This window comes from Gastrolobium bilobum, unplaced genomic scaffold, assembly GCF_033153095.1.
Source record: "Gastrolobium bilobum isolate Gb01-03AN ecotype WA unplaced genomic scaffold, APGP_CSIRO_Gbil_v1 utg1269, whole genome shotgun sequence".
NCBI lineage: Eukaryota > Viridiplantae > Streptophyta > Magnoliopsida > Fabales > Fabaceae > Gastrolobium > Gastrolobium bilobum.
Window position 1 is genome coordinate 540405 of NW_026898540.1, and position 144179 is coordinate 684583.

A 144179-nucleotide genomic window follows, 5' to 3' on the forward strand; every position below is an offset into this window, starting at 1 on the left:
CTGTAGCCAGGATGCACTTCACCTCCGATCCTCCCTTATATTCCTATATTGTATTTTATAATTAACTAATTGGTTTGCGCAGACAATTCATTATTTCCCTATAAATTAGTTGAACCCTAATGTCTTAGTGATTTCAACCCTTTAACCCAATTAGAATCTTAGTGTCCTAGTAATCCCTCTTGAATTAAGCATTAAGCAAATGAATTAAAAGTCTGCAATCTATGTAAGCCTAGGTCTAGGCCATGCACAAATTGTTATTCTACCCTTGTCCAGACTAAAACCCCAATATGTCTATTGTGAGTCCTAACCCTCAAAGCCTTATAACTAGAGTGGCCAATTTTAATCAGGATATGGAAAAATTCACACAGGAAGAATAAGACAAACTAACTAATTAACTTATAAAAACAATACAGGAAATATAAAGGATTCACATCGGGTCCGTGATCCCAACTACAAAAAGAAATTAGCAGACATATTCATGTATGACTTAAATAAATTCAAATAATAAAAATTGTTCATAAACGAAAAAGAAAAGAAAAAGAAGAAGTAAGCTCAATGGTTTTCAGTCTTCAACTCCGGTGGAATACTGATCTCCAGCGCGAATCTCCAATAATTCTCTCAATTCTTTGATCCTCATAATTCGCTCCAGACAAAGATGTCTGTCTTTTGGGGTCTGAGTCTCTATTTATAGACTTTGTGCCCTTGCTTAGAAATCTTGATCGAATCTTTATCGTATATCTTGGATCCAATCTCTTCTGATACAGCCTGAGATATGTTTAAAAATTTCTCACGTACCTCCCGCGCTACTAGCGCCAGTTTGACGCTGATAGCGTGGGAGTGTTGTTCAGCATACTGCATGTTCACGTTACTAGTGTGGTTGGCTTGAATGGCTGGCACTACTAGCGCCAGTGCCACACTAGTAGCATGGTGGTTCTGGATCAAAAGGTTTTTCTGGCGCTACTAGCGCCAATTAATTCCACACAAATAGCGCGGAGCTTCAGATTTGTTCTTCCAATTTGGGCTTCTTTTTGTCCTGTTTTCCTACAAAATTAGAAGAAAATCAGTGACAAGATATCTGATTGAAATTTATCAATTAAATAACAATTCTAGCCCTTTTATCCAAGATTGATCAAGATTCTTTCTCTTTTTTTGGCTTAAAATCATATATATGCTGGAGGCATATCACTGAACTCGGATGGCTCCTCTTTAATGAATGGATTGCGTGCTTCTTGTGGTGGTGTCCTCAGAGATTACTCTAGAAGGTGGCTTGTGGGGAATTTTGTTGGGCCTTGACCTTGTTTGGAATCGTGGGTCTCAAAGGATTTGGTTAGAGAGTGATTCATCTATAAAAATTCACTTAATCACTGGTGTTTACCAGCTAAAAAGTGCTCTGTTCATAGCAAAGGGAATGAGGTAGCTGATGCTCTAGCTTCTATGGCTGAGCCCCTTGACTGGAATTTGCATATTCTTGATAATGTTCCTCTTCCCAGCTTTGAGGCTGTGCATAAGGATGTTCAGGGTGTTATTGCAAAATAGTACATAACTATCTCTGAATTATAGAATTAAAAATTCCAATTCTAGTGTTGGAACACAAACATAATTTTAGAAAAGGAGAATTACTAGAATAAAGAAGAGCAGATCAATATCAACAAAGAAATATTAAATTACATTCCGGCATAGATCTATGGGCTTGTTTGGATATGCTTTTTTCAACCAAAAGTTACAATTTTTTTTTTCAAAAAAAACACTTCTATTGTAAAGTGCATTTGGGTGCTTGCTTTAAAAAAAAACCGAAGTCGTAAAAAAAGTTAAAAATTCATTTTTTTCAGAAGCTAAAAATTTTAGCTTCTCAAAAAAATAAAAGTTAAAAGCCGATTTTTTTTTTCAAAAAATAAATATTTTTTTAAAAATTTAAATAATCTTAACTTTTATAAAAAAGCACTTTTAAAATAAACAGGACATAACATCCAAACACAATCAATTTCAAAGATCAATATTCGAGCAAAACATGCTTTTTCTCTTTCTAGATTGCAATTATACGCATATCTTGACGGAATAGGTAGTGAGACTCGGGTAATATTAATCACAAGAGAATGGATAGAATAAATATAATGAAATAAATTTTTTCTTTTCCAACTTTAACCAATAATATACTGAACCTTGGATATTATGGGAGTACCCAAATATTTTCATACGTTTGGGTCATGAGTTTATATTATCTCTTTCGTAGCACAATTCCACAATAATATAATACTAGAGTCATGCATGTATATGATATAAATAGATGAAAATTAAAAAGTGATGCGGATGTCTCTTTTATTTATTTTTACGGATTCCAAAGTGATGATAATCTTTTTTGTCATGCATGTATATGATATAAATAGATGAAAATTAAAAAGCGATGAGGATGTCTCTTTTAATTGTTTTTTACTATTTCCAAAGTGCATGATGATAATCTTTGTTGCAAGCAAATTCAATAAAAAATTGCTTAGACCAAAAGTGATCCTTTGAAATACTGTACATACACATATTTAGTAGCAACAGCAGCACGGAGCAAGCAAACCCCATTCCTTAAGACCAAAATGATGGTCCAAGCTTTGTCCTTAGTCAACCAGTCAGCGCAGATCTATATATTCCCCTTCCCCCTGCTGCTGTGCCAAATACAGATAATTTATTGCTATGATACCTTTATGAATATAGTATTCAGGGGACTTGTTAAATATTTATCAAATAATAAATGAGTTCGCTTTTTTCTACATTCAATGTACATAACTTATTTATATTGAGCCCAAAACAACGTTGTTTGAGACGAAAATCAAAGTATTTTTGTAATTATAATTTATTATAGGGTTATAATAGTCATTTTCATTATAATTTTTTAATTTTTTAACTCAAAACGACGTCGTTTTAGAAACAAATATAGATAACTTATCTACATTCACTGTAGAACTATTAAAGTCATAATAAATTTATAATAGATATTTTAATATCTATAAAGCATAAATAGCTATGAATGCATCAAACTAAAAAAAAAAGGGGTCCAGGTAACATCCCTGTGGCTGATGAGGGCGGAGAGTGATTGCCGGTACAAAGAGACACGGACCAGTAACGACTCTTGGCAAAACTTTCAGCGGGGATACATGAATGAATCAAATACACACCCGAAAGAGAAGGATTTCATAGACTCTACAAATATAGGACTCTACAGTTGGGGATAACTTATAAGAATTAATTGGTATTACCTAGACTAACAAGATGCATCTACATTTTGGAAGCGCAGAACGAAAGAACTCCATAATTAAACGTGCTTAATTTGGAATAATTCTGAGATGAGTGACCTCCTAGGTAATTTTCCCAGGAAGTGTGTGAGCAAGGACAAAGCACGCTGAAAGTCTCGTGTTATTTTATGAGGACAACCATTGATTCTTGAAGTGGCCGGACGTTACAAACAATGCCTAATTTCTTGGAGTGATGCTATAAACGTGCTTATTTATTTATTAGATTTCTCCACCGATTAATTGATTAATCAACTAATTCGATTAAACTCGGATATGACTACAAGAATACTAAACTCTTTTTGCCAAAATTTTAATACATCTGCATATATACCTAGATTCGAACTCGAGACCACTAATTAAGTAGAAATAATTTTTTACTTTGATCCACGTGCTAATTAACTATCGCCCGATATGATTTGCAATTCCTTACACCCTTTGTTGATCAATATCTCATGTGGATCCTAAATTGTTTTGTTTTAATTGGTAAGTCTTAGAGAATAATATAAACCATTAAAAAGGTCCTCATCCAACACCTTAAAACTTTTGGTTGAGATGGTTCTTTACATGGTATCAGAGCTTCAATAACTATAAGATCACGGGTTCACTTCTCTCCGCCCCCCACTTGTGGAATTAAATAAGTGTAAGATAAACAAAAAATTGGGCCTATGCAATAATATAAACGATTAAAAAGACTCTCAGTCAATACCTTAAAATTTTGGGTTGAGATGATTCTTTACGCAATAATATAAACCATTAAAAAGACTATCAGTGAACACCTTAAAATTTAATTTTGAGTTGAGATGATTCTTTTTACAGTAAGCCGCCTAAGAGATATTTCGACAAGTTCGATCTATTTTAATTTACCTATCTGACTAATTTTCATTTTGTTATAGGAGTACAATGCAAACTTAAAATTTGAGCACGCATTCTCATCTCACGGGTCCAGCTGGTTGCTTTGCACATAGAACCACTGAGTTCCTAAACTTTATTTTGTTATGAAATGAGCATATACTATACACACAAAAATTATATTTGGTGTTTTCTTCACGTAAACTAACATTACGAAAATCATGCAATCCCCCCATTTTTTGTCACATCTACCACATCCTCATCGTAAAAACACTAATCCATCGTACACTTTCCATTCCTTGTTTGATCTATTCGTGAGAACCATAGCTTGTAATTATACACCTCCATATGTAGCTTAACCAGTCAAAGTTTTAATTCAAGTCATGCAGTGTGTCTCTTCTATATAGGACGTTCAACGCGATAACCCTTGTTTATTTTACACTCAGTATATACCCTGTCACCTTTGAAGATGTGATAGCCCACACTTTCTTGTCACTACGTGCAGGCAATGTAGACAAAGACAAGATAACTGTGAGAAATAAAAAAAACAAAGAACAGAACAAAATTCGAGGACCAGATACTGTCATGTAAGAGAGATAGAAAAATGTATTAAGAGCATTGAATATATTAATGGCTGCAATTGGGGCACCCCTGTGAACTTTGAAGTGAGAGGGTGTGACATTTCAATGATATGGGCGGCTACTAAATTCTCAGATACCACTGTTTGCTTTGTCCGAGTTTCCTTTCTCGTACAAGAACAACAAATTGGCAAAACTTATCTTTGTCTTTCCCTCATTCAAATCCCTCTTATACCAATTTCACAAAGCAAACTCATGCATTAGCTACAGTTCCTTTCTGTACTTGTTTGGCCCATGTCATTCAATCCATGTCTTATATATAGAATCCAAAGCCCTCTATATGCAACTGTTGCAAATCCTGCTCTAGTTTAAGATTCTCAATTTTAAAAAAGCCTTTAAGGCATTTAGCTCATATAGGATTTCAGTGGGGCTCAATAGGCAAAGCAAAAATTCGTGCTGATCCTAGTTCCTAGTAAATGGTTTGGAGCTTTTTTCTCACGTGGGGTTTGAAAAGAAATATCATCTTTTTTAATATAGTTGCCAACTTGTGTGTCGTGTGTTTCTCTTTTTTTCTTCCTTTTCACCTAGGCGTATATATCCAAATTGCTAAACATCTTCATTAGTTAACAAAATGAAGCAAGTTATCCACTAGGATTAACCTAGTACTGGTGTGGGGTGTGTGTTAGGTGTATGTAGTGTAGAGGTGTGTGTTCAATTCCCATGTAATGCAAAAAAAAACATGAAGCAAGTTAATTTGCATGGACATGTGTGTTTTCACATCAGTCTTGATTTTTTAATTCCAGAGGATGTTCTCATGTCCCTCTTTCATTCAATCGTTGACGGTTGATCTGTCTGGGAAAATGTTATTTCCACTGCAGGTTATGTAAGGACAAAGTTCATTGAGGCCAGTTATGCTGTCACTGTGTTTAGCATGGTTCAGAGGCTCTGTAGTAATCTGTCTTCCATGTGAATACATGATACTTTTGTTTCGAACTTTAATGTTTAAGTCGTACTATGAAGAACCAATTTGACTTGTCTACTTATAAGGTATATACTTTTTTTTTTTTTTTTTCATGCTTATCTTACTTACTCATCTTTTTTTAATACTGTTAGATCAGAATCTTTACCAACTTTCACTCTTCTTTTGAGATTCTTATACAATAATATTGGAGATGAGTAGGTAAAGTAGACATGAAAAAATATAGACATAATATCATATCCCTGCTTATATATATATATATATATATATATATATATATATATGTTAGATATTCAAGTGTGATGAGTCCCACATTGATTAATAATGAGCTAAGTGAAGAGTATATAAGTAGAGAGACCCATGAACCCAATGCCTTAAGGTTTTGAGTTGAGATGTGATGTCAGACTCACCCATTGGTGGTGGTCCCCCGTCACGGGCTTTCCCCTGGACCCCACTGACAGTGATATGTGGTATCATAGCCGGGTTAGGCTCGAGCTAGCCTGATGATTGGTGATGATCCTCCGATATAACAGTAGCTATATATCACAATCATACTTTGTCCTAGCTAGTTGTGGTTCAACTCAATAGTTTTTTTCTCATCATTTTTCTGCCATTGACAAAAACAATAGCCACGAGAGTAACTTTTGCCATGCATCTACAATTTAAGATAGAAAGAGTGTGGGTATTACTATGAAGAAGCAGAGTAAGCTAAAATTGAGATTAAAGCATTGTAGATTCAATAATATATAATATCATGATTAATTTCGTATTTAAATCTACGATGTAAAAATGCAAATGCTTAGTCACAGGATTAATTCGGGGTGTAATAAAAGCAATTAACAGGCACCCAGATCACGATTCTATGTCCATGAGAAACTCCAATGTATAACTTTTGACTTAGTAATATGTAATTTAATTGATTAGTAAACTTGATTATCTTATTTTACAGCTTCGTTTCTGTTAATTATTATTTTCAACTCTGATTATATTTTAAAAATATATACTTGTCAAACAACTTGATTTCACATGCAATATTATAAAGTTAAACTAAAGGGATTTTAATATTTCAATAATGTTATTTATACAATCGTTTTAATTTGTTTTATAAATTATACATAACTAATTCTCATTGCGCAAAATGTCATTTTTTTTTCCATCAAATTAAATTACAGCAATAATGGGTAGATAATATAAAGTACTTTTGGGTTAAGGAACCGTTACTTTCTTTTAACAGTTTGGCGAGCCTCTAGTTAATTCCATAGGTATAAGTTTCACCGATCGAATAGGTATTTCTAATAGACATTAAACAACTAGAACAGTTGTGAGTGGAAATTTCAGTGTAACATCAAATCAGCTACATGCAAAAATAGAAACCTAAAAGTGATAGGTGATATATCCAAAAATCACGGCTATCAATTGATGCGGATATTTCAATAGTCATGTGTTTAACACCCTGTATTAGTAAATTATGTAATGTGGTTTCTTATTCTTATTAAGCAACAAGAAAGTGTAGGAAAGTCGAAACTGAATATAAGCCATTGATAAAATAGCCTAGAGAGCCCTACAAAGAAACTAGGCATAATGGAGGTGACCTAGATGAACATGAACTACTCAAAGTGGAAGTTCTACCTGACCTTTTACTAGCCCTTTTGGTGGACTCTCTTAAAGAAAGATGCTTATTGATGGGATGGGTGTGACAGTCAATCAAAAGTTTCAAGTTTTGGGCTATGTCCAATCAAAGATATGGCCCACACTAGCCCTTTGTTTCGGCCCATTAATGTTGTCTCCCTTTACTCTGTTGTTCGAGGTGAAAAGTACTAAACTGTTCACGTAGTGTGCTTGAAATTAATGAATTGAGTAGGCAAGACAAAGAATCATCCCATATTTCTCTGACTTTTTGCCCAACATTGAGAATTTCTCCATTTGTATACCGTGATGCTACTTTTCCAAAGATTCCCAGTGGTTTCAAAGATTACAATAACTAATATCCAAGGTAGGGTTATGTCATGTATGTGGACTTAGCAAAATATGAAAGTAAAGTTAATTACGTAGGAGTGCAAACACGTGAACTATTCAGCAGGGTTATTATTATTTTTTTAAAAGAAAAATATCAAAAGAGTATATTACTCAAATAACTTGAAAAATTAAAGTAAAACTCACGTATTTAAAATTATTGGAAGAACAAATATTGCAGAAAAATTGTTATGTTATAGAAATAATTAATTTAAGATCCACCATTTTAAAAATAAATTATAGTTATTGATGAGTCAGTTGAAAAAGTGAAATTTGACATACACAATGAGCCCAGTTGGATTTTTTTCTTTAAAAGTTGCTTTTTTTAAGAAAAAAAAGCACTTCTAGAAAAAAGTTTGTTTGGATACCTGCTTTTAAAAAAAGCAGAAATCATAAAAAAAGTCAAAAATCTACATTTTCAGAAGTTAAAAATTTTAGCTTCTAAAAAAACAGAAGTCAAAAGCCAATTATTTTTTTTCAAAAATAAAATATTTTTTTTTTAAAATCTAAATAGTTGAAACTTTTATAGAAAGTACTTTTAAAATAAGAAAGTAAAAAAAATAACTTTCTTAAAAAGCCAATACAAACGAGCTCATTGTCCTAAAATTATATCAACTGTTCTTTTTGCATATGCATGTTATAAATTTTTCTATCGTCACTTTAGATAAGGTTATCTACAATTACCACAAAAATTATGTCATTTTGATTGATGAAGGGTGTTTCTATAATTTTAAATGAATTAATAAAAAGTGTTTTCTTAACTTTATTTATTTTTTATTATATACGTTTTACTGAAACACCATTCATTAATTCACCTAAAATTATAGAAACACCCTTCATCAATCAAAATGACGTAATTTTTGGAGTAACTGTAGATAATCTTATCTAAAGTTGCTGTCGAAATATTTTTTTTTATATATATAAGTAAAATCATTTCTACCGCCGCTTTACGCACAACAACAACATATATATGGTTATGATTCCCCGCATTTAATGTTTTCAAGTATATATATGACTAATATTTGACTGCTACACATAGTAGCTGTAGAAATGTAAATCCCATATATATATATATATATATATATATATATATATATAGGGATAGTATCCGTTTACAATATTTTTTTGCAAATTATATTAAGTACAACCGGTCGTACACTACATGATCAAAGTATGACCGGTCGTACTTAGTGTAGTTTATAAGAGTCTGTAAACAAAAAAATTTGTAAATATAATCTACCCTATATATATATATATATATATATATATATATATATATATATAAGAGTCGTAAACACACAATGCGATTGGTTTACATGTTAATTACACAGTGCAACTATCACTTCAGTTGCATTAGCATCACCATCACGATCACCGACAGCGTCACTATCACTATCCCTTTTGGTAATAACAAAGTGGGGAGAGAGAAACACACGCCTCCCCCTCTACAGTTCTCCATGTCTACTTCCTGCGTTCATATATTATCATTCACTATCACTTTTTATTTCTCTGTAATTGAAAGGGACTGTGCCATCGCCCACTCACTCTCACTTTTTAGTGTGTCTATGTATCTGTGACTGTGTGTATTAGATAGAGATAAGAGATAGAGAGATAGAGAGAGTAAATGCGGGCAGAAGAAAAATCAGAAAACCAATATGAAGATTAAGTAGCTCAAATGCCAAGCATATGGTTTAGTGCATAGAGCTTGAATTGGTTGTTTGTGTGATATAATAATTATGAGCTCAAATTAAATAGTAAAAAAATAGTTTTTTAGTCAGATATCTGTACTCTATGTAGTTTGAATATAGAGTCATCATTATAATATAGTTTCAATTTGAGTCTGGACATTTTTTTAATTTTAATTTGTTTATATTATAATGTATTTAAATTATGTTAAACACAAAGCACCTGAGCAGACAACATAAGAAAAGTTATAATTTTATTTAATTTTTTTATACAAGTAAGAATTGAACACATAACCTAATACAACTTATCCAATCTCTTACAAAATATATTTTAATTTTTAGATAGGGCCAAATACAAATTTTAACCCAGCAAAATTATAATTTTAACCTGAATAAAATTATATATAATTAATTATATATAATAAGTACAATTTATTAAAATTTAGTCCGGACCGATATCACCCCAACTATTATGTGCAATTTGGTCATGACTGGTTCTGTGTAATTTTTTATCTCTTTCTTCACCTGCATTATTAAATAGGTGGGATTCAATTATTGACTGATCATGTGCAATTTTAACATGAGAGGATTCATTCCCAAATGATATTGAAATTGATAAAATATTACCAAATGTTCAAAACCCTTTGCCAATGGTATATCTATCAACGAGGCAAGTTTGTTGATAACATATCTCAACCTAATATTTTAAATTTTTGGTAATTATATAATCCTCATTTGTTATGTCTAATTAAAGTGGGACTTTACACCACTGGTACTTAAATATTTCCAACAAGACTAAGTGCCCTATATGAATCGGAGAATGCTTAAATTGGATCAATTCTCTGTATGAGTAGTTGAAAGTGCTGGAATTGGACTAATTAAATTTTGATGAACCACTTGAGGGAATATAAAAAAAATGGAGTGTGTTGAATGAGAGAGAGAGAGAGAAGTGAAGAGGGAGTGCAACTGGTACTGCTATAGTGTCGTATTGGTGCGCTAATCCATGCGTTGCATCCTCTCCTTGCCCTCATTGCCTCTCTAACCCTTCCCTCCTTTGCCGGTGCTATGTCTCCTCCATTTCCAAACACGCCAAGACGAACCATATCATCATCAATTTTCCTTCATTTCACGTGCGCACACACACATATACACATGCCTCCCTATCCATGCTACCACCCTCTTTCTCCCATTCTCTCTGTTCCATAACACTCTCTATACTGCACGCACACAACATTAAGGGACTCAAATAAATCCTTAACATAATGTCACGCTCAAAATACACTTTTATATATATTTTTTTAAAAAAAATAGTTTTATACATGTTAATTATCAATGTTGGTTTAAATGTTGAATCTCAAAAGCCAAAAGCCAATTAAAACATCCACAAGATTTGTTTATTTATATTGGCTTTCTCGTCCCCACTTACCATCTCAGAAACTATCACACCCCTCAAAAACTCTCTTTCACTCCCTCACTCTACACTCTCTCCTAGCTGCTGCTGCTACACTACTACTACTAGTACTACTACTACCTTCTCATCATATAATATTACACCATATTCTATTAACCCCACATCATTCTCACCATGCAAACTCACTCTTTCTCCTCATACATATCCTCTTGTGAGAGTAGTGCCTTCTTAGAACATGATGACGAGGTTGTTGATGAAGCCTCCATTTCACTCTCCCTTGGCCTTCCTGGCCAATACAACAACCCCAAAGTCCCTTCCTCAAATAACCACTCTGCTACTACTCTGCATCATCATCATCATCATCATAGACAGCAACAAAACCCTACCTCTGATGAACAACAGAGTGGTGTAACAGTTGCACTTCACATTGGCCTTCCCACAACTTCATCACCAAACACCACCCCTACTAGCAAACCGGATCATTTGGCTTCTGCTCCGGTTCAGGGTCAATATTGGATCCCTTCTCCTGCTCAAATACTCATTGGACCAACACAGTTCTCTTGCACAGTCTGCAAAAAAATGTTCAATCGTTTCAACAACATGCAGGTTAGTCAACAACAGCTGAAACTGATTATTCATAAGCATTTATTAGAGACTTCAATTCGAAAGAAACACCACTTGCTTTCTTTAATTTCTATCCAAGATTTAAATATACAAGTACAAGTAACAGTTACCCACTCTAGTAAAGGTCTACTTTGACACTACTTATTAACTCCATCTCCGAATGCCTTTTATTTTTGTATGATTGAAAAATTACGGGTTCGAAATCCAAAAACAGTGTTTTTTAAGGCTTGAGATTGCATTTAATGTTGTTTTAAGGGGGAGTGATGGAGAACAAAAATCTTGTAAATTTTTTGTACTTTATTATTTATTTTTTTCATACATGAATTTCACTAATGCAATGTTACATGACAGATGCATATGTGGGGACATGGGTCACAATATAGGAAAGGACCTGAATCATTGAGAGGAGCAAAACCAGCTTCTTCAATGTTGAGGCTTCCCTGTTATTGTTGTGCTGAGGGTTGCAAGAACAACATAGATCATCCAAGGTCAAGGCCACTCAAGGATTTCAGGACCCTTCAAACACACTACAAAAGGAAGCATGGAGCGAAGCCATTTGGGTGCAGAAAGTGTGGGAAGCCATTTGCAGTGAGAGGTGATTGGAGGACACACGAGAAAAATTGTGGGAAGCTTTGGTTCTGCATTTGTGGTTCTGATTTCAAGCACAAGAGGTCCCTTAAAGACCATGTTCGTGCCTTTGGTGATGGCCACGCTCCACACACTGTGGAGAGTTGTGATCAGTTGGGGGAAGAAGAACTATTAGGTGATGATCAAGATGATGAGGAATTAGAAGACGAAGAAGAAGAAGAATATGATGATGATGATAATAACAACAACAACAACAACAATGAAGTGGTTTTTGCTTTTAATTAATTAATACAAATTAAGTAGGTGTTTGTTAACTTTGTTAAGATTTTCCTTGTAACTAAATTAAGGTTTGGATTAATCAATTAGTGTTCTGTATCTTTGTCTGATGTCTCAGAGAGAGAGAGGGTGCGAGAAGATGGAGACAAACAGTGAAATGAAAGCTAAGGTTCTTGCATTTAATGCCAGAAGTGGCAGTCTTATCTAATTAAAGGACGTTTTCTTTTTCATGCTGCTTTTTCCTGTGATAATGAGAGAGAGAGAGAGAGAGAGAGAGAGTTAGCTAGGAAGGTAGTCAAGAGTATTCAGTGACTGCAGATGAGAGACAGACATGCAGACAAGGGCAGTCACAGATTCTACTGTTCATCTTTGCATTTGCTTGCCATAGATATTGAGCAGAGAAAGAGACAGATATAATAGAGAAAGAGAAAGAGAGAGTTAAATTTGTTTGAGGCTCAGTGATACTGAGCTTGGAGTGGCACTGTTAACACTTTGATGGATTGCTACTGTCAGTGTGGGTAACAATGGACCACTTATGTGTAGCTGTTTTTGGGGTTTCACCCAAAGTGTTGCCTTTTGCCTTTTCAGAACAACTACAAACTGATACTATACCCATCCATTTTCAGCACCTTTGTTGTCTTATTATTTTTTACCCTCCTCACTCTATTTTTAACCCCCTCATCAGTATATAACTATATACTAATAAATCTGCAACAATGTCAATTATTCATGTTCATAATATATATAATAAAAAAAATGATAGTAATAATAATAATAATCAGAAGCAATCATTCATAAATAACACTTATATTTAATGCATGTGCATGGCCCTTATATACTGATCATTGTTCTTTGCTCGAGGCTTTCTTTGTGCCATGTACGTTCAATCTTGCCCCCACTTTTTCTTCCCGCTTTCTTCTTTTGTTAAATGGAAAGCAGATTGAAAAATGAAACCCGGTAGAACAAAATGGAAAGATTGGGAAATAAAAAAGAAGAAGGAATAAATTAATACTGTGCATGCATGCTTGGACCTTCAAATTGAAACTCTTAATTATATTGTTTTTATTTCATTGGTTTAAGTAACTTTCGTTAATTGATGTTTGTCTGGTTAATAGGGATAAACAATTCTCAAAAGCATTAACAACAGAAAACACTAGCTAGGGATAGGGAGCCTAGGATGACAGTGAAGTAGTATTAGGGACATAAGTTTAAGATCCGAGGCAAAAGACTCAATTCAGACTAACAGCTACTTTAGCCTTTGAATTCCTTAGTTCCCCGTTAAGTAGGCAATTTTACTGTTACCTTCATTTATTTACTTCTTGCATGGCACATAAACTAAACATCAAGCATCCTTGGTGTAACAAATAGCACAATTTTTAATATATATATATATATATATATATATATATATTAAAATCATTTCGCTACCAAATTTGTATAATACATTAGTCGAACAACACCTCAAGATAACCTCATAACAATTATTTATCATAAACCCTAATTCTAGTTACACTTATATCTCTCAAATAAAGCTCTCACCACATACAACTAATGCAAAATTATTAATGTATACCAAATGATGGTAGCTCAGTTGGCACATGGGAGCTAAGTAGGTGGGGGTGAGAGTAGGGATGTAAATAGGCTAGGCCGGCCTACAGGGGCCTACAGCCTGACCTATGTTAGGCCCGGCCTGGCCCAGCCTATTTAATAATTAGAGCGGGCCTAGGCTTATGGAAAAGCCTTTTAAATAAATAGGTCGTAGGCCTCCAACACAAAGCCCAGCCTACAAAGCCTATAGGCCGGCCTGTTTATTTAAATTTTTTTTATTATACTTAATATATATTCAAAAAGTGGAAGTGTATCAAAGTAGGAGAAAGAGAAGAAGACACATTAGAAGATTGTCAAAGCTGAAAAAAAAAAACAATCTTTGTTGTCATGAATATTATTTAAAAATTTGTGTGTTCTTGTTAAAAAACATTTGAGAATTTTTATAATTTGGATCTTTGTTGATTGTTGTCATGAATATTATTTAAAAATTTGTGTGTTCTTGTTAAAAAATATTTGAGAATTTTATAATTTGGATCTTGGTTGAACATTATTTTATAATGAATGAGATTTTTTTTTTTATTTTAGTTTAATTTACAACTTCGTAGGCCTAAAAGGCCTCATGGGCCATGGTAGGCTTTTAATTTTTTAACAATAGGCCGGACTTAGCCTACAAACTAAGCTTTTGATAGGCTGATAGGCCAGATAGGCTCAATATGTTTTTACGTAGGCTTGGGTCGCCAAAGCCAAAGCCCAGCCCGGCCCAGCCCATTTACATCCCTAGGTGAGAGCATGTGTTTAAATCTCTCCAGTACCATCTTTGGGAGAAATTTAAAGCCGTAATTCTGAACTCATCCCGAATCGAATTAGTTGCAAAGCAATGAACCGATTGGAATATTTCTAAAATTTTTAATGTTTTACTTCAACTGTTACACACAATTTTAGGGATTAATCTTTTATTTCGTCAACTCTAAATTTTTGGTATCTATACTATATATTAAGTCAAGAGCTGAATTGTAGGAATACTGATGATGCATGATGAATCCACGTTTGAATAGGTAAAATATTTTATGTGTCCAAATGCGGGAATCATATATAGTACAATCTTATAAATGTATGGACATAGGTGTTGACCTCTTCTCGTATCTAAAAATATGGATTGACTTACTCATGTATAAAAGCCCAGAGACTCACCATAATATATAACTAATAATAAAGGTAGTTATGAAGTCCAAAACACAAAAAATCAATATTTAAGACAAACAATAATATAACATCTAATTATCTGAATTTCATATTAAAGAATAATATATGTGATGTAAAACAACACACTGCAATTAGCCGCAAAAATATCACGTCACATCGATGCCTGCATCTTATTTTCCTTTTCTCTTGGTTTAAAGAACCTTCACGAATAATCGATGCGGCTAACAATTCTTCTTAACCAATAGCCACACATGAGTACACATACAACGAAAATGCAACTGTGCCTTACCAATTCTTATTTTTCAACCAATCTTTTGTTTTTTTATTGTCAACCTCAAACACGGACCTTACCAAGCATCGTCAGCAATATAAAAACTTCCACAAACAAGACAACATCTAAAAATTTATCTCTCTTATGCAATTCATGTAAAGAAGTCATTTATACCTTTCGTTTAATCATTTTTGGCATTTATGAATGTAAATATATAGTAGTCAGTGAGTGCTAACATGTTGTATCCATTGGAAATTCAAGTGTTATTAGGAAGTCACAAGAGATCATTATGGATAGCTAAGTCGTAATCTATCATAATAAATGAGTTTGATACCACATTTTAACCTTAGACTTTAAGTAACGAGTTCATGCATCCCTTTCATTCATATATTAAAGTTGGGATATATTTTTCTTATGTTGTAGGAAAAGAATTACCTCATGTTGTAGAAATAAAGCTATAAGTGGGACCCACATGTAAGAGGAGAGAGAAAAAAAAAGTGGTGGGACCCAACTCCTTTTTGTGTGTGTAGGAGAGATGTTTATCTCATGTAAAATGAGATAAACATAACCCATTAAAGTTTTAAGTTAAGATATAGTGTCAAATTCATTTATTTTAATTTGTGGCATAGCTCATTAATGGTGGCCTAGCTACCTACATTAAGGCTCTTGCTAACCACCTACCGGTGTAGAAGAGCTAATAGTTTGATTGGTTCGAGTATAGGAGATAATGATTATATTGGTGTTTGGGTTTGTTATTCCTCCCAAACCCATGGTGTGGAGACAAAGTGTGACTCTTGGTTAGTAACTATTAATATTCCAGAAAAAACTTCAGCTTGAGGAGAGCATATTAATGTTTGGTCTCAGAGGGGGAGTTAATGTTAAGAATTAAATGTGTGTGAAGTCTAATTGGTTAAGAATATAATAAGTAAGAAAGGACCCTTGTATTTATTGTCTTAAGATTTTAAGTTAAATTAGGGTGTCGAACTTATTTATTGTAGTGAATTTTTAGTTAATCCATTGATAATGATCTCCTTTACCTTCCCTATCCCTAATCTTAACAACCATCGTGGTGACAAAACGGATAACTCACCCCACTTTTGAAGATGGGTTGGAAAATTCGACTCATTAGACCAAACCCGTTTTAAAAATAAAAGTTAAAAAAAAAAAAAAAGTTAGGCGGGTTGAAATATATGACGGGGCAGGTCGGCCTTGTTTTGCCACCAATTTTGTGAAGAAACATTACCCTTTCCTTATTTTATTTATTTTGGACCCAGCTATATATTAACTAAAAGAAAACAGATGCGAGATGAATGTAATGAAATACATTAATTATATTGATTTTTCTATTATTATTTTCTAATATCATAGCTGCATCTCTCTCTCTCAACTTTAATTTTGTATTATATATGTGTAATGGCACATGCTAGTCTGAACTAGCTGAAACTGTCATATATAATATGGAAATCATTTTTTTCATTTAAAGGAGAAAATATTTCTCCTACTAGAGTGACTCATAGTATAAGTGGGGTCTACAAAATAGTGGAGAGAAAAAAATTCAAGGTGAGACCCACTTACACTACTAAAAAAGTCTTTTTTTTCGACGAAAAAATTCTGTCGAAAATGATGAAAATTCCATCGAAAATAAACTTTTCAACGGAATTATCAACGGAAATGAAGTCGTTGAATTTCTCTTTGTTGATAACAGATCACGATTATATATGCTGTTGCTGCTTCATTCTACTCAGATCACGATTATATATGCTGATAATTGCATATCACTCATGTTGCCTTTATTTTTGTTGATTGCATTTTTTGTATCGTTTAAGTTTACTATTGAGAGCTTTCCAGCAAGTCTGCGCTTAGGAGGTCTTGTCCCTCATCGGGCTTTGGCGTGTGTGCCATTTACGCGATCAAGTATGTCAAGGCCTGAGTACTTTTCTTTTGTTTGAAGCTTATTCCAATCAAGATTATAAAGATTTGTTAGCAACATATTTACTCATAACTTCACCTGCTTCTTCAACACTTCTTGTTGTGGATAGTCACTACATGCATTCTCATGTGAATGTTTCAATGTATGTATAACACCATAAACAATTATAAATAACAGAAATCTTGCATAACAGACATTTACGATTTTTTATAATGCTTGGGAATACTTAAGTAGTAAGACTTAGGTGAAAAATTCAGTCAAAATTATCAATGGAAAAAAATTGTTGTTGAAATTTTCAAAGGAAAAAAATTTCTGTTGAAATCTTCAACGGAAAAAAACTCCGTTGCAATTTTTGACCGAAAAAAGACCAAAATTCCGTTGCAATTTTTGACGGAAAATATTCCGTTGAAACTTTCAACGAAAAAAATCTGTTTCATATTTTGACGGAAAAAATTCTATTTGAATTTTCAACGGAATCATTTCCGTTGCAATTTTCAACGGAATTTGTTGTCCGTCGATAATTTTTGATTAAAACAAATTGGGTTTATTGTTTGTCCTTCAAAAGGATGGTCTTTTTAGATAAATGAAGTGTGTTTTTTCAAATTTCAAATTATAAATTTTTCCCTCCACTCTCTCTTCTCCAAAATTGTTTATTTATCTCTCCTAAAAGGATACACACTCTTCCCAAACAAATTATATCAAAAACTTTCAACAGAATTTAATTTTCGTCAAAAGTTTTGACGGAATTTTTTTTCCATCAAAAATTTTTGTCTCTAACTTCAACGGAAATTTTTGCCGTCTCTATTTCTAACGGAATTTAATTTCCATAAAAAATTCCGTTACTTTTTGTGACGGAATAAATTCCGTTGATAAATTCCGTCGATAATAGAACTTTTTCTAGTAGTGTTATACTATGTGTCATTAGTAGGAGAAAATTTTTCTACTTTAAAAAGAGAAAATATTTTCCCATATATTATGTGATTGTATAAGTTATGTAAAGATATGCAATTGGCAAAGGCCGCCAGAAAATCTTTTCATTGTTCAAATATCAATTTATTTGCTTTCATTGGGGAAGTGATCATTCATACGAAGTACCAAGAAAATTTGAACAAAGTTCGGCCTAGTGTACGCATACGGAACAATTTAAAATTCTATTTTAATATTAAAAAATACACATTTTTCCTTTTCTTATAAATTTGTAGCTATTTCTTGAGTTTTTAATATTCAACTCAATTATGTTTCAACTTTCAAGTTTCAAGAAATACTTATATGAAACAAAAATTAATTAAACTAATATTCTTTGTTTTAGTTTAGTAATGTGTAAGTCATTATAGTTAAACAAAAATGAACGTTATAGTTTCATGGATTTTAAAATAAGTTCCTATAATTTAAAAGTTTTTAACAAAGTAATCATCCTTGTAAAATATTTTAAATGGGTTTTAATTAACTCGCTAAGTACTGTCAACTTTTATTAAATTATAGGGATTTATTTAGAAACACAGATAAAGTATAATAACATATTTAATTGATCTATTTGTCCAGTGGGTCCCTATAATTTGCTTTTGTTTTCTAATAGGTGATTTGCTTTTGTTTTGAAATATGTGCTTATAGTTTAAAAAGAGGAATGCTATACTTTTTTTATTTTGGACTTATTATTTTTATTATCTAATTGGTTATCGTTAGATCATTTTAAAATCAATGGTTAAAAAATAAGAAAAATTAATTATTGTTGATTTCAAATTAATCCAATAATAACCAATTAGGTAGTAAGAAAATAAGTATAGAATGATAATAAGTATAATTGTCCCGTTTAAAAAATAGAATCTGAATTCATGTTAGATGTAAGAACCTGCATCGTTAAATTAGGAATTTTTAATAATTTAAATATGAGTTTAAGAAATAATTCCATAATTAACCTTGAATAAATATGGTAAGGTTAGAATAATTATCACGAGGGTTTAATAACACTTAAAGTCACGAAAAGTGCGGATACCGATTCTACTTCACGGTATAAGTGCGTACTGATGAAGTATCCCGAAAAATTATAATAAGTGTATGAATATTCCTAGAATAATATCTAGGACTGGTATATCAAATTTGGAGTCAAAATAATGAGAACTGATATCAGAACGTATACCGACTACGTAAAAATGAGTCTCGGTAAAGTGTTGCGAAAATTATAATAAAAATATGACAAATCCTAGAAAAATGGCTAGGTTTAGAATATGAAGTTTAAGAGTAAAATGATTAGCGGAGCTATTAATGCTAATATAGTGGGATTAAACTTAATGAGACTATATGTATATATATATATATATATATATATATATATATATATATATATATATGAGGGCACAAGTTTCTAGGTTAGATTCTACCCTTCTACGTGCCTCCATTTCTGAAGCTTTGTGCAGCCACCTTGTCACCCTCATTCTTCTTCAAGAAGGAGCCCAAGTGATCACCTTTCTTTATATTTTCTTCATCAAAACACCATAGCTAGGTGTGAGTAAGCCTTGGAAGGTGGTAGAGCACCACATTCTGAGTTGTGTGTAGCCTCTGTTTTGAGTGTGTGAGGGCTGACTTCTTGAGTGTTGAGGTGTGAGCCATTTCCTTGATGTGTGATGGTACAAGAAGCCATTTTGTGTAGTAAGGAACCAATCTTGTGAACCATTTTAGTGGTCTCTTGGTAGCAGTATTGTAGAGTGCATAAGAAGCTTCAAGCCACTACCTTTTTTTTTTGTTTTGAGCCTCTGGGTAAGCATCACCACCTTTGCTCTTGATTTTCTATAGAAAGGATGAACCTTGATGCATATAATAAGTGAAAGTTGATAACTTAAGGGTTGGTAAGGCATAACACACCTAAATATGCATGATTGAACGTCTGGAAACTTGAAAAATGATGTCTTGGAAGGATATCTTCGCGAAATGCAAACTGCATTCTGTCGCGAAATATCCGGATATGATATCCGGATATTGATATACGGATATGGGGTTTTGATATCCGAATATGGATATCCGGATATGCCCTCGTGAAATATTTGTATATTCTGGGAAAATTCATAGTGTGGGCTGTTCTGTCCAAACAGAAACGTGGGTTTGGTTTATGGACCCTATATTGGATAGAATGAACCTCTGTCATGATGTAAGTAAGTCAGAACCTAAAGTATTGAAGACTTATGGATTTTGGAGAAGCCTAAGGTCATTGAATGAAAAAGGAAACGTTGTCGTAATGTAATGAACTTCTAGATAACGTATACTGATAATATTCCTGGTATAAACAGACGGTGATTGTGCTGTTTTGTGACTGTGGGCTGGTGTGGACTCTTGATTGGATTGTAGCTTGAGAGGTAAGCTTTCATGTCCTCGGTTTTGCCCATTGTTGGTTCCACCATATCTCATGGAGGGATGGTGATATGCATGATGTGTTTTTATGAAAATAAATGATGATTCGTGATATGCTATTGAGTTGTTGTATTGAGTGCAAGTGTCATATGATATGTATGTGGTGCACCACTTAGACGGTAATCCCTGAGTATGTGGAGACATTCAAGATGGTAACTCCGTGGGTGAGGTGCAAGCGGTGTTCCTTGTACTGTAGGTTGTAGACATATGTAATCTCTACCTTTTAATTCTCTGGCCAGTAGGATGCTTACACACATGACATGGATATATGCTGCATTGCACAGATTTTAGAAATTATACAGTTGTTACTGTTTTGGAACTTATATTGCACATGTAAGTGAGTTTGGGGTCGAGAGATACTTGAGGACCCCTTGTCTTACTGAGATTTCTTTTTAGAGATCTCACCCCGTGTTGCGGCACATTTTCATGTACAGGTACCTCGAGGGTTGATACCTCTAGTGGCAGGAGGCTAGAGTTGAGTTGATTATGCATGCTTATTGCTGATATGCCTAGATGTTGATCATGTTTTACTTTCAGTATCTTGTTATTTGATTTGAGACTTTGTTGCCTTATTTGGTGAGCATGAGGGTTGTCCATACCACACTGATATCTGTTACATTTATTTAGTCTTAAGTTGTATAATGTATCAGGATATTATCTGATTTACGTGTTGTAGCTTCGTGACTAGATACACATATATTGAATGAGGTTATTTAGTTAGTTATTCATTGTAATTTACATACAGGAGTTATTTTGAAAAGAATAAGTAAGTCAACTTGGTTAATATAATATGATCATAATTAGAAAGAAAAAGTTAGCTTCCGCATTTAATTAGTTGCGCTATTACCATTTGTATGTTAATACACCGGATACACACGGGATGTTACATTAGAGGTGAAAGACTTATTTAAAGATTTTGAAAAAAAAGTCAAAAAATATGAGAATCTTTTTAAATACTTTTAAATTATTAAAACCTATTTAAAATTTTAATAAAATTACAGGGACTTACGAAGTAATTTAACTTATATTTTACCAATTTTTGGTCCGAAGAATGGGATTCCTAATGATAGTAGGTTGTATAAGTATTCATCATTTTCGTATATGTCTTGATTTTTTTTTTTTTGAAACTGATTCTAATTATCTCTTTGAGGCGAATCAGAACCCCCGGTATCTCCACAGGTTTGACTCTTTGAGCCGCCTATGTGACTAATCCAGAGTTCGGGTGCGAGTCCAAAGATTACGGTACTTATGCCCTCCCCAGATGAATGTCTTGAATTTATTTATACGAAAATATATTTTTGAATATAATCATATTGAGATGTATATCTCCGCGGTCGTTTTCTTGTTCAAGGATACCCCTTGACTGAAATATGTACATATTATTTACGGGAACGGATCCACTTATTATCAAAAAAAAGTTTATCACTTTTACAACCAATTTAATCACCCTTGATTTCCGTTAATCTAACGGTTATAATTTATTAGAAATTAATAATATTTATTGTATCACACTTATTAATTAATTATTAATTTCCAATAAATTATAACCGTTAGATTGATTAAAATCAACAATGATTAAATTAGTTGTAAAAGTGATAAAAAATTTTTTGGTGATAAACGAACATTGCCCCATTATTTACGGAAAGAAAAAGAAGAAGAACATATACACATTAGGCGCCGAAAAGCCCTACAAATCAAACCAATTCATTCAGCATTGGTACTTCGCAGTAATAATGATCACTTTGAAGATTTAAATCAAAGCAATTCATTCAGCATATTAAATAAAGGGAATTTTATTTACCATAATACATAAATAATTTATCTTATGCAATATATAAAAGGAAAAAAGAAGTATAATGTTGTAGGAAAATGTTTAGGTAATGTTATAGAGATAGAGATGGTGGGACCCACGCTTGTTTTCAAAAACCAAAAAAATAAACAAGTGTGGGTCCCACCATCTCTATCTCTATAACATTACCTAAACATTTTCCTACAACATTATACTTCTATTTCCCTATATAAAAATATGGAGGAAACTTATTAAGAAAAAGAGGGAAAAAAAAAAGCAGATCACATCATTTCTTTATATGTTGCATGAGATAAATTATTTCATACAACATGAGAAATAATATTTTTTTAAATAAATTAATTGAATTGCAATAATTAAAATTTTATATTAAAATGACCCATTTCACTTTAAAACTTAGCGGGCAAACTCAAACCCAAATTCTTGTTCATCTACAGACACATTGTTTTTCCTTGCTCTTTAATTTCGTAGTTTCTTCCATTAATTGGTGGTGCTGCTTGAATAATTCCATCGTATAGACAATATTAACAGCAAAAATAATAATAATAATAAAAAATCAAGGTAACAATTTGATATTATTTTGAAGAAAAAAAATGTTTGTTATTTTAAATGATATAAAATTATGTCATTTTAAGATAGAGATAGACATAAAATAATTTTTTTTATTTAAAATTTAAATTAAAAAAACCATTCATTTTCTTTTATCCATAATTTTTTATTTTTTGTATTTATCTTTTTTCTAAAATGACATAATTAATCTTATTCAAAATGATAAACGCCAAACTCTATTTTAAATGATCGGTTAACCAATAGCAGAGCTACACTTCTAAGAGGTGGGCCCACTTGAATGTCACAGGAATCTATCCATCTACAAAGACCCAATTCGCAATTTTGTGCTGACCCATGAGGTAGAAAAATACGGTCCTTTAGTTTGAAACCCTAGGTTCTTGTGCCAAAAAAGAAACCTAAAAATCATATTTTGACATATTTGGCAAAAAAAAATTACCAGATTGTCACGTTAATAGTAAATTTTATCAAAATGTCACGCGGCATATTTCGCTACACTATATAGCGAAATATGTTTGCATATAATTCGCTACACTGTGTAGCGAAATATGCCATGTCAGGCTGCATAGTCAGCAAAAATGACACGTGTCAAGCAGGTAGAAATTCGCTACACTGTATAGCGAATTATGCTTGAATTCTGCTTGCTTGACACGTGTCATTTTTGCTGACTGTACAGTCTGACATGGCATATTTCGCTACACAGTGTAGCGAAGTATGCCGCGTGGCATTTTGGCAAAATTTACTGTTAGCTTGGCAGTCTGATAAATTTTTTTGTCAGACGTGACAAAATGGTCACTGTTCCCTCATTGTTACCAGCGCGGCCAGGTCGATAGCGAAATAGTTATATAATTGATTTGGATGGATTAGTGGATCAGTCGTGCATTGAATCTAGTATGACCCAGTCGATTTTGATAGAAATTATCGACCCAATCGGTTAATAGATGACTCGGATCGGTTTATTTAATTTTTTTTTCAAAAGATAAATAAATTATAATGTATATATTTAAGTGATTCATTGCTTATTGAATTATATATATTATATATTTACAATATTAATATTGTCATAGTTATGCACTATGTTGAGAATTTTAATTTGATTTATAATTAGAGATATCATTTACTAAACTTGAAATACCAGTATCACAAGCATTATATATTTGTTTGATCCTTTATTGAATAATAATGTGTAATTAATTTTTTTCTATATTAAAATATTTAGAATTTATATTATTTTTTTTGTTATTTGAATATATTTATAATTTTTTTAATATAATTTATAAATTTATATATAATCACCGAATTATATGATTTGATTTAATAATTCAGTCCTGGACCGAATTAAGGAACATGCCGATTTTAATAATTTTGGGAGAGGCTTAGCATGACAAGTACCTAGAAAATAAAACAAGTTGGCCCTTAAAATGGTCAAGGATCAACGATGAAGTAATGATGCAATGTATATAAATAATACAAGTCCAACCCAATAAAATCACTAACATAAATAGATTTTTAAAACATGAATAATCCTAATATTCTAACAATAATCTTACTTTTAAAGAAGCATTTATGACTTAAAAGATTGGGAGAACCATAATTGTGAACATGGTCTCTATGTATGGACCTACGACTACAATGCTGGTTTGGGTGTATATATGCCTATGATAGATGGGGCATGCTACGAAAGCTAAAGCATCTATTTAAAGGATTGGAATTTAAAGACTTATTGTATGCATTTTCAGGAGGGAAAAGGAAAAAAATTAAAAATTAAATAAAAAGGATATTTGTGAAGAAATAGAGAAATTGGGAATCGCGATTAAAAATAATAATAATCAGATAACCAATGAGCCGTTGGATATACCAAAATAAAAAAATTTCTGAAACTCTTATTAAACAATTTTAATTAGTTAATTAATATAACAATTGATTTGCTGGTAAAATTATTTTTGGAAGCTTTAAAACCTATGGCAAAAAAGACCACAATTTGTTAGGATGTTAGTGCATATATTGATGTGATAGTCAATTTTCTGATGTGACAATTTCTATGAAAACCTATATTAATGTCGATCTCGATTAGGGATTTTTTTAAAATGGACCCAGTCCATCATTTATTGGATGGTCTTTTTTTCAAAAAAGAAAAATTCTCTTCTACTTATACCCTTATCTTTCTTTAAAATTCTTTCTCAGTCTTTTTTGTTTTTTATTTTTGGACAAGTCCCACAAGGGTCGGGACTGCAAAAAATGAGCTCCTCGATTAGACAATAATGTCATTAAAAGTGAGTTAATGGTGATTAAGGATGTGCAAAATAACCAAAAAATTAAACCGAATCATAAATCAAACTGAACTGCACTTAAAATAATTGGTTTTTAAAAACCAGTTCATGACTCGAACCGGTTTAAGAACCGAACCGTTTTCAAACCGAATCGAACCAAATTGATTTTTATTAACTTTATTTTTTAATTATTTTAATTTTTTTGTCTTTCAAAATAGGGTCGACCCGAACCGATTCCAACCGAACTGAACCACTTCTGAATCGAACCAGTTTTGAACCGAACCGAACCATTTAAACTAATTCGGTTCGATTTTTCAAAAAATTCGATTCGGTTTGACCCATTCACATCATTAATGGTGAATGCTAAGAAGTTTTAATTTCGAATTTGCATGCCAACAAAATATAATATAGGCTTTGTCTTAGTGCAAAAGGAATATAGGTTTTTTTTATTTTTTAACCAAACTAATTGAATTAAGGAAAACATGTTTTTCATGAAAAAAAAAATACATGAGACCCGTTAAAAAGAAAAGAGAAAAAGTAAAAAAGTGAGTTCCATTCACTTTTTTGTGTATTACATAAGTTAAATTATCTCATACAATATGAAAAATACTTTCCCCTTGAATTAATTATAGTTTTCAATAGTTAGAATAAAAAATTATTGCGCTGTAATAATCACAAAGAGTTAAGGCATACATGATACATTGGAACAACGATGGTGGAGCTGATGCTTATCATTGGACAAGAGTGGACATTTAAGTATTGTATTGCTGCAATAGGGTTATTGGTGACTTGGTCGTGAGACTGGCTCAACATCTGGGCCTAGAGGACAAATATAAGACTTGGCCCTAGACTTCTTAGGCCCGTTTGAACGGACTATTTTTAAAAAAGTTTTCTTTTTTCTTTTCTAAAAAAATTGCCTCTCAGCTTTACATGCGTATACCAAATTTTTTTTAATAAAAAAAAGCCAGAAAAAGTTAAAATAAATATTTTTTTACATAAAAATATTTTTTAAATATTAATCCAAACTTAAAATAGCTCGAAATTTTTATAAAGGATAATTAAAAATTAATAAATAATTTTGTTTTTCAAAAATACATCCGAACAAGCTCTTATCAATTTAGTTAGGATATGCATGTCATTGTTCTCAATTTTTTTTTATTTTTAATCAAGGGAAAAAATTGATAAAATTAATTTATTTTTCTATTTCAAAGAATCAACCAGTTAACTAGGAATACAAATGAATAGAAATAACGTGTTATTAGGATAAAATATATACTATTTATTAAATATATGTTCTCTCTTTGTGGGAATAGAAATAAATTGTGTTATCAAACACGGTTATTTTCATCCAAAAGTTCTTTCTAAGCACATAAATAAAAAAATATTTTGTTTTCTAAAATCAGAGAACAACATAGTTATCATGCATAACTTAAAATTCAGTGGGAAAAAAAAATGCTCCGTATAATAAAAACCACTTAGACTAACTCCTAGTAATGACAATCACCACCGGTAAAAAAGAAACATAAAAAATCGGTGCCGAGTTTAAGCTTCTATTGATCATTTATAGATCTATTGGATATGCTTTAAATAATATACAATTTGTAACAGCATGAATGTCCATATAAAATAGGTGGCGGCTCAACTTCTTGTAAGATCAAGTTACTCTTAATCAAACTATAAAATGGTTTTTAAATCTGTCAATATGACCTACACACTTGAATGAGATATATATATATTTTTTTTCTAGCATTTACAGTAGCTATCAACTAAAGAGTGAAATGTTTTTTTATTCCAATAATATGCATAAATAAGTTCATCCCACGAGGGCCATATGAAGACAAATGAAGCATTTGATTAATTTAATCATATTCAGGTTTGAAAAATCAATGATCTGCTCAGATGTGTTCCCCATATTAGATCTAGAATCAGCTAAAGAAAAAGTGGTGTGAAATTGATTCTCCAGAAGCACAAAATGTAATTCCAATTCACTTCTAGTCCAGCACAAGCAAAAGAAGATTGAATAATATAGCAAATAGGCAAACAACCAGAGTTTGTTTATTTTGAGTTCAAAAACTAAAAAACTTTCAGAAAGGAAGCAAAGTTGCAGCATCAGTTTGTGAAGTTTGGTAAAGAGGCATTAGGCTCAGTAGCCTTAGCAGCTGGAGAAGGCTCAACTTTAGGTGATGGTTCAACAGGCTTCCCTAGTAGCTCAGGTGGCAAATCAGGAATACCCTTCAAGTAGAAAGTGTAGAACAACTTGACTGGGAATACAAGTTGCTGAAGTTTCACTTGTCCATACACACCTTCAAAGATCCCAGAGCCTCCAGTTACAGCCAGATATGTGTCTTGGTATGTCAGATAAGGTCCTTGAACTGATATGTGACCATAGTCTCCAAAGTAGAAGCTGTAAATGGCCTCATATCTGTCACCCTTTTTCTCAGGTACATGCTGTATGAGAACACATAAGCCTGAAGTTATCCCTAACCTCTTTTCTAAGTTTCCAGAGTAGAGCTTGTTGCTGAATGGCACTAAATCTCCAAGAGAGTTGACAGATTTTTGACTTAGCCTAAGGTATGCAGGACTGCCTCTGTCACCTTCATTGATCTCATAGACAGAGAGTTCTTGAACTTTGGCTAGACAAATGAAACAGATAAATGAATGAGGAAAGCTAGCTCTACAAACTATATGGTTAAAAAAATGCTATACTCAAGAGGTTAAATTACTATATTATGAGGAAAGTTGTAATTTTTGACATGAAGGAAAGCTTATTGAAAAGTGGGTTTTGTTTAAATTATCTAGCAAAGGGATCTGAGAAGCACTTACCTGGCTTTGAAGAATCTTGATGCTGCTTTGGGTTATTGAAGAAGAATGCAGTGGTTGTGATGTTCTTGGAAGAACTTCTTCTGGTTGTTGATACATGCTGGGTAGTTGAGAAATTTAAACTTTTGGTTGGGAAGGACTGAAAGAAACTAGAACCTACATGGTTTTGGGTTTGAGGATTAATAGGGATAGATCTTGGGTGGGAAATTCTGAGGGAAGAAGTCATTTTCAGAGAACTTATGGAGGCCATGGATGGATGGTGAATTGAGAAACTGGCAGAAGGATGGTTTGTTAAGGGAGCTTTATAAATGGAAAAATTGTAGAATATTTGTATTATAACACGTGGATGCATTTTATAAACGAAAGTTGACGGTAAGGTTAGCAAATGAGGACTGCTAGTGCTCTCTTTTTCAGTTTTTCCACATCGAAACTTCTGTTTCTTTATTTTTATTTTTTACCCCATCTTTAATGATTTTTTTTTTTTCATGCTCCCTTGTCTAGTTGTCTCTCATGTATAAATAAAAAGTAGGCATCTGAGTAAGGCTTTATTCAAGATTCCAATAAAACTAGATTATATATGTGCACGTGGATGCATCTACTAGTCAATTTAAAATAAAATTATCAGGACACATGACACGATTAGCGAAAATTTCTTTGTTCTTCTGAGGGGCTGCTACTCTTTATATAATATATATAATTTCATACATAAAACATCACACGGCACTTCCTCCCATTTTTTTATTTTTTGTCTCCCTAGGAATTAAAAGACACCACGGGAAAAACAAACCCTTCTACCACCGAGTGATTTTATGTTAAATTATGTACAAGCAACAGAATTCCAACTTAAATCCTCCTTGTTTGAGGATTGAAAGGTTTACTACAAGATCACTTTTATTTGTTAGACATAATATTCATAATTTTTTAAAATCTAATTGAACCACTAACTCAGTAACCCAATATCTTGATCGAATCGATGACGATTCAAGTTTTAAAACATTGCTTCTAGCAAACACCATAAAAAAATATGCCACTCTTTTTCTTTTTCTTTTTAAATAGTCCCACACTTGTTGTATTTATGACAGGATATAAAAAAATTTCTATAACATGAAACTTCTTTTTCCCTTAAACTAATGTGCAAAACATCATAAAAGATAGGAATTATTTTTCAACCTCATTAATGAACATTAAACGAAGAGATGCAACTTCAAATAGAAATCAATTGAACCTTTTCCCAACCTAATCCCATGTGATAAGTTAATAGAATAACAACATATTCTTTAGGCAAGCATGCATATTCCTTTTGGCTGGGGCCCGGGATTATCCGTGTATTGAGCTTTTAATGATTCCAACAGTCATTATGTCCACGACCTTAAATTTAACTTTAGACAGGTCATCCAGTTCAACTTTATCAAGATTTTCCATGGCTTATCTCCACCACTTTATATCAATTCTTAAATCTCAGCTTAACTCTTTACCATAACTTCGAAGTATCAAATTAGACAATTCCAAAGAACAAGAACCAAACTATACTTACAACCTAAATTAGACTACCAATTCAGCTTTCAATTGGACAATTATCCGAGCAGGCCTCTCTGAATGCATTGTTGTAATAGTTTCCACAAGATGTTTAGTAGCAACTTTGTATTTGATGATATAGAAACACGTATTGCTCAATCTCTGTGCATTTCTATATCTGGTTCGAGTTCCTTCACATAAATTCTGTGCACAAGAGAATATGGTATATAGCTCCTCAAGGCAATCTTTACCTGCCCGTGCAGAATCCACCAAAAGCAAATTGAAGGCAGATATTTTCAGCTCAGATACGAACACTATTCAGATTTCATGGCATGATCATTATAGATTCAAAAAAAATAAATAAAAAATACCACATCAACATGTAGTCAAAATTTCGGCTCCAGTCCTAGTTATCAAAATGGTATGTTCAAACTGTGCAGCTGGACTACCATCAGCTGTTAACGTTGTCCAGTTGTCTTGCCAAGTAATGGAATCAATGCTTCCCATAGTAAGAATAGGCTCTGCATTTTAAGTAGAATTTTAAGGGATCATTCAATTTCAAGACTAAATACCCAGCTTGACCAATACAGAGAGCAATCAACTCATATAAAAATCCACTTCCAAAGTGGGTGCAGGTCTCTGTATTTTTGTTCAGTGAATTAGGCTAGTTGTAAAACGTAGTGCAATATAGTACAGAGGATATAAATACCCTCCTCCACACACTAATTATGTGCATAATACAGTTCATTCTCAAAACTTTAAACCTAGCGTGTCTTTCTAGCCAAAGGTACCATCACACCGAAAACTAGGTGCAATACCGAAGGAAACTTCCCTCGTTATCCAAAACAAGGAGACAATTTAAATTACTACATAGATGGTGGGGAAGCCACCACTCCGATGAATGTTCTAGATACACCACAAAGCAATATGCTAAGCAGTATGGCACAGAAAAGGTAGCATATTAACAATGCACTTACCAATTGTAAATGTTTGACCTTCAACCATGCAACCTGTCTTGTCATTGCCTGTCAAGCAATGATATAAAATTAGAAGTCCATTTCAAAAATATAGTACTATAAGACAATTCCTCCAACCTCCAAAACCCTCTCCCCAAAACATAAAGTTAAGGAAAACAAGAGGGAGCAGGGGAGTGCAGGTAAGCCACACAGAAGGATTTTATTTTCTTTATTAGCCCAGCTATCTGAAAAGCTAAAGTTATTGGGTCAAAGCACATGAATTGTTTTATATTTGACACATCTCCTCATACAAGAGCCCTTTATGATGGCAGCATGCGCTATGCATATGGACACCCTAACTTGTGTTGAAATTTAACTTTTTATTTAAAAGCAAGGACAATAACATGGATTGAGCTGTAGACCACATGGTCAACGAAGCTTTGATACAATTGTCAAAAATTTACTATCCCAGTAGCTCAAGTCATTGAGTAAAGACACATGAATAATTTTTATATACATTTTATAAGCATTTGCACAATTCCAGGCCGAATGTGGCAGTTAGGTAAAGCCCTTTCCAAAGTAGCAATTTTAGGGTTCTAACCCATGACAATGCAGGGAAGAAGGGTCGCAATCTACTTCCACTAAGACCAACCACTGGTGGGTAAAAATGAAAAAAACATTGTTAATTATCAGTTAATTGCCAAACACAACCAATTGCTAATTTGCCAGCCTTTCAGCTTTTTCAAACATGTAAAGAACCAATTCAACCCAAAAGCTTAAGCTGTTGGGTGAGGCTACATTAATGATTTTATATATCTCAACACGCCCCCTCACACGAGAGCCCACTGGGCTTGAAAAGTAGACAATGCACAGGCTCACCTACCTGTGCGAAGAAAGAAATTCCACTATAGAGAAAGTGGGGGGCAGTGAGGATCGAACCCGGGTAATGAGGCTCTGATACCATGTAAGAATGCATTTTTGATATCAAGCTGTAGAAGGGGCCATTGATGAATGGCAGCAAGTGCAAGAAATAGGCGAACAGATGCCATCTTGGCAACAGGAGAAAAAGTACCCCATAATCAAGACCAAATATCTGAGTGTATCCCTTGGCCACCAAACGAGCTTTGAGGCGGTCAACAGTGCCATCAAGACCAACTTTGACAGTGGATACCCATCGACAACCGACTACTGACTTTCCGGGAGGAGCATGAACAAGATCCCATGTACCATTGGAGTGAAGTGCTTGCATTTCATCAATCATCTCCTGACGCCAACCCGGATGAGATAGTGCTTCCCCTGTGGTTTTGGAAATAGAAATAGACGAAATACTAGAAACAAAAGTAAAATGTGGTGAAGAAAGTCTATCATAACTCAAGAAACTATAAAGTGGACGAGAGTTGCGAGTGGATCGAATACATTTGCGAAGGGCAATGGGAGTAATCTCTGATGGAGGACTCGGAGGGGAAGAGTCGACCGGAGGAGGCGGTGAGTCAATAAGGGTCAAATCCGCTGGAGGCGCAGGCTGACGATGCTGATAGGTGAGAAAAGGACGGTCCTCAGGGATGGAGGCAAAGGGTAGCTCCTCCGGGATAGAGTCACCTGCAACTGGTAAAGACAAAGCAAGACAAGGAACATGAAGAACATGATCAACTTGTGTTATCTGAGACGGGATAGACTGAAAAGAATGTTGATTAAGGAAAGTGACATCAGCCGAAACAATATAATGCTTGAGATCAGGAGAGTAGCAACGATACCCCTTTGAAAACGAGTATATCCAAGGAAAACACACTTGAAAGCTTTGGATGTTAACTTATCTTTTCCTGGAGTAAGGTCATGAACAAAGCAGGTACTTCCAAATACATGTGGAGGTAGAGGATAGGAAGGTGCTCCTGGGAATAAAACACTATATGGAACTTCATTATTAAGTACGGAAGAGGGCATGCGATTGATGAGAAAGCAAGAGGTGATTATAGCATCTGCCCAAAAACAGAGTGGAACATTCATATGAATTAGTAGGGTACGTGCAGTTTCAACCAGATGTCTATTTTTACGTTCGGGCACTCCATTTTGTTGTGGAGTGTGTGGGCAAGTGGTCTGGTGTAACGTCCCACGTTTCTCCAAAAAATTAGAAAATTCAAGAGACACATATTCTTTTGCATTATCACTGTGCAAGATTTGAATAGAAGCACCAAATTGAGTATTTATTTCAGCACAAATTTTTTGATAAATTAAAAATAATTCAGATCGATTTTTCATTAAATAAACCCAAGTACAACGAGAGAAATCATCAATAAAGGTGACAAAATACTGAAAACCCAAAACAAACATTGTTTGACTCGGGCCCCAAATGTCAGAATGAACAATAGAAAAGGGAGCATCAGCTCTTTTGTTGACTCTAATAACAAAGGAGGAGTGAGTGTGCTTTCCTTGCTGACAAGACTGACAATTTAAAGACTTAAGCCTGGATAAAAAAGGAACCATATGCTGAAGCTTGGAGAGGCTTGGATGACCCAGACGACTGTGAATTAGCTCAGGAGACTCTGTGAGAGAACATACTACTGGAGAAGGTGGTGCAATCAGATAGTAGAGACCTCGTGACTCAATGCCCGCTCCAATCGTCTTCCCCATACGCGGATCCTGCATAGAAAAGGATTGTTTAGAGAAGGTAACGGTACATGAAAGAGAATGAATCAACTGGCTAACAAAGATTAATTTAAAAGCAATGCCAGGTATATAATAAACAGAGTTCAAAGCTAAAAAGGGAGTTGGGTTGGCTTCCCCAATTCCACGAACAGGAGCCTTAGTGCCATCAGCAAGAGTAACAGAGGGTAAGTTATTAGAATAAAAAAGTGAAGTGAAAAGATCCTTATTACCACAAAGGTGATGAGTAGCACCTGAATCTATTATCCAGGGCCCAAGAGATGATTGAAAAAGGCAAGCAACATGATTACCAGTGTCTTGAGTAAGATGCTGAGAGGAAACCTTCTTGAGAAGTGCCTCATAGTCGGCACTTGAAAGAGTTACTGATCCAGTAGAAAGTGGTGTAACATCAGTTTGAGCAAAGTTGGCAGTCGGTGGTTTCAAGTGAGGGTACTTCCTGTAGCAGCGTTCTTCAAAATGTCCAAGATTCTGGCAATAATTGCAACGAGGCCTCTGTCCGCGGCCACCCTGTCCACGGCCACATCCACGTTCACTGTTCCAATTGGAATCATTGGAACGAGAAAAGAATGCAGTGGAATCGGTAGCTGGCACATGTTTTTCTGTTGATTTATCCTTAAGATTCAGAAGGCGCTGGAAAGCGTGTGACAGGCTAGGAGTCTCAGCACTGGTTAGAATATTCTCACGAACACTTTCTAACTCCTCAGAAAGACCGGAGAGGGTTACGACTATAAAGAAGCGCTCCACCTGCTTATTGTACGCAGAGGCATCTGCAGCATGAGGTAACATAGCTAAGAATTCTTGCATAAAAGAACGAATCTTACCAATATAAGTTTCCATTCGAGACTCTGGAGATTTGCGCAATTCCATTATCTGAGACACAATTGAATAAAGCTGCTGAATGTCATTGGTGTAAAGGATTTTAGCTTCCTCCCATACGTCATAGCAGGTCTCAAAGGAGATGAAAATGTCTATAATTGTCGGATCAATGGACTGCCAAAGGATACTTACCAGTTGAGCATCAATCTTGTCCCATTCAGATGTCTGATCCTTTGAAATATCGGCAGACTTAGTTGTGAGATGTTGACCGTACTCCTGACCAGTAAACCAGATCTTAACTGAGGTAGACCAGGTCTTGTAAGTAGCAGATTCGGTCAGTTTTATTGTTGTAATGGATGGGGTAGTACTGGAGATGACACCAGCAAAGTTTTTGGATGCGCCCTCCATCAAAATTAAATAAAGATGACCAGAAAAACAGATAAAGATTTGCAAGAAATCACGCAAAATTAAATAAAGATGTCCAGTACTACGAACAATGAACGGAGAGCAAAGAATCATTGATATCTTCTGAACGGACGAGACCCACAATGAATGCAGACCAGATCTGGAAAGAGGAGAGGAAGGAGAGTTGTTCTGTCCTGGAATGGCCGGAAAAAGTCACCAGAACAGTGCTCACGCGTCGGTGAGAGGTGGGGCGTGAGCACCACGCGCAGAGGAGGTTACCTGCGCGTGAGGGCGCGTGAGAAGGCCACCGGTGATGGGCCTTCCACAAAGACGGTCGCCGGAGGAAGGAGAGCCTGATCGCAGGTTTTTCGGTTGAAAACGTCTCCGGAAAAGTTCTCCGGTGACCGTGAACAGTAGCAGATGGCGGTTCTGGCGGCAAACGGAGGCTGATTTTAGACTATTCAAGGTTGAGGAGGCTGGTTTCTGACTATTTAAGGCTGAGGATAAATATTTGGTGACTAATTAAGGGTTAGGGCTAAAAAAGGGTTGCCGGTATGATGCACGGCGAGATAAAGATTTTATGCGGAAGCGAGAGGTTTCCCAGAACATAAGCTATGGTACCAACTTGAAAGTAAGAATGTATATTCCTCACCCAACACCTTAAGCTTTTGGGTGAGGCTACATTAATGATTTTATATATCTCAGCACGCCCCCTCACACGAGAGCCCACTGGGCTTGAAGAGTGGACAATGCACAGGCCCACCTACCTGTGCGAAGAAAGAAATTCCACTATACAGAAAGTGGGGGGCAGTGAGGATCGAACCCGGGTAATGAGGCTCTGATACCATGTAAAGAACCAATTCAACCCAAAAGCTTAAGCTGTTGGGTGATGCTACATTAATGATTTTATATATCTCAACAAAACAGAAAAACTTCAAATGAATCTGATACTGTCAACATAAAAAATCAAAAGGTCTTCCAAGTTTAAGGTGAAAATTTAGCACTACCAAGCAACTAAGGTACCAGGTAAAACACAATATTATGAATAATCCAGTTTAAGTAGTCATTGTTAGCATTTAATCTTAAGCAAACCAAGCTATAAATGTGCAGTTTAACAGGTCTTGTTTCGCATTTTAGACAAAGTTAAGATAGAAAAAGCAATATGATGAAGTTATACAAGTTGATACGTCACTTACGGTAATGTAAAATAATTGGCTCAGAATGAAACACTGTTCCCACACCATGCCCAACAAAACGCTCCACTACACCATAGCCATACTTTTTAGCATGCTCACTGAGATAATGTATCAAAAGCAAAGGCAAGGCTTAAAAATCTATATAAGAAAGCTATCAAAACAGCTGTTTTAGTGCTTTTCTAAGAAGCTAAAAATAGTAGCTTCTGAAAAATGCTATATCATATAGCACTCTTTAAAAAGCTTTAACAAACGGATCCATAACAGAATTGCATAATATTCATTTTATGACCACAAACCAGGCAACTTTTAGATATTTGGATTCCTCTCAGAGGGTTGTGTAGAGAGGTAGACAGTAGACTTACATTTAAGGTAGCCTTCTTTGAATGAACACCACATGAAAATTGACAGGTTGAGAAGAAAGTAAATCAAGATTGTGAGCTGTTGCTGCATTGTAAGTGATTTAGACTCGGTGATTATTACTTCTTTATTGCCCTGTGCCTAGGAATATTTATTCCTGGTTGTTTCTCTAATAAGGGTCTGCTGAGTAATGCATACAATAAAATTTAATCCGTTGTTGTACTTGGAGCTTGTTTCAGAACAGTGTTTGACAATTTAAAAGATGGCTCCTGAATGTTAATACAGCACATAAATCTTCTCTTGCAGCTTGTTGCAAGAAGAATACCTTGTTATACATATTATATTAATGGGTTCATTCAGTAGGAAAGCTAAGTCCAGTTCTACAAATTAAAGGAAATGAAGTTTCAATAGCAATTCATGAACAATGCTGGCATTAGTAAATTTACGAACAGCTATGTTTTTTTCAGTACGATATAACAAAAATTTACCTGATCTTCTTTCCAATTTTCCTAAAAGTAGCTCCATCCTTGCAAACAGCTATTCCTTTCTCCAAGCACTCTTCAGTTACCTTCCAATGATAAAGCATTTGCTAAATGAATAATCTAAATAATTGCACAACTGACATTGCTTAATGAGGAATCAAATTTGATGTATGAGTATGACAGAAAATGCAAATATATAGAGTAGTATGCTTTCAACAAAGTACAGCCCATTCTATAATCTAAACAATAAAAATACGTAAGTTTCTTTTTCCCCACAAATATCAGCAGACAATTATTTACCTTAACAAGGTTTTTCATTGCATCACTGACTTCCCCACAAAAAAATGTCTTTGATGTGTCTCCATGATATCCCTAACACCACATATAGAAGGGCATACGATCACTTGGTCATTAACACTAAAAACAATAAAAATAATTAATGAAATAAAGATGCAATTTGGTTCGTTGAAGCAATAACTGAAGTAACCCTACTAATTTAGGGTCCGGATCTAATTAATGAAATAAAGATACAGTCTGGCCGTTGATTTGAAATCGAAATCTTCAGCCACACTAATGATTTGAACGATGCTTAAGTCTTGTGTCGAATCTCCCCGCTTTGCTTGAGTAGATAAGTCCTGAAAGTTATTCAGGCCTTCCTTGAACTGTTTGGCCCTACGTTGTGTGATTCGGGACACGACAAAAGAGAGGAAAAGTGGTATTTTCACCCCAGATGGAAGCAGTGACCATGACGCCGCAATTTCAAGCATGATGGCCACTCCATCAAAATGGGATATGATGCACTTCAAATCATGGGGAGGCCACGTGACACAACGCAGCACCAAATGTCATAATTGATATGTATGCTAGTAATTACTTAAACACTTAACACTAAATTATATTCCTTAACACACAACAAGAATGCCTGGTGAAAATATAGTTGGAGATGATTTTTATGAAGTTTAGCAGATATACAGCAAGTGCATAGAGTGTGTCAAAATGCCATACAAACAACGGATTTATAGGGATAAAGGGAAATGATAAAACATCTCAGAAATGTATCATTATAATACAGAAATAAAGTAGACATACAAACACTGTTGTAATTTGTAGAAGACATTAATTTAAGCCGGAAATTGTTGTACCCACTTAAAACTAAATAAAATTTCAGTAAGAAGTGAGAAGCATACATTAAGGTAGACTGTCACATCAATGTTAATAATATCACCATTCTGCAAAAGAGATAATTGTCATCAATTATGCGTAATATGCATACCGAGGATAAATCATACATTAAGGCTTGCAAAACCTGTAACTGCCGAGAATCAGGTATTCCATGGCACATGCACTCATTAACTGATGTGCACACACTTTTTGGAAATCCACCATAGCCAAGGGGTGAGGGATAAGCACCAGCGTCAATTATCATCTGGTGCACTGCTTTATCAATTTCATTAGTTGTTACAGACGGCTGGCAAAACCATAGTTCAGTCAGATAAAAAAGCACGGCAAAGTAAATTATTATACCAAACCCAAAGAACAAAATGATGGCATTTGGGTTATCAAATAACATTCAAACAAGGTTATGGACATAAAACTCCAAATGTTATTGGTTGTAACTTGCAAGCTCTTAAACATTCACTATCAAAAAATGTTCTTAACTCATCAAACTTTTCATATATCTGGTTTGCATAATGCAACTAATTATTGCATCCTACTGTTAAAAAGAGTGCAAAGTTTCCTCACTTCCCTCAACACCCCAAAGTAAAGGCATATTACTCCACAAGTTTGAGGATAAGGGACCAGACCACCAAAGTTTTAACATCTTCAGATATTTATCTAATACTTTTACAATTGCAAATTTCGTGTTTCATCTAACAACAATAAGGATAAGTTGTCACATCTGAGTTTTGCCACTACACCACCACTAATTTAAATAGCTAGATAGGTGAAATTCAGTACGGTTGCAAAGGAGTTTGGGTTGACACCAAATGAAATTGATCATTCAATCTTCTATTGACATACTTCATCTAGTGGATGTGTTTATCTAATAATTTATGTTGATTAGTTATTAGAGGTAATACATGATGAAATTGTTGGGACGGGGTCCCTTAAATAGTTCACACGGAAGCAGTTTACCGATTGGCAATACAGGCTTACCTCTCAGCACGCTGATGTTCTTACCAGTCCGCCAACATCAGCGTGATGTTGTTACCACGCTGATGATTTTGTCTTTAATGATATCTAATTATAGACATTAATGTGATTCATAAATTGCAGACACCACATCATCTTTTATTTGACTATCATATTGACATAATGTGACTTTAGTTTAACTCCCTTTTTACCATGTTTGGTTGAGTAGAGAATAAGGGAATGACCAAGAGAAGGAAAATTTGGATACTTTATAGTTCAACATGCCTGTTACTCGCATCAGGCTCCATTGAACTGTAAATAATGATTGCTTGTGAATGTTTTGGGGCCAATTAATGACAGTAATTTGGGGGAGTTTGCTAATAAGAATCCTCTTAATTTTAGCCATCTCAAAATTATTTGCAAAAATTTGTTCAATAGAGTAAGGAATCAAAATTCTATTTCCAAAAATAATTTTTAAATTTTCAGAATAAAAAAATATGAGAATTCTACTTGGTAGACTTGACCACTTATTTATAGATGGGTTATCAGGAAGTGTTGAGTTCTAATCCTTTTAGGATTGTTGGGAAGACTTATCCTTCATCTCCCTCCATGTGATAGGAGAAGGTTGTTGTCCTTATCTATTCCTAATTATTCATGGTTAGCATAAAGATACAAAGTATATTTTCATTCTTAAAGTCGATTAAAATTTAGTAACATATACATTATTCTTTCATATTGCAAAAACTATATTTTAATTCTTAAAGAATTACGTATGTCCAACATATTAATCCTTTTTTAAAATTAATATACTCGGTGCTTAAAGACAGATGTAATTAATATGAAACTATATATTAATTCTTAAAGAATTATGTCCAACATGCTAACGTAGCAACACATAATTATGATGATCGAGGCTGATTTATATTAATATATTAATATGAAACCTATGGTTTGTAATTACTGATTCCAGCAAAAAAGGAAAAAAATAAAATAATTATGATGATTAGCACTTGTGCGGAGTACAAGAAGAAATCCTTGCCCTTCATATCAAATATAATAAAAAAAAACACCACCATAAGGCACCATACAAAGAAAATTGTCGAGCAGTGCTAAATTATGAAGAAATAATCACTAAAAAAATGATAATGACCTTTATCTTGCAAGAGGAGAACATCAGATAAAATAAAATAATTATGATGATTAGCACTTGTGCGGAGTACAAGAAGAAATCCTTGCCCTTCATATCAAATATAATAAAAAAAAACACCACCATAAGGCACCATACAAAGAAAATTGTCGAGCAGTGCTAAATTATGAAGAAATAATCACTAAAAAAATGATAATGACCTTTATCTTGCAAGAGGAGAACATCAGATAAATAAATGACATAAGAAGTATGCTAGAAGGAGGAAATCTTACCCTAACCAAAGTCCCTGCATAGTTTAAGACACGTGCTGCAAGCTCACATGCAGCTCTCATTTTAGCTATACCTTCAGAATCATGAATTTGATACTCATTTGCAATTTCCGGCAGTATATTTGAACCTACATAAGGAGGCCTTGGTATGTGATCAGGGACAGGGAGATATTGTGATACTCTCCCACGCCTTAATGGGGGCCTACTTTTATCCTTTTTCACAACTTCAAGTTCACGTTCTCTTCATATGACCAGACATTTGGTAAGAATCTTTCTAAAAGTTGCATAAACACTTTCTACTTCTAAATAAAAAATAAACCTTTATTTGGAGAATAGAAAGCAAATGCAAGAGTAATGAAGTTAGCTGAGTATATATTTTCTGAAGCAAGCACATTGATATTGCTTGGCAAAGAAGATAGGAAAGGAGGGAGGGATAAATAGATGATTTGTTATCTATCCCCTATATTCCAATATCTAAATGATAAGACACCTACATGTTGTCAAACAGATAAGGAGAAAACAAAAGAAGAAAAAATGTGCAATACTGAGATCTCAAATATTTTGATAAAAGAAGAAAGATCTTTCAAACATTTTATTACCCATGTACTGCACATGCAATTACAATTCAACATCTAATAGATAAACTACAAATTTAGATTATCAGGTGCATGTAACTGGAAAACTTCTAAAGCCTACTTACACTTGTACATATGTTGTAAATAAAGAATGTATAATTGTGTAATTATTATTGATTTATTTTCCCTTTTATTAGACAGATTATAGGTCTAGTTTACTAATGATTTGTTTCACTGGAATTAGCTCTTTATTAGGAAAGTAATTATTAACATTAGTCTATATATTGTAAACCTATGTACAGGATTATTCAAGCAACAATATTCACAGTGCATCATAATTCAATTGTATGTATAAATTGAGAACCCAGAAAGATCTATCAAATACTTTATTACCCACGTACAGCACGCCATGCAATTACAAGTCAGCATCTAGCATATAAAATACAAATTCAGAATATCAGATATACGGGTGTTCGTTGGGTTGGGAAAACCTTCAAACCCATGAGTTTTTTTGACTGAACCCCGACCCACAGATGGCCGTTAGATTTAAAAAACTCAATGTTAGGTTCAGTGAAACCTAAGGAAGGAACAGAACAGAAGGAATGAATTGAAACAGAGAATTGGTATCGAATTTTTATTGAATGAATTGCAATCTGGTTTCCACAATGTTATATACATGTTTCCACTCTATTAAACGTGCTACCTACTTAACCACATGACATCTAACTAACTTCCCACCTCACGAATACATGCAACCATATACACATGTAAACTAACCGTTTAACCACCTCCTAACTACATGCAACTAATACTGAAACAATTCAATGGTTTCTTCAAGCAACAAAATCAGCTAGTTTGGTAGAATGCTTTTTGTCCCTATTCGATCTTCTCAGCCTAACATTCCCCTCTCCTTCAACAATGACCTTGTCCTCAAGGTCGAGAGATGGATAACAGTGACGCAATTCCTGTTCTTTCTCCCACGAGGCATCTTCAGGAACCGTATTCGACCATTGAACCAAAACTCACGCTGTTGTTGCCCTTGGCATGACACAGGACGCATGCCTAAGATGGCTACTGGCACTTGAACAGGTCGGTTATCAACAGCTGAAGAAGGCAGTGGATTTGGTACAATTGGCAAAGGTCCCAAATAAGGTTTCAACTGTGATACATGAAACACGGGATGAATTTGACTCCTTGAAGGCAGCTTCAATTCATATGTAGTGGCTCCCAACCTCCTAAGAACTTCAAAAGGACCAAAGAATCTCTTAGCAAGTTTATGATTGGCTCTTCTCTCAACTGTCACTTGCCGATACGGTTGTAAACGGGCCCAGACTTGATCTCCTACATTGAAGGAACGCTGCTTGTGGTGCTTATCAAACTGAACCTTCATACGGTTCTGAGCCCTCTGTAGGTGGAGCTTGAGTTGAGCTAAAACTTCATTTCTCTGTTGCAGCATTGTATCAATAGCTTCTAACTTAATCATTCCCCTCGGATAGAAGGGTATCATGATCGGAGGTTTCCCAAAAACAGCCTGATAAGGAGACATGCCAATAGAAGAGTGAATGACTAAATTGTAATGGTATTGGGCCCAACACAAAAAGTTGCACTAGGAACGTGGTTGTTCATAGCAAAATGAACGCAAATATTGTTCAAGGTATCTGTTGGTCACTTCTGTTTGACCATCAGATTGTGGATGGTATGAAGAAGTTGTCCTTAAAGTAGTACCACTTAACTTGAATAAATGGCTCCAAAATTTGCTTAAGAAGATGCGATCTCTATCAGTCAAAATCGATCGAGGGAAACCATGAATGCGTACCACCAATTCACAAAACAATTTGCAACTGTAAAAGCTGTATAAGAATTTGGCAAGGCACCAAAATAAGCGAACTTAGACAATCTGTCAACAACAACTAGGACAGTTGTGAAGCCTTTTTTGATGGAGGTAATCCAGAAATGAAGTCCATGGAAAGTTCTTCAAAAACACCTTCTGGAATTGGAAGAGGCTACAACAACCCTGCCACCTTAGATGTTTCATATTTCACTTGTTGACAAATGTGACAATTTTGGACAAATTGCTTAACATCTCTTCTCATAGACGACCAATGGAATGTAGCTGACAACCTCAAGTAGGTCCTTAATACACCCACATGCCCCCCAATTAATGAAGAATGGGCCTCTATGATTAAGACAGGAATTAATGATGAAGAAGAACTAAGAAGGTATTTACCTTTGTACAGAAGTACTCCCTCTCGATGCAACATATCAGGATCACTATTAGGATGATCTCTTAACTTTTGGTGAATCTGTAATAATTGAAGATCATGTAAATTCTGATGTTTGATTTCAGAAAGGAGGTCAAACTCAGGTTCAGAGATGGAGACTCGCAAGGCAGCATCCTCATCAAATACACGGGATAAAGCATCAGCTACTGTATTGGTATGGCCTGGTTTATATTCAATGTGAAAGGAATAACCCATCAGTTTGCACAAGTACTTCTGTTGCTCAGCTGTATGGATAGTTTGAGTGAGAAGTTCCTTGATACTTCTATGATCCGTTCTGATTATAAATTTGGAGCCCAACAAATATTGGCGCCAACGTTTAACAGCTGTAGTAATAGCATACAACTCTCTAATATAAGTGGAAGCACTTGCTAGTCTCGGACCTAGCTTTTTGCAGAAATATGATATAGGGTGCTCACCTTAAAGCAACACAGCCCCTACTCCCTGATTCGAGGCATCAGTATCCAAGACAAACATTTCCTCAAAATTTGGTAACCTCAACACTGGTGTTTGAGACATAGCCTGCTTAAGTTTCAAGAAGGCTTCATCAGCTTCTGGAGGCCACTTGAACACAGCAGATCCCTTTAATAAGTTGGTTAAAGGAAGAGCCAAGGAAGCATATCCTTTGACAAATCGTCTATAATATCCATTAAGGCCAAGGAAACCCCTTAATTGTTTAATATTCCTGGGAATAGGCCATTGAAGCATGGCTGAGATCTTCTTTGGATCAGCACACACACCACTTGCATCTACCACATGGCCCAAATACTCAATAGTTGTCTGACCAAAAGCACATTTATTGAGCTTAACAAAGAACTCATATTGCTGTAAGGATTTTAGAGTCAACTCCAAATGCTGAGCATGTTCATCAATATTTTTACTGAAAACCAATATGTCATCGAAGAAGACTAATAAATCTTCTCAAATAAGGTTTGAACAGATGATTCATGACATCTTGGAATGTTGCAGGGGCATTTGTCAAGCCAAAAGGCATGACTAAAAATTTATAATGCCCCTCATGTGTTCTAAAGGCAGTCTTGTGAGCATCGGTTGGAAGCAATCTGATTTGGTAATAACCAGCTCTTAAGTCCAACTTTGAAAAAATGGTTGAACCCCCTAATTCGTCCAACAACTCATTAATCGTGGGAATAGGAAATCTGTCCTTGATTGTGACTGCATTAAGGGCCCTATAATCAATGCAAAGTCTCCATGAGTTGTCTTGCTTCCTAACTAGCAGAACTGGAGAAGAGAAGGGACTATGTGAATGTTGGATGAACCCTACTGCCAATAAATCAGATACTTGTCTCTCAATCACAGATTTTTGGCTATGACCATAACGATAAGGTCTAACATTGATAGGTTTGGTGCCTGCCTCCAAATGAATTGAGTGGTCCAATCCTCTGAATGGGGGTAAACCACTAGGTAAGGAAAACACTGTCTGGAATTTCAGCAAAATTGACCACAAGAAAGGATGAATATCTGTCTTCAACTCTGTCAACTCAGGTATGCTTGTGACCTGCAATTTGGAATCATGTTGTACATGCAGAGAATTGCACATTGCCCACTCATTTGGGAGAAATGCATTCATGTTAGCAGCAACAGAATTATCATTATGGCCTTGCAAGGAAATTGAATTACCCTCCCATACAAACTCCATTGATTTCTGTATATAATCATGAGTCACCTTACCTAACCGTTCCAGCCAAGGCATGCCCAGGATAATGTCAATATCAGATAAATCCAAAACCCAAAGATCAATACAAACAAATTACCCTGAATCAACAATGGTAACTTGAGACATTTCTTTTCAGAATACATCACATCACAATTCCCCAAAAACACCGTAATTCTGTGTGTATGTGACATAGGCAAGGACAGGTTAACAGCTAGTTGTTTCTGGATGAAGTTGTGAGTGCTGCCAGAATCAACTAAAATAGAAAAATTCATACCTCTCAAAGCAAAATTGAATACCAAGGCACGAAAATGATTTTTGTCACTTAAGGTATGTAGAGATGCATCCTTTGATTCTCCACTTGAGTTGTCAACCTGCCAAACTATCTCTTCCTCCTCCAGATCTTCATGTAATTCCTCCTATTCTCCCACCAGTAGCATCAATTTATTCTTACATAAATGTTTCGAAGACCATATTTCATCACAAGTATAGCATAAGCCCAACTCTCTCCTCTTATGTAAATCAGCATTGGACACCCTTTTCAACTGATTAGATGCTGGTAAAGCCAACCTTGGTGGATTGGATATTGATTGTGAAGTCCCATGAGGAACTGTAGCAGTGTTGGAAACCCCTGAAGTAACCTCAGTCACCTGAACAGGTTTTGGAAAAAATTTCTTTGGAGCACCTTGAAATGAATTCTTTAAATCACTAAAGTGATCATCATAAGCCATGGCAAGTTGAATGGCTTGATGCAAGGATATAGGTTCCCTCAATTGGACAGCACTTCGGAGCTCAGATTGAAGACCCGAAACAAAGAAATTCATGAGAAGATCATCATCTAAATCTGGAACTTGATTAACCAAAGCCTCAAATTGTTGAATATAAAAACAAAGAGATGAAGATTGGGTCAGTTTTGATAATGCTCCCTTTAAATTGGTAAAACCAGACATACCAAAACGTTGACGAAGAGCAGAAGTGAATTCACACCAGGCACGAGCTTTACCTGTATTAAAGGTCCATTGAATCCATGAAGCAGCATTCCCTTCCATTTTCAACCCAGCCAAAGCCACCTTTGTATCATCTGGAATCATTTGAAGAGTGAAGAAAAGCTCAGCTTTAAAGATCCAATTATTAGGATCATGACCATTGAAGACTGGGATCTCCATGTGAACGCCTTTAAGCAAAGAACGATGCTCCATAGTTTCTGGTCGATGTGAATTGTGAGAAGGAGAAGAAGTATTGATATTGGAAGAGTCATGCCTCTGTGCTTGATTAGCGATTACAGATTCATGTAATTGTTGCATCTGATTGACCAACAACAAAATCTGATTTCTGGTCTCAGCAGCTTGTCGTGTTGCTTGCAGACGAAGTTCTTCAAAATTTGTCTCCACTTGCTATTGAAAGGAATGCAACTCCTCTGATAGTTCTTGAACCCTCGTCATTGAATCAAGAACGTGAGAAAGGAATGAAAGCACCAATGTTAGGTTCAGTGAAACCTAAGGAAGGAACAGAACAGAAGGAACGAATTGAAACAGAGAATTGGTATCGAATTTTTATTGAATGAATTGCAATCTGGTTTCCACAATGTTATATACATGTTTCCACTCTATTAAACGTGCTACCTACTTAACCACGTGTCATCTAATTAACTTCCCACTTCACGAATACATGCAACCATATACACATGTAAACTAACCGTTTAACCACCTCCTAACTACATGCAACTAATAACAATTCAATGGTTTCTTCAAGCAACAAAATCAGCTAATTTGGTAGAATGCTTTTTGTCCCTATTCGATCTTCTCAACCTAACACTCAACCTGCAAAGAATGGTTTGGGTTGCAGGTTGAAACTTTCTCAACCCGCACAACCTAATCCAATCCACATATTATTTTATTTTATTTTTTTAAATCATGCTTCCCACTCACTTTTGTGTGCTGCCAATTAAAAGTGAAGTTATTGTAGTCATGTTGAGAATGTGACCAAAGAAAATAGAAATGAGAAGTTAATAAAAGCATCATAGAGACCATGGTGATGAGAGAATTACGAATTCCTTAAATGACAACAAGTTTCTAGAAAAATTAAACAAAGAAATCAATGATTACAGCAACCCTTAAGCTAATAAAGCTAACACTGTAACATAGATAACACATTCCAAATACTCTTAGAAATATATAAAACTATTAATGTAGCCTCACCGACTAGCTTAAGCTTTTAGATTAAATTGATTCTTTACATTTAAAATGATATCATAGCCTTAGTGTCACGGGTTCGATCGTCATCGCTCACATTCTAATAATTAAATATTGTAGAATTTCTTAGCACAAATAGTTGGGCATATGCATTGTTCACCATTTAAGCCCAATGGGCTCTCGTGGGAGAGGGCGTGTTAGAGATATATAAAAATATTAATATAGCCTCATCCACTAACTTAAGTTAGTTGATTGAATTGGTTCTTTAGAAGCACTAACAACTTAGAATTGATTCTTTACAAGTACTAACAACTTAGAACCTTCCACTGTACTTGAAATCCAGATGGTTATCTTACATTATAAGCTGAAAATTCCAAATTCAATCCACAAGAATACAAAAAACAATAGCTTAACTGTATCACAGATGTAGTACTGGGTACCTTCTAATTTTCATAGCTTCCTCCAATCCCGTCATCTTCCTAGAAAAAACCACAAATTGCTTCCTGGAAAGTGATTGGTTTCCTGGAACATAGAAAATAATGACAAAAGTCTTCGTTTGACTTCATTTATTTATTTATGGTTCTAAAAGTAAAGATGAATGGTCCGAAAACCACAATTGACGAACCAGGAAGAGTAATTGAGCGTGAGAGGGTGAGCGGAGAACCCATAAAAGATGCTGAATATGACGAAGATGGTGAGGCTTCGCCGTTAAAGGAAGATGAGAGTTTCAGAAATGAACAGTGAACTCGGAAAGAAGAGAGCGCCATTCTCAGCAGAGAGAGAGAGAGAGAGAGAGAGAGAGAGAGAGAGAGAGAGAAAGGATAACGGAATGAGAGGGGTTTAGAGGTTTTTGAATGGAAAATTAGAGCAAAGGAGAAATAGACTGGGCCTGTGGGCCTGTGGGCTTTGTTTTATTCAAGAGATGATTGGCCCGTTTGTTTTTTAACCAAGAATTGGCTGGGTTTAGTTTTGACAATGGGCTTAAAAACTAGGATTATAATTTTTTTTATTTAACGGAAAAATGTTTGTCATTTTAAATGATATAAAAAAAAAATTTATTTAAAATTTAAATAAATAAATAAATCATTCACTTTCTCCACTATGATTTTTATTTTTTGTGTCTATCTCTTTCTTAAAATGACATAATTTATATCATTTAAAATGACAAACATCAAACCTTTTATTTAATGCAACAGGTTATACTACTTATCAACTTTATTTTCCTTTGTATATCTAAATCAATAGCTTTCAAACTCTCACTATTTAGAGCCTGTTTGTTTCGGCTTCTCAAAAAAGTAATTTTTATCTCTTTCTTATTTTAGAAGTGCTTTTTATAAAAGTTAAAGCTATTTATATATTTATAAAAATATTTACTTTTTTAAAAAAATATTTGTCTTTTGACTTTTGCTTTTCTTAGAAGTTAAAATTTTTAGCTTCTGAAAAAAGTAGATTTTTAACTTTTTTTTATGACTTTTGCTTTTTTTTTAAAAGCAGACATCCAAACGAACTAAAAACACGGGAAGTGCTTTTTTTCTTGAAAAACAAACAGCTTTTGAAGGAAAAAAAAGTTCATCCGAATGGCCCTTACTCTCTCTTCAAGCCATGGGATTCAGTGTGCTTAGAAGCCATTAATTTGAAAACTCTTCATCAGTATAAAAATAATAATAAAAGTAGGAAGATTAAAGCGCTTTTAAGTAAAGCAATCTTTTGACTTTTTTCACAAGCCAAATATCTTGGCTTTAAAAAAAAAAGCGTCATTTTTTTTTAACTTTTGTTCTTTTTTTCAAAAATTACATCAAAATACACACAGAGTAAAAATCACTTTTATTTTGACAAAAAAAAAAAAAAACTATCTCCCAAAATTAACACCAAAATCGTAACAGGCCAATACATAGAAAAATGGGCCAAGAGAAATGGTTGAATTATTCTCAACCCTGCCCAAGATCAAGCCCACTACCATGGCCAACTGATTTTAAAAACCAGAGGACCCCAAATGAGGCATTTATCTTCTTCATCTTCTCTTTCTCATTGACCGGTCTTGATCAGGAAGCCACCTTACACCTACCTTAGCTCGGTATTCGGGACGCGTGAAACACTACCCAAAAGAATAATATAACAAATAAATTCTGATAGCAAGATGTTAAGTAACATGTGGCAGGATATGAACTGCATACTTAAATCATATTATAAATTCTAATAAAACAATGAGCCATTTGTTAAGGATATGATCATCCCGTGAACTGCTTGTGGAAGCTGCAAGGAAAGTGCATGCTAATTTATCATTCATTACAGTTCAAAGATAAATTTCAACCATATGTACTATAACATTATTATAATCTACTCTCTATGAGAAAATATTTTCGTTGTTCCAAATTATATATAAAATTTGTATCGTTGTCACCATTAACAAATTACGTATTTACTTATATATATATATATATATGTATATAATCTGGGGTTTGACTAAAACATTGTCAACGTTGTTTTTTAAGTAAAAAAACATTGTCAACGATAACCGGCGAAGATGATAGGGTTCCCCCGCCCAAAAAAAAAAAACAAGATTAAGTTTTAGTTTTAATAACTCATATATATGTCAACTGCCATAAATTAAAGTATGGAATGTAAGATAAATGGAACACTTGTAAATTATATCAAAATAATAGTAAATTTTTAGTATTAAATATCTTTTAATAAGCTTGCAATTACGTCTAAATTTTTTTTATTACTTGCATACGTACATAGCAATACATATTTATACAAATTTTGTGGCCTTTGTTAGAACGAAGCACAAAAACAAAGCCTTAAAAAAGAATATATCTTCTACAATTTTATTTATTCTTTCTTCCCGATTTTGCTAGACATTTTACTATTTGTATATTACAGTTTACTTGGAATGTGATTGGCTCAAGGGCAAATAATTGCTTAACTAGGTTTGCAAAATTTTAATCCCGAAGCTTATGCTAATATATAGTTAATTATAAATCTCACATTCAAAGAAGGATTAGTTTCACACCTAAATGATGTGAGAATATTTCGTACAAATAAAAAAAGTAACTAAATCTCAGGTGGTTACATATGCTTCGAAGCCTATAATATTTAATACATAGTCCTACGTTAGTATAACCATAGCTAGCACTTTCTTTATATAATGACATAATACAGTACTTAATGTCTAATAATTCAATAATAGGTTTACCAAAATAAAATTATATAATAATATAGAAAATTAATTTCGTGGCTTTCTTTGACCAATGGTTGAAGCTCTGGATTTTTTTGAAAAGAAACAATGAATGATTAACTATTATTAACGTATCTATACAATCGCAACAACATAATTATGTATATTTAGAGCAGTGTTGACTTTAGTATTTTCAGAAATAAGAAATAGATAACTATTACTATGGTACGTAGGTAGAATTCAATGTGTTTTTTTAATGTGCTTCTGAAACTAAAGTCGTAAGTTGAAAACCATTTGATTGAGAAAAATGATGAAAAAGTTAAAATAAAAATAAATATATTACATTAGAAATACATAATTATAAGTTAGCTATGACTAATTTCACAACCTTAACATCTAGATTTATGCACGATAAAATTTACTCGCGATCTTATGTTTTATTCTGAAAGCACTTTGTCTGAAATGTCAGGAGAATATAAAGAAGAATGAAAAATAAATAAGAACATGTTGGATACCAAAGGAATACGGATAATTAACCTAATTTGCATTGAATTTCAAGTAATACTTAATACTTGACAAAATTGATAAAAATATATTATTATTCTTTACATCAAATTTCAACCTACAATTTGAAATAATATGCAATGCTAATATGAACGGTAGAGCTGAGCATATGCACAGAATTGTGGTTTTCAAAATGATACTGACATTCCCAATAACATGTCTCGGGCAAAATCTGAGTTCGAGATTCTGTAGTAGTGCCGAATGATGCCATAAACAATGCTTCACGTAAAGTTGACCGTTCCAAAAGCAACATACAGGGAAGGTTTTTAAGATTATTAGCGATGAGGGCATGTACAGTGTACGCAACACAATCACCATGCCCACTTGCCAACTAGGCTCTTTCTTTATTGGACAAATGTCTCATTATCAACTTGTTCACACCTTCTTAGCCATGCCCCCTCTGGGTCCCCCCTCTTCCTGTAGCAGGAGCCAGTAGGAGCAACCTATTTTAATTCATAATAATAATCAGAAAAAATGTCTCATTATGAATCAAAACTAATATGGAAATTAATTAGTTTCCCTGAATCACAACCTTGTTTAGCATTATACCTCACATAAAATACTGCTTTTGTTTGTCAACATATACTGATATTTTTGGAAACCATATTGACCATGCCCCATACAATACAACTAAGAAGAAAGAAAACTAATGGAGTACACAAGATTTATCCATAAACATTCATGAACATATACAATTAAACAGTTATCCTTCCCTCTTTTTTTCTTGTACAGTTTTGTTACACCTAATTTCAGCCTCTTCCTTTTTCTTCTAATTAAGTAATATACAATTCACCTTTGCAACTTGAAACTACACCACCATTCTTGTACCTTTCTCCACCTCCCATTCTTTCTTTCATCGGTCACAAAACATATATATATATATAAAAAGAAAAAAAAAAGGCTAATGTAATGTTACAAAGCTCCAATGATCTTAGGTTTTTTGCTACACTCTAACGTAAACAGTTCCATCTCTCTCCTCTTGCCATTGCAACACCCACCAATAGTAGTAGCATTATTATTAGCATTAGCATTAGGATTAGCATCAGACCCGGGTAGTTTCAAAATGTTCACCCCAAAGAGCCGAACCATCTGAACCGGCTCCACAACCGGTCCAACCGGGTTGAACAATCCAACCTCATTAACATTATTCCTGACTTTCCAGTCTATATAGAGCTGCTTATCCGGTCCGGTCGACTTGTGGAAACAAACCGTGTCACCGGCTTTTAGGTTCTTCTCCTTAACGAACCGGCTCCAACCCTTTGTGAGCACGTAGCTCTGGCTACTGTTCCAATACGAGTACCGAAACCGCCACACTTTCCCTCCAACGTCTTCGAAGTTCAACAAAACTCCTTTCGCCGCCGACGCCGACGCTGACGCGGACGCGCTACCGCAACTAACTCCGCTCTGTAACGGAAAGTGCTTCTCCGCGTGCTGTTTCGGTATAACTAACCGATTCAACTTCCCGACGTCGCTGGGCGTAACGGCCTTCTCGAACAGAACCTCACGCGCCTTCCCGCCACACGCGCCAAACAACGGACCGTTACCGGCGGCGTTTCCGACGCACCTGAGTCTCCGGCCGACGAATCCGCGGCTGCGCTTGCTCTGCTCCAGCTCGTCATTGTACGTGTGCTTCCTTAACATGTCGACGATCTCGGATTTCGAATGCGAGTTGAGGAAATCGGCCTCGACGTCGTCGTCGTCATCGGCGGCGGCGCCACCGCCGAGTGGCTTGAAGTTTGTTACAGCGTCCTTGCCGCGGAACCGCTGCGCCGCGATGTCGTAGGCTCTGGCGGCTTCGTCTTCCTCGTTGAAGGTGCCGAGCCAGACGCGCTGGTGCTTCTCGTAAATCTGCGCGCCCCAGCGTCCGTTCGGTTGCGGCACCACGCCTTTGTACTTCGACGACGGAAGCTTCCGGGATTCGGCTTCAGCGCCGCCGCATCCGCCGCCGTCAGGGTCAACGATCGCGCTTGCGCCGCTGCCGACGCGGCAGAGACTATTCACCGGCGGCGGTGGCGAAAGCTTCTTTGACGTGGCCGTCGCCGGAGATAGGGTAATAGAGAGTGATTCAGTTGTGGTGCTTTCAGCTATGTAACTACCTCCATCCATGTTGTTTCCTTTTTTCTTTTTCTTTTCAAAAAAATGCTTTGTTTTGTTGTATGGGTAAAGGATAGAAGATAGAAGAGAGAAGAGTAAGGGTTTGTTGTTGGTTGGTTTGTTTAAGTGTGAAGTAGCAAGAGAGTTTGTGTTTGTGTTTGTGTTTGTGTGGGAATAGGGGCTATTTGAGGAGGGAGTATATATAGAGGGAACCTGTCCCAGGTAAATGTATTATTTTGTTATTATCATAAAATTGAAAAGGAAATATGCTTAGTTGGGACAATTTATAAATGATGAGGTGATAACTAGTTGCTTAGTTTTAGTTTAATATATATTTATTTGCAAGTGTGTGTGTGGGGGGGTGAGATATGGGGATGTGGGTATAGCATGGTATGCTATGGTATGGTGTGGGTCAACTGAAGGTAAGGGACTAGGAAGATTCATGGTGTGAAAGTGGGGACTGTGAGGAATGGAAGCAAGTAAGGGAAGAGGTAAAAAAGGAGAAGAGGAGGGTGGGTCTATGCTCTGTTGTAAGTAGAGAAGGTCATGACTATGAGTTGTGGGCTTTGTGTGTGAGGTAGGACCCATTTATTATTGTCAAGTTGATGGGGTTCACATGAGGAGGGGGCACCTTGATTTTGTGAAGTTCATCCCCCCTGAACTTTGCTGCTATACTATGCACTACCACCCCTCAGCATGGTCTATTCTCTCTTTTTATTTAAACTTTCTTTTTTTTAATAATAAATGTAAATATGTATGATCAAAATCTACTCCTATGATGCATCGACATTTTAAAATACCTGACGTGTCATATCTGACATTTTTTGATACTTCAACACGCATTGCAGAAATTCAAAAAAGAATTTGAAGGTTGTATTGCTTTGTATTTTTAGTTATAACTATTAGATTCGTTAAATTACGATTATCATTCTATTGAGTTTAATATAAATATATGAGATATCTTATGTTTATTTGCAAAATTGATGGATATTATAAGTTTAGCTTCATTTTTTTATTAAATTATTAAATATTAAATATAATATACACTTCATAAATTAAAAATATTATGTAATATTAAAACGTGTCTTAACATGTCAAAATTTAGCATTTTTTAGAATTAATGTGTGAGAGTGTCATGTTCGTGTCATATCATATTTCATGTCCCACGATTGGTATTGATACAACATACATCTACCCTATTATTTGATGTTGCTTTTATTAGGGGCGAATCTTGGTAAACTGAAATATTATTAAGTGACAAAGGGAAGGGGGGGAGGGGAGGGGATGATCTTCCACTTGGATGGGTTGTGGGTCTAGAGTTTTATTGGAGGCATGGATAGGCATTGAAGAAGGGACATGCTCATCCAACAAGAAATTCTTACCCTCCTTCATTTGTCCCCACCTGGCTTCATCTCATTCGTCCTTCCCAAGTTCCAGTTTGTCTTATTGCCCAGGTTCACCAACAAGTATCTTCTCATCAAAATAAAACAAAACAAGAAAAAAAAGTAAAAGAAAAAGAAAATCCAGCCATTTCATAATTCTCCCTTGGCTTGTAATAACATTGACGTTTCATTGCTCAAGTGGGTTTCTCTTGTTTGTTCTGTGCATTCATTGTCCAAAATGAAGCTTCTTAGAATGACTTGGATTGGTTTAAGGTACAGACTGAGACAACCCTTGTGATGCATTATAATATAGACCCTGCCAATAACTATTTACAGCCATTTATTGGTCCAGAGAAAGAGCGCTTCACATACACTTAGTTGGGGTTGGGGCCACGGTTTATGAGTCATGTTATCATTGTAGATGAGGTTTAGGGCATATATATATAAGGATATGTTTGGGAAACGAGTAAATAATGGTAGGATGGGTATAGAAATTGCATGTTTTAGTCTGGATTTTGTGTGGAGGATTAAAGTTGTATTTTCCATTAATAATCTTCTTCAAACAAATCAACAACCCCATACCTTGTACCGCTATAGTATTAAGGATTTTGGAATTCTATGATTTTCACAGATAATGATAAATAGTAATTAAGGAAAGATTATGTTTACCTTCAATTACTTTTATTTTCTAAAAGTAACTGCTCCCACCAAGCCGTTAGTAGATTACAAAATCTTTTTTACAAAAGTTACGTGACCAAAACAAATTATCAATTCGTTTCATTACTAAACCACACGCTTATGAGACATTTTGGAAGGGGCTCCACATGGAATAGTTTATTGAAATAGAGCACACAAGATCATGGAGTTCTTCTGTTGACCTACTGAAAAATTCCCACACAAGTTTTCAAGTATATTTATAGCAGCAGAAAAATTCTTAGATAAATATTTACAATTTTCACTCAAATTAATATATAATATGTGTAAAAGTATCGTATAAAAGATCGATACATTTATAAAAAAATTAATTACGTTACCCATAATTATTAATTTAAGTATTCATAATAGACAATTTAATTCTAAAAAGTTTCAGAATTAGAAAGATGTTGTAATAGTAATTCCAAAGAGTATACTAGATTCTAAAAATACAAATAGGGAACATAATGTTTTGGGAATGGTTTGGCTAAACATGAGAAAAGGTAGAGTGAAACTAAGGGTCTGTTTGAATATGATTTTATTCTTTATTTTTAAAAACTGTTTTGAATATAAATTTGGAAAACTGATTTTGAAAGAAGAAGAATAATAAAATTTGTTTGAATACTGTTGGATTTAAAGTTATAAAAAAAGTTGTATTTGTTTACAAGAATGTCATCAATAAACTTTTATAATTACAAGATTGCCAACGTAAAATAATTTAAAATTAAAAAAAAAATTGAATTTATTTATGAAAGTACGATTAATGAATCTCATGATTATAAGATTGCAAAAATGATAAAACCAAAAAATAATTTTGAGACATGTAACTTGTTCTTTTCTTTTTTTTTTAGTTTTTAAAACTAAAAAATAATTATTGTTTAAGGAATCATTTTATAAAACAATTATTTTCAAACAAGTTTTTTGCTTTTTTATTGTAAAAACTTAAAAAATTTATTTTTTAGAATCAGAAATCAAATAGGTTCCAAGTTTGATTTCTACGAATATCAAAGAAGTATTTGCCTACAAAATCTTTGCTTAAAAAATTGCATCTTCCATGTATAAGATTCAAATATTTGAATGCAGGTAATTCTTTTGAGTTATCCCAGAAAAGTAATGCGCTAAAATTTAGAAAATTAAAAATTTCATTGCAAATGAAATTGTGTATAAGGTTATTTTTTGAACAAGAGCATTGTTGAAAATAGTTTTATGCAGATAATACTTACATTGGATAACACTTGATTATATACAAATTATTATAATTGTTAGAGTATAATATAAATTATTAGAAAGGCCCATCACCTATCAGTTTAAGCTTTTGGGTTGAATTGGTTCTTTATATAGTATTAGAGCCTTAGTATCACGGGTTTGATCCTCATCGCCCTTCATTTAATTAATAATTAATCAAGTCTTGTGGAGTTTTTAAGCATAATTAGTCGTGGACGTATGCATTGTCCACCCTTTAAGCCAGTGAACTCTCATTTGAAGGGGCGTATTAGAGTATAATATAAATTATTAAAAAGGCCCTAACATAATAACTTAAAATTTTGGGTTAAATTGGCTCTTTACATATTAGTAGACTTTCGGTGTCACGAGTTCGATCTTCTCCGCTCCATTTAATTAATAATTAATTAAGTCTTGTAGAGTTTCTTAACACAGGTGAGTGAGCCTTCACTTGTTAAGTCCAATGAGTTTTTGTACGATGGGACATGTTAGAGAAGTATATAATCTATTTGTAGCCCTATTAATAGCTTAAGTTTTTAGGTTGAATTGGTTCTTTATAGTAACTCCGATTAAATATAATTTACTTTTACTTATTGATTGATGGGTTAATCTGATTCTGTATAGTAAGTTTTTATAATTTATACATTGTGAAATTATTACCTCCACTTGAACTAACTTCATAAGGTAGAGTTTTTTTGTTTTTTTGTTTTTAAATCTCCTATGACTAATTTCAACAATTCTATAATATAATATTTCTATGAAGCATAAGAAAACTTAAAGTTATTCATCCAATTGAATAATTTTATTCTTGAAAACCCCTTAATTATACCTTTGATTACTAAAATCTAGTTTCGAGTTAGTCTTGCTTTATTCTTATTTGATATGCCTCCAGCATATTTATGATTTTAAGTCAAAAGAGAAAGAATCTTGATTAATATGGGATAAAAAGGGCTAGAATTGTTATTAAATTGATAAATCTCAATCAGATACCATGTCACTGAATTTCAACTAATTTTGTAGGAAAACAGAAAAAAAAAGAAGCTCAAGTGGAAGAGCAAATCTGAAGCCCCACGCTATTAGCACGGAACTGGCGCTAGTAGCACCAGAAGAACTTTTTGATCCAGAACCACCACGCTACTAGGGTGGCACTGGCGCTGTCAGCGCCAGCCATTCGAGCCAACCGCGCTGTCAGCACGGGAACCACGCTAGTAGCGCAAGCTTGTTGTATGCTGAATAAAACTCCTACGCTATCAGCGCGAAACTGGCGCTAGTAGCGCGGGAGGTGCGTGATAATTCTTAAACATATCTCATGTTGTATCAGAAGAGATTGGATCCAAGATATACGATGAAGATTTTATCAAGATTTCTAAGCAAGGGCACAAAGACTATAAATAGAGACTCATGCCCCAGAAGATAGAATCTTTGGCTGGAGAGAATTGTGAAGATCAGAGAATTGAGAGAATTCTTGGAGACTCGCGTTGGAGATCAATATTCCATCGGAGTTGAAGACTGAAGACCATTGACCTTCCTTCTTCTTCTTCTTTTCTTTTTCGTTTATGAACAATTTTTATTATTCAAATTTGTTTAAGTCAGACATGAATATGTCTGGCTAATTTCTTTTGTAGTTGAGATCACGGACTCGTTGTGAATCCTTTATATTTTCTATAGGTGTTTTTATAATTTAATTAGTTAGTTTGTTTTATTCTGCCTGTGTTAATTTTTTCCATATCCTGATTAGAATTGGTCACTTTAATTATAGGGCTTTGAAGGTTAGGACTCACAATAGACATATTGAAGTTTTAATCTGGACAAGGATAGAATAACAATTTGTGCATGACCTAGACATAGACTTACATAGATTGCAGACTTTTAATTCATTTGCTTAATGCTTAATTCAAGATGGATTACTAGGACACTAGAATTCTAATTGGGTTAAAGGGTTGAAATCACTAAGACATTAGTGTTCAACTAATTTATAGGGAAATAATGAATTGGAGGTGAAGTGCATCCTGGCTATAGTCTTTTTACAATTTTTACTCAATCTCATATTTTCTTGTCATTCTTGATACTCTTGCATGCATTTTAATATTAATTGTTTTTAAAATTCTGTTTTTAAAATTACAACAATCACTTATTTTCACAAATCAAAACAATTTTCTTTTCTAACTTAAGGGGAATAGTTAAATTAATACTTGGTGCATTAATCCTCGAGGGAACAATCTTTACTTATCAATTTTTTTTACTTGAAACAAACGGTATACTTGTCGATTTCGCAACAAGTTTTTGGCACCGTTGTCGGGGATTAATTACGCCAATATTAGTTTTAACTTTCGATCTTTGAGATTGGAATTTTTTTTATTTTTTTATTTTATTTTGTTACTGATCTGATTTCTCTCTTTTATGCGAGGTAAAGCTAACAGCGAACCTTTACAGTTTGATTCAGAAATCAAGAAGACTACAAAGAAGAACCGGAAGCTAACCAAACTAAAGAAGCAAGAGGAATCCTCAAGTTCAGAGCCAAAAGCAGAACCCGAGATGGCCGCTCATAATCCACCGCCATCGAAGGAGGAATTGATGGAGTCAATCCTGGCTCCAATGTTTATAAGGTAAAATTCTAGCATCGTCAGACCACTAATCAACGCTAACAATTTTGATATCCAGCCAACACTGATATCCTTGGTGGAGAAAGATCCATTTGGTGGGGAAGATTATGAAAACCTCCATGATTTCATGAACAGATTTCTGAGAATCAGTGACACTACTAAGCATAACGGGATGTCAGATGATGCAATTAGACTCCGGCTGTTTTCTTTTGCTGTAACAGGGAAAACTCTCAGATGGTTGGATAGACAAGCTCCCAACAGCATCAGAACGTGGGATGATCTGGCAGCCAAATTCTTCGCAGAACACTTCTCTAGGGAGAAATACAACAAGTTGGTGAATGAAATCACCAACTTCACTCAACAGCAAGGAGAGACGTTATGCGCAGCTTAGACCAGATTCCAAGAACTGATCAAAAAGTGTCCCCATTATGATTTTCCAGACGAAAAGAAGGTCAGAGTCTTCTACAATGGAATGACACCAAACACCAGACTCCAGAATGGTAATCAATGGTGCAGCCGGTGGAACCATATGGAAGAAAATAGCAGCTCAAACCTTAGAGCTGATTGACTTCATGGCAAGTAATGAGAATGCATCAATAGCGGTTCAACCAGTTAAAATAGTTCAACCAAAGAGGGGACTTCTGCATTTGGAAAACAATGATGCATCGCTAGCAGAACAAAAGATCCTATCTCAACAGATCGCCAGTTTGAATGCTAAGTTGGACAAGATGCAACTTTCTACAGCTCAAGTTAACTCGATTAACTGTGAGTATTGCAAAGGAGAGCATGATACCAACGAATGTCCAATCTTGGTAGGATCATATGCATTACAAGTTAACGGAGTCTGGTATGAACCAAAATCACTGCAGAACTTCCAGAGAAACCAGAACAATGCTCCAAGGAACAACTTCCAAAGGAGAGTTCAAGGAGGAGGTTTGGATTACAAATCCAACCAATATTTACAACCTCCTTCAATTCCACAGACTCAACCATCTGAATTAGAAAGAGCTCTACTACAGTTGACAAGGACCACTGATGAATTCATGCAAGAGACCAGATCCGCTTTCAAGAATCACGAAGCATCTATAAGGAATCTGGCAGTTGTCAAGACAATTAGCTGAGAGAAATTCAGGAACATTCCCCAGTGACACCATAATCAACCCAAGGGAGCATTGCAATGCCATCACTACTAAAAGCGAGGGTCTAGAAAAAGTGGAAACTCCTACAAGCAAGAATGAGCACACATAAGAAGAGGAGGAAGAAGCAAAAGAGCAACCTCCTGTAGTTCAAAAGAAGCAATGAGATTTCTCACGTTTTGAGAAACTTCCATATCCCATGATGAGCAAGCAACATGAGCAAAAGAAGCAATTGTTTAAATTTTTAAATATTTTTAAGAAATTACAAATTAACATTCCTTTTGCAGAAGCTCTAGAGAAAATGCCTTCGTATGCTAAGTTCCTGAAGGAGACATTATCTAAGAAGCAGAAGCTCACAAAGGATGAACTTGTTACACTAACAAAGGAGTGCAGTGCAATCATACAGAAAAACTTGCCTCCAAAGATGAAGCATCCAGGGAGCTTCAGTATTCTATGCACCATCGGCAAGACGACTATAGAGAAAGTCTTATGCGATCTTGGTGCCAACATAAATGTGATGCCTCTCACCCTGATGAAGAAGCTGAGAATTGATCAAGTAAAGCTGACGAGGATGAATGTTCAACTGGTCGACCGCTCAACAAAGCAAGCACATGGTATTGTGGAAGATGTGCTCGTCAAGTTAAACAAATTTATAATTTCTGTTGATTTTGTTATTCTTGACATTGATAAAGATACCAGTGTGCCTATGATCTTCGGGAGGCCATTCCTAGCAACCTCAGGAGCACTAATCGATGTACCTAAGGGTGAGTTGATAATGCGCGTGAATGGAGAGCAAGCAACATTCAAGGTACTTACAAGTGAAGTTCCATTACTTGCATCTCAACCTAAAGATCAAGTTAATTATATTGCGGAGAAAAAAGTTGAGGAAAGGAACAAGAAGGAAGTCCATCAGCAGCATGAAGAAAGCAAGCCAAAGGTGAAGATGGAAAAGCTCAAGAGAAAGGAAAAACATGTGAAAACTAAATTTAAAGTTCCTGAGAACCCTCATCCTCATCCACTTGCATATGATCATGGAAGGACACAATACTGGACCAAGAAGACTGGACCATCAATGGTAACATGCTTCCAACCACCATAATCACAAGGGGTACGTCAGGCTCGTGACGTTAAACAAGCGCTAGTTGGGAGGCAACCCAATAGTCATTTTTCTATTTTATTCATTTTATCTTTACAAGGTAGTTTTAATTTTAACAAGTCAAGTAATTAGTGAATTAGTGACCATATGGAAAAGTTTTAAATCTGGGAATTGGCGCTATTAGCGCCAATTTGGCGCTAGTAGTGCCATAAGACTAAAAAGAGACAGTAAGTCCGCACTGACAACGCCAGTATGGCGCTATCAATGCCAGAATCCCTCGAAATATTCGCGCTTACAGTGCAAGATCCGCGTTATCAGCGCCAGAGGGTCAAAATCTTACAGTAGCTCCGCCCTAACAGCGCGAAATCCACGATAATAGCGCCGGAGTCACAAGTTCATGTCACACACTTTACAATTTACTTTGACTTAGTATTTTATTTTGAGATTATAGTTTGGTTATGTCTCTTCATACATTTTATTGTTATGATTATTCTGTTTGACGTTTAACAAGTGTGTGCGTGTTCCACCTGCGCAGAAGTAACACTCGACTAGTTTAGTTTATTGCTGGGGATAACAACATTCTAAATCTGGGAATTGGACGCATATCATATGCGATAACTGCCAACTGCGGAATTGCACAACAGAGACATCTAATAGAAAAATTTTCTGTTAAAAGGGGAGATACTTTAACCTTTCTTTTTATTAATTTCTGCTATTTTTAATTCAATCTTTTAGAAAAAAACAAAAAAATTAATGAATTCCTGAACAAGCATTCCTAGATTTTGCAAAAGCCAACTCAGTAATTAATTAGATTCAATCATAAGTAGCACATGTGATATCTGTGGAGCATTAAATTTTTAGATAATCTGAGGGTGATGATTGTTCGTTTGTATTACTGTTTTGATAAAAATCCTTATATAATGCTTGATGGAAATTTTGAAATTAGATTCTAGCTTGAATTACAACAGTGAGGATTGAGCCTAAATATAATTTTTTTCAGAGAGGCCTCACTGTAGTAGTTTTCTAGAACTTGAACTGTCTCTCTAGCTTGCATGCATTACTGACATGATGAAGGCACATTTATTCTTGTTAACTTAGAGCCAAATAGCCTACCTAGAAGAATTTTTCCATTGTTAAGCCCTTTTGAGCCTTAGACCAATTTATTCAAAAACCTGATAAAACTACTTAACCCTGTTTCCATTGACACATCTTGAGAGAGATTGAAATGCTGATCCAAAGAAAAAGAATCAAGGTACTTCTCAAAAGGAAAAGTTAAGTAAGTTGAAAAAGGAAAAAAGAAGAATAGTCTCCAAAAATGCAACTCAAAAGAAAAAAGAAAGAAAACATCTACAAACAAGGAAAGTGAAGAAAAATGTAGTGAAAAAGGGAAAAAGAATCCCGAATTGACGAAAAGTGGCAGAAGTAAAGACTGAGAAGGAAGTATTGTCAAAAATCTCAGTATTTCAGTCTCTCAAATTAATCACCCTATGTCCAAAAGATTCTTACTCCCAAACCAAGTCAAGTTATAATCTGTCAAAGACCTTTTGATCAGTCTATGCATGTCAAATGGGTTCCTTAATCTTAGGAACTTGAGAATATGATCAAGCCTATGAAATTACTACTACACTGATGGAATGAGTGTGAACCCATCAAACACTAGAGTGATGAGAGTTATATAATTATCTAGTGAGGAACATTCAAGTTATGATCTGAATTCTTGATAAAACTGAAAAGCATTATTTGAAATTTTTAACATGGAGTTATACATGCATAGCAATTTGATCTCTTAAGATATTCATGTTCCATGTTTTTCTTTCTACATAGTTAATCCTTGCTTCTAACTTTTATTTATTACATTGCTGAGGACAGCAACGTCCAAATCTGGTAATTGTTTGATATGCCTACATGACATATATAATTTTAAGCCAAAAAGAGAAAGAATCTTGTTCAATCTGGGATAAAAAGGCTAGAATTGTTATTAAATTGATAAATCTCAATCAGATATCTTGTCACTGATTTTCTACTAATTTTGTAGGAAAGCAGGACAAAAAGAAGCCCAAGTGGAAGAGCAAATCTGAAGCCCCGCGCTAGTAGCGCTAGAAGAACTTTTGGATCCAGAACCACCACGCTACTAGCGTGGCATTGGCGCTGTCAGCGCAGGAACCACACTAGTAGCGCGAGCTTGCTGTATGCTGAATAAAACTCACACGCTATCAGTGCGAAACTGGCGCTAGTAGCGCGAGAGGTGCGTGATAATTCTTAAACATATCTCAGGTTGTATCAGAAGAGATTGGATCCAAGATATACGATGAAGATTCGATCAAGATTTCTAAGTAAGGCACAAAGTCTATAAATAGAGACTCAGGCTCCAGAAGACAGAATCTTTGGCTGGAGAGAATTGTGAGGATTAGAGAATTAAGAGAATTCTTGGAGACTCGCGCTGGAGATCAGGATTCTACCGGAGTTGAAGACTGAAGACCATTGAGCTTCCTTCTTCTTCTTCTTTTCTTTTTCGTTTATGAACAATTTTTATTATTCGAATTTGTTTAAGTCAGACATGAATATGTCTGGCTAATTTCTTTTTGTAGTTGGGATCACGGACCCGATGTGAATCATTTATATTTTCTATAGTGTTTTTATAATTTAATTTGTTTGTTTGTTTTATTCTGCCTGTGTTAATTTTTTCCATATCCTAATTAGAATTGGCCACTCTAATTATCGGGCTTTGAAGGTTAGGACTCACAATAGACATATTGGTGTTTTAATCTGGACAAGAGTAGAATAACAATTTGTGCATGACCTAGACATAGGCTTACATAGATTGCAAACTCTTAATTCATTTGCTTAATACTTAATTCAAGAGGGATTATTAGGACACTAGAATTCTAATTGGGTTAAAGGGTTAAAATCACTAAGACATTAGGGTTCAACTAATTTATAGAAAAATAATAAATTGTCTGAGCAAACAAATTAGTTAATTATAAAATACAATATAAGAATATAAGGGAGGATCAGAGGTGAAGTGCATCCTGCCTACAATCTTTTTACAATTTTTACTCAATCTTATATGTTCTTGTCATTCTTGATACTCTTGCATGCGTTTTAACATTAATTATTTTTAAAATTCTGTTTTTAAAATTACAACAATCACTTACTTTCACAAATCAAAACAATTTTTTTTCCAACTTAAGGGAAATAGTTAAATTAATACTTGGTGCATTAATCCTCGAGGGAACGATCTTTACTTATCATTTTTATTACTTGAAACGAACGGTATACTTACCGATTTCGCAACATTATTCCAAAAATAGTAATAAGTATACTTAGCTCTATCCAACAATTTATAGAATGTTCTTGTTCTCAGTTATTTGACTCTCGGTTGATATAGCCACTAACAAAATTAGCAACAGGCGTTCTGATGTTGCCATTTGAGAATCAAAACCGGAGTTCAGCTTAGATTGTGTATATAAAGCCGTATGTATAGGTATATCTTATGGGTAGGGTCCATTAATGTGAATTCACATTATGTGACTATTTCAGTACAAATAAAGTTTCTCATATTACATATATATAAAAATGTGTGAGGTTATTTGAGAAAAAGAGAGAAAAAAAATTAGATCTCGTATATATTTATATGTATATAGAAAAAAAATTTATCTCCTAAAATATGATATATTTTAAACTCAAAGGTATACTAATAAAGCAGCCTACACAGGTTTTTTCTCAAACAAAATGTAAATTAAATAAACATATAGAATATATGAAGCTTGGGTCATTATAAATTTTGAAGATGTTATGATGCATCAAGAAATCTATCGTTTGAAAAAATATTTTCCGACTTCAATAGTTTGTTAAATATAAAATATTATTTTAATTCCTGGTTGGCATGTGACGGAGGGAAATGAAAGTAATGATTAACATTTGAAGGTATAAAACATATTAAAATGGGTATTTGAGCAAACAGTAGATACGTTTATTGTTGTTGAACAAGGAACACACATATACGGAAAAGTTGTCCTTGTTGTATAATGTCCATTCCTATTTCCTACCAAGTGGGAACGTGTGTGTGACAATAGTTTGTGGTGTCACAGACCCTAAAAAATAAAAATAAAAAGTGGAGGCCAATGATTTGCTGGTATAATGGTCCATTATCATTTTTATCGGACTCATATCCTGTGCTTCCGCTTAGGTGACTCAGTCACATGTACGCTTCATCAAAAATCCAATTTCAAGCACTTTTCTTCACATGATGTTTTGATGCAAAAATCAAATCAAATAGATAATGAACCCCTTACACATGAAATGTTGCTTGCAAGAAAAACGATTATATATATATATATATATATTTGGCCAGGTGATATAATTGATGGTGACACAACCACTCATATTGCGAATGTGTTTGGATTATAATTTTCTAATTGTAATTTTAGAGTTAACAATTTTTCTTTTACTTCAACTTCATAACTGAAGATAAAAATGGTGTAAACATAATTTAATTATATTTTTGTTAAATAAGTTAATTTGATAATAAAATTTTGCTTGTCTCCCTAAAATGGTGAAGCTTGACAAATGTTATTTCAAACACGCTACGCTAACCATTTTTGAGTTAAACTTGGACAAGTAGTTGGATTCAATAAAAAATGAAAAACCAACTAGTTTAAACTAAGTTTTTTTTTTTAAAAGATTAATTTTTTTTTTCTTTTGTATTTTGTTAGCCAGACTACCAGACTAGGGAATCAAACACCTAGTACAATCCTTCGTTTGAATTTTTTTATGCTATGTATATATCTAGATTAACTTATTTTTTTGTTTAAAATATATTATAACTGAAGAATTTTGAGAAAATTCTAAAGGTATATTTTTCTTTAAAAAATTAAACAAATGTAAACTTGTATTGAGGTGTATCATTTTGTAATTCGCCCAAACAACTACACGTGTTGAATGATAATTACATAAGATGCAATATCATCTTTGGTATGCACAAATGGTGATTAAATTTCCCTATTCTTATGATTGTTTAAACAAAATTATTAAATGGGGGTTCCTTTTCAGAACAACAAAGTGTGCAATTTTTTCCTGTGGAATTTATTTAGGTACAAAAACGGCACTATTCAAAATTGCAAAAAATAAATTACAAGAAAATAAAATTCGATGGAAGTTTTTAAATTAACCATAAAATTTAAGGGTAATCTATTTAAAATTCAAAGCTCTTGTTAAGCAATATTTCCTTCGGGAAGCATATTATTCCAGTATACCAGCATTAAGCAATACAAAGGAAAAAACAAAACAGTAAACAAATTTTATTCAGTTTTTTCACAAATTGATGACTTTTTGTGATCAGTTTTTTTTTTTTGGGTAAGATTTTGTGATCAGTTTCTGTCTTACACTCGTTGCCACGAAAAGTGTATAATTAAAATATTTTGTATCTTATCAAATAGATGAATTGTCGGCTAGTACTTTTAGGGCTGCTGAATAGAATAATATAAACGTCAAAGTCTATCAAATCTGATAAAATTATGGTTGCATCAGATATGAAGCACCTTTTGATACTCTATCGTTTTAGGCAGTAATTAAAATCGGATCATGTGATCTAATTAAGTCACCCGTTAAACAATCAATCCGTCTGAAAATAGATGAACTAATTCTAAATCGAGTTAAATTACTATATATTAAAATAACATCAATTTTTTTAGTACTTCAATAACATTAATTTTACATACACGTATTTCAATATATATTTTCTTGTGTTCTTGGCTTCAGCTGTTTCATTAACAATCAGCTGGTTTGGACCTTAATCACTGTTAAAAATATAATTTAGACTAATCCAAGTATGGTTAATTAATAAAAGCAATCATAGCTTAAAGCACTTCTAACTATCCCTTAAACTAGAGCTTAGGCATAAATAAGCTCCTTTCTATAAGATTATAAGATGATATACATTTTCAAAAATCTTTTTATAATGGGTGTTATTGGAGCTATTATTATAATTAATATTTGGTTATTTTTTTCATTATTTATATATTATAGGTGAAAGTATATATAGAAGAGAGTGAAATAAATAGTTTAATTAGTGGAAATCAAGCTTCCAAATTCTAGTTGAGCAACTGTGGTTATCTTCCTTTAATTGATTCAAATGCCTATCTATCCCACTTTTTAAAAATACGGTTGATTTTGTTATTTCCTTCACAATATGAACGCAAGTCACCTTTTAATCTTACATAACCAACGCTAAAGTGCTTTTGTCACTTTTTAATAATAAAGAATCCCAAAGGTTATCTCAAGAGAGATATTGGGTGCCATTTCTTTCCAATTTGTCAGAAACCCTTATCACAAATCAACCAAACAAATTCCGACAAGGATTTTCTATAGAGGAGGGGGTGATGGTGATAAGAGCCTAAGAGGTGAGGAACCCCATTATTTCACATGTCTAATGTCTTTGATATCCTGTTAGTTATAATATTTTTTCCCTTGTTCGCCTCAAAAGCAAAAGCAAAAGCACCTGTTTATCTGTGTCATTGGCCTTTCCCCCCATTAAAAACAGTACTTGTGATTATCTCATATACCTAATTTACTATGTAATTTCAAGTGCGTGACTTGTTCCCACTTTCCCTTCTGCTTACCTAAGGCTGCTTTCTAGTTGGTGATGACTTAGATTTATGACTTAATATTATGTTGCCACGTCATTCCCATGATCCGAAAAACATTAAAAAAAAGGGGTCATGACATCAAATTAGAAAGAAATGAAGATGCTACACGTTTGTTTGTATTTTTTTTTTAAAAAAAAAAAGTTGCTACACGTTTTTTGATGAATCATATTATAGTTAATTTGTATGAATCTTTAATTGGATGATTTAACATGATCTGCAAGCACATATTCTCTCTCAACTAAGATAAACATGTTACACGTATATTTCCCTAACTAGCTTGATGTTAGTGTTTATGATAATGATTGTCATTGGAGTTGATTATACTCACTAGGATGATCGCATCATCATTTGCCTTTTCCTAATGGGATTTCCTTTTTCTTTCTATTGGTTTAAAGGGGATAGAAGGATCTCTCTCTCTCTCACCTTTTACCGCTGGATTTGTGTCATCAATTTGTAACACTGCACTAAGTTATAGCACAATGAGTCTGCATCATCTGCAGTTCAATAAAATTACATATGGTGCAGTGATAATTATTCAATTATGTTTTATCTTTGAGATTTTATTAGAAAAAATATACTTTTTAAATTTGAAATTGACTCTGAAGTTTAAAAATAATAGCAGAGGATGTGATCCCAGCACAGCAAACACTCATCTAAAATGTGTAACACAATGTGGCCGAGACGAGATATTTACACATCACTGATATTTTATTTGTGTGGGGTGTAATTAATATGCCATCCAGTCATTTATTGTATATTATATAAAAATCTTAGTACAACAATTTCTAAATGTCTAGGCGGCTAATGTGTACTGTGAATTTTATCCGCTAGTTTGGTAAAATTATAAATTTGATCCCTTGATATATATATATATATATATATATATATATATATATATATATATATATATATATATATATATATATATATATAAAAGGCAGGATCTTTTGACACCAGTGTCAAATTTGAAGTTTGACACCTCATTTGAGAGCTGTTAGATCAAAAAAGATCAATGGTGTCACATGCTTACAAATCAGAGTCGTTGATCTTTTTTGATCTAACGGCTCTCAGATGAGGTGTCAAACTTCAAATCTAACACCGGTGTCAAAGGATCCTACCTCTATATATATATATATATATATATATATATATGGATTTGCATTCATCATTTAACATGATACAAAAAAGTTTTCTATATACACAATATTTTGTGGGGTCCACATTTTTTGAAGCAAAAAAAAAAAAACTACGGCAAGCAAAATGAATCTCTATAACATTACATAATCACTTTTCTTATAACATAATTCTTATAAAATTCATATATATATATATATATATATATATATATATATATAATATAATTGTAATTTAAATATTAATTTTGAACTGGAGTAGATGTGTAGAGATAGAGTATAAGTCTATAACCCAAGGAGAACGAGGGAATGATTAGATCTAGCATGTGTAAAAGAATAAAAAATTGAACTGAATTGTGAACTAAACTGTGAATTGTACTTTTAATAATTGATTTTTAAAAAATTAATTCATAAACAGAATTAGTCTTTAAAGAATCAGTCATGAGCTAAATTTATTTTTAAAACCAGTTCAAGAACTAAAACCATTTTTAAATCGAGCCGAATCTTTTCCCAGCTGAATTGAATAGTTTTTTATGACTTTATTTCTTTAATTTTTTATTATTTTTTCTTTTCAGAATAGGGTTGACTTGAACTAGTTCCGAACCATTTTCAATTGAATCAAACCATTTTCGAACTGAACCAACCATTTTTGAACCGAACCGAACTATTTAAACCAATTCGGTTTGACTCTTCAAAAAATTCAATTCAATTCGACTCATGCATACCCCTAATTAGATCAATGTCCGAAGATATTTTGTGCTAAATAGGTAAAGCAATTAATACAACTCAAAAGTTTAATTAGGTAAGAGATAATTATATTAATAATTTTATATTAATATTTCTAACACATTTCTTCATGCAATTGAAGTATCAATAATTTCACAAGCTTTTTTTTCTTATTATCTTGTGTTGATTTTTATTTTTTGTTAAAATTTATTATAAAACTAGGCAGTGGCGGACCCAGAAAATTATATGAAGAGGGACAAAAATTTAACAAATTCAACTTATAGAATTTAAATAAAATTTAATTTAACAAGTATACTAAATTGACGAATTTAACATAAATTACTTCATTGCCATGTGCCATGTCAACAATGAAAAGTAGGAGAATCACAATCTTAAACCAAAAAATATGTACAGCGGTCTTAAGAGATGCACCCATTAAATAATTTTAATAACAAATATAATCACATAACTAAAATAAATCCAAAAAGAGGGGGAAGCTCGTAGAACCCAAATTAGGCCAGCACTTAAAACTAACATCATAAAGTTTCATAATGCCCACATCACTACAGACCCGTGTACTTCAGTTATCAAGCACCATAAAGCTAAACAAATAAATTCCAAAAATTATTGCAAACTATAATTATTTTATACCCATTTTTTTTCTTTCACTTTCTGTTGGTTTTTGAGCATTCGAACATCATGAAACTATAAAAAGATCAAAACTTTACAAAGAGAAAGTGAAAATATTCACAACAGGAAAATGGGTATCAAGCTTCTTTCTCATGCTAACAGATTTTGGGTATCAAATGAAGCAAAAGAAGGAGACTCAGAAAGTGCAGTCGAAAGCTTTGAACAAAAAGACTGTACCGATCATCAACAAGATGAAATCAATGCAACTCATTTCAGATCCAAAGGACACATAATACTAGTTTTGCTAAAGTAACCCTCCAGTTATGAAAAATGAAATATACTATGTATTTTTTGGGGATGTAAACATTTTTTTCCAGATTTTAGAGGGAGTCGGCCGCCCATGCACGCCCCCCATGTAGGTCCGCCCTTGAAACTAGGTGGACAATGAAAACTAGGTGGACAATTGAAGTATGAAGACGTGGGTGGTAATACAATCAACTCAACAACTTTAATGAAAAGTATATCAATGATTTTTATATTATATTGATGACAATGCACATGTCCATCTATATATGCTAAGAAATTTTATAATATTTACTTATTTATTGATAGAATAAAAGGTGGTGAGGATCGAACTCGTAACCACTTAGTCACACAGACTTTAATACCATAAAACAACTATTTCAACACCAAAACTTAAGCTGGTGAGTGATTACCATATTAATAATTTTATGTTAATCTCTAACCAAGTATATTAAAATCTTCGAAAAAGAGTTTGATGTGCAACGACTCAAGCAAATGCTAAGTAAAGGGCAGGTGCTGGAACGAATATTTAGTGATCTCGACTCACATGAGCTGGATAGAGAGAAAAAAGAGGAGAGAGAAGATAGAGAGAGGAAGAAGGAAGAGAGAGAAAGAGACCATAGAATTATTTTTCAAGGTGTTGAGCCACGTGATGGAGCTCAAATTTAGTACTCTTGTTGTATGTACTCCCTTTATTTACAATCAAACACCTGTGTTGAATATAAATGTTAATGTAGCCACATTGATTCTTAATTTTTATTGGAGGGATGCATGAAAAACTCAGCGGGACAAGAGTATTGAAGAAATTTCCCATGATCCAATGCCCATATCTAAAACAAATTTTAAAGTAATTTATTGGATTTTTTTACCAAAATATTTTCAATTTTCTCTCAAGATTTTTTATTTCATTGGATGTGAATCCTTTAGATGATTTAATCAAAACAGATAATAACAATATTGACGTATTCATTAAACAAACCAATTGATTCTTATCTTGTAGTGAGCAAGCAAAATAATGTTTGGTTAGTAGAATTAGCGATAAATGGATCTTCTTCCCCAAATCGAGATTTAATATAATGTTTAAAGACATGCATACTCAAGTGTTAAATGAACTCCTGACTTTACAATAAAATTAAAAAATAATAATAATAATAATATGCAAAATTAACCAGAGAGTATATGCAACAAATTTTACAATCATAACAAACAAAATAAGTTCACAAACGAAATTAAATTGATCAAATAGACCAATACAAGGTTAAATAATAAATTTATTTTAAATCTTAGGTATGAAACTAACAGAAATATTCAAATTTATGTTGATATTTTATTATGAAGCATTTTCTTTTCCTGCTATATCAGTGTAACCAATTAGTTATAGCAACTTCAACTTGAAGAGCTTAATTGAAAACATCAATGATTAGACCCTAGATATCACTTCTTTTTTTCTTATTTTTTGTTTTCTGGCCGCCCATTGACCAAAGATATCATTAAAGTTTAAGTTTTTTTGGATTTACAGGAATGTTATAAAAGTGGCTGATTAAGGAGATTTTGAACAATCTTTAATGCAAGGTTCGACACTCTATATTCGTTGATGGTTGGTTCATCTCATCAATAATTAAATAGATGTGAGATTTATGTGTTTATTTAAGTAGATTCTTAGTTATCCAACCTGATTTAAGATCTTAGACGATAATGTAAAAATTTGATGCTAAGTAGATAACGCATGGATCAAATACCTCCAATCGCCCATAGTACCACAGAACCAAATTAAAGTGCATGCTAACGGACAGATTATGATATCATAGAACCTTTTGAGATTTCAATCATCGTTACTTGAGCATTAATAGTGTAAATAGTATACTTTTATGGGATAAGATATTGTAACAACCAATTAGTATTACTACCAATCAGTTTCACCGTTAGATCGATTATGTTGATCCAATGGTTATATTTATTTCCATCTTTGTATGGTTATGATTCCCTCTATTTAATGTGAAAATATTAAATATGAGAAATCATAACCATACAAAGATGGAAATAAATATAACCATTGGAGTTCTGCATTCTGTCTGATAAGTATTCGAATACTTATCAAGTGGTAGTCAAATACTCTTGAAAAAGTATTGGGATACTTTTCTGGGAAGAAAAGTATTCGGATACCTTAGTGTAGTATTCGAATACTGTAGTGAAAATATTTGGATACCATGTGGTATTCGAATACCTTAGTGAAAGTATTCGGATACTTTCTGGAGACATGAAGTATTCGAATACTCATCGAGGAGTATTCGAATACCTCCTGCAGAATTAGCCTAAAATCACATAAAACAAGTTGGAAAGCCTTAAACACTTAGTGAAACCTTGGGCTATGAATATTAATGATTATTTCTGTTATAAACAGACCGTGAGGGTGCTGTATGTTGACCTTGGGCGGTTGTGGACTCTTGACTTGGGATTGTTAGCTTGCGAGGTAAGCTTTCGTGTCCTCGATTTTGCCATTGTTGGTTCTACTAAACCTCATGGAGGGATGATTTATATGCATGATGTGCTTTCATGTGATTACATTTGAAATGCTATTGAGTTGTTAAGTGCAAATGCCTTATGATATGTATGTAGTGTTCCACCTAGACGGTAAGCCTGAGTGTGTAGCGTCATACAAGATGGTGATTCTGTGGGTGGGTACAAGTAGCGTCTTGTACTATTGTAGGTTGTAGACGTATGTAATTCCTACATGTTCTTTGGCCAGTAGGATTCTGACACACATGACATGATTATATGCTGCATTGCACAGATTTTTGAACTTATACTGTTATACTGCTTTTGAACTTATATTGCACATGTAAGTGAGCTTGGGGTGGAGAGATCCTTGAGGACCCCTTGCCTTACTGAGATTTCTTTTTAGAGATCTCATCCCACGTTTGGGGCACATTTTTAGGTTCAGGTACCTCGAGCGGCAGGAGGGCGGAGCTAAGTTGATTGTGTATGTTGACTGCTGATATGCTTGTTTAGTGATTATGTTTTATCCCATTATATTGTTATTTGAGCTGAGACTATGTTGGACTTTGTTGCCTTATTTGGTTAGCATAGGGGTTGTCTATGCCACATTGATTATGTTATGTTTATTTAGACTTGTGTTGTATAATGAATCCAGATTTTGTCCGGCCTACGTGTTGTAGTTCCGTGACTAGATACACATTAATATATAAGGTTATTCAGTTAGTATTTGTTGCAATTTACATACAGGCATTATGTTTTGAAAATGAATCAAGCAATCAACTTGGTTAATAATAATGTCGTCATAATTGAAAAGAAAAAGTTAGCTTCCGCATTCAATTGAGTTGCGCTTAATATTATGACATGATAACAATCCGGGTATACACGGGGTGTTACACCAGCACTTGTCAACAATGGGCTTAAACTCATTGGAAGTAAGCCAGGCCACTAAAAATCGAAATGGTTTTGCTTGTCTGGCATCCCCCTGATTAAAATTGTCCCTAATCAAAATAGGCCTGTGGTCCGAGTGGAAGAAGGGGAGGTGGGCCAAATAGTTGTTGGGCCAAGCTAAACTCCAAGCCTCATTGGCCACTGCCCTGTCCAATCTCTCCTCCAGCCTTCCTCTTCTCCAGGTAAAATTTGGGCCCTTAAACCCAATATCCTCGAGGAAGCAGTCTTCAAGGCACTGACTCATCTCCCTCACACTTCCTGTACACACCTGAGCTCCACCCTTTTTCTCGTGGTCATGGAGGACCGAGTTGAAGTCTCCCGGCATTACCCAAGCTTCTCCCACCTAGGACAAAATGCGATCCAGCTCCTGCCACAAAAAGCGTCTCTCAGTTCTTCTAGGATTTCCGTACACAAAAGTCACTAGATTAGATTTTTGTGTGTCCAAAAACGTGGTTCTAGTATGAACAAGTTGATGGTTATGACAAAGGATATCTACTGTCGCTTCCTTGTCATCCCATAAAACCTAAATTTCCCTTGAGAACCCCACAGGCTCCTGCATGAAGAATTTAATGAACCCTAACTTCTTATCAATTTTTAAAGCTCTATCCCCGCTAATGCGAGTTTCCAAAAGACATAAAACTTTAAGTCTAAATCTACTCTTTAAGTCGCGGATTAGGGGGAAGGCTCTTCTTACCCACCCCTCTACAATTCCAGGAGCTAATAAACATGGAAAAACTAATTAAGGTTGTATCCATGTCATCCAAACGAACCCAACCAGTCAAACAGGCGGGTGGATGGAGTTCCCCATGACCGTAAGAACTTGGTCAAGGGCTGCCTGATCCTGTTCTGTAGGAGCATATCTCATCATATTCAAAGTATCTTGGTCTCTTTCTTTCACAGTGGACTTGTCCACCTCCATGGTCTGAGCATCACTTCCTGCTGAGTTTTTCCTATTTTTAGCTAGGCTCGAAGAGGATGAGGGAGTACTAGGGTTGATCACAGAGGTTAAATCCATGCAATTTTGGTTGAGAAACTGCATGGCATTGGGCCCCACATACGCCTTTTTCCCCATGCTGACAAACTGGCCTCTACTGACACTTGTTTCACTCCCCAAATCCTTGGTACTGTGCTGCCCCTCATTTGTCGTGGTCCCCAAAGTCAACTTGCTTCCTTCCTTTTTGCCTTTCGCTGACACATCCTTATTCTGGTTCACCTTCGGCATGTGACTAAACCTAGGAATATCAGAAGCTCCTTTTTGGTTCATAGTTCCTTTTGCGTTTCCCAAGTATTCAGGTCTGTTGGGTTTCGGCTGACCGTTGGTCCTCGTCGTGCCAGGCCCCACCATCTCTGGTTGCACCTTCGGTAGCTGGAGCTTCTCTCTCTCCACAGGTTTCGCTGGGACAATCTTTATCTTTCGTCCTTTAGGATACCGTTGCACCATCATCCAGCCACCAAAGGCCTCCTCCTCCCCCTTCTTCGGAAGGGACATCTCTTGTTCCTTACTAGCCGTGACTGCGTTCGTCCCCTGTTCCTTAGCTTCCTTGTTCTCTTCCTGTCTAACTCCACCAGTGCACCTATCTTGTCTGTGACCATATTGACCGCATGCAAAGCACACCAAGTGGAGCCCTTCATACCATACTGAGAAGATTCTATCACCTATCTTGAACTTTGGTATCAGGCTTTTTCTTAGGTCAATCTCAACGCATATCCTTGCAAATTTTGCTTTTTCAGTAGTTTCTCCTTCACCATCGTCTGATTTGCGTAAAGAGTTGCAGTCAAGTTTTAGCGGTCTCCCAAAGATGCTACCTATTCTCCATAAGTGGCTAGAAGAGTACAATGCGATGGGGAGACTAGGTATCCGGATCCACACTGCCATTTTCTTGAAAGTTTCATCATAAGAATCAAAGAGGGGCCTCCACGTTTGAACCACGACATAATGATCCGCAATAACCCAGGGACCCTCATGGACAACATGGTTGTAGTCCTTTTGATCATGAAACTTGAAAAGAATAAAACTGTTATCTAGCTCAATACTTTCATATATGCCTGTAGGATTCCACATCTTAAGCAGTCTCGTCACCCAGAATCTGGAGCTAATCTTACGTCCCAACAGCTTGACAATGAGGGTTGTTTCCTATAGTCCTCCTTGTGGTTTACTTTGGAGTAATGGTAGGTTGGACACAGTGGGTGATCATCTTCTCCCTGATTTTCCTCCTCAATAGGGTCCTCCTCCTCTTCTTCCCTTCTTTGAATGGTCCTCCAGTCTTCATCCTCGCTATCTGAGGCATTCCCCTCTCCGTTGAGGACAAGTAGTTTGTCTTTGTATGAGACAACTCTTCTGCCAGTTCCTATAACGATAGCCTTGAAGTTCAAGCCTTTCTTCTGGATACTCGGCAGGTTTACAGCCTCATCTTCCTGGGTCTTGTCTTGCATGGAATCGTCCATTGGGGCATCATCCAATGGGACACCCTTTGGTTTCTTAATACTCCGCTCTCTCAGGTCCTCTTCCTCAATCATTAAACCATCGCCAGACCTTTCTCTTCTCTCCTTTCTCTTCTCAGGTCCCTTTGGTTCATTTCCAACCTGAAGAAGTCCAACTAAAAAAAGACTGAGAGGAAGTTGTTTCATTTTGTTAAGTCTAACTATCAATCTGCATTATGTATTGATATGTTAATATTTTTTTTGTTAATTTTTTGTTAAGTTTGCAAAACTTATCACTCTTAGTTTGAGTACTTGGTGAAGTTAAATATTGTATGTGTAGGAATAAAATGATTGTGTTTTATGTGAAGTTCAAAAAAAACTGAGAAGAAATTTTTTCATTAAATTGTGAAGTTAGTTTTAAATTGTGTATTGATATGTTAATTCTTTAAGGTTAAAATATATACTTATTGTGCATTGCTCGCTAATTGTATAAGCCTTTTTTTAATACTTAGCCTAATATATGATATGGGCATTTGTGCATTTAATGTATTGATTAAGGAATTTTGATTTTGATATATTGTTTACTTTGATTATATTTTTTTTATCCAAAAATTTGGTATTAATTTTGGAGAGAAATTAAAAAAAATGTAAAAAAATTTGACGAAAATTCAATGATTTTCCGTCGAAAACTTTCAACGAAATCAGTTTTCTGTCGAAAATCATTACAAACAATTTTCGACGAAATTCCATTGATTTTTCGTTGAAAATTTTCAACGGAATTTGTTTTCTATCGAAAATCTTTTACATCAGTTTTTAACAGAAATTCATTGATTTTTCATCGAAAACTTTCGACAGAATTCCATTGATTTTGAAATTTTTTTACGGAAATAAATTTCATTGAAATTTTTTTATGAAAATAAATTCTGTCGAATTTTTTTGACAGAATCTCTAATTACGTTTAAAAATTGTTATCAACAAAGAGAAATTCAACGTCCTCATTTTCGTCGAAAACTACGTTTTCGAAGAAATTTTCATCATTTCGACGAAATTTTTTCGTCGAAAAATTGGATTTTTTTTAATAGTGATTTTGTCTAAATAGATCAGACTTATGAGTGATATTTTGAGTTTGATTATACTTTTTTTTTAATAGAAGGCCGGGTATGACCTATAAAATCTATCATAATTTCAATTATAATAAATTAAAGATGGTTTGTTTAAAAAATTAGAGCACAACAATAAACTTAAACAACTAATTAATCTTTTCAAAATAAACATAAACAACTAATTCTTTATTTCAAATTATTTTTGCAAATTTGAATATTTAACCTAAAATATCATATACCACTTTAAATAACAAAAATACCATTATAGAATACTAATGATTCAACTTAAAAAATCAAGGGTAATATTGTTTTATTTAAAAAATTAAACAGGTGAGCCAGTAAACTTCATATCCAGGCTTATTAAGTAGTTTTTTTTTTTTTTTTTGTTTATTACTTAGGCTAAGTTAGGCCTAACCTGAGATAGACAGTGTGTAGAATATGATAGATCATCTCATCTATTTACACCCCAAAAAGGTTAAATACTTGATATAAAAAAAGGTTAAATAAAGAAAGTACTAATTAATAAATTCATTGTTCCTTAAATTTATTTCAGAAAAAACTGTAACACGGCATCTGGATGCTAGTGAGGCTTTTAGATATTCGACTGTTGCTTTGTAGCTTACCGACGTGGAAAATAACTAAGCTTTTTTGGTCAAACCACGTGATAGTATGAGCTGTACAACTCACTAGAAGCCCCCTAATTATTTTGATGGTTATCTTATTAGCATAAATTATTCATACGAATGATTAATTTAACCATTGTTGACGTTGATTAACTAACTGATTCCGTTCATACAATGACATAATCATGTGGGCAAGTGTAATCCTATTAACGTAAACTACTTACATTGTCGTATTTAAGTTTAAGATGTTTCAAAATACAATTAATATTATTATTATGTTTCAAAATACAATTAATATTATTATTAGGTGAGAATGGAATCAATAGACGCAAAGTGTCATTGGTATGAGTATTCAGGTATAAATTTCATAACCCAAATAACTTAAGTGCCCTTTGTCCAGTTATAAAAAAGCAAACTATTCTTATGTCACATGACATAAGTTTTCTCTCCTACACACCCTTCGATAACTGTGCCATCTTTTTCTTTTCTTTTCTTTTATTTTTTCAGGTGGTGGAGCCCACTAGTTTGTCTCTATAACATGAGATAACTATCTCCTTTAACATGAGATTAATAAAACCCTATAAAAAATAGAGCTAGGGGTAAAAGTGAATTAAAATCTTTCTTAACTTTAATTTTGTTGACTCAATCTATATATATTTTCTAAAGTTATTCGGGCCGAGTTTACCCTAAGCTTTATATTCACAAGAGATATTATAGTGTTAATTTATTTAGTTGGAAAAATAACAAAAATATATTCTAATCAATATAAAATATATAAAATAAGGTTTCAATTATTAAAGGGATAATTTTCTTTGTTTTTCACCAAGGGATTTAATGAAAATATATACAATATTAATTTTTTTATTTGTAAGTTATACTGATTCAAAAAAGAGGATATAATTCAAATGAAGTATATATTTGGCTGAACTCATTTGTGAGAATATACTTGCCATTAAATTGTAAAAGATATTCTTATTGATTATGCATGATTGGTTAATATTTTATACACAAAAATTAATATTAAATTTATCACCATTTTTTTTTTTTGTATGAACCTGGAGGTATCCCCATTTAACCTCCTCTAGTCACCTTGTCCTCGGCATACAGCCCCAAAGGCTACTTCCTCATTGGTACAGAGGGTGCATAGAGCTTTGCCACCGGAGGAAGGATGAGACTAATCCCCCCATCGAGGAGAGAGGCGATTCCTCTGGTCTCCAAAGATTTTTCAAGAATTTCCAAAGACTAATCACCATCTTTTTTTGTGTGGGTGTATTGAAGTAATTTCAAGAGTAAAGTCCATTTTGGGTCCCTAACAAAAAATACGATCATCACTTTAGTCTCTTATAAAAAAAATTAGTCGGATATAATTCAAATGAAGTATATATTTGGCTGAACTCATTTGTGAGAATATACTTGCCATTAAATTGTAAAAGATATTCTTATTGATTATGCATGATAGGTTAATATTTTATACACAAAAATTAATATTAAATTTATCACCATCTTTTTTTTTTTTGTATGAACCTGGAGGTATCCCCATTTAACCTCCTCTAGTCACCTTGTCCTCGGCATACAGCCCCAAAGGCTACTTCCTCATTGGTACAGAGGGTGCATAGAGCTTTGCCACCGGAAGAAGGATGAGACTATTCCCCCCATCGAGGAGAGAGGCGATTCCTCTGGTCTCCAAAGATTTTTCAAGAATTTCCAAAGACTAATCACCATCTTTTTTTGTGTGGGTGTATTGAAGTAATTTCAAGAGTAAAGTCCATTTTGGGTCCCTAACAAAAAATACGATCATCACTTTAGTCCCTTATAAAAAAAATTAGTCGGATATAATTCAAATGAAGTATATATTTGGCTGAACTCATTTGTGAGAATATACTTGCCATTAAATTGTAAAAGATATTCTTATTGATTATGCATGATAGGTTAATATTTTATACACAAAAATTAATATTAAATTTATCACCATCTTTTTTTTTTTTATGAACCTGGAGGTATCCCCATTTAACCTCCTCTAGTCACCTTGTCCTCGGCATGCAGCCCCAAAGGCTACTTCCTCATTGGTACAGAGGGTGCATAGAGCTTTGCCACCGGAGGAAGGATGAGACTAATCCCCCCATCGAGGAGAGAGGCGATTCCTCTGGTCTCCAAAGATTTTTCAAAAATTTCCAAAGACTAATCACCATCTTTTTTTGTGTGGGTGTATTGAAGTAATTTCAAGAGTAAAGTCCATTTTGGGTCCCTAACAAAAAATACGATCATCACTTTAGTCCCTTATAAAAAAAATTAGTCGCGTGGCCCTTATGAAATTCAAAATGGACCCATTTTAGTCCTTTTGAGGGACTAATATGATTTTTTGAATTTGAGAGGAACCACGATTTTAACTAAATAGGTCCATTTTAAATTTCTTAGGGATCTTGGTTCTAAATTATTATTTTTTGTAAGAGACTAAAGTGAGACTATTTTTTTGAGTAAATACCCTTTTGGGTTCCTAACAAAAAATATGGTCCCCACTTTCGTCCCTTGCAAAAAAAAAATAGTTTCGAGGTCCCTAAGAAATTCAAAGTAATTCTAGTCCTTTTGATGGACTAATGTGGTTCTTTTTGAATTTGTGAGGGACCACAATTTCAACTAAATGGATCCACTTTGAATTTCTTAGGGACCTCGAGATTAATTTTTTTTATAAGGAACTAAAGTGGGGACCATATTTTTTATTAGGGACATAAGAGAGTATTTATTCTTTTTTTGTTAGGAACAAAAGGAACTTTACTCTAGTTTGAATAATATGTAGATATTGAATAAAAAACCAGGGGGCGGGGGTGGGGGGAACAAGATAGTCAAAATCGAGATTTTACCTAAAATCGGAAAGGGAATAAAAAATCATAAATCATAAAATCGTAATACAAATCGTAGATTTTACCTGCACTCTAAAATTAAATTTCTATATACATATGCTTATGTATAAAAAAAATTAAGAAAAATAAACTACCTGCCACCATCCTTATACATTTGCATATAATTGTCACACTCTAAGGGTCTAAGCTAATAAATCATTCAAGTTATTATCATCGAAGACATTCTGTTCCACGTGATCTTCAACTACATCATTCAAAATTGTCTTTATCTAAACTTTCATGATGAGATAAAGTTCCTTCATTTTCCACAATCCATTCATCTTCGGATGAAACTTCAGCAATGTTATATTCAACAATTTTTCTAACTTGCTTAACATCATTCCAATAGTTAAAATTGGGATTTAAATCTTAAAATCGAAACTTAAGTAAATGTCTAAATCAGAATTTTATATTGGAAACGATTTTAAGTGAAATCTAAATTATTTTAGTAAAAATAAATCGTTAAAATTAAAATTTTAAGATTTAAATCCTGATTTTAACTACACGGGAATACAAAATTTATGCCTCCCCAAATCTAAACTTTTATCTCTTAAAAAAATGCTGAATTCAAATCTCTTTATATGCTAAATTCATTTCTCTAAACGCTATTTAACAAAGCCAGATTAATTTTCACCGTCACAAAACTCCACATGGCAGAGCTAAACTCTATTTCTTCTATAGCAGCACTATTAGACAAAGTACCTTTTCCAATTAATACATATGCCATACGAAACAATCCTTGGAAAAGGGAGACAGAGAATTGGCCATAGAAAGATCATCGTGTATAGGAAGATTCTATTTCCATTCCAATTGGAGCAAACCAATGAAAACAAAGCTTACAGCTTTTGCAATGCATTGTTTTTATACAGCAACCAATACCGAGTGCCACTGCCACACACCCACTTGGTCATAAAAACATATAATTGGCTTAGCTTGGCTAGCTAGTATGTAGCTAGTGCTAGGGTCACCCCTTCAAAAGAGTCCCAAGTCTGAAGTCTCTCAACTGTAAGTTGCTTTTGTTGACTAAGTAAGCTATATGTGCATCACCCCATTTTTGCTTTGCTAGTATCATATATAGTGGGGACCCACTGTACCCTGTGTGCCACATAACTATTCCAATTGGTTGAGAGGGTTGTGTCAGATAAAGCCTTTATGGGGCAGGTGAATGGATAAGAAACAGTGCTAGTGTGTTCTATTATTTTTTCTTCATAAAAAGATATGTGACTGGCATAATAAGAGTGTCCCATGTATTTTTTGGGAATTACAATAAGGGCCCTTGATATTTATTTTTCATTAGAGAGTTTTGAACTTTCCATGGTTTTAGTCTTATTAGACTTAGATCCACAGATTGCATCAATTGGGGTCTCACTGTGTTTGACTTGATCAAAAGGAATCTATTTCCATTTTCCATTGACTATGTCAAACAACCGGAACTTTACCATGAGAATACAGAATAAGGGGGAAAAAATAATTACAATATTTTTTTGGTGAGTATAGCAGTATTTCAGGTAAGTTATGGCCGAGCCGGATTTCAATTTGAGCTCGGGTTAAAAAATTATATGTGTATTTAATTTTTTTAATTTTAGTTAGCTCATATCATAATATTTTTAAATTATATTAAATATAAAACACCTGAACAAGCAGCACTGAGAAGAGTTATACTTTTATTAAATATTTTTTAATTTTATTAAAAATAATTTATTTTTTTATACAAGTGAAAATTAGACACATAACCTAATATAACTTACCTAAATCTTTCACCAAAAACATTTTAAGTTTTACATAGTGCCAAATTACAAAATGTAGTCCGGGTCAAATTATAATTAATTATATAATTATATATATTAAGTACAATTTATTAAAATTTAACTCGGGCCGAGATCACACCCACACTACATGTGTCCCCGCATGTAAGTATTTGTTTGATTAAAAAAATGTAAGTTTTATGTTAGTTATACAAAAATTAGTGATTTTATTTTTAAAAAAATCAATCAGAAAACTATAACTTAATTTGTAGTATTTCTCACAAGAAATGTAAATCTTCTAGAATTGTGATCGATGTAGAATCTGGCAGGTAGTCCCCTCAACTTTGTTGTCGGTTCAGAGAAGTTTCCTACACATGGGAATCTGTGGCTATGATTATGCTCTCTTTTGAATGGCAAGTTGATTTTGATTAGGATATGTTGTTAACTCTTGAATAAGATTATTAGCTGGTGGAAGTCGTCTAAAACAATTGTTGAAGAACATTGCTTTTAATCTTTTTTGACAGACTTGAAATCTGGCATCTGCGTCAACAAAATAATTTCTCAAGATTTGTCGCAACCAAAATCTAAACCCCACTGGGTTGAAAATAAACAAAGATGAAATAAAGTTCATGACAATTTTAGGTATGCTTGTTTGAAGATGATTGGAAAAGTTTTTTCGTCTTTGTGATCATGTCCGACTTAACTAGATTAATGGATTAATTAATAAATTGGTAGAGAAATCTCAAAAAAAAAAAATTAGAACAAAATAAAATATTTTATTTTTGTGCAAGTCATTTAATATGGCGTTAAATATTCTCCAAAAAAAATTCAATCTAAAATATACTTATACATAATGTTGTCAAAATTGAGATCTGAGATCTTAAGTAAGATCGGAAGAAGGTTAAAAAATCATAAAACGTAAAAACATAACGTAAAAAAAATCGTAAAATATCATAAAAACGTAACAGCGTTTGGAGTATTAGTAAAATCGTTTTGGTGAAAAAAATCATAAAAACGTAAAATTGTAGTGATAAATAGAAAATTTAACAACAATGCTTATACACCAAGAAGTTATCAAACACGTGCATGAACGATTAGAGTTATTTCAAATTAATCAATAATTTTAAATTCAAGTTTTAAATATATAATTGTATTAAAAACTTGATAAAAAAAAACATCGTTGCTTTTATAATCTTGTCCAACTCAAATCGAGTTGCAGATTATCGATGAATCGAACGAGAAATTAAAAAAGGGTTTTATTAGTGTTATATAACATAATGTAAGTGTTGTTTCCAACTCTCACATCAAAAGGGAAAGAGAAAGTGGAATGATGAAAGAGAAAGAAAAACATGTGGACCCCACCTCTTTAATGTGTGTGTAGAAAAGTGAAGTTATATTATGTTAAAGGATAAACATAAAACCCTTAAAAAAAATAAAAAAATTAAGCAATATTACACAAATCACGAACAGTTTATGAGAACAAAAACCCTGAGGTTATGTTGCCGACATGGCACGCATAAACGTGTTGTTAGAAAGTCAAATAAAATTTCGCCAAGTGGAAGGTGTTTAGTTGGCAAGCATAATGGTTATGGACCCATCTATGATTGAAAAAATATGTGTCATTTTAAAGGTGACAAACTTAAATCATTTTAAGAGAAAAATAGATATAAACGAATGAGATTCACATATTTATTTATTTTTTTTTATTTTTTTTAATGGGATCCATATTTTTTTATATTTATCTTTCTTTCTTAAAAGGGCCTAAATTATTTTCTTATTTAACAATAGGAATAATATCTGTCATTTTAAAGGATATACGTTTATATCATTTTAGATCCTAACTGTTGATTTCCGTCTATCAACGGTTATAATTTATTGGATCAAATTTTTTAATTAATTAATAATAAATTTGGCCCATTAAGTTTGACTCAATAAATTATAATCGTTGATGGACGGAAATCAACGGTTAGGATCTAAAAAGATATAAGTTTATGGATCTAAATTATTTTCCTATTTAACAATATAGAAGAGAGAGAAACAACAATCTGTTTGATTGTGATTTGATTTTTTTGTTCTTAAAACTGTTTTGTAAAATAGTTATGGAAACAGTTATTTTCTATATTTTTTCTTTTTGAAAGTTAAAAACTAAAACATAAAATAAAAACAACTCAGAAATATTCTTTAAATTTGATTTTAAAAACAAAAAAATAGTTATAGTTTTCAAAATATTTTTTACAAAACAGATCTTACCAAATGAATTTTTTTATTTTTTTTCTTAAAAACTAAAAAACTGTTTTGCAGTATTCAGAGCCTTTGTTTGATATTTTTCTTTTCTTTGTTTGCTACTGGTGAAGGCCTTGAAGATAAGTATTGCATTCTAAAAAACACTCGTACATCTCACTCAAAGTCCACATCCCTGTCATCTCATTGTTCAAGTTGCCAAATTACATTATAAAAAAGTAAATTGAATAAACCCATTGATTCCTTTAAAATTCTAAAGAAAATTTTTGTATGGTGCATTTTGGAGGAGACTTTGTAGTGGGTGTGGAATTCGAGGTCAACCAAGTCAACAACTTTGTCCATTTCTTCCATTACAATTTGAGATTGTTGTGGTTTTAGCATTAATTAATGGAAAAAACAAATATTATGTTGTAAGAAAATTCTTTTATCATGTTATAGAGATAATAAGTGTGAGATTCACCATATTTAAAAAAAAAAAAAAAAAATACAGTACAAATATCGATGTATGTGTAAGAAACTTTGCATTTGTCATGCAACATGACAAATGCAAAACCCTTAATTAATACAAATAAATACGTGTACAAAATTGGATGATTGAGTAATTAGACGACTTTCTTTTTCTCATGCAAATTTGAATTTGATGAAACATGTTTGGTTCAGATACATTTTGCAAGTTACGTGTACTAATTAAGATATTAAAAAAAAAAAAAAAAGTCAGCAAAATTTGATGGCTTTTATTGACATAAACGAAATTAACGAACCGGCTTTGGAGTTTCTTTACCTGAGACAGTAATGAACCGGGAGGGTTCGGTTTGCGTTGCTCTGTTTCTTCTTATCCTTTCTTCTATTGGTTTATTTCCAATTATTATCAGGGCTCGTGGAAAACAAAAGTAATATATAACTCATTTTTTTTATTATTTCTTCAAATAATAAAATAAAATTTTGACACATTTTTTCTTTGTTTCTTTAGACATGTTAGTTTCTTATACAAAATTTGGCGATTTGGAAGTTTGCTCCAATAGTTGTTATTATTTATTTGCCCATAGGTTAGGAGCATTGCATTTGTTCTTGACATCACCAATGACATAAGCAATCACTATTTTGTTTTGTTTTGTTTTTTTTAATCTTTAACTATGTCTTTTCAATTAAAAAAAGCTCAAATTGTTTGGCAATATATAATCCTGTCTTATTTAGCAGCTTTTTAATACCTAATTGAAATGAAAAAAATAAAAAATAAAAACAAAGAGAGAATGGGATCAAGAGTTATAAATTGCTGCAATAGCTTATATTACAACGGTTGAATTAATCGGGCCCATATATGTTTATAATGTAATATTACTTCAGCACATCATTTTATATTTTAACGTTAAATTATAATATTATGTTATTATATATTTTAAAATTACGAAAATAGAAAATATTTGACAATATACTTACTATTACTTAATTTTAATTTTTTGGAAGTTGACAAAGCGAAATCAACATGATTAACAATCAAAATTCACATTTAATTATATCCATAAAAGTTATATTTTTAACTACTGAACGACTTCTGCATTATTTTATGTAATTAGCCAAACATGTGTATGGGTACTAAAACACAGACGTTGTTCACAGAACATACTTGTGTACGTTTTGGACAAATAGCAGATTATCTAGCCTAGCAAAAATATGGTTTAATTTTACTCAAGAATGATTAGTCTAGTGACGTTCCAACTAAATCTTCGGATTTGATCTGTTCAAAGAGTAGTGAATTTGATTCTTTAGAGTCGCAACTTTTGAAAAAAGTGAAGAAGTTCGAACGATTATTCGGGCCATTAAAGCTTAGGAAACTTGTTTAAAAAATATGGTATAATATCTTTGCTAAAACAAGGGGAAGACATGAAAGAAATATTTTTTGATAACAATTTTGAACAAAGTAAATTATTAACCAATAACTTCAACGACTACATAAGTTAAAGTAAATGGTCAATTAATAACTCCAACGACTACCTAAATTAAAGGTAATAGTCAACTAATATTTTCAAACCCCCATCGAAGCAACTAGGTGATTGCCTTTTTACATTTTTTTTTTCCGGGTTGAGTATATTATCGTTAAGCTAGTTTAGGAGGGAAGATTGCTTGTACTATATTTGGCAAGTTGCTTTAGAAAATTACGTAGTTTTTGGCTTATATATTTATCAATGCCTAACTTTGTAACCTTATTAGAAATCCTCATATTGAGATGAGATAATTATCATTACAATATATGACTCTGCAAACCATTTGCATACTTCTATTCTCCTATTTTTGCTCAAGTTAATCACGAATGCATTATGTTTAATTCCTTTACAATTAGTAGACTGTTGAGTGATACCTACCTAACGTCAATTAAAATAATTTTCCTTCATTATCACTTTGTTGTACAGTTAATCCCGCATTTATATAGATATAGCACCTGCCAAATAATTGGATTAGGTCTTACAGCCATGTTAATATATATATATATATATATATATATATATATATATATATATATATATATATATATATATATATTGGTTAGATATATAGTCCCACATTGGTTGTATGTGCAACTAATGTGGAGTTTATAAGGTCTTGGCACTCTCACCCTTTGAGCTAGCTTTTGAGGTCGTGTATCCCAAGCATTGGCGGACCCACTTGCGGGCCCGCAAGTGCGGTCATAAACTTTTTGATTTTAATTTTTTTTTTTTTTTTTTTTTGTAGATTGTTATTTGTCTCTTGATTCAATATATATATTAGGAGTAAATAATTTTTTAAGTCCCTAACAAAAAACATGATTCTCAATTTAGTCCTTTACAAAAAAAAATTAGTCTCGAGGTCCTTAAAAAATTTAAAGTAGATCAATTTAATTAAAATCGTGGTCCATCACAAATTCAAAAAAGACCTACACTAGTCCCACAGAAAGACCAAAGTGGGTCCATAGGGATCAGGTGACTAATTTTTTTTTTATAATGGACTAAAGTGAGGACCAAATTTTTTTTAGGGACCAAAAAGGATATTTATTCTTATATTAGTTAGCAACGTAACAACGTACGAAGATGATTAAAACAACGCAACAACGCACATTGATTAGAAAGAAAACTTATTCTTCCTCCCTTGTCACGTACTCATTTCCACGTTCTCTTCATCCTTTGTTTCCTTTTTTATTTTTATAAAAAGAGATGATTGATTGTAGGTCTGACATTCTCAAATAAGTTAATATCTAGAGACGAGACCTTCACTGTGATTTTGTTTTACTTCTGTATAGGTAGTGTTAACTTTTTTATTCACCATTATAAAATAGAAGGGATAGGTTATTCTACTTACCATTTTTTTGCCTACCTCTACCTACCACCCTCCAACACCGTTAGATCAGAATCTTAACTAACATTTATCTTTTTCTCTCTTCTTGAGATTTTGATCTAACGGTATTGGAGAGTGGTAGGCAAAGGTAGGCAGAAAAATGTTAGGTAAAATAACATATCCCAAAATAGAATGATGATGTATGGATGTACTGGAGTATATTCTCATATTTGTTTTGAAGGATTGATAAGATTTAGGGGGAAAATAATTGGTCAAACTATTGTCTGCAGCTTGTTATGGAAGCAACTAGATTATGAGCGGGTTCAAGCGTTGATTTAAACTTTTATATAAAAAAAAAAATTCTGGGATGCTGCCCCCGAACCCCGCCACTGATTGTGCGGACATAAATTTTTTTTCCTGGGTCCGCCACTGATCCCAAGGTTCTTTACATGGTATCAGAGCCTCGCCGCCCCCCACTTTCTCTTGTGACATGCATTTATTAGCACAGGTAGGGCTGGGTCTGTTGCATTGTCCACTCTTCAAGCCCAATGGGCTCTTGTGTGAGGGGGCGTGTTGAGATATATAGTCCCACATTGGTTGTATGTGCAAGTATTTATAAGATCTTGGGCACCCTCACCCTTTGAACAACTAGCTTTTGGGATGATGTATCTCAAGGTTCTTATCAAGAACGTGCTTGCTATTAATGAAAAAAAAAATTAATGTGTTGAAATTGTAGAAAATAAAGCTGGAATTTGACTGCCGCACTTCATGCAGTTTTATTAGATATTATGTTTCTAATGAAATAGTAGAATATTTCCACAATACAATATATAAGAATATCTCCTTTTTAGGGATGCACCGTAGTAGCTAGTCATTTTATATAATTAAGCTTACACTTGTAGAGTTTGAATTCGACTTTCCAGTCAAAGCTTGGCTGGAAGAGAAAATATCTCCGACAATGGACAAGAAATTATTAACTTAGTACGTATCAAAAGTGATGCACTCTTATGCTTGTGAAAGTCATTTTCGCACATGCTCTTGTGGCTGTTTAATTTGAATTGGTCAAAGTCAAAACTTAATTAGCTAGTTCATATTCTTATGTTTCTTCGAAATGTGGTAGTATACCATATTGTTTGAGGTTTAGGGAAAATTAGTCAAATAAAAAGAAAATGGAATGCCATTACAAATATTTGTGCTGTTAAATCTGACCCAACCAACCCTTAAGGCCATGTGAGACTTTATTTATCCCATGAAAAACCCATCTGAAAGGTTCATGGATGAATGCAAGATAACTGACTTGATTGCATGTTTTGAATAAGATTTAGTACATGTATCCAAAAAACCAAAAAATAAGATTTAGTACTAGCTAGAAATTTTAGTAGATGATTCAGGTTAAAGTTGTGAAAAATTATGATCACATTATCCTAAAAATGCAAATGCCAAGTAATTCAACATAGCTATCATTATCAGCCACAAATAGTAGTAGGATTGTTATTTTAAGTAGGATCAGAAGGAAATGTATGGAGGTTTGTGGTGTTGGGATTTTTAAGTGTGATAAATCTCACATTAATTGATAATGAGCTAAGTGAAGTCAATATAAGTAGTAGGACCAATGAACTCAATGACTTAAAATTTTGGATTGAGACATGGTGTTTGATCTCCTTGTTGTGGTTGGTTTAATTAAGCCCATTAGTAGTGATTCCCTACCACGGGATTCCCTTGACCCACCTAATAGTAGTATTAGAGGCGGCTTGAGCTCGAGCTAATCTAATAATTGACTAAAGGTGAGTAGAGTACTTGATAATATTATATATCACTTGTCATTAAGGTGTCTCAAATCTCAAATAAGAAAAGAATTTCAAAGTTAGTGTAAACTATATATGTTCATGAGATTAACAATGCTAAAATTTTATTGTGCATTAATCTAAGGTAAAATATACTTAAGTAGTAGATGAATAATACCTAGTAAGCTTAAGATATAAACTTGGCCAAATGTTGATCCAGAAGTAGTGGTTGGAGTTCATCCACACCTTAATAAATATTTTCTTTTGACACAATGGTAACACTGAGATTTGAAATTATGATCTCGTACAAACTACTTTAATACATAATTTGAATTGGTGGAGAGATGTCACAATTTATTGTAGAGTAGCTTCCATGTGGCACTAGGACTTTTAGTTGATCGTAACATAATTTTGGAAAATTGCACAAATATTTCACAAACTTTACATTTCATAAGTTAAACAAAAATACTCATCAAGTGACTTCTATATACTTAATAATACACATTATAATATATGGTTTGTCAACCATATTCATTATATTCTAAAAGTATAAAATTATTTTGTCCTTAATTTGATTTATTTTGAATTATTTCATATTTTCTATTTTCAAAATAGAAATTAATAATTAATTAAAATGAGATGGATTTTTAAATACTTTGTAAAAAGATATGAACAAATTACATATTACTATATTAAGGTAAAATGATTACCAGTTTTTAGCTCAAGGATAGAAAATGTCTATTTGCAAATTTTTGACAGTTTAAGTAAAGGTTAAAACAATTTTCAACTCATTCTTGCACAAACAAAAAACATGGGTCCTATGGAAGTTAAAAAAGAAAAAGAAAAAAAGTTGATAGCGACGTGTTTTCTCTGCAAAAAAGGATGGAAATCTTATGTAACATGAGAATTTCAATCCCCTTTAAGTAATTAACACATATATAGAAGTTTATCATGTAACTACTTTGAATTTGGATAAAGTTTAAGAGGTATTTATAATTTCTTTTAAAATTATCTATAATATTCATAAACATAATATTATATACAATATTTACAAATTTCATGTTAGTTAATTTTTATATCAACTAATATTGTACAAAAATAATGCATAATATTTTAAAATTTATTAATTAAATTTCTACTTGTTGATTTTCAATTTGTATAAAATGTGGCATTCATGATCAGCATATTAATGGTCATTACAATTTAATAGTTAGATTTATAAATTACTTTACATAAGAAACTATTTGATGGATTTAGGAAATTCTTAGACTTTTTATGTTAAGTTATAAGTGATCCTTGCATTGATTACTATGTGTATAAAAATAAAGCTTTTAATATATTAAATAGAAATTATTAGAACTCTTGAATAACAAATGTTATAAATATCAAAATAATAATTGTGTAATTATTGTAGATTTTTTTTTTTTTCCTTTTTCCCTTTTTGCAAGACAGATTTGATTGTACATATTATAGGGAGTATCTGTCTCTTATAATTAGCTCTTGAAGGAAGGTAATTACTCATACGCCTCTGGATATTGTAACACTTTTTTCATGAATAATTAAGCAATAATATTCTATATTTCATACTCTTACTTGGTTTAGCCCCTTAGTAAGGATGAGCCTGTGGACTCTAATGGACTCTCCTGATAAATCTTCTGGCTCTTTGTTTTTCGGCCATGACAAGAATTTATGTTCTGAATCGGTTAATGCTTAATCATACGACCTTTCGTTCCCTACTCTCATTTATTTTTATTTTTTCTTATCAACCCTCTCTAGGTAAACAATACATACATCAATTAAGGATAACATAAAAAGTATAAACCTTATTTTACACAATAATAATAGATTAAATTTAACACTAACATAAACTTATACACGATCCATACTTGAACTTTCACTCAACTTAAGCTTAAAATTTTGAAACAATTAATACTTAACAATATACAAGTTTAAATATTATTAAAAAAAAGTCTTGCAATAAGATAATCTTGGCACAGACACAGTACATTTCTAAATTACAAATGATTGAATGGAAAAAATAAATAAAACTTTACACAACCTTTTACAAATTACATATTTTATGTCAAACATTACAGATTCTGTAATAAAAACTGCAGATTGAGTAACATATATATACTTATAAAAATCATATGCTAAAATAGTAAAAATTACAAACTTAAAGATTGAATACTTTTACTATTCACTTTATGACTTATATATTGCTCAATTTATAATTTTAAAAAATAAATAAATGAGAATACCAAAATGTAACCTGTAATACTTGTACAATAAAGTCCAATCAGCTCCTTAGCTATAAAAGTCAGGATACAGTGATAGAAATGTCAAGCAGAATTGATTGCCATGAAAAAATGGACACTAACCCGTGGCTCAAATTTCATACATTGTTATTTCTATCACATATTCAGCAAAAGCTGCGGCTCAGTATTGACATCACGGGATATTCTTTTGCTTGATGGGTCAAAAAACAATGTAACAAATAGCACGAATGGTAGTATGTGACATCCAGAATCCTTGATGAGACAAACAAAGTTTTACGAGAAAGGCGAAAACCCCAGAAGCCATTTCCCCCCCTAAAGCTGCAGTGTTGTCACATCATGGCCGAGCATTGATGCTGCAATGCATTCAAATCCTTTCTCTAAGCTGTGTCGGTGTATGTTTAGCCGAAAACTATGAAAATCAGTATTGTATTTCCATTTCATTAAGAAAAAGAGTTATTGTGTTGTGGTGAAGGTAGTCCCTTGGCGTGTTGACTCTCCATTTCAAGAACCATTAAGGATTTCTGCCTCTGATATCGGTTTCTCTTGGCGGCTAATGCTGCAAATGAAACCATAAAATAGTCAACAATTAGTAGAGGTTTTAAGCGTCGAACATATAAGACATAATTCTATATAAAATCAAACATTTCTTGTCATTTGCTGGAATTTAAATGGCTGAAACTAAACATTAACATTAAAAGACAAATACAAATTGGTGGGTACTATGTACAAGGCCACTACAAAAGATTGGCTTTAAATAGCTTCTCCTTGTGGAGATTGGCCCCAACTTGAGAAGTCGCTCAGAACAATGGATAAAGATATGATCCATATTCTGTTAAGCACTTAGCACATGAAGTATCAATAGCTGAAAAGGTAAAAGCTAAGCAAAAGATAGAGCAAATGAAATGAGCAAAGAACTAAGAAATAGAGATCACCCGAATACTTGAAAAGTTGCCCAACTTATTAGCAGTTATAAAAAAATTTGATGGTTTGACAGTGAATCTGAAAGTACCTTATTGTTGGCAACAAGAAATAAAAACCATAAGCTTTTAATTTTATAACCTCCAAGGGGGAAGTGACATCTATATATGGATGCGGAGACAAGTCCTAATGCCGAGCATTTTTTGTTTGAAGGTATTCTTACCTAATTGCAGAAGCACACAGAAAATAATCCACATTCTTGATGCAGTAAAAATTATACAAGAAAAATTCAAAACAAAGTAGTCTTTTCCTAATTATTAACTTAAAAAATGGAAACCATATATTATTATATTCAAATTGGGTCGTCTTCATTGAGTTAAGAGAATGAATCTGCAAGAATCATTTTGATTTACCACTCATAAAAATTTACCAAAATTGTAAAATACAAGTATTTGGGCTACAAATAGCCCATTACAGAGCTGAAAAATTGCAATGATGATATTATAAAGTACATCGACAAAGATGAACGTACACAAGTAAAAATGCCAAGGTACATGATAGAGTGTTGGCAGGAAGATATCATTTAGAATCAAGGACATTCATTAAAAGGCACTGATAGAGGACAAAGACAATATGATGGGCTACCAGCTTTATGAAATTACAAAATGGCCTAACCCAAGAGATAGAAGATGTTGGGAGATAGATTTAAAATGGACTGAGACAAATGATTATTAATGTGAGAAATTTTATATCTTGATTATTTATTATTGTGATTCTCATAGCCGAATTTGGTTTAATAACGGAAAGGTCAAATATGGTTTGTGAAGTTTGATGGAGAGGTACTAGAAGAAATTAAAAGATTTACGTATGGATTTCATTGACCTAGAAAATGGCTACGATAAGGTGCTAAGAGAAGTTTTCTGGAAAGCACTGGTGAAGAAGGGAGTTTGTGTTGCTTATGCGTAGCTATCAATGGTATGCATATTTTTCATATTTAGATCATCAAGGATACGTATGAGAAGTTAAAAATAGTTATGGGTTCACAAAGGATTCCCCCATAACTATAGAATTACATCAAGGGTCAACTTTGAGTCCTTATCTTTTCAACTTGGTTATGGATGTGCTTACTAACAACATCTAAGAGCCTGCGCCTTAATGCATGCTTTTAGTAGATGATATATTCTTAGTTATATATTCTTAGAGCATATTTGACATATATTTTTTAAGTTAAAAGCTACTTTTAAGATAAAGTTAAAAAAAAAATCCCTTAAAAAATAAAGCTAAAAGCTGGTAGATAATTATATAAATTTGTTCTTAGGGTTTTGAAAAGAGAAAGATGAAATGATTTGCCATTTAAACCCAACAGCTTAAGTTCTTGGGTTGAATTGGTTCTTTACATGGTATCAGAGCTTCAGTGTCACAGGTTCGATCCTCATCGCCTCCATTTAATTAATAATTAATTAAGACTTGTGAAATTTTTTAGCACAAATATGGGGTCTGTGCATTGTCCACCCTTCAAGCCCAATGGGCTCTCGTATGAGGGGGCATGTTAGAGATATTTATAATTATTAATGTAGCCTCACCCACCAGCTTAAGCTTTTGGGTTGAATTGGTTATTTACATTTGTTATTAGGGTAAATGATAAAATTTATAAATAAAAGTATAAAATAATGGTAAAATTGAAAAATAAATATAACAACTCTAAAAAGCTGACATACATCTTAAAAAAAGCTCCTCCTAGAAGTTTTTATCTTTTTCTTCATTATAAAAAAGGTTCTTTTTATGATAAGAGCTTTTGTAAAATTATGTTTGGCTAAACTTCTGCTTATAAAGAGAAAATAAGCTAAAAATAAAAGCTCCCAAACAGGCACTTAGTGTTAGGTCTAGGTCTGTCTAACATGTGAGGAAGGAGGAAGTCATCAAGTCAAGTTTAGCAACTTGAAACTTGGAAGTCGGATATCACAAGTTAAGAAGAAGAAGAGAAGAATGAATCGCAAAGAGGTTTTAAAGTAGGATTACAAGATATTCTTCCCCTAGCACAACACAAGAGGATTGTTCTCAATCTCTCACCCACTCTCGAATTCCAACACTCACCAATGTTTGTTTGTTTTTTTTCCTGTCTATCAAAAAAAATTCTGATATCTGCCTCTTTTATAGATTGGTTTATGTCCTTTTTTTCATGCTCTAGATCTTTCTACAATTATTGGGGAGGATTTACAGAGCATGGAGACTTGCACTCTTCAAATTATTAGGAGCCATTCTTGAGACATGGAGACACTCGCAAATAATGATTAGCAGGCAAAGTATTTAAGGAGGAACAAGTCCCAACACTTAGTGGGAGAATCCAGAGAGGGAATCAATGGAAAGCTAGAGTTGTGGTGAAAAGATTTGGAATCACATTGTTTCCGTTTAAAGTAAAAGTAAGATGACGTATATGAAATGTAAGATCAGCAGCAAGATGCATGCTAACATTCATCTGGAGGTGAAATTTGGATATTATATCATACAAGTCAAACAGTTTAGGTATTCTAGGGTAATAAAGTGCCAACAAAGCTTTATGGTAGAAGTAGCCACACAAGAAACACAAACAAAAATACTGCAAAAAAATTCACCTTTAATAAGGATTTACCTTTTCACAATCAGTGATTTAATTCGGTCACCATTTGGAAAACAGTTGAAATTTTGTCTAGTAAAAACACCTTAACTACTAACTACAATGATGTGGCACTTGCTTCTCTACTGATAGTATAGAACATTTTAAACTCTGTTTATTGCGTAACAGAAATGAGAAACTACGTTACCAGTAAAGCAAATAAAGCAATACCATAGTTAGCCCCAAAAAATAAATAAAGATTGACAGAAAAGAATCTTATTGAAATCATACTTACATGTTAGTTCATGAGGCAGAGCAAAATCATATTCATTCCTTCTCCTCCTGACGTAGATATAAACCAGCAGCAGTATCACACAGAAAACAAAAAGACACGACAAGCAGATTGCAATTTTACCCTGAGTAGATAATCTACCATTCTCCCAAAACATAGGACAAGCTGGCAGAGATGGTACACCGCACAAACCTTTGTTGCCAGAGAGACTGAGCAGAAAGAAATCAAATTGAAGTTCGAAAAATATTATTTCTCATTAATTTCAATTTAACTGAACATTTAATAAATGAACCATAGCACACAATCCTTTCCTTTGGTGATAGACTACTTTTGTACCCATTACAACCCCCCCCCCCCCCCCCCCCCCCCCCCCAACTTGGGCAACAATTAGCGTTGATTAATTCCCGAGATGTACCAAATATTAGCCGGAGCATCCATGTAAAACTAACAGGTTTGCAATGGGCTATCATATGATTTTTGCCAAATTATAAGCATATTTTTCATTAAAACAAAGCCTAGACCAAAACAATTGCATGGTCAGTCCTTAGAAAGATTGAAGGTAAAGTAAAGTTGAAGATTTTGGAAATCATCAAATATACTTCAACTTACAAGAATAATGCAACTAGGATATCCTCACACCAAAAATGGCAGTACAAAGCAGAATAAACAATGGGAAATGGAAAGAGGCAGAAGGGAAGAAGGATCTTTTTGTAAGATCTGATAATGAAGCTAACTTTAGCATTGAATGCTTATGACAGATGACACCATGAGCCTAGGTGGGTATAGCTCTGCTAACAATTTATTTTGGATAGCTACACACACAAACACAAGAAAAATAGACAGGACCTGATAGACATTACCCAGAGGCTGCTAAAGTAAAGCTATTAGATTAAAGTCACATACTCAATAGCGCCACCATGCACACCAATCGAATAAAGTTCCTCTGGCACTCTTCCTTCCAATAGGTTACCATTCAATAGCCTGGCATGATAAAATGGATTAGAAAAACAAACTAAAAAATTGTCAGGAAGGCAAAAGGGACACCTTTTTAAGACCATTCACCAGTGGTTACGTGTTATGGCTGTTATCTGCCATTTCTTTTCTAAAATGTACATCCACTTAAGGAGAGGAGAAAAATAGAATGGTCTAAACTTTCAACACCCCGCAACAGCTTCATTGACTAAGGCAATTTAAACACGATAAACAGCTTTTTATTCTCAGGATAATAATATTAAGATGCAGTTTACTTCAATACTGACTAACTCTTGTATTAGAAAAGTTGAAGCACAGGTTTTATTACTTGATCCAGATTCCAGAAGACCCGGATCCACAACAAAAGCAGTAAACAGACCAAATTTAATATCAAGAACACAACATGCAAGTATACTTTCAATGCACTTACAAGAGTGGCAAATTTAAACCTGTAATGAAACCTGTTAATAAAAATTCTGACATTCAAATATATAGACGAAGATTGTTTTTTTGCAAATGCAGAGGCAGTATTCAAAAATATGACTACAAAATAGGTAAAACAGAAAAAGGCCTAACAGTCTGGAATAGAAAATGCATTCAAAGCCACGAAAAAAGAAAAATACCCCATTTTTATAGCCAAGATGACAAGTGACTACTCCCCAGATGGTAAATTTCTACATTCTAAACTTGTTAAGAAACTCTTGCAGTTAGCATTGTACTAAATATTTGTCTTGATAACCAAACAAAATTTCAGCTGTCGTAAAATATAAAACAGTCAATTACATGATGTGGATGGCCTGCATGTTGCACTCTAAATCCAAGGGTTGCAGGACCCTGCCAGAAAATTTTCCAGTCGCCGGAAAATTAAAAGGCCAACAGATGCTTGTCAAAATGAGGTGTTGCAGACGGACTAGCTGGTATTGAGACATGACCAGAAGAAAATAGTGGCTGTGATTCGGAGATTTGCCTCCACGCAATGAGCACAGCGGACTAGGGTTTCATTAGGAGAGAGAGAGACGTAAAAACCCACTCTACTACCAACTTGAATTTTAGGGAGGAAATCTAATTGGGTGAATTTGAGGGCTCGCTACAAACCACACATTGTCTCTCTATATATTAGTGTGGGAATTAATTGCAATGATTCAATTCTTGATATACATAATCCTAATTGATTATATAGTATTTAGATGATATCCTACCACAATCATGCATATCACATATTCTTACAAGATATTCTAACAACTCTAACAACTCTAACAACTGACATTATCACTATGGAAGGTTCGAACTGGAACACCAAATTGAGTTCTGATTTCAAGATAAAAATTTTAAAAAATGAAAAACAAATCATACTTGTTTTGCATTAAAAATAAACATAAATGAAAGTGACAAAATACTTGAAATCTAAATAAGACAAATACGACTACGACCCTAAACATCATAATATATTAAAGCAAATGGAGATGCAGCTCAACTGTAGACTCAACTAGGAAACCAACCACGATATGTTTCCCAAGCTGATAAGACTCAAAAGGCAAACCAGACAACTTGGATAGGATTGGCACCAACTTTGCAACATGTCAAGACTCAAATGAACCAACTAGGCATGAATGGTGAGAGGGGATCCATTACAAAGCAAACGCGAGGTAGGTTAGGGAGCTGGTTGAGGCAATAGGGCTCACATCCAATGCCAATCATTCGTCCTGAACTTCAATCTTGTAGATAGACAAAATCTATAGTAAAAGATACAACACAATCAAGAGAATAGGTCAAACAGCTACAGGAGAGCAAATTAAATGGAGAACCAAGAAAATGAAGAATGGAATCAACAGAAACGGAAGGGAGGGGGTGGGTAATACCAACCCCTTTGGATTGTGTTTTAGAACCATAGCTAAGATGACTATAAGCAAATAACCGAAGGTAGAGATGTTGGAGAAAATATATTTATTACTAGAGATGTAATTAGTGGCACCACAACAGTCGCATTAAGGATAAGATTTGTCGAATTTGCAACCACAACTAGAACTCTTAGACACAAACGCAAAGGAATCCACCAAAGAAGAAGGCATGTCACACTCAGAGGGTTGCTTGGACGAATCTAGAGCAAGGAGGACCAAGCTGTTCTCAGAATAAGGACAATAGGTGAGCCCAAAATTTGATTACGGGAGAAGGCTTTTACGAATTTAAATACTGTAAATAAGCCTACCATTTGGAAAGCGTATTCTAGAAGGAATAGGAATATTTCCTGAAGTCACTTAGTAGGGCCAAGTGTGATATGTATATAAGTGGCTTGTCTTTTCAGAGGTAGGTCAGGAAGTTTATTCATTGAGAATACTGAGTAGTGACTCAGAAAAGGGAAGTGTCCCCTGTAAGGAAGGAGTCCTTGGAATCCTCGTTTTGTTCATTAATCAATAAAGAAAGTAATTCACTCTTTGATAATTCTTTCCCAAAATCTTCTGTTTGCTATTAAGTGGAGATTATTTGTCTGCTTATAATTGCACCGTAACATAGGCAAACCATAAAGTGCCAACAACATGAAAAATGTACTTTGTTACTTGAGTTCCTACTCCCGTATTGCTAAGGGGGCAGCAGCTCACTGAAATCATGTAGTACCCTATGAATCTTCCCCAAATATGCAAACATAGTTCCATCAAACTTCTAAGACGCAATGATACTCATAAGGTTATGGAAAACTCTGTAAATAAAGGCGCTGAGTATCAATCTTCATCCACCTAGAAAGCTCTGCAGTAGGCACAGATTCAGATCTGATACAATGTTAAGGGAAGAGGAAATGAGATATATTTAGTGATATTCGTGTGTTGGGCTACACAATTGAGGCTGCATTATATAGGTGAAAATTAATAATTACGAAGATACTAGATATCCTAATTACTACAAAAACATGATTTTGTTAGCCTATCTAAGGAATGTAGACATTACTAATACAATGAACCTAAATACTATTTACATTACCAAGAAAGAGAAATGAGAATATAAGTGGGGAAGGATATGTAGCGAATGAAGAGCATATATGGCAAAAAAAGAGGAATGGGCTTAGATAGAGGTTCAATGCATCTGCAGAACTCCAGATTTATCTTTTATTTTCTGTATTTCCTATTCTTGTAAGGAGCTAATCTCTGTTGGATTTATCAATAGAACATTGGTTCCTATTAAATTACAGCACCTTATTTCTGTCACCACCTTTATCTAAGCATTAGGAAAAAGACACAGTATTAAATGTTTTAAGAAGAAAGTATTAAATGCTTTTTAGATTTTCAAGATATTAAATGTTTAAACTTTTCATTTAACAGTTTTTATTTGATTCCTTAAACTGTGTCCTAAAGGCACATATCAACAAAACCCTAAATATAATGTAATGGATACTTACACAAGCTGCAAACTTGAAGAGGCTATGCTATCTGGAATGGAGCCTGCTAACTGATTGTTGGACAAGTCCCTAAAGTATTCATTACAAAGAAAACAGGTAAAATGTTAAAATAAATAACAATGCCAGATTTATTTGATATAGATCAGAGCTGCATCATAACATTTACACAAATTATTCTTTTTTCAGAAAATTTTAAATCAATGAGTGACTCCAAAATCTAACTATGCAAGAAATACATATAGAATATGGATATATTATAATATTCAAGTAAACGTCCATTTTGGTCCTCCATTTATAAATGAATGATACATCAAATTGATCAACAACACATTTATTCCAAACTAGTTGGGCCGATGGCAAATGAACACAAATGAAAAGTATGAAAAGATTAAAGGAAAAAAAGGGATATATATATATATATATATATATATATATATATATATATATATATGACACTAGAAATAAAAAAAGCAATAAAAAAATTTAAAAAATAAAGTGAAAATAAAGATAAATAAGAGAAAAATAAGAAAAGAAAAGAAACTAAAGAAAGAAAGAAATAAAAAAAGAAAAAGAAAAAAGAAGACAATAAATGAATAAATAAGAGAAGAAAAATAGAGAGGAAAAAAGAGAAATAAAAGAAAAGACAAGAAAAAAGATAGGTAAAGAAAGAAATAGAGGGAGATGTAAGGGAAAATGACTAAAAAGAGACCACCTTGATCATTCAGTTTAAATTTATGCCATCATATTGTACCTTAAAATGACAACAAATTGGCTCCTAAAATGATGAAACTGATTGCATTTAATTATCAATGAAGGATGATAGGAATCTTCCTTATAGATAGTGAAGAGGCTATGGGCCAATTAATATATCAAGTTTGTAATGCCTAAATCTTGGAAGGTTTACACTAGGAATAGAAAAGGAACACGTGAAGGAGGGGAATGAAGGATGATGTTATGGGAAGGGAAGAAAGAGAGAAGGAGGGTGAGTTGGCAAAATTAGTTATAGAGAGATGAGAAGAGGAAGGGGGAGATCATAATAGAATTTCGGGGAAATTTGTCCCTAAGAGGTTAACTGGGACTAAATTAAAGGATGACCAAAAAATTAATTGTTTTGCCCACACAACAGATTTGTAGCCAGGAATACTTCTGACAAATCAAAATGAGTATGGTACAGATATAATATAAAAATCATTCATGTGCATTCACCTAACAGTTTAAGCTTTTGGAAGATTTGGATTGTGACATGATCAAGGTCTCACTCATACTAGGACTGTTTAGTTGTAGTGTGAGAGAGGATTTCCCAAGTCTAACCCTATCATTAACCAACTATCCCAAAATCTTAAACTCTTGAGAGTTGGTTCATGACATGGTATTAGAACCTCTATGACCAAGTAGTCTAGAGTTTGATTCATGCCACCCCTTTCTTCTAATAAATATTGTATAACTTCTTAGCATATGGTAGGTGGACCTGTGCATTATCCACCCTTCCCAAAAGGCTATCATGGCGGCATGTTAGAAATATAATATAATCGATTAAACACCAAGGGATGAAGCTTAGAATGAGCTCAGCCTATCATCCAGAGATAGATGGACAAACCCAGGTAATCGATAGGTGTTTGGAAACTTACCTATGATGCTTTGCAATAGAGCAACCTAAGCAATGGGCAGTTCAGATAACTTGGGCATATCACTATTAACACTAACCCTTCTGAGGTAGTTTATGGTCGAAAACCTCCTACTATCACACAATTGAGAAGAGGTGAATTTCGAGGTAGGAAATTTGGTTTTTGCGAAATTGGGACCACACAAGCAACAAAAAGTAGCAAAGGGAGTCCATCAAAAGTTGGCTGCTAGATACTATAGCCCTTTTGAAGTTGCTGACAGGGTGTGAAGAGTGGCATATAGACTCCAACTCCTTAAAACTTCAAGAATCCATCCATTTTCCATGTATCTAAACTCAAGAAATTTGTAGAGAACAAATTAGTGGAGACAACTATACAAAACGGTACGTAGGTGCACTCGGATGAGCAAAGTATTCCAGAAACAGTGATAGCAAGAATGGTGGTCAAGCAAGGGGAGGGGGTTACTGTAAAGCAACCAATTCAACTCAAAAACTTAAATTGGTAAATAATGATCATATTAATGATTTTATATTAATATCTCAAATACACCCCACACAAGAGCCCTTGGGCTTGTAGAGTAGATAATGCACAAGCTCATTTTTGGTTTACCCTATGCTAATTTTAACTTACTTTTTTAAGTTTTATTAAAAAATGGGGATGGTAAGTTCAAACTCGTGACCACTTGATCACAATCTCTGATACAATGTGTCGTTGCACATACCTTCTCAGAAATCATAATTAACATCTTATCTTCAATATTCAGTATAATGGCAAAATTAAGTCAAAGAAATATCTTATAAAATATGATTTTTCAGCAAGTTAAAAACTTGGAAGCATATTATCAACTAATCAAATAAAGGACTCCAGTCAGTTGAATTCTGTAAAGCATTTTGCATAACATATAAAAAACCCTAAACTTACAGGTGTATCAAGGATTTTTGACCCAGTCCAGAAGGTATTTCACCGACCAACAAATTAGAACTCAAGTTCCTGCGAAATTAAAGAGAAGCTACCGGATAATTCAAACCAATATAAAACAAGACTAAAGTTTGCCTAGGATCATACATGCTGAAAGCATAAACTTATTGAATAACAATATAGTACAGATGTATACCATACAGGCATCTGGATCCAAAATTGTAGCCAAAATGCATGTACATTGTGCAGTACACTATTATAAATAATGAAGGCATATACATACATATATATATATATATATGGGGAGGGTTCTTTTGACTCCAGATTAAGACTTAAAAGTCTTACTCCTCATCCCAGCCGTTGATGGACGGAAATCAACGGTTGTCATTTGTTGTGTAATTAATAATTAATTAAAGGTAAAGGATTTCTCCAGTTACCGGAGATAAAGTTATCTCCAGTGAGCTCCAAACGACATCGTTTTGGGGCGGAAATCAAGGTGTTTTTGTAATTATAATATATTGCAGGGTTATATTAGTCTTTGTCATTATAATTTTTTAATGTGTTCATCAACCGATCCAAACCGCGAAAACCGAACCGAAAAACCGAAAACCGAATAAACCGAAAACCGAAAAATCGGAAACCGAAAGAAAACCGCAAATTTTAATTGGATTGGATCGGTTTTCGGATGGGTTGATGAAAACCGATCCAATCCAAACCGATCCAATATATTAATTATCCTCTACCTACTTGTCCTTTCTCCAATCATAGCCCAAAAATTTCTAAACTCAAGACTCATTAACTCATCAACTAAACCCAAAAAAAAACTTAGTCACGTCTCATCAACTATAATATTGTTTACTGATATTTTTGTATTTCAATTTTTTTTTTTTACAAAGCCAATATATACAAAAGATGTTATTTGCACAATTTCATGAAATTAATTTTAGGATATTCAAAAAACCGAAAACCGATCCAATCCAAACCGAAAAAAATTGGATTGGATCGGATCGGATTTGAAAAAAAATCTAAACCGAATGGATGATTACATGATCAAACCGAAGGGATTGGATCGGATGAGTTTTGCTTCCAAAACCGATCCAATCCAGACCGCGAACACCCCTACTTATAACCCCAAAACGACGTCGTTTTGAGCTCACTGGAGATAACTTTATCTTCGGTGACTGAAGAAATACTTTTCCCATTAATTAATTAGTACGACTTCCTAAACTATAACCATTAGATGGGCGGAAATCAACGGTTAAGATGGAAAGTAAGACTTGTAAGTCTTACTCTGGAGTCAAAATATCCCTCTCCTATCTATCTATATATATATATATATATATATATATATAGGGATAGGATCATTTGACACTGGTGTCAAGTTTTGAAATTTGACACCAAATCTCAACCGTTGATTTCCGCCAATCAACGGTTATCATTTATTGAGAATTACAGTTATTAATTAATTATTAATTCCAATAAATGATAACCATTGATTGGCGAAAATCAACGATTGGGATTTGGTGTCAAATTTCAAAATTTGACACCGGTGTCAAAGGATCTTGCCCCACATATATATATATATATGGGGTTTACATTCCTGCAGCTGTTGTACGTGCAGCAATCAAATACTTGCCATATATATACTGAAAGCATTAAATGCGGGGAATCATAACCATACAAAAGATGAAAACATTAAATGAGGGGAATCATAACCATACACCTGTCGTTGCTGTACGTAAAGTGGCTGCAGAAATGATTTTACCTATATATATATATAAGATTGAGGGTGGCACAGAATATTGAAGGAATTCTAATGATGATGTTAACGACAGAAACAAATTGAGAATAGTGTCCATTTTCGTTCATCGGGTATAAAGTAGAAAGAACTTTTTGTATATCATGATTCTGTCAACATGATTGTAGCCACCATAATGGGGAAAAAAAATGTGGAACGAACCAAAGCTGATCATTTTGAAAATGAATAATTCATATTGTTTTGATAGAAGAAACCAAGATAAGCCACACAAAATATAATGAGAGCACAATAATAACTGCAGACTGTGACTACCGCTTGAACATATAAACCGCAAAGCACTTCAAACAAGGGGAAATGTTATAGACCGACTTCAATTGATGCAACTACGTCTTAGTACATGTTAACCAAAAACATCCAAGCCACATGATGTGAAAGATGACTTGCATACGTAAACATTTGGCAGCTGATACTTACAAGCTTACCAAGTCTGACAAAAGACTAATCTGGTCACTAATGAACCCTTTCAAGCCTTGACTGCCCAGATCTCTGAATGGAAATTGAAACAAAGCTATAGTCAAAGCTTTAGGAGAGAAAAATAAATTAAACGAAGAAATTAAATAAAGGGAGAAGAACTATTGTTCAACCATTATTATTTTCTTTTATTTTGTTATTATTATTATTATTATTATTATTTTTGGTTTCAGAAATTTAAATATGCATTTGTAGAACCGGAGTTGAACCCATAATCCACTACCTAACCAAGCTTTTCGGCGGAAGGAGTGTTGATAAGCCCAAAAGGTGTTTGACAGGATAATTAGTATCGGAGGAAAATACTATTTGTAGTTTTGTACAAAAAAGAAGAAGAAACCTTTCTGATACAATGATACGGCCACAAAGATATCATCATGCGCACTTTAGATTCACCCACCATCCCTATATTTAGCACATGGAACCTACCCCACCATTAACTTCACACATAACGTTTGAGATGCCAATAACTAAGAAAATTTACCCCACCATTAAACCTTACACATAAAGTTTGACATATCAATTATTAACAGAATTGTTAAGACTCCTTGTATACGTAGCACTAGTTATCTTTCATAAAGCCAATTAGAAGCTCAATTGCATAACTTACGAGACTGGAAAGGAATGCTTACATTTGACTTATCACCAGAGCAGTATTATCCTTACTCATACGGCATGTAACTCCCTCCCAAGCATCCCAATTGGTAGGAGCACAAGGATCACCATTCCAACCCATTCTTTCAGGAACCCGAAGCGAATCTTTCAATGCTTTCATGGCAATCACTGCAGCCAAAGCCGGAAGAAGAAAAAAAAAGTCATTAAGCGACCACAATTCTTGGGTGGTTGCTCTTCAGTCAACAAAATTTTGACCATGTCATTCCTTCCCCAGTGTTAACAGCAGTAAATAAAAATAATTACCCAAAAACACACACACAACAACAACAACAATCACCTAAATAATTGGTAACTATATTTGCACAAATTTCATAAATCACAACTCCCTACCTAAATTTCCGTTTACAAACCAATTCATGACTTCGATTCACAGTCACACACACAATTATTTACAAGAAAACAAAGAAGAAAATCAAAATCAGATTCCTTTTGGGCATCAAAGTTTCCGAATTTGCACGGAATCTAAAAAAATAAAAACCCTCTCTAAATTTCGGCAGAGATTACACCCACCTTGTTGAGGAACAGTGGAAGGATCAGTGGGGACCAAAGCATAATTCTCAATCCCACAAATGAGAGGCGCACCCACAACACCCACAAGCTTCAAGCTCATCACACTACTACTCAAATTCTTGACCGTGTGATGCCAAGTAAACGCAGCAAAACCCCCCACCTGCTTGTATATGTCAACCCTGGTCAAATTCTCACCATTGATGAACACGTCAAACACCCTCTCCCCCGCCCTCCTCACACTCCCTTCAATCTCCGCAAAATGCAGCCACATCAAGTAATCCAGCTTCGCGTCCACGTTCAATTCGTACTCCAAAATCCCTCCGCCCTCCTCTGCGGTCATCGCCGTCGTCGCCGCCGTCTGGTACAGCTTCGTCGGGAAGTAATTCGGCTTCTGATCAGTCCCGCTAACATCATTCCTCGTCGACACCACAATCAACCTTCCGCGGCCGCCACCGGAGCTCGTTCGGAACTCCGAATCTGACTGCCAAGACCGGCCGAACCGGTCCACATCGTTGGTCAAGCCAGGACCCCACTGGTCCGACCCGCAGGACAACCGTCCGTAGTTCACGAGGATAACTCCGTCGTCGCCGGCGGAGGCGGAACCATAGGATTCCGGATCAACGGCGAAAATTTCAAGCGAGGAAACAACGGGAGGATCGGTGGCGAAGCTGTAGAAGCAAACTAGGGCTTCGCCGGTGAGAATGGAAGCGAATAGGTCTGAGTACGCGCCGTCGCGAGCGAGGGATTGAGGCCAGGGGGAGCGCCAGGAGAAGACGACGGTGCCGCGGACGGAGACGTCGAAGGAAGGAGGGTGAGACTTGCCGTCGTAGTTGTCGTAGACGACGAAGGTGCGAATGAGGTAGCGTGAGGAAGAAGAGAGGGAAGGGATTTCATAGCAATTCTTCTTGCCGGAAGAGATAGGGAAGAACCGGAGAGATTTCTCTTGAGGTTGGTGGAAGCGGAGGGGCTCGGAGACGATTGCGGTGGCGCCGCCGGTGAAGAAGCGGTCAGAGAGCCACGTAGTGTTGAAGAGATCGGTGGTGTTAGTGGGAGTACCGCAATCTATGTGATAAGAGAAACCTGTGAAGAAAAAAAAAAAAAGGAAGAAAGAGTGTTAAGATTTAAGAGTGTGAGTTTAAGAGAGAGATTAGAGGTTCTTACCATAATAAGAAGAAGAAGTGAGAGTGGTGGAGGTGGTGATGATGCACAATAAGAGGAGGAAGAAGAAGAAGGGGAAAGTGAAAGTGTAAAAGAGAGACATTAGTTAAGAGTGACAATGTGAGGGGCAAATGGGTAATGTAATGTAATGTAATGAAGATTTGAGGAGTGGAAGAAAGAAAGATAGAAAGATAGAGAGACTCCCAGAGAGAGAGAGAGAGAGGTGTTTGTTGTTGGTGTCTGTGACTTTGTCGGTTTGTGTTGTGCTGTCTGTGAGAATAAGAAAGAGAGAAGGATTATAGAATGAAGAGGAAGGAAGAATGCACAGATTGGTGCTAAAAGTTTTGTGACTTTTTTTTGTTGTGAATTGAAAATCTGGTGTGCATTATGCTGAGCTAGTAATAGTAGTCTCTTTCATGGTTGCAGCTTGCTTGCAGTTGGGGATGGTTAGATTGAGAAATGAGTTAGGGAGAAGATATAGCAATTATTAGAATAATCCAAACAAACCGAGTTAATTTTAGAGAAATGGTTTTAGTTTACGACTTTGGATATATTTACTTCTCTCTCTCTACGTGAGCGTATGTTACCAGTTAAAGATGAGGAGCCTGTTTATGGTAGCCGTAAAAGGAGCTTTATATGACAATAATGAATGCACGAGACCAAAGTGAAGTCACCTCAAGTGGATTAAAATACATTAGAGTAAAATATTCTTCATTCTAAAACTTCATAATGTCTAACCTCATTTGGTTAAGGAGGCTACTATTTAAATTTTAATCCTCCATAAAATGGTCGTAGGCGCCTACGATAAAAATATGAATTTTTAAACGGATTTACTAATCTCATGTTACATAAGATAGTACTCTCACGTGGGTGACACAAATATGTAGAGTCCACAATTTAAAAAAAAAAGAAAAAATTAGCATGAAATTCTATAAGTGTATGACATAAGATAGGTATGTTATGCAACATGAGACTATTATTTTCATTTTTTAAAATACCTTTTATAATTTTATTTACCGGTAAAAACACTTTTCGCATTAATGAATTAACCATAAAAAATGAATCAGAGAGACGTGGGTAAGGAGTAACTACTAACTACCTTAGTTGAATTGTAAATGCAACTACAGGATAGATTAACCCTGTTTGAATTTGTGGAGAAATGAAATTAAATCAATATAGGGCAAATGAAGAGCGTGTTTGAATTTTGTTTTCAAAAATAGTTTTTTGATTTTCAAAAAAAAAATATTTAATAAGGCTTATTTTATAAAAATAATTCTAAAAATTATGACTGTTTTTTAATTTTTAGAATCAAATTTAAAGAACATATCTAAATTATTTTTATTTTGTGTTTTAACTTTTAACTTTCAAAATAAAAATAAAAATAAAAAACACTTATTTTATTAACTATTTTAAAAAACAGTTTAAAAAAAAAACAATATCAAACAAATCCGAAATCACCCTTCCTATATAATCATTTATTGAAGAAATGAATAGTTTTAAGAATGATTGTAAATGTAATTAAGTGACTTTATATATTTTATTATACTAATCAGTTATAAACATATAATTTGGCAAAAATGTATTTTTCTTACTAGTATAATTCTGAAAATGTATTATTTAATATAGTTTTATTACAAGAATGATTTAGGCATGCTAAGTAGTAACTCCTAGCCTGAAGGCATCTCAGAAGCAAATGGATTGGTGAAAGCGATGGCAATCCAACAGAGGTCGCACTCAAATCACGGATCTTTGTTTGAAACAAAATTAGAAACATAGAGAGAAATCAGACACAGAGAGATTGGGAAGAGAGGATTAAGAAAAATAATGAGACATTAAGAGAGAGACTTCCAATATTTTCTTCTTTTTTATGTGATCAATAAGCTAATAATATATAGAATTATAACTTTAACAAAGATGGCGAAATACTAATTTAAATTTAAAATTAATAACACTCATACGATAACTCCTAATAAGATAATTTAAACAACTAAAATAAAGATAAACTAATCTAATAACAAACAACTAGGATAAAAGAATAATGATAAATATTAATCGCTACATTCCATAGCCCTTCAAAACAATCTCGTCTTCAAGATTGAGGTGGGCCTCCGCCAGTATCAAAGACGAATCATTGTGTTTGCAATACACGAAGGGTAGGTATCAAGCGGAGTTGCATGAACTACCTCACTTGGAACCTATTGAGAGTATTGTCATTTTTAAATGTTTTTCCAAACTCTCCGTTGGACATCCTAACCAAAAAACCAACATCGAATCCAATTTTGAAATTAGCCATAATATAAGGAAATCCTTTATTTGCTATAAATGCATATCTTCAAATCCTTGAATAAGGTCAATTTCATCAAATCCGGCAACCGGAAGTAGCATTGTGACATTGCCCAAGAATACCCTTTTGGTTGTTGAGTAGCTAGTTTCAATAGATATCCACGGAATGCCTTTTGAATTTGATGGTTGCAATTTCTTTATTCTCCTCGATCTATCCTTTGAGCAAGCAGCTTAATCATCTGGCATGTTTCTTGCATTGCAGTATAATTGTTGTGCACATTGTTGATACTCTAAACAAGGGTTCATTTTTTTTAAAGTTTGCTTTAGATAACTTTGTCTAATGTTCACCAAAACGATATTGTTTTGAGGCGAAAATCATAGTGTATTTGTAATTTAAATTTATTTCAGAGTTATAATAGCTTTTACCATTTTAATTTTTCAACCCAAAAATGATGTCGTTTCGGTGAAAATTCGAAAAATTTGTCTAAAGTAACATTAGATATTTTTTTCTCTTTAAACAACTAAGATAAAGATACATTAATCTAATAACAAACAACTAGGATAAAGGGATGATGAGTGCTATAATCTTCATACAAAAATGAGTGAAAATTAACGTTGTTTCTTCATACAAGATAGAAGCTGAGAATGGAAATCACATACAAAAAATAGATCAAATTTTAATAAAATTAAGACAATGATTCGCAGATGAACGCAGGCTTACGTCCTTTCCTTCTTCTTCTTTTTTATCCCAAAACTCTGCTTTTCTAAAAAGAAAATTTTATTTTATTTTTATAATTATATACGTTTTATTTTCGGGATTAATGTTTCTTATGTTATGTTGTAAGAGATAATTTTATTTTTTAAATACACATGTAAAAGTGTGTGAGACTTATATGAAGCTATTAAAGAGAAAAGAGAGAAAAAAGGAAAATATATATCCCACATATATGAGAAACATTATTCCCTTTATTTTAATCATGTTAATTATTATTACCTTAAACTTTATATATTTATGGGGTAAGATATTGTAACAACCAAGTATAGTTACTACCAATGTTACTACCGATCAATTTCACTATTAGATTGGTTATTTTGATCCGACGGTTCAGATTTGATACTTATATTCTCTACACATAGCCGCCGCCACTGCCCATCATCGCCGCCGCTGCCGTGTCGCTGCCCATCACCACCTCCGTGCCTCCATTGCCCCTCTCACTCTCTACCTCTTCGTCGCCGCCTTTAATCCTTTTTAGAGTATATAATTAGAAAAGGGGTGACAAGAATTTTTTTTTTGCGGTCAGAATTGGATGCCACTTTTAGATGCCCGTTGTATTTATCTTAATGAAATCAAATTTTACAGCCTTTGTCTTTGTTTTAGCTTATTTTACTGAATTTTAATATAAAAATCATGAATTCTTAAATAAATTAGGGTTTATTTTATTTTGCCAATGGAGGCTGAAGGCGATGGGCAGCGTCGGGGTGTTAACGAGCCGAGTTTTGGTCTTAACGGGCTGAGCCTGTGTTCAAATGTGTGAGACTGGCCTTAGCCTGTTACCTGTTACGAATATAATATCAGCATGTGGCCTGGCTCATTTACAAAAAATAAAAGTCTTGTTTAGCCTGTTTAAAAAAAATAAGACAACAAAAATTTATCCAAACAAAATATACAATCAACAGCACTAGTAATTCCATAAATATTCATAAATTTAATGTATATCCAAATAGCATAATATAAAACAAAATCATTTAAAAAGTCTATTTAATTAATAAAATGGGATGAAATGAATTGAGAAGAGAGAGAGGGCTATCACAAGTAGTATAAAAAATAAAAAAATAATATATTAGGCAAGCCTGAGAGGCTCTAAGGCCGAGCTTTTGAATTGGAGTCTGAGGCCTTTTTATTAAACTAGCTTTTATACAAGTCCAAGCCTGGGTCTAACAATCAATTTTAGACATGTAAGCTCAGGCCTTCACGAGCCGAGCCAAAGGCCCCTGGCTCGTTTAGCACCCCTAGGCAGCGATTAAGAAAACACATGACTCAAGTGATTAGTAATTCTCCAAACTGCAGTGATTTTCTTCCTTTTGCTGCAGTGATTAGTAATGCTCCATGACTCGAGTGATTAACTGCAGCGACGAGGCGGTAGAGTGAGAGGGACAGCGACAGCGGCGATGGCAGCGGCGCGGCGGCGGCTATGTGTAGAGAATATAATGAGAGGGAGAGAAGGGAAGAGAGAGAAAGGAAGAAAAAGGGGCTATGTAAGTATCAAACTGAACCGTCGGATCAAAATAATCAATCTAACGGTGAAATTGATTGATAGTAACTATACTTAGTTGTTACAATATCCTACCCCAATTTAAAAATAAGAACACGCTTACTTATTTTAGAGGAATTTTTTCTAAAAAGAGTTATAATATTCTCTTGAAAAAACTAGTTTTATTTTTATTTTTTTCCATATCATTTAGCTATTTATGATTATAGTTCATATGCTTTATTTACAATAAACAACTTATATTTTTTCAAGGATACAATTAATCAAAACAACTTGTCAAACGTTTATTGCTTGTTGATAATATTTAAAGGGTTAATGTTTCTCTTGTTATAAGAGATAATTTTATCTCCTATACACACATAAAAGTGTGTGGGTCCCATGTGGGGCCATGTAAAGAGAAGAAAGAGAATAAGAAAATATGAACCCCACATGCTTTTATGTGGGTGCATGAGATAAAATTATCTCATGATTTTTATGTATATATGACTTTCAAACATTTATAATAAAATATTTATGATAAATAATGTAGGGTCATGTAAAGAGAAGAAAGAGAATAAGAAAATATGAACCCACATGCTTTTATGTGGGTGCATGAGATAAAATTATCTCATGATTTTTATGTATATATGACTTTCAAACATTTATAATAAAATATTTATGATAAATAAATGGAAAATATTACTCTCATTTCACATAAAATAACTATCTTATGTGGTAGAGAGAAAATAGATGGATCTCACTATTACAAAAAAAAACACAAAAAGGTGGAATGTGAAAATCAAAGTGAGAGAGCATGAGAGAAGTTATCTCCCACAACATGAGAGTAATAAAGCCCTAAATAAAATATTTACGAGAGAGAAAAAGAAACAGTAATCCCTACGGGAAATGTTTTACTTATTACCTTTTTTTTTCTTACTAGTTCTTACTACCAAATCTTAACCGTTGATTTCCGTCAATCTAATGATTATAATTTATTGGGTCACATTTATTAATTAATTATTAATTTCAAAGAAAAGATAACTGTTAGATTGACAGAAATCAACGGTTAAAATTTGATAGTAAAAAGTAGTAAGAAAAAAAATGTAGTAAATATAACCTCCCCCAATTGAACTTTCAAACATTTATGATAAAATAGAAACTCATAAATGTTTGATAACTCACTGAGCTATCAATACCCTCGTGAGTCCCATAACAACTCTCTAACAAATTAAAAAATTTACCATAAACCTGCTAGGATTTATGCATGTTGTATCATTGCCATCACCAAGTGTAGCTGGGGTTTGTGCCGTCTTTAGCTACTAGCTTGACGTTTGTATTACCCTCCTTTAATGGAGCACATTTTCAGTGTATCGGGAGTAGGTACTCTCTTTCCTAAAAAGGAAAAAATGAGGTTATAGAAGGAAATAACCATAAAGGTAGGGGTAATATAAATGTGTTACCTTTTTTTTCATTTTTGGTAGAAGATGTACCAAATGTTCAATACATTAGTACATAAAATATTTTCCCTTTAATGGCTCATCCAGGTTGCTTGCATTTCCAGTTTTTATACCTATGCCACCAAAGGATAAGAAAGAGATTGTTCTCTTTATAAAGACCAACATTCTTGTCTTGACAAGGTTTGATACGGGTTGAAGTCAGAATTGTGCCCCAACTAATAGCTATAGTTGTTGGCCTAGTAGTAAGCAGTCGATCCAACAAAAAACTCCAATAGAATCTAATGTCTCCAACCAAAGTCTAATTTTGAAATTATTTTAAGACTTATCTTAGTCAATCTACCATGCTTAATGTGCTTTTAGCCATTTGAACACTCTCAAGCATTTTAGATATCAAGAAGTTGCTCTGAAGCTCTACTTGTTATTTTTGGACAATGAAATTAAAATGCATACTATTTTGGATCAGTTGGGCTTATAGTTAGCCTAACACACTAGGTCACATCTCATTTAGATGAGTAATAACCTAATGAGATCTCGCAAACCAAGAAATGTTTCTGAATTGACTTATATACTCCATAATCATTATAACGATAATTCTCTTGATCTCCCTATAAACACGGGGTATGTTCTCAAGAGACATGCCTTCTTCTGAACCCTAAGATCAAACTTTTCATTACATATCTTGACTCATACCTCAAGTGATCAAGCATGTCTCCTTTTGCTGATCACTCCTATTAGGCCATAGAGCAATCCTTCGATTATCCTAGGATCGAACACATATGATGCTAAAAATCAACCATGGACGTACAAGAACAAACTCTTGGTGTTAAGACAATAGGAATTTAGGAACAAGGAAGAGAGGATCTGATCTTCCATGTCACTCAAGTAGCAACTTGTCATGGTCTTGAGTTTCTTTGTCTTCCCAAGTAGTACTTTCTCCTGTCAAAATATCATCATCTGAACTTGTTGGAGAGTGAAATATGTAAACCCATCAAATTTCTCAATATCTACCTTTAATGTTATTGTCAAAGTAAAACCCATTGAGAACCTATCTCTTGATACTTACTTATTAGGGCAACTAAAGAAACAATGTGTAGAATATAAATTATTATCAAAGTAAAATATAATAGAAGAATAGGAAAGCACACAAAGATTTTAACATGAAAAAATCTAACAAGTGAAAAAAATTATCAACAGAAGAAGAAACCTCACTATGTCAACGTAATAGTTACAAGATTGGAGAAGATGACTTAAATCCTATCTCTCCAAATACAAATATGTTTTTGAAACTCAAAATGCAACACTTTATATAATGTGTAATGAAATAAAGTTTGAGTAAAAAACTACTACCCTAATAGAACTTGGTGGATGCTTTAGAGGAAGTGCAACAACTTGGTGTTCAATCAAACAATAAAAAGTGAGGAAGCATTAATTAGAAATGATATGGGTTATGGGAAAATAATGAAGCATGGAGAAGTGCTTCTAATTTCATAAGGACCGGAACAACATCCCAAGTCTAAAAAGTTTATTACTTGAACCTTTCCATGTGAGGATTGGATAAAAGTAAATGTTGATGGATATCATGTGTTAGAAAAATGATGTTATAATCATTGAGAGAGAATAATATGTGTTAGAGAAATCACTTCAACAATACATACAATTCCATGAAATACTCACAAGAATTTGAAACATACAATAACACAAAGTTAAAGTGTACCATATGAAAATATATGAATGCAATAAGAAAAAATCCGAACTCAGCGTTGAACACTTTGTCCTTAAGATAATTTTTTTTATTTCTATGGTGCCCAAAATTCGTGGACAATTGTTTCTATTCTTGTGGCGACACTTAACATCATTTTTCTAACATCATATTCCTTGCAAGGACAAAGTTTTGGATGTGGAGGGATGCTACATGACTATAGAGATAGATGGATTGCACGTTTTTTAAAATTCTAGGTCGACCCGACCTGGTCGGGCTGAGTTTTACAAGTATATACATATATTTTCTAATTTCTGAAATATAATGTTATTATGCAGATGTGGCACTCTCAATGTATTATTCGTTTTCGCTTTTTTAGAAGAATGCCTACGAGATTCGAAGAGCTTCAACTAAAATAATTTAATCGTGTAGATATAAGTCAATAATTCGATGTGTATAGCTACCTTCCAAATTGATGATCACGTGAAGATTCTTTCCTCTGGCATTAAGTGCTAAAAAAAGGTTCAATTTATTAAAGAACATTTTGTTGTCATATCAGTATGAGTCCGTTATCAAGAAAACCTTTATGAGTCCGTAATTCGATGTATATACTTCTTGTATGAAAGTATCTTGATTTATGAAATAATCTAAAAAAAAAAAATGAATAAAATATTGTATTGACCGAATTGATGGTACATAATGAAATGAAGCCATGAAGATACTAGCTTGTGAAGTTTTGCAGATATAGTATTATGTACTAGTGTGTGTTTTCAGTGACATGAATGAGTGGTTTACTAGTTGAAATCTATAGAGTTTTTCAAATAAATTATCTAAAGGAGAAAAAAAAAAACTAGTGCATGTTGAATGGGTTTTCCATTCTACATAGAGAAAGAGTGTAGAACAAATATTATAAATGGTCAATGGAAAAGTTTCCAAATGCAAATAAAGAAAGGAGGCAGCACTAAAATTGCTTTTATGAATGGTAATTGGCAAAGGACAAAACCGTATTAATTGCAGCAATTGTAGCCTTGATTTTTGCATTCCTCATGTGTAACATTCAAATTAGACCGTAAGAGAGTCAGAGTACAAATGCTTAGCATAAAAGCTACTATTATTGATCATAAAAGTCTAAGAATGAGTACATGCTCTTAATTTTATTTTTAAAAATTATAGTATAATGTGAGCTCACATGCAACCTAGATTCCCCCTCTACCTAAAACATGTGAAAAGGGAGGGATAAGAAGAGCTAGTTTATTGTGAATTGAAATAGTTGAACGAACCACTAGGTAAATGGAACAATTGATACAGAGTTATTTCAATTTAATTATATTATTGAATTCAAGTTCTAAGTACACAAATATATTAAAATTTTAGTTGAGAGAGTTTTGCTCCTTTTAAAGTTTTATCTGGCTCGAGTGGATTAGTCAAATAATCGATGAACCGATTAAGAAATTTATTAAAAAAAAAAAATCGTTGAATGAGGTTGGGTCTTAGATCACAAGAACTTGAAGCTCACTTCATAAAAATTGTAGGCCCAAAAGTTGTTCCTCGATAAGCTGGCGTGTTCAGAGTCTATTTTCTTGTTTGTCAAAGGGCACAGAGTAGACCCGGAAAAAATGGTTTTTTCTTTCTTTCTAATAATTGTTAAACTCAACTTGAAAATAATTTTATCAAGTTGGAGTTTAAAGCTGGTTGAGTTCGAAAAAACTAAATTCAGTAGAATTTAATTAAATGTAATTAGTTGAATTTAAATCAAGTGTAAATAGCTAATATTCGAGTTCAACTTGATTATAGTATAGTCGATTATACACTCAAGTCATGCATAATATTTTTTGAAATCAAACTTCTATGCAACAACACAATACACAGAATGTCTATTTCTTCTTCCCCTGTGCTCCACTGGGTTGATGAGTGGCTTGCTGCACATAGATTTTGGAGGCAACATCGCTCTTTCCATAAAGGTGTTTCGTTATTGGGTGTACTTTATTTTACTTTTTAAAATTTTATTGGGCATTCAATTATACTAATGTGTGACCACAAATTCTCTTGATAACCCACCCGATCTCATAAATTTTGTTATATTCTAATTAAACCCACAACAAAAGTTTAAGCGAATTAAAGAAGTAGTTGCAATTTAATTTAATGTATTTATGACTTGAAACCACTATTATAAAAATTGAATCCTTCACCAAAAAAAAAATAAAAAAAAATTGAATCATAAATTGAACTACTAAAACAGTTGTATCATAACACAATTAGTTCAATAAGTTAAATTTATAATTAAACTAAACAATTTTTTTTTTTTTGGAAATTACTAAATAATATTTCAAATCAGTAAAACAGCTAGATCATAACTCGATCAGTTGATCTATATTAGTTTACTCAGTCAAATTTGTAATTAAACCAAATAATATTTGAACGAAAAAACATAAGCCATTCATGATTCTGACTAATTAAACTAGTGAGTCTATTCTAACTTTTAAAACATTGCTTGATACATATACTCGAAATATTAATCTTATGTTATATGAGAATAGTTCTCTTATGTTATAGAGAGAGTTTAAGTGGAACTAATCATTAAAAAGCAAAAAAAATAAAAATAAAAAAAATACAATTTTCAAAATAAGAGAAAATAAAATAACTATCTCATATAAAATGAGAGGAGTATTTTCCTACATATATAAACAACACATAACATATATTTCAATCTCTTAAACTATATTCATGTGTAATGTTCGATAGCACTCAAATTGAGATTCTCTCGTGTGAGAAGAATCTTTCATCATTTCCGATATTATCAGACACTAAAAGTCAAATCCCAACCAAAAAACATGAAATGAAAAAAGAGAAAGTATGTACCAAAAAAAAAAGAAGAGAAAGTAAAGAGATGTCATTTTCCTTAAGAGTGATTAGCGTCACTTCTCACTAAAGACAATGTCATGTGAGTCTAAATTAAATAAAATTTAGAGATAAAAATTATAGCCAGTTAGTATATAAATAAGTAGAAAAAAGTGTTTGTCCTTTTAAATGATACAACTTATATCCTTTCATTCTCACAAAGAGATAGGACTCACACTTTTATTTTTTTTGTCCACTTTCTATCCTCTTTTATCTATCTTTTTCTCTCACTTAAAATGACACAACTTTACATCCTTTAAAATAACACACACTTTAACAAATAAGTAGTATGCGAAGTTTTGGTTTTAGTAATACATTGCCGTTGTGTGTAATTATATTAGCCAGTAAATTAAGATCACCACTTACTAGTAAAACACTATTTTCACGCATATATTGATACTCTCCGAACTGTGGATTTTAAGAGAAATTCACGTGAAATCCCTTAACAAAAGAAAAGAAGAAAGAAAAGAAGATGAGAAGACAAAGCATATTACAAGAGGAAAACATTATTTATTACTTTATTATCATAAAATTCGCACAATCTTCCTGTTCAAAACTCCTCGTTCTTCTCTTTAATGCTTCATCTAGAGGTGTTAACAGGCTGAGTCGAGTCGAGCTTTAGCCTTAAAAGGCTAAGTTTGTATTTAAATGTGTAAGTCTAACCAAGTCTGTTACATGTTATTAATATAATTATCGGCCTGTGACCTGGATTATTTACAAAAAAAATAAAAACCTTGTTTAGCCTGTTTTAAAAAAATAAGACAACAAAAATTTATTCAAATAAAATATACAATCAACAGCATTAGTAATTCCATAAATATTCATAAATTCAATGTATATCCAACATCATAATATAGAAACAAATCATTCAAAAAGTCTGTTTAACCAATAAAATGAGATGAAATGGATTGAGGAGAGAGAGGGTTATTACAAGTAGTATAAAAAATATAAAATAAAAATAAAAATTAATATATTAAGCGAGAGGCTTTAAGACTGAGTTTTTGAATTGGAGTCAGAGGTCTTTTTATTAAACGAGCTTTTATACAGGTCTAAGTCTGGTTCCAACAACTAATTTTAAACATATAAACTCAAGTCTTTATAAGCCGAGCCAAAGGTTCTGAAAAGACCCCTGATTTATTTACCAACCCTAACTTCGTCCACTCAGTCAAAAATTTCTACCCATACAAACGGTGCAATCGTGGACGGAAATTTAAACTGTCACGTGTCACCTGTTAACATAAATAAATACGAAACAAACTAACAAAACTCTAAAATTAATTCCACGTCAGACCAATAATTTGCCCGCGTACAATAATACCGCGGTCAAATTAGAATAACTGCCAAAACCTACACTTCCTCTATTTCTTCACTCTAAAACACGCTTTAATAAATAATAAATAATAAAAATGTCTCGCGCACATTAATTACGCGGTAAATAATAATTAATTAGTTTATTACAATTAATATTCTCAACTCGCAATTCTTTCAACAACGAAAGATTCAGACGTGAACCCTGATTTATCACGTGCAACGGCGCAGACAAACCCACCCATTGCCTTTGCCCTCACGCACCTTCTTAAAGTTTCAATCACATTCTCAACACCATCATCAAATCAGAGCCGTTCATTTTTTTATCACAGTAGATCTCACGTTATCACCGTAAAAATAAAAAAAGCACTTATTGCGAAGCTAAAACCTGGAGACGCGTCTTTCCAGCCTGGCTTCCTACCATATTGGTCCATACGGGCCCCACACCCAACTAAATCAACGCGAAATACCCTAAATGCCCCTCAACCTTCACAAAAATACTCTCTGTTCTTCTTCTTTTTTCTGTTGCACTCATCACCATGCCACCGACGCTCATACAGACGCTCGTGTTCCTCTTCTTCACCGCCGCGGCGTGTTTTCCGGCTACTGAGAGCTCCGGTGAGCTCCCAACGTTCCGTGAAGCGCCGGCATTCCGCAATGGAAGGGAATGCCCGCGTACGTCGTGGTCCACCGCCGCCGCCGACAAGCGAGCTCACAACCCTTCCATTATCCACATCGCCATGACTCTGGACGCAACCTACCTCCGTGGCTCCGTCGCCGGCGTGTTCTCCGTCCTCCAGCACGCGTCCTGCCCTGAGAATGTGGTTTTCCACTTCATCTCCACCAAGCACCGCCGCTCGGAGCTCCACCGCATCATCGCCGCCACGTTCCCGTACCTGACCTTCCACCTCTACCTCTTCGACGCCAACCTCGTCAGAGGCAAGATCTCTTACGCCGTCCGCCGCGCGCTCGATCAGCCGCTTAATTACGCGCGGATGTACCTCGCCGACCTGCTTCCGGCCACCGTCCGGCGAATCATCTACTTCGACTCCGATCTCATCGTCGTAGATGACGTGGCGAAGCTCTGGAGCATTGATCTCGGCGCGCACGTGCTCGGCGCGCCAGAGTACTGCCACGCGAACTTCACCAACTACTTCACGCACCGGTTCTGGTCGAACCCTAACTACGCGGCTTCGTTTAGGGGACGCGGCGCGTGCTACTTCAACACCGGCGTGATGGTGATCGACCTGTGGAAATGGCGCGACGGGAAGTACACGGAGAAGCTCGAAAGCTGGATGCGGATCCAGAAGCGGAACCGGATCTACGAGCTTGGATCTCAGCCGCCGTTTCTCCTTGTTTTCGCTGGCGACGTCGAGAGAGTGGAGCACCGGTGGAATCAGCACGGGCTTGGCGGCGACAACTTGGAAGGTCTTTGCCGTGACCTTCACCCTGGTCCGGTGAGCCTCCTTCACTGGAGCGGGAAAGGGAAGCCATGGCTCAGAATCGATTCCAAGAAGCCTTGCCCCTTGGATAGCTTGTGGGCACCCTACGATCTCTTTCGCCATTCATCGTCATTGTTTTCCGATTGCTAGTTAGGGTTTTTTTTGTCTTCTTCTTCTTCTTCTTTTTCCCGGCGAGGGTGCATGAATTGGCCGTGGAGGCCTGCGTCACCTGATCGTGGCTCGTCGAGCTACGAGTGTACGAAAAGACGGAAAGGACACACGTGCGGGAGGGTAATGTGTACACGTGTATATTTTGGATGAAGGGTGACGTTTTTTTTTTTGTATTTGGATGGTACGGTAACGTAAAATGGGGTTGGATGGTGATGATTGAGTGCATGCATGGTACTATGTATATATTAGTCGAAGAATGATACTGTTCTAGTACAGTATACAGTATTAGTTCGTGGTAGAGTATGGTACATGGTGTATTCCAGCACGCGAAGAATTCTTCGAATGAAAAATAAGGTAGTTCTAGCGTTTGTTTTTTTCCCTTTTAAAAAAGACCACAAAAACAAACAACGTGGGTGCTTTAGTTGATACAGGCAATCACCATTTTGTTTCGGGGAGAGAAAATAAAAATAAAAATAAGAAGGGAAAAAGTTTGATTCAGTAATATTTCGTGCTTTCCTCCTTTTGGTTTTCTAGGAAATTAGTCAAATTATAGTAAGATTAGATACTGGGGTTTATCTTTACTCAAGTAAATATGAGGGTTTGGGTATTTTTATAGTTGGTTTTGTTGACACTTGGGGCGTGATTAGATTAATTTATGTTTAAATTAATTTATTTTAGGAATAAATTTTTTAATTAAGTTTTTAAGGAAGCTTTGTTTGAAAGTAATAATTATTATTATTTTTTTAAAATTATTAACGGGCAAGCAATTAAGCATGCATACACCTCTTCATTTGGTCAAAACTAAATGTGTCCTTTATAAAAAATTTATTAATGAATGTTCTCCGATGATTTTAATTTACATAGTGGTCCTCAAGGGGCTTATGGAGATTTTTTGGGAAAAACTTAATCTCGGTAGTCCTCTTTTTTGTTGGAGAATCCCAAACTCTGAAAGTCGAAAGTCGTATATCTTTATCCCTAATTAAGTCTCTATGGAAATCACGGAAAATCCTTAGATTATATTTGAATATATAATTATATCTAGAATTAAATAAAAAAGAAAGGAGAAGGAATTAAATATACGAAATGTCTCATATATTATAGAAGATAATTTTAGCTCGTGCATACATAAAAAGTTGGTGATATTTACTTTTTTATCTTTTTCTTTTTTTCTCTTTAGTGGGTTCTGCTCTCCCAATAGGGCCTAGTGTGTAAGAAGAGCACAAGAAACCTAAAGCTCGTTCAGCTTAGAGTTAGGATTTCTTGGAATCCATATATATTTTACATTTATAGTCATCAGCCTATCTAGTTTTCACTTGGTAGCTGTAGAGGCTGAGGTAAGGCCATATCCCTGAAAGTGAGAGAGTTCCCACGCACTTCCCTTTTCCCCTTTAGACATAGTCTGGAAGATCTGCCAATGTTCAGCTTCATGGAGGTTGTTCGTGCTGTGGCGCTAAAGTGAGTAGTTCGTGAAGAGGAATCATACATAAGAAGATTCTGTACGAGATATGCGCACCAAGAGGTAAATCAGTAAAACAATGATGATCTGTTTGCATCCCAAACCACAATGGTCTGAAACGCTTCCGCAGATCCAATTGTTCCTACAATTGGTATCAGAACTAGATTGCGTATTTGGATGTAGATCTAGTTTGATTTACAATATTCATGTAATTAGTTTTGCTTCGTGAAATATGGCACATAGGGTTCTATGTTTACTGGTATGTATTTTGCATGTATATCTTCATAATTCTTTTCTTTAAAAATCGATGCTTTTATATTTGGTTTTTTGAGTTTAATCCATGGTAGATATTTGAACGCATTTTCTTGGGTTGTAACAAAGAGGCTAATCCCATATGATTAGGATTCCTCCTTGATTTTTATTTCAATTTTTGTATATTTTTTCGTTGTATTACAAAAATTGTAATGAAAGAAGATCAAGAAGATGCAAAGAAAAGAATGTTCGTCTCTGTTTGGACGTGTTCGTGACTTTCTGGTGGCCAATCTCAAAAACCAACCATATGGCGTGAAAGGGGACAGAAGCACGAAAAGAATGGTGGCTGGAACATCCTGAAAGGATGCCGGACGTGCCCTCATTCGTCGCTAGAAGTGGCTACGCGTGGGCCTCACTCGCTGGTACATATCCGGCGTGTGGAGGCACATGGATGACCAATTTCAGGCGGTTCCAGCGGCATTGTATTCGAATCTTCACGGCGGTCCTTCCCCTAGAGTTTCATGCGGAGATGAGTTCGGGTGATGGTGTAGTGGACAAGACGGCCAGGGTTCCTGAAAGTTGACTTAGGATTTCTCGCCAAAGTTTGGTATTTTGGGCCTCTGAGCCCATGGTTACCATAAAGGGGCTTGAAACAGAACATATGGACCATAAGGAATGAGCAAATGAGCTAAAAAGTTTCTTATTTGTTAATTTTATAAATTTATTTTTATTTTTCTAGGGACCCATGTATTAAAGTCTAGTTTATAATTGCTTTATTTTATGAATGAATGAAGTTATATAATTGATAACATGCCGTAAATAATAGGTGGTGTCATATTGTTGCATAACTTATTAATTACATGAGCATGATGACTGTTATGTTTGTACGACTAGATTAATAGTCATTATAGTAATTAATTTATATTTCTAAATTTAAATGTAATAGTTATTACATTTGATAGACTGAACTAATGGTTATTATGACATTAATTCTAATTTTTGAAATATGTGCATAACGATTTGAATAATTTAATGATCGTTATGATAATTATTTTGATTTCAAATTATTCTCATAAATGATAATTATTATGATTGATGAAATCTAGATTAATAATTAAGTCAGTTATTTGGATGATTTAAATCTAGAAAATTAATTAAGAAAATTTCTTAAGAAAATAGTTTATTTTGTCAGTAATTTGTGGGTCTTCTAAAACGATCATGTGTTAAACACATGGTGCATACCACAATCATATATCATGATTGTATGAAGAACACGCTGCCTATCATGACCGGATTTTAAGATCTTAATGATTTCAAAATTTTGATAAGTCAAGCGATGCACGTTCATTGACGCACATGCTTACATAGTTTTTGAAATCAAACAAAGGTTACTCTTAATTAAACAATTCTTGAAAATTGGAAAAATTGCTTATATTGAACTGGAGGAGATTTAAATTAATAAATTAATTTAATTTCAAGCGCATTATAGAACCATTAATAAAATAATCCTGCGAAGCCCCACCGGATAAACATGATTGCATTTTATTAGATTGAACCTAAATAATCATAGGAGGAGATTTAAATTAATAAATTAATTTAACTTTCAAGCACATTATATGGGTCAATAATAAAATAGTCATGTGAAGCCCCAGTGGATAAGTATGACTGAATGTTATTTGATTGGGCCTTAATAATTTCAAAATTTTAATAAAGTATTGTACAACCCAACGTCAGCAATACTAAGTTATTAAAGACAATTTTGAAATTAAACAATGAATTCGACAAATCTTATGAAAATTTTCAAATAAAAAAATTGAATGGATGAAGATTTTAAATTAAATATTTAATTTTAAAACCTGCGGGCTCCATTTGTGGGTCTTTTAATAAAATGATCATGTGATGCCCCAATGGATAAGCATGACTGGATTTTATTTGATTGGACCTTAATAATTTTAAATTTTAAGTAAAGTATTGAACTGCCCAACGTCAGCAATGCTTAGATATTAAAAATAATTTTGAAATTAAACAATGGTTAACTATATTCAACTTTGGTAAAATTATTAACCCTTCCTACGAGGCTCTCGTAATGACACCGAAGGACCAAATAACAATTTTAGTTTTTACAAGTGACTTGCCCAACGTAAGCCTTGTAAAGAAAACTAAAGGATTGTTAACAATAAACAAGAGTAGTTATGAGAATCTACTTGCACTTCATTTGTTTATAGCATTATTTGTTTGTAATTGTGTGCCTCGTATGTTTTTCAGAAAATATCTTAGAAATGATTTTGAGTCAAAAACTTCTAGATGGTACCAACTATGAATAAGTGAAAAGAAAATTTTGATGTTATCAAAAAAAAAAAAAAAAAAAAATTTTGATATTGTTCTAAAACATAAAAGCTAAAATTTGTCCAGATAATACCAAGGCCACAATAACCTGCAAAAGATGTGTTTAAGGAAACTAAGACGCAATACTCAGATCGGGGAAGGGCAGATGTGGTAGTTTGCTGCTATGCTCTTGTCAGTCTTTCCAAACACTTGCATAAGCAAGTGTACATGGTTAAGAGTGGAGTAGAGAAGCTTCAGACTCTTAATGACATGTTTGGTGCGTCTAGTAGCTTTGCTAGACAGAATGCAGTCAGTGCAGGTTTTTCTAAAAGTCTTGTTAAAACCAAGGATGGTAACAAGAACAAAATGACTTGGTTATCAGTTGTCAAATCAGTTGTTATGAAGTAGCCGAAAGCAAGTGCTTCAAGTGCGGACTGAAGGGACACTGAAAGAAAAATTGTCGAGAGGTGATAAAAATAACCAGACATGTGTAAGTTAAGGCTTGATTAGTGGATGAATCAATGATTCAAGAACCACTGATTATGTTTGCTACTTTTTGTAGTAGTTCAAACATGGCATATCTGTCAGCGATGGACAAAGAAATTTTAACCTTGAAAATGGAAACTTGTGTCTGCATTGGCAATAGGACAAGTCAGTTAAAAGGCTTTGGTTTTGTGTGACTATTTATTTGTTCCAGATTTCAAGAGGAGTTCAATAGTTGTTTAGTTAAAACATGGTTTGACAATGCAATTGATTCCTTATTTACATTTCGAAGTTCATCTTCGTCTTATTTGTTCTGGCACAATGTCTAAATAGTCTTTATTACCTATGTCGTATACCCTATTAAATTTGTTATGTTGAATGGAAAAGATGATGAACAAGAACATTCACCAAAGAAATAAAAGTTTCAAATGAAATATATTTTTGACTTTTATGATTGAGTCAGATTACCTCAAATAGGAAACATGGTTTAGTTAAAAGAGGGACTGAAAGTTCCGCAATCTTTTAACTAAAAGCTGCATGTAAGTCCCATTTTAAAGGTAAAATGGCTAAGCAATCATACAATGTCAAAGGAATTTGCGCAACCATTCAACTAGAATTGGTACATACTACTGTAGAAGGACCAATTAGCGTTTAAGCCAGAAGAGGTGATAAGTACTTCATTATATGAATGGTTACTCTGAATTTGGACAGATGAACCTAGTGCGCTATAAGTCTAAAGCTTTTAAAAAATTCCAAGAGGTTTAAGTCTAAGGCAGAAAAACATCTAGGTGTTCAAATCAAAACACTTTAGTCTGACTGAAGTGTTGGATACATGTCTAGTAAGTTCAGGCCTTACCTGATTTATGAGGGGATAGTTTTTCACAACTGTCAACTCTAGAAATGCGTTAGTTGAATGAAGTTGCAATATGCAATAATTATACATTTCTAGACTTGGTGAAGACCATGTTCAGTTATTCATCTTTGCCAATGTTGTTCTAGAATGTACCTTGTTAACTTGATTCCATCCAAGTCTGTTATAAAAACACCTAAAGAATTATGGAAAGGGTGCAAGCTCTGTTCAAACCATATTCAGATTTAGAGTGCTCTGGCACACGTCCTACAATAGCAGTCAAATAAGATGGAATCTTATACGAAAGTGTGCATATCTTTTGGCTACCCTAAGAGAACAAAGGATAACATCTTATTTAATCCAAAGGATAAGATGATCTAAGTGAGCACTCACTTGATTTTCTTAGAAGGGGACTAGATGAGAAATTATAAGTCTTTAAGTAAGTTTATTTTTTATGAGACTTATCTCAGATCAAGAATTTTCAGGATCTCTAGAAGCTTCATCCTCTATTTCCTTGATTGTTCAAAGAGGGGAAAGATATACCTCTAAATGAACAAACACGGGAACTATAATTGGAATTCAACATGATAATATATAAATGAAACTAGTAGAAATATTAAGTATCATATGTGGAAGAACAATATCAAACATTTGTTAAACACATAATATGTGGATCCTCAAGAAATTGAAGATCCATCATTTAACCCAATCGGATCTACCTGTAGACACACAAGGTTTAGTGCGGTACATTCGTACTAGGAGAGAACTTTGTTAACTTTCAAGTTGTCTCTTGTTTAGTGACATTGATCCCACTAGTTAATTACAATAATGTACTAGAAGATGGTGTTGATCAAGTGTGCTCAAGCTATGAATCATGAGATGAAATACTTGTATTACAACTCCGTTTGGTACCTAATAAAGGCATCAAGAGGGGTAAGACCCACTAGGTGCATGTGGACCTAAAATGCAAAGAAAGGATGGACAGGAGGGTGAAAACCTTCAAAGCAAGCTTGGAGGCAAATTTTTCCAGATGCCATGTTTGAGTCTATCCAGATTCTCAATTATGAGATTTTATTTTGGGAGTTGAATGTCAGGATATCTACATACAACAACCAAAGGAGTTTATAGCAAATGGGAAGGAACACACGGTATACAAGTTGTGAAAGTCTATTTCATGAACTTAAGCAAGCATCCAGGTCTTGGAATATCAGTTTTGTTCAGGTTATCAAAATTTTGATTTTGAGAGAACCTTGATGAATGATGTGTATTTGTATGTAAAGGATCCAACGGAGGAAATAGCTTTTCTGGTACTTTATGTATATGATATACTCTTTATTGGAAACAACGTGGATGTAATATCAAGTATAAAGAGTTGGCTAAGTTAGTGTTTTGGTATGAAAGTACCAGGGAAGCAAATTATATTCTTGGTATAAAACTCTTATGAGACCGGAAGAATAAGTTGTTAGCATCACCTTAGGCTACTTACATTGACAAAACTCTTGCCAAAAAATTTACATGGTAATTCTAAGAAGGGAATTATGTCTTTCAAACATGGAATTCATCTTATTAAGGAGTAACCTCTAAAGACTCCTAAGAAGGAAGAATGCATGAGTAGAATACCTTATGCTTTGGCAATAAGTAATCTCATGCATGCCATGTTGGACATTAAACCAGACATCTGCCATACAGTGAGAGTAGTGAAACGGTACCATTTTGGACATAAAGGAACACTATATTATTGTTAAGCATGTACTCAAGCATCTTTGGAGAATGAGAGATTATATGCTGGTATATTCTAGTGGGAGTCTTGAAAAGTTGAGTTTTCATAGATTTAGTTTTTCAAGTGGATATTGACTCAAGAAATCAACCTCGAGCTATAAGTTTTTCACTAAACTCAGATAGCATTAGAGATGAATCTTGCAGACTCAGTTACTAAGAGTTTGTCTGAACTTGTGTTCGAGAGACATGATTCTTCTTGGGTCTTAGGAGGATCCCAGACTTGCATTAAGTGAGTGAGAGATATTGGGCTCATTGTGCTCTTGGAGTAAGACAATGAAATAATGTAATCATTTTCTGGATTTTACAAATGAAGTATTATTTATTTATTTTGTGCACTATTTACAGACATCAAGGTCCAGATCAATTGTGGAGTATATGATCATATGGATACATTCATGGAGGACATGATCATAGGTTCTCACAATTGATGTATAGATTCACGATTGTTAAATAAAGTTGAGCACTTTATTTAGGTTGCAATATTTTATGAAATGGTTTTGTCCAAATCATTGTAAAATGTTTGTGTGAATTAACATTGACATTGAAGGATGAAGGAGAGATTTGATTAAGGTTGCTTTTCTGTCATAAGGTATCAAATCTCCAGTTAACTATAGTTATGTGATTGCTCTTAATCCCGAGTTCATTATAAATAGGTAAATAGTTTTCATTCTTTGATTTACCAACGGGAGAGGTTCGATCTATTGACGACCAATAACTCGATATTTTGGGAGTGAGATTATTTGATTATCAGTATTTATAAGATAAACAACATGAAATTTATAGGATATGTCCTTTTGATATGTTTTGGTACTTGGATATTGAAGACACTGGCCAGTGCATGTAATCCATTAGAGAAATTATCACAGCCAAGTGAATAAATAATTGATTGAGTTACAAAAAACTTGTCAATCAATTATAGACATTCTACAAAGGGGCGATGCATATTCGTGTTATAAGTGTTATTAATCTTGGAGTTCAAGTTCGGACTTTTAGTGAAGTAACACCGAAATAGATACTCATTCATTGATTATCAAGAGTCTTGATTAATAGCAGATGGTAGATCCCCATGCTAGCTCGAGATAAGGGATGAGGCAATTTCAGTTGATAACGACTAGTGGGATACATGGACTTGGGCTTTGGGCTCAAGTTTGTACTCAAGAGCAAGTGGAAGATTGTTGAGTTTTGCATTTTTACTAAAGTCCAATAGGGCCTAGTGTGTAAGAAGAACACAATAAACCTAAAGCCCATTCAACTTATGGTTAGGATTTCTTGAAACCCATATATATTCTATAGTTATAGTCATCAGCCTCTCTAATCTTCATTTGGTAGTTACAAAGATTGAGGTAACCCTGAAAGTGAGAAAGTGCCTATGCATTTTCCATTTCCCCTTGAGACATAGTCTGGAAGATCTGTCAATGTCCAGCTTCAAGGAGGTTGTTTGTGCTACGACGCTGAAGTGAGCAGTTCGTGAAGAGGAATCATACTTGGAAAGATTTTGCACGGGATCTACGCACTAAGAGGTAAATTAGTAAAACGATGATGATTTGTTTGCATCCCAAACTACAATGGTCTAAAACGCTTCTGTAGATCCAATTGCTCCTACAGATTCCATATATTTTTGTTGTTACATGAGACAGAATTATCCCATGCTACATGATAAACATATTCCCCATTAAATATAATAAAGTATAATTTAATAAATTATTAAATTTCGATTTGAATATTTTATAATTATAAAAGCATGCAATCAATCAAAATGTCTTCTTAAGGTAATAACATGGCCTATAATATTTGGAAAAATAATGACAAATATGTGAGATGAAGCAATCAAATAATCAAGAGAGTAAATGCGATATTATTTTCTTCTTCTTTTCAACACTTTCACTCTATTTTTCTTTTGGATACTATATTTCTTTTTTTTTTTCTCTTATTTGTTTAGGCTTTTTTTTCCAAGGAGTAATTTCTTTTCTTCTTTTCATACTGTTTTTTGCCCCCTTTTCTCCTTTTCACTTGATTTAGCATATAACTTCAAAAGATATTTGTTTTCAATCTCGAGTAGGTAAGAATTTGTATATAGAGCTCGCAAAATAGGTACAACTCATCGAGTTAATCCGAACCATTAGATATTAAGTTTTACATCAAATCTTGATAATTGATTTGCTTGTATTTAATGACTCAAATATCTAATAAATCAGAACCATTATATATTAATATGATCAACAATCAAAATTGAGAGTATAACACACACACATCAAATCTTAGTTATTGATTTACTTCCATCAAATGACTCAAATATCTAATAAATCAGAACTGTAACTTGTACCGGTATAAAATGTTCTTGACCCTTATATATATGGGTTTATCATCTATCATTTAACATGACCACAAAAATTTTCCTACACACACAACATTTTGTGGGGCCCGCAGCAAAAAAAAAAAAAACTTCGGCACGCAAAACGAATCTCTATAACATAACACAATCACTTTTCCTACAACATAACTCTTATAAAACCCTATATATATATGGGGTTTACATTTCTGCAGCTGTTGTACGTGCAACAATCAAATACTTGCCATATATATACTTGAAAGCATTAAATGCGGGGAATCATAACCATACAAAGGATGAAATCATTAAATGTGGAGAATCATAACCATATACCTGTCGTTGATGTACATAAAGCGGCTGCAGAAATAATTTTACCTATATATATAAGTTTTTTAGGGGTGTTCCTGTCAATTTAGATAATTAGATGAGACATATTCTCTTCATGACATATAGCGAGAAGATTTTTGCCAGTTGCTTCGACTAATAATTGAATAAGAGACTTTTCAATGTAACTGTCTACTCCTTAGGTACAACCCGTTTAGCAGACACTCCTTGGGGTTAAAATATATAAGTTTAAACATTATGCAAATGTAAATATATTACCATGTTATACAAAATGTATTGATTTAATAAAAAAAGTTGTATTATGTATTACTAATCATCAAAATAATTATAAATTTTAAAATATTGTGCAACACTTTGAGCCAGATCGAGAAAAGCCAAAGAAAAAAAGGAATTTTATAATGATTATTTGCTTGTATAAGTTGGCCAGCAAGCAATGCCTCACCATGAACCATTTAGATGGACTTAAATCATAACCTGACTATACAGAAGGAACAAAATTTTCTATATAAGGGTTAACCCAACAAGAAAGACCATTGAAGAAATGTGGGAACTTGCAAGTAACAAGAAGATGAGCAATTTATGTAGGCCCAACCCAATACCAACACCGTCATCTACGTGTTCTTTGTGGCTAATATTAATCCTCAATCTAATTTCCAAACTTTCAAACTCTTTGCATCCACAAAATTACCTGAAATAACTACCAATATATTTAAATATAAAATCATATGTTATATTTCCCTTGTAAATTAAATTAGAACAAGAAAAATAAAAAAAATGAAATTGTGGTCTAAAATTGAAGGAGATAGCAGGTGAAGTTCTATAGTTTTTTCTTCACAAACCAAACCTGAAATTGAACTGACATGGCCACTGTTGCAACTAGAGGAATTGGAGTAGGAGTGACAAAGCTCCAACACCACAAACCTAAGCAAAAGTCACTGTTTTTTGGCCATAGACTTAGAATTAGACCCTGTGTTGAGCCACAATGCAGTGCAAGGTTCACTGTCTCAAACCCAAAATTGTTTCAAGTTTTTGCACTAGGGGGTGAGTGGGTTGAATCAATTCACAACCTTTTTGTTGGTGTTGGTGTTGGGCTTCCATGCACTGTGATGGAGTGTGGAGATATGATCTACAGGAGCACTCTTCCTAAATCAAGTGGCTTAACAATCACTGCCCCTGGGGTGGTTCTGGCTTTGGGTGCTCTCTCTTACCTTTGGGCTACACCTGGTGTGGCACCTGGTTTCTTTGACATGTTTTTTCTTGCTTTTGTTGAAAGGTTGTTCAGACCCACTTACAGAAAGGTCTGTGAATAAAACTTGATTTTTTTAATTTTTATGAAATATTGTTTCTGGTGTTGATTTTAATGGTTATTACTGAGATTGGTTTATGGTGGCAGGATGATTTTGTTCTGGGGAAGAAGTTGGGGGAGGGATCATTTGGAGTGGTTTATAGAGTGTCACTGGCCAACAAGCCCTCTTCAAAGGTATTATATATTCTATTTAGAAGCTCCTGAAATATTTAAAGATTTTCACTTGTTATTTTGGACTTATTGATTCTTTTTTGCATATTTTTATGTAGTACTTTACAAGAACATCAGTTAATTTCAAGATAGCCATTGATTTTCACATCATTTTCGTTTATAAATTTTGGATATCTGTATTGCTTTTCACTTTTGGTTGCTTGGAGTCTCATTGTTTTGAGAAAAAGAGAGAGAGAGGAACCTACTTGTTGATATGGCATGTGTGCTTGTGAGATTTCAATGTCTTAGAAAGCTTGAATTATATAATTATGACTTTTGTTTCTTTTTTTGTTCTCATTGGAAGGAAGGTGACTTGGTTTTGAAGAAGGCGACTGAATATGGTGCTGTAGAAATCTGGATGAATGAGCGCGTGCGAAGAGCTTGTGCAAACAGCTGTGCAGATTTTGTTTATGGTTTTCTTGAGGTGTTGCTCTATTAAAACTAATTCTTCCTAATGGATTTCCGGTATCGCTGTTGTATGGAGAAATCAAAGACATTCTCAGTCACATCATTTAACATTCTAGTTTTAGTCATGACAGATACAAATGTTCTCACATACTGTTTGCAGAGCTCGACAAAGAAAGCTCCTGAATACTGGCTTATATGGCGGTTTGAAGGGGATGCCACCCTAGCTGACCTGGTGCAGAGTAGAGAGTTTCCATACAATGTTGGTAGTCTCTTTAATCAGCATAGTAGCAGTTGATAAATTGTCAATTTTGTTAGTATTTTGGCCTTAAATTTTCTAAGGAAGTTTATATCAGTTGTCCTACATTTAAGAGAGTATACTATGTTTTAGTCGTTAATTGATGAGGATAATATGTTTCATATTCTTTAATTATTCTTCACAATGATTCTGAAGCACTTTTTTTGTGGTTAAATTCTATTTGAATTTTATGCTCTCGTGGTAAATCATGATTGCTTAAAGTCTCCAGCATCAGCCCCATTGATGGTGACTCAAATTTCAGGTTGAAACATTGATTCTGGGTGAGGTCCAAGACTTGCCCAAGGGATTGGAAAGAGAAAATAGAATAATTCAAACAATCGTGAGGCAGATCTTGTTTGCATTGGATAGTCTTCACTCAACTGGTATTGTGCATAGGGATATTAAGCCGCAAAACATTATTTTCTCTGAAGGTAAAGAATCTAAAGATTGCATAACTTTGTCTGAGGAAAAAAGATCCTTAATCCAAGTTAAGCTCTCATTTCTTTTAAACCATTGGATCAGGTTCTCGTACATTCAAAATCATTGATCTCGGAGCTGCTACAGACCTACGAGTTGGCATCAACTATATTCCTAAGGAGTTTCTTTTGGATCCAAGGTATCTTCTTTGACATTAGGAACACAGGTAGCCAACTGATTTCAAACTTAATCCACTGTATGGAAGTTTCTGTTTCATGTGCATAATTGATTCATTAAAGGAAGCTTTTCATTTTTTATTCTTTGATTGAGAGAATGAAGAATAAGTATTGTATATATTCCAATTGATAACTCAAACAGTCATATATTTTCCATATAATTTCTGAAAAAAGAAAATTAAAACAGCTTTTCTAGTAGTCATCAATGTGATTCCTTGATAACCCTAAGTTAGAAAATACAAGTCTTGTATATATTCTCATTGAACTCATGTCTTTATTAGACACTTGACTTCCAACTACAGACAACTCGTGACGTGTATAATTCTTCCCTTTCAGGTATGCTGCACCAGAGCAGTACATCATGAGCACGCAAACTCCATCTGCACCCTCAGCTCCGGTTGCAACTGCACTTTCCCCAGTCTTATGGCAGGTTAAACATTGCTTACGAACCATTCATGGTTAATTAGCACATATATAGCTTCCTTCATCATGTAATGATGTTGTGTTTTGTTGCTTATAATTGTTTTCTTGTTTCAAACAGTTGAATTTGCCTGACAGATTTGATATCTATAGTGCTGGCCTAATCTTTCTTCAAATGGTGAGTATCAAATACTGATGAAACTCGTGACTAGCTTCTATTCCTGTCACCGGAACTTATCAGTACATTTCAATGAATATTATGTCAGTTAACAATATAAACCACGTCAATGACAGAAAAGACTGCATATTAGTATTTTTCAAGTTACAATGAATTTGGCTGATGTATTTACACTTTGGGGGATTTGATTTGTTGATCTATTAAGAATCATTATTGTCCTAGTAGAGTAGTTTTCCGTTTTTCTGGACCAGAGTTTTAATCAGGGGACACATTTAAACAATGGCAAGGGGTGATCCAATCAACTATATGATCAAGCTGGTATTTCAAATTGCTCATAGTTTATGCCATTCTCTTATAGGCATTCCCTGGTTTACGCACTGATAATAGCCTCATACAATTCAAACGTCAATTAAAAAGGTGTGACTATGATTTGGTTGCATGGAGAAAAAGTGTAGAGCCTCGATGCGGCCCTGAACTCAGGAGGGGCTTTGAGCTGTTGGATTTAGATGGTGGAATCGGATGGGAACTTCTGACATCAATGGTACGATACAAAGCAAGGCAAAGGCTGAGTGCAAAAGCAGCATTAGCTCATCCTTACTTCGATAGAGAAGGCCTGTTGGCATTGTCTTTCATGCAAAATCTGAGGCTGCAGCTCTTGCGCGCAACTCAACAGGATTATGGAGAAGCTGCCAAGTGGATTATTCAGCTCATGGCAAAATCAGGAACACAGAAGGATGGTGGATTTACTGAAGCTCAGCTCCAGGAACTGAGAGTATGTATCTTAATTCTGCAATCACTTTTTCTGTTACAATTTATCATCTTGTATCATTTTTTTTTTCATGTTGTAGGAAATTGAACCCAAGAAGGCTAATGTACAGAGAAATGCTCTAGCTTCAGCACTTAAACTTCAGAGGAAAATTATAAGAACCATAAATGAGAGTATGGATGAGCTGAACAGACGCAAGAAAAGAATTTGGTGGAGCAGATGGATTCCGAGAGAGGAATGAAAATTGTAAATACATAATACCCATTTTTTCTTTTAAAAATTTTAGTCTATAGTTTGTATATCAAAATTAATTATATTGATCAGATAGAACAAAGTTTAATATGAATTTAAAAAAGAAAAGAAAGAAACTAACTGGATTCTTATATTTTTGGTCATAAACTAACTGGAATCTGATGGATGCATACCTGATGTCTTTTGACTGCACCGGCCACCTTATTTATTTAACATATTTTCAAAAGGTATTATTGAATGAATGGAACATATTATGACACTTTCCTTAATGTTCCTTCTAGCCAGCTGTGCTCCCAGGATAAATCAAACCTCATTGTTTCCCTTAAGACTTTAGCAAGCATGAAAAGACCTTGTAACTTCTCATTGTTAACTTCCCTATTTTTTGATTTATTATTTGATTGAGAAGGACAGTAAGTTTCAGATTTTAATGGATGACCGTTTTACTTGATGATGTGGTCCTACTTTGATTCTGCAATAGTGGGAAATTTTCATGACTGAATAATAGGGATGATTCGTTTTTCTTTAGCCTGGTCACAACCTATCAACCTTTTCTTCCTTTAAGATGGTAATTGGTAAGTGGTGGAACACAAAACTCTTAATTTACAGTTTAAAATACCCCTCAAGCTCTTTCTGAGTAAGACATGGGATAATGTAATCGGTTACCATCTAAACTTTTTATCTGAATTGCTTAGGTTATCTTCCCTCTCAATTGTTGTGAGACAATCATTATGCATGGATAACCAAAACAACTGAACCTTGATAAAACAATTTCTAATGTGTATATATGATTATTGTAACCATGGTAGAGTTATTGTAACAGCAACACAACAGCCTCATTCTGCTTATAAGAATACTAATTAGCTATGGCTTGAATTCTAAAAATGCATATACATTATATCTAAGACCTCATCAGGAACCAGCTAAGAACCATCGTAGTAAATTATTAGTTAGCAATGGAGACATAATCCTAGCACTGTGTTCGTACATAAGCACAGCTGTAACTATGACTTAACTAGTAAGCCCATAATGTATGGGGTTGCACCCTATTACAGAAGCTTCCTGTCAAGAAAATCTCATTCCCTTTTGTGGTGTGTTGGTAAGACTAAGAGAGTTAATCTGGAACAGCCTAATCAAATGCACACAACTTAGCAGCACACATGGCAAAATTTTAGAACTCGATAATTTTTTTGGTGAAGGTATATGTAAATAATTTTATATAAATATGTCCTTCACTATGAATTCTTTGTCCTTAGAGCACAAACAACGTACATGCTCACCTTATTTTGTGTTAAAATTTAACTTTTTCATTTAGAAAGTAGAAATATCAAAGATTAAATTCTAAACCACTTGGTCATGTATAAAAAAATTCTAATACCACGTTGTAAAGAACTAATTCAACCCAAAAGCTTAAACTTGTGGGTGAGATTATATTAATAGTTTTATATATCTCAACACGCCCTCTCACACAAAAGTCCACTGGGCTTGAAGCATGGACAATGCACAGACTTACCTACCTGTGCGAAGAAAGAAATTTCATTGGAAAGAAAGTGGGAGGCGGTGAGGATCGAACCAGGTACACCGAGGCTCTTGATACCATGTAAAGAACCAATTCAACCCAAAAGCTTAAGTTGTAGGTGAGACTACATTAATAGTTTTATATATCTCAACACATGTCGTGAACTAATTTATCAAAACCTAATGTTGTCTGCTAAATAATTTTATATGACATAGAAATGGTGGTTCGAAAAGCTAGTTACCATATGACCATTTGGGATGAGATTGAAGGAACATGGGGTCAGGTTGTTCCTTAATAAACAAGAATGAGGATGGGGATGTGGATCAAAGCATGGGGGTCTAGATAACAATCAGATTATTACTATATGCTGATTATATTGGAGGCAATGGTATTGTGAATCACAAGGACTTCACGTGCAACTCTGACTTCCTTGTTTAGTACAATTGCCCCCCCCCCTTTTTTTAAGTTTCAAGATATAACAAGACCTGAAAGGTAGATTTCAAGATATACCACGGTTGGACCACTTTGATCATAGTGCATTTCAGACATTAATTTTATCACCCTTGTCTATAACGCAGTGTTTTAAGTGCCCATAGTTCAATTCGTCTCACGCTTTCAAAGAAATGCATTTAGAGCTCAAACGCATTACATGAGTAGAATTTTAAAATGTTACATCTTTATGTGAGGATCAAATAAGCACATTTAAAAGCCATTATTTATTTGTTATGATAGTTTCATATTTAGTAGTATGGTTATTTTAACGTTCATAATTCAAACTAAATACCCACAATTTGTTTTGAATTTCCCCCCCTAATGACATTTAAGCAGAATGATTCTCTTGAATTTTACTAGTATTGCTGTTTGAGAATCTAGAATAAATTACTTTCATGTTACTTATACTGAAAATTATTTAAACTTTCTTGTTAGTTATTTGAAAATGTACCTAAACTTTCTTTGAACACGGGTTACTTATAAGAGATCATGAAAATTTACATGTACTGTTTTAGGGCATGTCCAAGTAACTTTTTTTAAAAAGAAATTTTTGCTTAGGTTTAAAAGATAGAAAGCGTTGTTTGTGTCTTCTTAACAAGATTTAGGGTAGATGAATTAAGTTAAATTAATAGATTCCAATGTAAAATGAAATATGAAATAGTTTAGCAAAGCAATAGCAACAACAAATGTCTTTTTTCACAAAGTAATTTAGTTACATAAATGAAACGATATTAATGTTTTTTTACCACTTCCTGTAACATCCCCGTCTCGAGCCGGTTCAATTAACATACATATGATACAAACAGAAACAGCGGAAGACTTAACTTACAAAAATATGAGCTAACTTTTTCTTTTTCTAACTTAATTCTTACTCGGCGTAAACGAAAATCGGGCAGAGTTTCCTCTATAAATCGGACAACTGGGGATTTTCCAATCCCACTCAGAAGCATTTCCTGATAAACAGTTTATACAACATATCAATTCAGAAATACCAGATATCCAAATATAATCAAATACCCATACATGGGCGCATGCATAACATGGCTCCGTGCCACTAAATCTAACAGCATGCCATCAAAACATAAACCTATCTGAATACTACATCATCATATAACGTTCCTGAATACTCAAATGTACATGCATCAAACTGATAGACATGTACAAAACATATACAGGCCATATACAAAATAAAGGATCAATATCATGATCCATCAAATGCGAAAATACTAAAATACATCAAACACTCCAAAAAGGTAGTAGCCTACAGCCACTCAAAATCCGGTCTGTCAACTGCCTCAGCCACGTGTCGTGTCCCTGCCTAGTGAGGACTCACCGGAAATCTGGGCCCCTGAAAATGTGTCCCCAAAGAGGGGTGAGATTACAAATCTCAATAAGCTCCAGGTTTATAGAGAATTCTCCATACCCCTGGCTCACTCCTGCATGAAATTCAGATACAGAGTATACAAATACAACATATAACAGATATCATAACAGAACAGAGCATATATCCATATCATATCAGAGATGTGCGCCGTCATTCCCAAGGGAGGACCCCAAGCGGAAATCAACGCACGTGTTCCCGAGGGAGGACCCCAAAGCGGAACCAGACATATCAGAGGAGTACACCATCAGTCCCGAGGGAGGACCCCAAAGCGGACGTCCGGGTACTATACAATCAATGGCCAGAGATTGTTACAGAAATCATATTACAGAAGTCATATCAGAGCAAAACATATCATGTTATCAAATAACTCTATATGAATGCATCTATACAAAGCATCTAAATCACAGTCATACAGTCCAACCATAGTTCACTAACCATGGTGGAGCACTCAAGCAGGAAAAGACTCCTTAAACATAGAGCTTACCTCTTGAAGCTTTACCAATACGCTTACTTGTGGAACAAGTTACTTTTATCGCTTCAAGAGATTTCCGATCATTCTCAATCCCTAGGCACACCTAGAGAATAATTTACAATGCATCAATAAAATGATGCAATACCATAATTATTTCATAAGCATACATTTTATCGCTTATTTTCCTTTCTTTGCATTTTTGCCAATCCTATGCCAATACACAAGTCTAGACCTCTTTATAACCGTTGGTGTTCTTTAATTTAATCAACCATTCCCTTAGGAATTTTCAACATAAATCATGCTATTTTTCTTCAAAACTCATCACCTTTATACAATTTATTACAACACATTTTATTTAAAATAAAATGTACAAAATATGTCCCTAAATACCCTATAGGTCGAATCCTACAAGGGGAATTTCCAAAGATCCTTCTCTTTTACAATGCATTTTCGTTACTTCATTACAACTTGCAAACACCTAGGAATGCTTCCACTAAATTCCTATTTTGAGTTTAGATACCAAGTCCTTTTTACTTAGGCATTCTTACTAACTCATCCATTTTCACTCATTTCCAACACACTATACCTTCACAATTCTTAAGATAAAATTTTTGCACAACAACCTACTCTTCATCTATGATGGCCGAACATGTAGAGGAAATCATAGGATTTTTTTCTAATTTTTTTACATACATACAAATGCTTATTTTCATTTTATACATCAAAATATCAATTATTCCTCATCAATACATATTTTAACACATCATGCTTTTCCACCCAAGGCATATACACAATTTTATAACTTAAATAATCAAAACAACATCATGGAAATAGAGGTTTGTTACCTCAAATCAACTACCCAAAGCCTAGAAGACCTACACCAAGAGAATCTCCATCAAAAACTTCATTTTGCCCTCTTGATGAATAGTACACGAATTTGGGGAAGGAAATATCTCCTCACACAACCAATGATAGCTCAAATAAATGGGTGGGATGGACTCATTGGGTGGTTTCCCATCGATTTCAAGTAGTGGGACTTGTGATTTGGTTAACTTTGGAGTGAGAATCAAAGAAATGAAGAACCAAACCCTACCCCCCCTTTTCACCAAGTGCAGCTCGGCTTCTTTGAGGAAGAGAGGAGAGAGAGCTGATTTTGAATAGTGCTCATTTGAGTCACTTAAGCTTTTAAGCACATGTGGCCCTTTTACCCGGTTGTTTTTCTATCGCGTATTTTTACTTAATTGACCCGGAACTTAACTTAAAGCTACAGATATATTTTTATTTTTCTAAAGTCATTTAAATTAATTTTTATTTCCTAAGTAACAATATTCATAATTCACAGTATGGTTTTTGCACCGTTTTTGACGAAATGCACTGTGCATCACTAATTGTACTTCCTTTACTTACGAAACTTAAAACTTATAAACTTATCATTTTCTTGGGCCTATATTGACTTGCTTGGCATATATTGGACTTTCTTATTCTTATTTCATCAATTATTTATTTCTGGACTCTACCGGTTGCTTAAACAGCAGTACAAAATACCCGGTAGAAACACTATTCACGAGATTTTCACGGAAAGTGCCAGACTATACAATTTTTCGTTCTGAACTCATATTTGTCATCAGAATTTTCAAATTATGTTCCTAAAATTATTTTGCTCATTTTAAGCTCTACCGGTTAATTCACAAAACTGTAAATTCTCCGGCAGAACGCACTGTTCATAACATAGTCATGATTACAGTCAAAATACTCGAAATCGCTCACTGAATCTAATTATGGCATTTAAATCCTTAAATTAAATCTCTAACTAAGATTTACCAGTTAGGGTCATTATACTTCCCGTTAAACAATATGTAAAAAATCAATTCAACCAAGAGCTTAAGATGATGAGTGAGGCTATATTAATGGTTTTATATATCTCTAACACCCCGCTCACACGAAAGCTCATTGGGCTTGAAGGGTGGACAATGGACAGGTCCACCTAACTGAAGGATCGAACCTGTGACACCGAGGCTCTGATACCATATAAATAACTAATTCAACCCAAAAGCTTAAGCTGATGAGTGAGACTACATTAATGATTTTATATATCTCTAACACAGTCATTGTGTAGAACTTAAGCCTTGCATATTTTCTTAGAAATAGTTTTCCACTCACAAAGAATAACTTTGTTATTGTGTTAAGATAATTAAGATTTAGAAAATATCATATAAAAAGCAACAAAAATCACTGACAAGCACCTAATTCGATATTAAGTGCTTAAAACTGCATGAAGAAATGGAGAGAAGAGAAAAGTAATAAGATGAATATTTGAACAAGCCGTTGAAAACAGGTTGGCATCCAAAGTGTTGGGGAGAGCACGAGGCAGAGCAAGTAGATGATCATCTTTGCCTTTAGCTAAGTGTAGTTAATCATTAATAATTTAATTTACCTCTTAGCTGTGATTTGAATACTTTAATATAAAAATTTGTGTGCCTTCTTATTCTAATACCCCCATGTTATGGAATCTCAGTCAAAAGCTTGAAACTTACGTCCTCATGCTCAGGTACATTTTCTCATGCCCCCTTTATGGTGTTGCAGGGGAAAAAGAACAAAATTTTCTCCCTTTTGATCCATTACATTAGCAAAGTGCTTTAAGTCTTATGCAAAGTCACTCTGGCTTATTTTATTTTCCATTTTGGGAAAAGGGGTGCTTTCTTCTTATAGTATTTTGGATTTTCTGTTAAGGAAAAAAAACGGTGTGAAATGGAAAGAAAACTTTGGACTATCATCATGTGCAAGAATCTTATGATTCAAAGCCTTAACTCAAGCAAAAAAATTCATTGTTGCTCCCATATTCTTGCTGTCTCCTCCAAAACTGTCAGTACCATGTCACATATTTAGTTGGTTTTGATATCAATTTTGCTGCTTTTTCCTACTAATTTTAAAGTTATCTCAACAAAATTTCCAAGCTTCTTTCCACAAGCCAAGGAAATTCAAGTTTTCTATATCATGGGGTTAGGCTCACCAAAACTTGGTTTGTTTCTTGAGTAATCACCCAAGATGTGCAATAATTTCTGGACTTTGTACCATTGGATAGACACTATTTTTAACTAAGGAAATGTAAACTTTGTTGCTGATAGCTGGAGTCCCTACCCAACATATAAATTCCATTTTTCATTTATAGTCAAGGTATATGATCTTAAAACTTTCTAACGGTTGGTTTTTGTTATGAATTCTAATGTAGGATTCAACTAAACCAACCCCTATCTACCGGTCATTTCCCTGATTATGTGGATCCAACGAAAGATAAGCAGAAAAAACAAAATAAGAAGCAATATAAAATTATAATATAGATAGCTCATATGTCCCTCATGAACAATCAGACAAATTATCTATCATGCACAAATTGAGGGCAGCTTGTAAACTATGAAAAAAAAATATATTATGCCACGTTATTTATGTAATGGCAGACCCATTATGCTGGTGGGTAATGTCTACACGTAGGAATATAGAGTGAGACATAGCAATGCAAGAAAGAGAAGCTTAGCTCAATTGTTTGTTTTGTTTTATCAATTCCCCCTTATTGGGGTATGGATTACCAAGTGCTGAGGTGGGGTCCAATTGGTGTGTGTCTGGTGGGTTTGGAGGCACTGCACACCCTTTCATGCCCCATAGTTTGCTCTTTACTAGACCAAGATGTGTTAGGACCACACCCTGAAAGCTCTTTAAGAACCCACCTCCTCACCAATTCTAAACCAAGTCACACACACAAGTTCAAAAGCTATTATGAGTTTAAGCTCAAGAGAAGGGAAATAAAGGAAAAAACAACAACCCCATTTACATTTCTAAGAAAAAGAAAAGAGTTCACTGAAGAAATGAAGATGGATAGTGCTACCATGGGAGGCTCAAAGAGAAGGCTATCATCAAATAGAGGACTTGGAGGAGTCCTCAGAGAGCAGAGGGCAAGGCTATACATTATAAGAAGATGTGTGGTCATGCTCCTTTGTTGGCATGACTAGTATTTGAAGACTTGAAGTCCAAACTTGCTTTCCAATATGGCAATGGAAGATGGGTTTCTTTTCTTTTCTTTTTTCCTTGTTTCTTTCTTTGTGTTATCTTTTTCTTTCTCCCTCGGATCATGGTGGAGTGTAAATAGAAACAGCGAGATATCATGGGAGAGAGTATAACAAGTTTTGTAAGGGTTATTGGCCTTCATGGCCAGGCTTTATGTACATCGGAATAGCATGAATTATAAATGATAACTATATCAACAAATCGCATATCCAAAGTTCATTTTATTCATTGTTCTTTGCAATGATTAGTTCGGAATAGTCATTATGTTCATGTCTTCCAAATCACTTGAACATCTGATACCTTTTCTCATTTTTTCTTCCCCTCACCCTTCTCTTTGTTTTTCTGCACTAATTGTATAATTATTAGAATCATGTAGAATAGATACTCATGACAAGATTTCTCATAAAGTCACATGTCTATAGATTTAGCATTTTAGAAATCTAGAACAAAGTTAAATATTAGCATTACACTGTTTAGCAATCTCTTTGTTTGAATTGCATGAGAGTATTTTTTACCACAGTTTAACAGAACTGCAGAAGTTGTAGACTTTAGTACATTTTATCTTTCTATACAATTCTCTGCCAAGCTAGTCCGAAATCCTAACAATAATTTGAACAAAAGATTTATCTTACTATAAGTGCTAATTTGTTAACTAAAACTGTATGAACAGAAGTTTTAGCTTATGAAATAGCATGGAGAGAATGAAGAGTTTTTCAGGTAAAAGAAAAGTTTTGTAGGGAGATATTTGTCGCCTATGTGTTCTTACCTCATTCAAATATGGGAAAAATGTTTACGCACTTATCTGTATTTTTTTCAAAACCACAATCTTAAAAAATTATAAATATAAAGATTATTATATCTCTGATATAAATTAAAATTACAAAAACATCATGATTTTCGTCCCAAAACGACGTTGTATTGGATTTACTGTAGATAACTTATCTGCGGTAACTATAAAAAAGTCAAACCCTTCAAATATAATATAATTTTTTAAAAAAAAAAAAAGGTTTTGTATCATTTACTTGTGCAAAGACTATGAATTAAGATAATGTTAGGTGCTAAAATAAGAGTATTCAAATAAAAAAGATGCATAATTTAAGAGAGAA

The 144179-nt window shown here is 33.9% G+C and overlaps 8 protein-coding genes across 11 annotated transcripts; 4 read left to right on the top strand and 4 right to left on the bottom strand.

The window, feature by feature from the left end:
* Window positions 1-10967: 10967 nt before the first annotated feature.
* Window positions 10968-12209, top strand: LOC133317288 (zinc finger protein WIP6). The gene is made up of 3 exons (XM_061519151.1): window positions 10968-11399; window positions 11769-12150; window positions 12208-12209. Coding segments are annotated over exons 1-3 (816 nt in total).
* Window positions 12210-27187: 14978 nt separating this feature from the next.
* Window positions 27188-28569, bottom strand: LOC133317241 (allene oxide cyclase, chloroplastic-like). The gene is made up of 2 exons (XM_061519083.1): window positions 28103-28569; window positions 27188-27912 (listed from the first exon to the last, which is right to left on the bottom strand). The coding sequence occupies exons 1-2, from the start codon at window positions 28449-28451 to the stop codon at window positions 27389-27391; spliced, it is 873 nt and encodes a 290-aa protein (XP_061375067.1). The 5' UTR covers window positions 28452-28569; the 3' UTR covers window positions 27188-27388.
* A 118-nt stretch (window positions 28570-28687) lies between these two features.
* LOC133317240 (methionine aminopeptidase 1B, chloroplastic) lies at window positions 28688-47550 on the bottom strand. 3 transcript variants are annotated; one of them, XM_061519081.1, is made up of 11 exons: window positions 47380-47550; window positions 47195-47276; window positions 40040-40277; window positions 37794-37955; window positions 37675-37716; window positions 36788-36859; window positions 36494-36573; window positions 35649-35746; window positions 30592-30639; window positions 29986-30135; window positions 28688-29865 (listed from the first exon to the last, which is right to left on the bottom strand). In XM_061519081.1, the coding sequence occupies exons 1-10, from the start codon at window positions 47519-47521 to the stop codon at window positions 29990-29992; spliced, it is 1110 nt and encodes a 369-aa protein (XP_061375065.1). In that variant the 5' UTR covers window positions 47522-47550; the 3' UTR covers window positions 28688-29865; window positions 29986-29989. The 3 variants fall into 3 exon arrangements, with proteins under 3 accessions (XP_061375065.1, XP_061375066.1, XP_061375064.1); XM_061519082.1 differs by having other exon boundaries at window positions 28688-30135; window positions 47195-47271; window positions 47372-47550; XM_061519080.1 differs by having other exon boundaries at window positions 29292-30135.
* Window positions 47551-51153: 3603 nt separating this feature from the next.
* Window positions 51154-53024, bottom strand: LOC133317259 (AP2/ERF and B3 domain-containing transcription factor RAV1-like). Its single transcript, XM_061519113.1, has one exon. It carries the CDS (start codon window positions 52600-52602, stop codon window positions 51409-51411), a length of 1194 nt encoding a protein of 397 aa, XP_061375097.1. The 5' UTR covers window positions 52603-53024; the 3' UTR covers window positions 51154-51408.
* A 39007-nt stretch (window positions 53025-92031) lies between these two features.
* Window positions 92032-107605, bottom strand: LOC133317270 (receptor-like protein 4). The gene is made up of 9 exons (XM_061519126.1): window positions 107340-107605; window positions 106179-107258; window positions 105626-105776; window positions 104940-105011; window positions 102710-102778; window positions 100167-100235; window positions 96710-96787; window positions 95810-96015; window positions 92032-92559 (listed from the first exon to the last, which is right to left on the bottom strand). The coding sequence occupies exons 1-9, from the start codon at window positions 107437-107439 to the stop codon at window positions 92444-92446; spliced, it is 1941 nt and encodes a 646-aa protein (XP_061375110.1). The 5' UTR covers window positions 107440-107605; the 3' UTR covers window positions 92032-92443.
* A 12107-nt stretch (window positions 107606-119712) lies between these two features.
* LOC133317257 (probable galacturonosyltransferase-like 3) lies at window positions 119713-121058 on the top strand. 2 transcript variants are annotated; one of them, XM_061519109.1, is made up of 2 exons: window positions 119713-119905; window positions 119942-121058. In XM_061519109.1, the coding sequence occupies exons 1-2, from the start codon at window positions 119770-119772 to the stop codon at window positions 120820-120822; spliced, it is 1017 nt and encodes a 338-aa protein (XP_061375093.1). In that variant the 5' UTR covers window positions 119713-119769; the 3' UTR covers window positions 120823-121058. The 2 variants fall into 2 exon arrangements, with proteins under 2 accessions (XP_061375093.1, XP_061375092.1); XM_061519108.1 differs by having other exon boundaries at window positions 119713-121058.
* A 10372-nt stretch (window positions 121059-131430) lies between these two features.
* Window positions 131431-135377, top strand: LOC133317242 (serine/threonine-protein kinase STN7, chloroplastic). The gene is made up of 10 exons (XM_061519084.1): window positions 131431-131960; window positions 132056-132142; window positions 132483-132602; window positions 132747-132845; window positions 133144-133312; window positions 133404-133497; window positions 133871-133964; window positions 134076-134132; window positions 134491-134904; window positions 134981-135377. The coding sequence occupies exons 1-10, from the start codon at window positions 131523-131525 to the stop codon at window positions 135137-135139; spliced, it is 1731 nt and encodes a 576-aa protein (XP_061375068.1). The 5' UTR covers window positions 131431-131522; the 3' UTR covers window positions 135140-135377.
* A 7497-nt stretch (window positions 135378-142874) lies between these two features.
* Window positions 142875-143018, top strand: LOC133317297 (small polypeptide DEVIL 6-like). The gene has a single exon (XM_061519159.1). It carries the CDS (start codon window positions 142875-142877, stop codon window positions 143016-143018), a length of 144 nt encoding a protein of 47 aa, XP_061375143.1.
* The last annotated feature ends 1161 nt before the right edge of the window (window positions 143019-144179 follow it).

Bases quoted from the DNA above. Each gene is read 5' to 3' on its own strand.
- LOC133317288 (XM_061519151.1), top strand. From the start codon at position 10,968: ATGCAAACTCACTCTTTCTCCTCATACATATCCTCTTGTGAGAGTAGT. The intron at 11,400-11,768 runs GTTAGTCAACAA...GTTACATGACAG, and splicing joins ATCGTTTCAACAACATGCAG to ATGCATATGTGGGGACATGG.
- LOC133317241 (XM_061519083.1), bottom strand. From the start codon at position 28,451: ATGCATCCACGTGTTATAATACAAATATTCTACAATTTTTCCATTTAT. The intron at 27,913-28,102 runs GTAAGTGCTTCT...TCATTTGTCTAG, and splicing joins TCAAGATTCTTCAAAGCCAG to CCAAAGTTCAAGAACTCTCT.
- LOC133317240 (XM_061519082.1), bottom strand. From the start codon at position 47,521: ATGGCGCTCTCTTCTTTCCGAGTTCACTGTTCATTTCTGAAACTCTCA. The intron at 36,574-36,787 runs GTAAATAATTGT...TATCATTGGAAG, and splicing joins CAATGAAAAACCTTGTTAAG to GTAACTGAAGAGTGCTTGGA. The intron at 35,747-36,493 runs GTAAATTTTTGT...ACATTATCTCAG, and splicing joins AAAATTGGAAAGAAGATCAG to TGAGCATGCTAAAAAGTATG.
- LOC133317259 (XM_061519113.1), bottom strand. From the start codon at position 52,602: ATGGATGGAGGTAGTTACATAGCTGAAAGCACCACAACTGAATCACTC.
- LOC133317270 (XM_061519126.1), bottom strand. From the start codon at position 107,439: ATGTCTCTCTTTTACACTTTCACTTTCCCCTTCTTCTTCTTCCTCCTC. The intron at 107,259-107,339 runs GTAAGAACCTCT...TTTTCTTCACAG, and splicing joins CACTTCTTCTTCTTATTATG to GTTTCTCTTATCACATAGAT. The intron at 105,777-106,178 runs GTGGGTGTAATC...CTTTGGCTGCAG, and splicing joins TTCCACTGTTCCTCAACAAG to TGATTGCCATGAAAGCATTG.
- LOC133317257 (XM_061519108.1), top strand. From the start codon at position 119,770: ATGCCACCGACGCTCATACAGACGCTCGTGTTCCTCTTCTTCACCGCC.
- LOC133317242 (XM_061519084.1), top strand. From the start codon at position 131,523: ATGGCCACTGTTGCAACTAGAGGAATTGGAGTAGGAGTGACAAAGCTC. The intron at 132,846-133,143 runs GTTGGTAGTCTC...CTCAAATTTCAG, and splicing joins GTAGAGAGTTTCCATACAAT to GTTGAAACATTGATTCTGGG. The intron at 133,965-134,075 runs GTTAAACATTGC...TGTTTCAAACAG, and splicing joins TTTCCCCAGTCTTATGGCAG to TTGAATTTGCCTGACAGATT.
- LOC133317297 (XM_061519159.1), top strand. From the start codon at position 142,875: ATGAAGATGGATAGTGCTACCATGGGAGGCTCAAAGAGAAGGCTATCA.